The sequence below is a fragment of the Haliotis rubra genome, unplaced genomic scaffold (assembly GCF_003918875.1).
Source record: "Haliotis rubra isolate DU_JTF1 unplaced genomic scaffold, ASM391887v1 Scf96, whole genome shotgun sequence".
Lineage (NCBI taxonomy): Eukaryota > Metazoa > Mollusca > Gastropoda > Lepetellida > Haliotidae > Haliotis > Haliotis rubra.
The window spans coordinates 231,338-344,445 of NW_025767701.1; the positions used below are offsets into that span (position 1 = coordinate 231,338).

Genomic DNA, 113,108 nt, shown 5'->3' on the forward strand with positions numbered 1-113,108 from the left:
CTACAATAATCTATCGTTGCTAGTTTAAAAGAATACACGAGAAATCAGAACTGCATGGGGTTCTGAAATTTTATTGACATTCCAAAAGGTACGTGATAACACACAGTTTTGACAAATGCATTGATATTCTTTAGAGAGATAAGAGTTGAATGAATCAAAATGCATGTATAAGATTAAATCAGCAGAGAACAAGCCAAAACCAAGAAAACGAATCACCTCTAGATTGTGTAGAAAAACAGTGAAACTAAGTAATAATAAAAATCAAATCAGCAATATAAATGTACAACAAACCAGGCTGCAATAAAAACACCTCTAGATAAACAAAAGAATATGACACAAATATGATTACATAAACTACAAATGGTATTACAGCCAATATTGAAGCATACAAATATACTGAGTCAAAAAAAACCTTCACATTCTTTCTTCAGGGCACTATAAAAAGAACAAGAGATGGTAAGATGGTTAAATTGTTATAAATTTATTGCTAAGATCTGTGTGATGTTCTCGATACACTGACAGTGCCATAATCAGTTCCATTAGGCTACACCGCCGTTCCAAATATCGGTATACAGAATGTCAAGTCACAAGAATAAAAATGCGAACTTTCTCAGTTCAATATCGTGTATGGCCGCCCAACGCATTCACCACGGCCAAACACCGTCTCCTCATCGACTGCCTGATGCTTGTGAACACATGGTTGAGGATTCTGTGCCATTGCTCTTGCAAGCAGAGCCAAGTTCCTGCAAATTCTGAGGTTGGTTCCTAACACCACGAGGCCTTCTCCCAAGTGCATCCCAAACGTGCTCTATTGGATTAAGGTCAAGGGACCTCGATGGCCAGTCCATGACGTTGATTCCAGCGTTTTGAAGGAAATTTCGTGTCAACATCGCGGTATGCGGCCGAGCATTATCATGCTGGAACTGTAGACCTGGGCCATGAGCCGCCATGAAAGGAACGAGTTCAGGGGTGAGCACCTGGTCGCGGTAAGCAGCAGCTGTGAGGTTTCCACGGATGACCAGAAGTCGGGAACGGTTGTTCCCACAGAAAGCACCCCGCACCATGCAACTTCCGCCCCCCGAATCTATCGACTTCCTGTACACAACATTGGGCATACCGTTCACGACGTCGTCTCCAGACTCTATGCCTGCCGTCCTCGAATCTGAGGGTAAACATGGTTTCATCGCTAAAGACGACTCGATTCCAGTCTCTCTGGGTCCATCGGAGGTGACGTTGGGCCCACAGCAGACGTTGACGTTGATGAAACGGCGTCAATATTGGCCCTCGATATTGACGTCGAGAATGGAGCTTGGCAGCCCGCAACCGATTTCGAATGGTCTGTGAGGACAGTCGACCTCTAAACATCTCAGCCCTGGTTCGTGTAGCCGGCAGAAATCTGTCACGTAGGTGACGTAGGACGATTTGACAGTCTTCTGCTCGTGACGTCACACGTGAACGACCCAACCTTGGGCGAACAGAAGTGGTGCCAGCTTGTTGTAGATGACCTCGCAAGTCATACACAGTACGACGGCGGCATCCCATTGCTCTTGCGACGTCAATAACTGATCTTCCCGCTTGCAACATGCCAATGGCACGTTCACGTTGCACATTTGATAATCGTGGCATTTCAAGTACCGTTAGAACTGTGGTTTAAAAGTGGTTTTTTTTCAATTCTTGAGGCCAATGCATATGAAGAAAACTTCTATGTGAAGATCACGTGATCGACTGCACGTGTAAAACCTGATTTGGCACTTACGTCATTTGCACGACGAATGGATTGGTTTGAGTGGGTTTTGCTAACGTTTTTTCTAGAGTCGAAAGATAGGGATCCCATTTCGGGTACATAGATGTATCATCAGAGAAAATATTATTCATTATTTGTCAAATTACATTTTGTGAAGTTTCTTTTTGGACTCAGTATAGATATTGCCGTAGGTTTCAGAATAATTAGTTTCACGTTCATATACATGAACATCAAGAAAGTTCACCAGACTTTAAGGCCACATTTACCTTTACGTGTACCAGTAGCTGCATTGAATTTACTGTGGTTAGTACTTGTACAGTGGTCTGCAAAAATGGCACCGCAATATACAAACGGGCAAAACATCGCGAGTTGACCATGCTCTATGAGGACATTCAGAACTCTTATTATATAAAAAAGAATATACTTTGAAAGAAGTGGTCTCGTGTATCATATTGATGAAACAGTCATTTTACACTACTTTAGTCCACTTCAAGACTATAGCCACCGATATTATCAGTTATCAAGTTCCACTAAATCTAAAAAGGTATTTTATTTCATGTGAAACATATAAAACCAATTATACAATGTTTTATAGCACACACAAAGCACATTATTTAAACATGTTCACAAATTAAGTAAGATAAATGTTCATGACTCATGAGCAGTTTCTCATCGATGACAACAGGTTACACAATCATAGATTCTCAGTTGGCGTCACGGTAAATATCACCATCTAAATACATGTGATCAATGGAATACACATCTAGATAGGCTACAATAAAGCATATCATGCAATATATGTCCGTATTTACAATTCACTGTACTGGCTCGTGTCTTGCTTCAGTGTTCCGACATAACTTGTAATGAACAAGAAACATATATATTGCCAAAAATTGCCAAAGCTGCTTGGTTTCATTACACGACCTACACTATGCAAAACAAAAGTTATGTGTGACTATGAGACATTATAAACTGATTAGAGCTAGGACTGACAGACTAGGTTTGGTTTTACGCCCCTTTTAGCAATATTCTAGCAATATCATGGCGGGGGGCACCAGAAATGGGCTTCACTCATTGTACCCATGAAGGAAAGAGGTAGGATATGAAATGAAATAGTTTAGTGACATATTATAACTAAATGTTCATGTTGCATCTACGGTATCTCACCCATGTGTTGGTGACGACAGCAACTTATGCATTCACACATGTGCATGCAGTTGCACTTCTGGGACATATCACCAACTGTATATAAGGTAGATGGAAGGCTCAACTATGCATGCTCCAATAAGTTCATGGAGTACAGGTAAATATCAACAACTCATTGTACAGATGATGTCTATTGTGGTATCTACTGCAGTGTCAGTCTCGGATAGGACGTCTAGGATAAGGTAAGGCGTCTGTAAGATTGATTCAGTGTTCATATTAATTCAATTTTTATTGTAATGGAGATCTCACGTTGCTTCCTATCAATACTTGCCTATATTTCGCTCAGAGTGATTCATTTAGACTGCGTCTGTCTTTGAATGACAAACTTTAACATGCTTCAATGTGACGGACTCAGTCCAACCAAAATGACCCTGAAAGATCACTGGTTTAAATGACCATAGCATAGCTCAGCCTGAGGCCATTTCCATCCACTCATCAAAGGGCAACCTGACAAATGCTTGATAGTGGTTTTGGCCCATGGATTTGTTTTCAACTCTGAAGGAAGCTGGACCTAAAGCATCAGTGAACACACATCCATTGACAGGTCTCACCGCGACCTCAATGATGCCGGAGTTTGTTCCAGTATCATGGATTCTTATTTGGAACACATCTTTCGGCTTTAAAGCAATATCTGAATATTTGTTCTTGAAAACACATATTTTTTTCTGTAGTTCTTCTTCAAGCATGCTCTGCATTTCGTGTTTCCTCCCTTGCTTTGGAAACGGTATTCCATCCATATCAACTTTGTTGTCGTTACTTGTCCGGCCAACATACACAGACCCACCCTGCTTTCTCTTGGAAATGGATGTGACATATTCCGGTAAAGAAGAAGTGAAGATATGATCCACCCAGGCGCTTACAGAGAAGAAAGATGCAACTATTGAATGGTAGAAAAGGGTGTCATCAGTTCTGCCAACATAGACCTTCACAGCATTAGCTTGGCTCATGTGAGGCAACCCCTGTATAGTGGGCTCTGTCTTTGGTACTTTGCGTGAGGACAGCAGGAGTGGCTTTAATTTATCAAAGGATGCACATACTTGTCTATTTGCACACCAAGCAACCAGCTTTGTTTTCATGTCGACAGTTATAAACGTCTCGGATGGCAAGACATCTATTTTGTACACTCGCCCCCCTTCACTCTCTAAATGATGCCATCTGAAGCCATCTGACATTATCTCGTCGTCATTTAACATTGTGCCCAATACTGGGACAACAGTCGATTGGAATACATCCTTAACTGGTCTGGATATACTTTTACAATGATGCACAAACAGTGCACCACCACCTGAATTTCTCATTGAAGATAAAGCCTTCTTGAACTGATACTCCGCAGATGGTTTCATTCCCTGTGTGTTTCTGTCAATCTGTGTTTGGTGTAGGTGAATGAAAAATACATTATCCTCTGTTCCCATGTGATAATTTGCATCCCAGCAAACCCGGATGCATCTTTTACAGTCATCTGAAACAAAAACCTGATTTTTACCAGTAGGTCAGTATGTGTTATCATTACAGTTACACCGCACAGAGTATTATTTTGAGTACACATGTTTATATTTCCATAGGTAGCACTGACTGAATCGATGTTGACATCACCAAAGTAAATGTGAAATACTATGATTAAAATCTGACATGTGAGTAGATATTATGATAGGAAAGCTCTAAAGGTTAGGATGTAGTAAACTACTTACACAACTTTACTGCAGAGGTCGGCAGTGGATGGAGACGGAGAGCTGCAATAGTCAGTTTTATCTGCTAGTACGAGTACGCAAGTGACACAAATACGCGTATCCATAAAAAGAGTGTTTTGATCACACCCGGGTCTTCAGCGTTTAACGACTAGGCTACCCCACCGCCCTAGTTGTACATGAAACGGACAGCATCAACTATTATTATGATTGCGGATATATTAACACATCACATTAACGGGGCGACGCTAATTGCCAGATACATTATTCATATCGAAAAACTGACAAAGTTTGTTACAGATGAACACAAGCATGGCTGACCGTGCTCTCACTGAAGACATATAGTTGTCAAAAGCAACACAAAATGAATCAGCGACCTTAAAGGCAATTATACTCAAAAAGCGCACTTTGCAGCTTTGAATTCGTTACAGCATACTGAATCACAATGGATTACAAATTCTATTTATGAAATAATAAAACGACTTGCCTGTCGTCCCCAAAACGACAAAATCGTGCCTCCGGAGCAATTTCCCATACACTACTAACTGGTGAATTTCCCATCAAATCTAATGACTATATAGTGGTTTTCACTTCAAGCGTAAAACGTTGCGATAAGTGAGTGAATTTGTTTTCTTTGATTTGGGCTATACCAAACATATCTGTCCAGAAAGAGTCTTCCATTGGGCCATTGACTAAGATTAACATCAATCGTAGGGCCGACATGATTAATACCAAACGCCAAACCTTTGCTTGTTGGACTTTTGCGAAAAAAGATGACATGACTTTATGACGAATCATAATCGTATGTCACTGACGGATAGGTCGACGCAAAAAAGGATCACCCAAGGTGTTAAATCAAAACTTTTCAAATTCATTGAGTCGCTGCAGACTGAGTTCGCTAATGCACTTGTTATTGTACTTCGTTCTTGAGAAACCACTTCACGCAAGAGAAACCATGTCTTTAAGAGGGATAAGGGACAACAAGTGAACCATTATCACAGTGCTGTTTTACTTTTGGTTGGAAGACACGAAAAAAATGTTCTGTTACAGAATCTTTGTATTTTTGAGTTGCAAATCTATATCTATGTGTTTCAAGGACACCCTGGTCCCTATTGTGTTTGGCATGACCACACCATCTATAAACAAACATGATGGAGATTTTACCCTCGACAATCGTTGTTCCAAAACAGGATAGAAGCTATTTACAAGTTGTTAATCGTCACTTCAGTTACTCACAACATACGACCAAAGGTGACGTTTCAGGCAAACATCAATGTGTACAATTATTTTAGTTTTGGAGGGCGTAACAGACACTGTAAAACCAGTACACATGTACTATTGTATATATATAGCTGCGAAGAATCGCATGAAAGGGTTTTCCTTGCACCGCTGCGCTAGTACCTTTAGGGCATGCCCCCAAATATATTAGTTTTGATGGTTTATCACTAAAATTGACCACATGTAACAAGAAAAATTGTCATTGATTTACTTGCCCTTCAAAGACTATTTTTGACTACTATTTACGAACAGAACATAAAGTTAACCACAGTATCTCAAGCGGACAGTTAACTATTAACATTAATATCAGCAATATCAAACAATATAATTTAAATTGAATTTTATTAGCGTCTCAAATGTAACGATGAACACAGTTCTTCATTCGAAATGTTAAAGTAAGTATGCTCATTGCGATGCCATATATTTCCATACTATTTCGACAATAATAAATGACTTAATTAAAGTTAGAGCATACGGAATCGGTGTGTTAGTATGAGATAATGTCTATTTACCTGAACGTGCAAGGCTCTCCAGTGATATGAAGTGCCCTTTTCTCTGTTCACGGTAGACACCATTGCAAAAGGTACACTCTGTAATGAATCGAATACACTTGCGTCATTATGTTATTATATGTATGTATTATCTGTCGTGTCGTATACGAATTTATAGAGTCAACAGCGTCAATATCGGGTAGAATGTCATGATGCAAAAGTGCATTTCAAAAGTGAAAATTGCGCCTTTTCATTTCTGTTTTCTTTTCTAATTTGTACGATGTCATTAAAGCGCTTTATCTTACATGTTAATGTGGGTCCTGTACCTTTCATCAGTTATTGACATTTTGCTTAAATATCAAATTTATGGCAAACTAAAAGAAAATTATGACCTTTGAATTACTGGGTTTATTAGCGGCCCTTGACGTCTGTGAACCAGACCAGAAACAGATGGCCAAGCAGTCTTAATGGCCATATAAATAAGATGGACTAATTACAAAAAAATCATAATTTCCTACATGGCCATATCTAAAAAAGGTCAAGTATATATCATAATACGTTTTAACATATTTCTTTATGAAATAAACTTGATCTGCCCTTGTTACCACCTCCGGGTTCAGCTTCGGTCAACGTTCATTTCAACTGTTGTGCAGTCCGTGGTAAAAGTCATGATAAACTTTCTAACGACACCAAAACGAAGCTACTAGGAGATAGAAGGCACTGTCAGAAACTAAGTTCTTTCATTGAAATGTTCAATCATCTGTTACCGGGTTATCTTTGCGACTTGATTCCAAGATTTGTTTCCGAAAGTACAAACTACATCCTAAACAACAATTCTGGAGTACGAGGTATTTAGTGTAGGACTGCTACTTATGCCATATCGTTTCCACCTGACACAAACCACTTATATAATTGTCTAACTAATAATTAGAAAGCGTTCTATACACTCTCTGTATTTAAAAAAAAATTATAACAAGATTTAACAACAAAACAAGATTTTCCTTAAATTTTGGATCTCGATTCTGTCAAATTGTGCACTGCCGCTTTAGACTCGGTTGCAGTGACCTCAACGCTAACATGCACATTAGACCGGCCAGATTGCTCCTGCAGATATCACACAGAAAACCTTCTACACTATTTCTTCACGTGTGTAATGTTTACAAGCTGGAAATACTTATGAATGGAAACGAATATTTGTCTGCTTCTGAAAATATGAACATTCTTAAATCAATCCACAATTTTATCACAACACCAAAATACCAGTGTGACTTGAATTTTATACAGGGAAATGTATTTCTGATTAATCTGTCTTGTATGGGAGCTGAGTTGATATGCGTTATAACAGCTTGTGCACCTTCCTGAAATAAGGAAGTGACGGGTTGCCAAAGGGTATCGTACGCGTGGTTGACGGGTTCCACATAGTTAAATAACGCGGAGGAAACGTGTTGTAAATAAGGGAAATCAAGTCAATGCCACTACCATATATATATATATGTGTGTGTGTGTGTCTGTGTGTGTGTGTATGCAGACATCTACAAAAAGCATCTTAAGTACATTTTCAGTACATACAATTTCCAAAAATATTTATCTTCCAGATAGTTAATATTTAGTCAAAAATGCGTATATTTTTGGTTGTGTCTTAGACAGTTTTATTCTCGAAAACCACCAGCAGTGGTACCTGAGAGAATAGAAAAGTTTACAACTATATATCTAGTGAATAACGAGATGGAGATGGAGGGAATGCACGTTGATTCTTAAAGTTCACACATAAACACTTGGAAAATATATCAAGAAATACAGATATTACATACAAATCGTTGTGATACAATTTTTTAGGAATAAGTTGAGATCGATCGTGCGTTAAAAACTTCACATTTAAACATAAAATGAGACTCCTCTGCAATTGCAGGAGAATTGCATAATGGATAAATTCTTTCTTCTCTGGGTACACCAATCCAGTGGTCAGTTTCAATCAGAAGGTTATGATTTGAAGTTCTGAATTTTAAAACCGGTTTCAAACTTTGGAATTGGTTTAAGGTAATGATAAAAATCGCCCTTAGGTATTAATGAAATATTCTGCCTCCAATTTTGAATGATCTGGTCTTGTAGAATTCTTTCAACATTTAGATTAACCATGGGCTGGTGCATTCTGACGGCTTTTTTGATAACATATCTTTGACCAACATTTTGCAAAATATGTTTTATGACATTTACCCAAGGATATTCGTTATACTTAATTTCAGAGTCTAGGGGTCTGCATATTTATATCCTTTTCTGCATATTTTACCATATTCCCACTTCCCAAACAGTGTCAAAAGCCTTTCAAAAATCAATAAATGCACAATATAGTGTTTTCTTTAAAAGTTTTAGGTAAAGCATGAGCAAATGAAGAACGAGTTTTTTATCATCCGTTGTTTTCAAAATCCTGCCTGTATGGACCTCGAGAAAATTAGTTAGCCGTATGTTTAGAATTCTCGTAAATAACTGATCAATCATGAGCGGTATTGGGTATTGTAAGTCTATTTTTCGCTCTATTTATGTGTAGCGTAGGTAAGCACGTGCGAGATGCTGTTGGCGAACTGACTGTAAGATAATGTGGTTTAGTTGTTCAGTGTCAATGTTATGAAATAATCGTACAGGCTTGGATTCATCGAACTTTGGGGGATTTGGACAATGACGGTAATCTGGTGTAAAACATTGGCCGTAGCAGAATTTTCTACTGACTTCAACGTAAAGGCGATTGGACAATGTGCATCTTGATATAAAGGTGAGAATTCCAAGACTTCAAGGTCAGTAAATAGGGGAAGACATTTGGGAGAGGCAATTATATTATCTATAACATTGGTATCTTTACATATTGTTTTCCATACAAGTTTATCTTTACTAACTTTACCGTTGTATATAAACTTTAACATATTAATATTTTTACACAATTGCCTCATTTGCATAAAAAATAGTAACTGTTTCATGGTCTTCTGTGCTTTGTACATGGGGCATAATTAAAGGTCACGTGCAACCAAAAATTAAAAAATAATTGAAACACAATTATCACTTATTCGTGACATATAATATACATTGCTGATTATGAAAAAACATATAAACAAAATTATAAGCGTACAATCTCAAATCAAAAGTGTAATATTTTGTACTTTGGTTTACTTCCCAAAAAAACAAAGCAGCCGAGATACCCACCCCAGTCAGAGCGGGTGGGTGTACACTGAAGTGTAACGGCTGGTTCATTTGCCGCTGCCCTCACGGCTCATTGTGTGTGTGTATATATAGAGATTTTGGGTTTTGTAAATACATGCTCATTTTTTGTGTATAACATTTTGCAATCAACAGACATCATAACATGTCATGTGTACAAGTATCACACCTGCCTGTCTGTGTAATTACATAATGTGACAGATACCAAACTCGGGCTATAAATCAATGCGTTTTATTTATGGTGTATAGCCTGATAGGTGTTAAGTTCAAATTGCATGTGGTCAGTGATCGAAGTTGTGTATTGAATATTGTAATTAGCAGACAGGCATGCAGACACATAGGTGTCAATAAAACAGACATTGAGTTTAGTCTGTGACAACGACATATCTATATCACAGTTAAAAATTCTGTCAACGCTAAATAACATTGCTTTTAAGTATCGAACTGAGAAAGTGACTCGGTAAGAAGAACGATCGGTGAAATAGACAAATGTAATTCTATAAACAGTTAAATCGGTAATCTACTGTCATAACTTATAAAAAGCTCGCGCGTGTGAAATATCAACAAAACATTAGAAAAATAGCTCACACCAAAGCCTTCACCGAGTATTCACCGGACAACCCACTTCAGAGATGTGCGAACCTATTTCACTGCTCATGTGCTATGAGCGCAACCCGGCGCAGCGCAGCCCACCTTTTGAAACCAGTTTTCCCTCAAGCGCTGCGGGAAAATTAGTGAATCGTTCGAACTCCGATTTCGCGCGGGGTTTTTTCATCGCGTTATTTTTCAACTTTATAAGTAAGTTGAATTTGCATTTTTGATGATTTGTTTCGGTAAGTCCATACTGAAAAGTATCAGAATCTGCAAAGTTGTGTTTTACGTTACATGTGACCTTTGATTTGTCAAATTCATCATTTTTGATGTAAACTAGGTCAAATTCTTTCAAATTATATTCATCTCACATATTACTAGTTCTTGAATCAATATCACCACGTAGGGTAACACGAGGGTTATTTGGTAGGTATTTCATAACCGACTTTTCAATTCCATAGAATGTATCAGCAGTTGCATGTTTAGAACCTTCAGGAGCTATGTAAACAACACCGAGGTACATATCTTGGTCTATACCAAACAAAACTTTATTTAATCTAATACACAGTACATAATTACAACTGTCTTTTACCTGTGATATATATTCTTTATATTTGTCTCTAACAATACCCAAATCGACACTTTTGTGTTTAGGATTCGCTGAAGCGTCCTCGGAACCTGGGTGTTGCGATTGAGACAATGCAATTATTTCTGTTAGTGTGCTGTAATAGTGCATTCTGCACATGGTACTGATACGGGTGTGAAACAGATGACATATGTTTGTCAGAGGACATATGGGATAACTGTACCATTTGGTTGTGATCAAAATTATTAATGTGTCAAAGAGGTCCTGAAAGACATCTACTTGTCAATTCGTCAGTTATGTTAAGTATTGTTCCGTCATGTCATGCATGATGTCAGACGCAATGAACCTTTTTTTCTGGTGTAGATAATGTTCGATTTTACACTCTGATTTTAATAATCATGCATATTAACGTGGAACTTTCGATAAAGTCAAATCGCGCAACACTATCAGACCCATACCCACCAGATAATGGAACTTACAAGGAAACATTCTTTCACCTACCTTCTTCAATTATAAACACCATATTCCCGGAAATATTGACAAAATCTGAACAGAAAATGACAAGTTCTTCTGGACCTCATTAAACTATGATAACTATTAGAATTCCAAAATGCAAAGGCACATGCAACACCATACCAACAAATTACACCTTAACAACGAAGAAATCTCGTTAGAAAAGAAGCACAATTCCTCTGTGTAACTTTTGACCCACATCTCGAATGGACACCCACATTCATAACCTGGTTAAGACATCACAAATCAAAAGCACACGTTTACAAACTGACCAATAACTCAAAGTAAACATTTGTAAAATACCTCATACAAAAACCAATTAACGAAACCTATAATTACTCCAGGTCAGGCTTTATTACTCGCTCACAAATTTAGACCATACAAGCCTTCTACAACGTCCGCGCACGCAAAAGCAAATAAACAAAACAACCAACCAACCAACCAAACAAACAAAACTCTTCAACCTCGGATATATCTATAATCTCTTTTTCCCATTCAGTCATGCACTGTCTAGGCAACCCATACACGCAATGTCAAGGACCCGCTTCCTTTGTGGGGGGTTCTGTGTTCTGTCCCGTACTATATCATCTACCACATGTTAACATAGCCACATCTACCCGTGGGTCACATAAGCCCGCAAGATAGGACAACAAGTGGTTGCCAATAATATGGCAATTTCCCCGCCGCTAAAGAAGAATGACATATTTATAACATATTTCCTACTTTTTATTTTTTGGTCACCAACAAGATGCCTGAAATGACTGGTGTCTGCATAGTCACCCAATGTAGGCTGTCGATATTATTGAAGTCATTGGGTGCAATGTTTTATGAGATATCGCTTTAACAAGAAATTGAAAACTGGCCAAAGTGACCTTGAAGATAAGGTCAAAGTCACCCAAATCAACTGGTGTCTGCGTATTTCCCCAATGTAGGCTGTCACCAAATTTGAAGATATTGGGTACTACAATTCATTAGATATCGCGTTAACAAGAGTTTGAAAAGTGGACAAATTGTCGTGGTGACCTTGTAAATAAGGCCAAGGTCGCTAAAATCGACTGGTGTCTGCGTAATATTCAATGTAGTCTTCCACTAATTTTGAAGACATTCAATACAGCAGTTCATAACACAGGAATCGGGACGTACGTACGTGCGGACGGACGGACGCTGCTGAATACATAGTCCCCCGTTCCGTGTTGCAGCGGGGGACAATAAACATCCTATCTTGTTATCCTTCATCAACTTGCCGGTCGAACAGAAAAAAATCCTCAGTTTTTGAAACTCACTTCGATAGAAATAAATCAACATAAACATACATGGACGGGTAAGAAATAATAAATCTCTCCGTCTTTGTCTGTCTTGTCTGTCTGTCTGTCTGTCTGTCTGTCAGTCTCTCTCTCTCTGTCTCTCTGTCTCTCTGTCTCTCAGTCTCTCTCTGTCTCCCTCTCTCTCTCTCTCTTTATCGGTTTAATCGAAATGTAATATTTGTCAAAGCGGTACTGAAGGATATCTACTTGTGGACGAGTATCTAAGTACTGACCCATCTAATCATATATGAAGGGAGATTCAAAGTAGCTTTCGGTATAAATGCAGGTAAACTGTTGCCTTACTTTCTGTTGAACTTTCTCAATGTCCATGCATAAGAACGTGTAACCTTAGCTAATTAATTGCTGATACGGCCATATCTATCTGCTAAGACAGTATCGAAAGCAACGATGGCAATAACCTTCCCCGATGCCGCCCAGGATGTCCTCAGGGGGAATTTAACCTCTAAAGTGACAGTTTTGTCATTTCCAACTTACTCCGTAAATTGTATGTCACAAAATCAATCCTGGTTCATAATCAGATGATCAAATGTGCATAACAATAAAATTAGGGAATAATGGAACATCTCCAAAGTGATGTGTCCAACTACATAGTTTCACCTTAGTAAGAACACTTACTAATAGTTTTAATTGTCAGACAAAAGATCAGTTGGCATTCACACAGATGTAAGCAGTATCATTTTCCAGTCTGTTATCACTGAATACAATCAAATTCTTCGAAAATCTTCTTTTAACAAAATCTAACAGTGTATTGTACTTACGCAACGGCTTCGATAGTGTAATGGATAAACGAATTTACAGAGTCAACATACATCGGGTGTACAATTTCAATATAGATACATAGAATTTCTAAACATACAAATGTATTGCAAATAATATTTATCTTCCAAATAGTTAACATGCTCGTATAAAGTGTTTATACTTTTCTGGTTTGTATATTTCTACCGAGCATGGGTGGTGAGCTTGTGGACGTGAATACCTCAAGTTGATATGCTTTTATCTAGCATGTGCATAACTGCCTTTCGAAATTGGTTGTTGCTCATGATTGAGATAATGACATTGTTCTTGCTTTTGCGAACCAATATAGGCATTCCACATGTGCGATATTGTTACGGTTATGGGCCAAATGATGGACACATAACAAACAATCAAACCAATAAAAAAACCAAGGGGTGCATGGTTTAACTATAGAACATTGTTAAGGTTGAAATGTTTCATTTCTCAAAGCGGTTCTTAATGACAACTATTTGCGGATGAGTATCTGTAATCATAAACGAAGGGAGATTTAATGTATCATTTGGTATAAATGCAGGTGAACTGTGGTCTTACCTTCTGTTGAGTTCTCCTATCATATATGATGGGAGATTCACTGTAGATTTTGGTATAAATACAGGTACACTGTGGACTTACTTTCTGTTAAGTTATCCTAACCTAACATATATAGGGAGATTCGCTGTAGCTTCCGGTATAAATGCAGGTACACTGTGGCCTTACTTTCTGTTGAATTTTTATAATGTCCATGCATAAGAACGTGTAACCTTAGCTAATTAATTTTCGATTTCTGCCATATCTATCTGCTAAGACAGTATCGAAAGCAACAATGGCAAAAACCTTCACCAATACCGACCAGGATCTGCTCAAGTGGAATTTAACCTCTAAAGTGTCAGTTCTGTGCGTTCCAATTACTCTGAGAATTGTATGTCGCAAAATCAATCATGTAATGTTCTGGTTCATAATCAGATGATCAAATGTGCGTAACAATAAAATAAGGGAATAATGGAACATCTCAAGAGATGTGTTCAACTACATAGTTTCACATTAGTAAGAACACTTACTAATAGTACAGAAGAAAAATCAGCTGGCATTCACACAGATGTAAGCAGTATCATTTTCCAGTCTGATATCACTGAATACAATCCAATTCTTCGAAAATCTTCTTTTAACAAAATCTAACAGTGTATTATACTTACGATGCTTCGACGATACTGTAATGGATAAGCGAATTTACACAGTCAACATACATTAGGTGTACAATTTCAATATAGATACATAGAATTTCTATACATACAAATGTATTACAAACAATATTTATCTTCCAAATAGTTAATATTCTCTTATAAAAGTGTTTATACTTTTCTGGTTTGTATATTTCTACTGAGCATGGTTGGTGAGCTTGTGGACGTGAATACCTCAAGTGGATATGCTATTATCTAGCATGTGCATAACTGTCTTTCGAAATTGGTTGTTACTCATGATTGAGGTAATGACATTGTTCTTGCTTTTGCGAACCAATATAGGCATTCCACATGTGAGATATTGTTAAGGTTATGGGCCAAATGATGGACACATAACAAACAATCAAACCAATAAAAAAAACCAAGGGGTGCATGGTTTAACTATAGAACACTGTTAAGGTCGAAATGTATTATTTATCAAAGCGGTTCTGAATGACATCTATTTACGGACGAGTATCAGAAGTACTTGCCCATCTAATCATATACGAAGGAAGATTGAATGCATCGTTTGGTATAAATGCAGGTAAACTGTGGTCTTACTTTCTGTTGAGTTTTCCTATCATATATAGGGAGATTCACTGTAGCTTTCGATATAAATGCAGGTACACTGTGGCCTTAATTTCTGTTGAATTTTTATAATGTTCATGCAAAAGAACGTGTAACCTTCGCTAACTAATTGCTGTTACGGCCATATCTATCTGCTAAGACAGTATCGAAAGCAACAATGGCAATAACCTTCACCGATGCCGCCTAGGATCTGCTCAAGTGGAATTTAACCTCTAAAGTGACAGTTTTGTGATTTCCAATTACTCTGCGAATTGAATGTCGCAAAATCAATCATGTAATGTTCTGGTTCATAATCAGATGATTTAATGTGCATAACAATAAAATTAGGGAATAATGGAACATCTCCAAAGAGATGTGTCCAACTACATATTTTCACCTTAGTAAGAACACTTACTAATAGTACAGAAGAAAGATCAGCTGGCATTCACACAGATGTAAGCAGTATCATTTTCCAATCTGATATCACTGAATACAATACAATTCTTCTACAATCTTCTTTTAACAAAATCTAACAGTGTATTATACTTACGCATCCACCGCAATTCTGTAATAGATAAACGAATTTACAGAGTCAAACATACATCAGGTGTACAATTTCAATATAGATACATAGAATTTCTATACATGCAAATGTATTACAAACAATATTTATCTTCCAAATAGTTAATATTCTCGTATAAAAGTGTTTATACTTTTCTGGTTTGTATATTTCTACTGAGCATGGTTGGTGAGCTTGTGGACGTGAATACCTCAAGTGGATATGCTATTATCTAGCATGTGCATAACTGCCTTTCGAAATTGGTTGTTGCTCATGATTGAGATAATGACATTGTTCTTGCTTTTGCGAACCAATATAGGCATTTCACATGTGAGATATTGTTAAGGTTATGGGCCAAATGATGGACACATAACAAACAATCAAACCAATAAAAAAACCAAGGGGTGCATGGTTTAACTATAGAACACTGTTAAGATCGAAATGTATTATTTGTCAAAGCGGTTCTGAATGACATCTATTTACGGACGAGTATCAGAAGTACTTGCCCATCTAATCATATACGAAGGAAGATTGAATGCATCGTTTGGTATAAATGCAGGTAAACTGTGGTCTTACTTTCTGTTGAGTTCTCCTATCATATATAGGGAGATTCACTGTAGCTTTTGGTATAAATGCAGGTACACTGTGGCCTTAATTTCTGTTGAATGTTTATAATGTCCATGCAAAAGAACGTGTAACCTTCCCTAACTAATTGCTGTTACTGTCATATCTATCTGCTAAGACAGTATCGAAGGCAACAATGGCAATAACCTTCTCAGATGCCACCAAGGCTATGCTCCGGGGGAATTTAACCTCAAGTATTTGTCAAAGAGGTTCAGAATGAAATCTACTTGCGGACGAGTATCTGAAGTGCTGTCCCATGTAATCATACACGAAGGGAGGTTCAATGTAGGTTTTGGTATAAATACAGGTAAACTGTGGTCTTACTTTCTGTTGAGTTCTCCTATCATATATAGGGAGATTCACTGTAGCTTTCGGTATAAATGCAGGTACACTGTGGCCTTACTTTTTATTGAGTTTTCTCAATGTCCATGAATAAGAACGTGTAACCTTCGCTAATTAATTTTCTGTTACTGCCATATCTATCTGCTAAGACAGTATCGAAAGCAACAATGGCAATAACCTTCACCGATGCCGCCTAGGATCTGCTCAAGTGGAATTTAACCTCTAAAGTAACAGTTTTGTGATTTCCAATTACTCTGCGAATTGAATGTCGCAAAATCAATCCTGTAATGTTCTGGTTCATAAGCAGATGATTTAATGTGCATAACAATAAAATTAGGGAATAATGGAACATCTCCAAAGAGATGTGTCCAACTACATATTTTCACCTTAGTAAGAACACTTACTAATAGTACAGAAGAAAGATCAGCTGGCATTCACACAGATGTAAGCAGTATCATTTTCCAATCTGATATCACTGAATACAATACAATTCTTCTACAATCTTCTTTTAACAAAATCTAACAGTGTATTATACTTACGCATCCACCGCAATTCTGTAATAGATAAACGAATTTACAGAGTCAAACATACATCAGGTGTACAATTTCAATATAGATACATAGAATTTCTATACATGCAAATGTATTACAAACAATATTTATCTTCCAAATAGTTAATATTCTCTTATAAAAGTGTGTATACTTTTCTGGTTTGTATATTTCTACTGAGCATGGTTGGTGAGCTTGTGGACGTGAATACCTCAAGTGGATATGCTATTATCTAGCATGTGCATAACTGCCTTTCGAAATTGGTTGTTGCTCATGATTGAGATAATGACATTGTTCTTGCTTTTGCGAACCAATATAGGCATTTCACATGTGAGATATTGTTAAGGTTATGGGCCAAATGATGGACACATAACAAACAATCAAACCAATAAAAAAACCAAGGGGTGCATGGTTTAACTATAGAACACTGTTAAGATCGAAATGTATTATTTGTCAAAGCGGTTCTGAATGACATCTATTTACGGACGAGTATCAGAAGTACTTGCCCATCTAATCATATACGAAGGAAGATTGAATGCATCGTTTGGTATAAATGCAGGTAAACTGTGGTCTTACTTTCTGTTGAGTTCTCCTATCATATATAGGGAGATTCACTGTAGCTTTTGGTATAAATGCAGGTACACTGTGGCCTTAATTTCTGTTGAATGTTTATAATGTCCATGCAAAAGAACGTGTAACCTTCGCTAACTAATTGCTGTAACTGTCATATCTATCTGCTAAGACAGCATCGAAGGCAACAATGGCAATAACTTTCACAGATGCCACCCAGGATATGCTCCGGGGGAATTTAACCTCTAAAGTGACAGTTCTGTGATCTCCAATTACTCTGCGAATTGAATGTCGCAAAATCAATCCTGTAATGTTCTGGTTCATAAGCAGATGATCTAATGTGCGTAACAATAAAATAAGGGAATAATGGAACATCTCCAAAGAGAAGTGTCCAACTACAGATTTTTACCTTAGTAAGAACACTTACTAATAGTACAGAAGAAAGATCAGTTGGCATTCACACAGATGTAAGCAGTATTATTTTCAAGCCAGATATCACTGAATACAATACAATTATTCTGCAATCTTCTTTTAACAAAATCTAACAGTTTTATACTTACGTTCTTTCCATGGATCTGTAATACATAATGGAATCTACATAGTCAAACATACATCAGGTGTACAATTTCAATTTAGATTTAATTTCAATACATAGATAAACATACTCACAAGCATTGAAACCGCACCAGTCTAAAACTGTCCGTATTTTCATCAAGGTGGATTTCAGCATGACACAGTATTTGTCAAAGAGGTTCAGAATGAAATCTACTAGTGGACGAGTATCTGAAGTACTGTCCCATGTAATCATATACGAAGGGAGGTTCAATGTAGGTTTTGGTATAAATACAGGTAAACTGTGGTCTTACTTTCTGTTGAGTTCTCCTATCAGATATAGGGAGATTCGCTGTAGCTTTCGGTATAAATGCAGGTAAACTGTGGCCTTACTTTCTGTTAAATTTCCTCAATGTCCATGTATAAGAATGTGTAACCTTCGCTAATTAATTTGCTGTTACTGCCATATCTATCTGCTAAGACAGTATCGAGAGCAACAATGGCAATAACCTTCACCCATGCTCCCCAGGATATGCTCAAGGGGAATTTAACCCCTAAAGTGACAGTTTTGTGATTTTCAATTACTCTGCGAATCAATCAATCCTGTAAAGTTGTGGTTTATAATCAGACGATTAAATGTGCAGAACAATGGAATAAGGGACTAATGGAACATCTCCAAAGAGACATGTCCAAGTACATATTTTCACTTTAACAAGAACTGCTACTAATAGTTTAAATTGACAGAAGAAGGATCAGTTGGCATTTACAGAGATGTAAGCAGTATCAGATGTTGAGATGAATGGACAAATGGAATAATGTAGCATCTCAAAAGAGATTTGTAAGAACTGATAGTTCAAGTAACAGAAGATGATCAATTGACATTCACACGTCTGATACCACTGGATACACAGTGGGTGATAATCAGGTAGTTTCAGCTCTTCGTCTGCAATAGATACAAGACTCTACATAGTCTAACATACACCAGGTGTGCAGTTTTGAATATAGATATATTTCAAGTCATACATATCTACTACAAACAATATTTGTGGTTCAAATGGTTAATATTTACGTACAAAAGTATGTATCCCTTTCTGGTTTGATACATGCATACTTACAAGAGATGTGTCCATTCTAATACTGAGCGTGTGTATCCCTTTCTGGTCTGATACATGCATTCTTGCAAACAATGTGTGCATTCTAATACTGAGCATAAGTGGTGGATCTGGGGGTGGCAATACCTCATGTCGATATACTATAATTTGGGATGTACAAACATGCTTTTCTAAAATGGCTGTTGCTCATGACTGAGAAAATAAGATTGTTCTTGCTATTATAAACCAATAATGCCGTATTCCACATCCACATTTCTGTTAAGGCAGTGGGCCTATTTGCCAAATTATGGACACATAACCGACCAACAAACAAACACATAAATAACAAAACAACGTCACTTGTCAAGGGGTACATGGACTAACTATACAGCTATGAGATCGAAATGAATCATTTGCCAAAGAGCCTTTGAATGAAGTCTTTTTGCAGATCAGTGTACAAGTACTAATCACAGTAAATTCAATGCAGCTACTGGTACACGTAAAGGTAAATGTGGCCTTAAAGTCTGGTGAACTTTCTTGATGTTCATGTATATGAACGTGAAACTAATTATTCTGAAACCTACGGCAATATATATACTGAGTCAAAAAAGAAACTTCACAAAAAGTAATTTGAAAAATAATTAATGATTTTTCTCTGATGATACATCTATGTATCCGAAATGGGATTCCTATCTTTCGACTCTAGAAAAACGTTAGCAAAACCCACACAAACCCATCCATTCCTCGTGCAAATAACGTTAACGCCAAATCAGGTTTTGCACGTGCAGTCGATCACGTGATCTTCACATAGAAGTTTTCTTCATATGCTCGTGTTTCCATTGGACTCAAGAATTGAAAAAAACCACTTTTAAACCACAGTTCTAACGGTACTTGAAATGCCACGATTGTCAAATGTGCAACGTGAACGTGCCATTGGCATGTTGCAAGCGGGAAGATCAGTTATTGACGTCGCAACAGCAATGGGATACAGCCGTCGTACTGTGTATGACTTGCGAGGTCGTCTACAACAAGCTGGCACCACTTCTGATCGCCAAAGGTCGGGTCGTCCACGTGTGACGTCACGAGCAGAAGACTGTCAAATCGTCCTACGTCACCTACGTGACAGATTTCTGCCGGCTACACGAACCAGGGCTGAAATGTTTAGAGGTCGACTGTCCTCACAGACAATTCGAAATCGTTTGCGGGCTGCCAATCTCCATTCCGGACGTCCATATCGAGGGCCAATATCGACGCCGTCAACGTCTGCTGTGGGCCCAACGTCACCTCCGATGGACCCAGAGAGACTGGAATCGAGTCGTCTTTGGTGATGAATCAAGGTTTACCCTCAGATTCGCGGACGGCAGGCATAGAGTCTGGAGACGACGTCGTGAACGCTATGCCCAATGTTGTTTACAGGAAGTCGACAGATTCGGGGGCGGAAGTTGCACGGTGTAGGGTGTTTTCTGTGGGAACAACCGTTCCCGACTTCTGGTCATCCTTGGAAACCTCACAGCTGCTGCTTACCGCGACCAAGTGCTCACCCCTGAACTCGTTCCTTTCATGGCGGCTCATGGCCCAGGTCAACAGTTCAAGCATGATAATGCTCGGCCGCATACTGCGATGTTGACATGAAATTTCCTTCAAAACGCTGGAATCAAGGTGTTGGACTGGCCATCGAGGTCCCCTGACCTTAATCCAATAGAGCAAGTGGTATGCACTTGGGAGAAGGCTTCGTGGTCTTAGGAACCAACCTCAGAATTTGCAGGAACTAGGTGCTGCCTTGCAAGAGCAATGGCGCAGAATCCCCATCCACGTGTTCACAAGCATCAGGCAGTCGATGAGGAGAGGGTGTTTGGCAGTGGTGAATGCGTGGGGCGGCCATACACGATATTGAACTGAGAAATATTTATTCTTGTGAATTGGCATTCTGTATACCCATATTTTGGAACGGCGGTGTAGCCTAATGGAACTGATTATGGCACTGGCAGTGTTTCAAGTACAACACACAGATCTCAGCAATGAAATAATAACAATTTATCCATCTTACCATCTCTTGTTCTTTTATACTGCCCTGAAGAAAGAATGGGAAGTTTCTTTTTTCTTTATCTTAACACAAATTAAATGTAACTCTAAACATGTAATTTATTTAAACATTTAACTTACATTCGTTAAAGGTAACTCCCATACCATTTACGTAAATCATACATCTAACATATTCCCGCGTGTTTCACTGTATGCTTTGAAATCTGTTTTGTTACAAATTCTTCACGGATTTACAGTCATCAAGTGTCTCGTGTTGTCTATTTATTGTGGATTTCGTGTTTCATCTACTCATCAAGTTTTCTACGTCGTGTGTTACTCAGTTGTTTGTCATTTGTGTATTCATATTTATTCTCCAACATGGCTGAAGCGGGAATGTCAGAAGAGGAGGTGAAACAACTTGTTTCGTCACTGAAGAAGTTGGATTTGAAACCCAAAGCTGATACACCTCAGGATCTTTTACCGTGGATCTCATCTCATCGGGAGACAGGAAAGGGGACGTCGACTTCGACCAGTGGAAACATGAATACACCTGTCTCTGTACAAGATATTCGGAGCAAGATGTCATGGCCGCTGTACACAAACCACTTCGTGGGAAGGCAGCACGAGTCGCCATGCACATTGAAAAGGATGCTCCATTGGACGCTCTCATCACCAAGCTGGACAGTGTCTTTGGGATGGTGCACACAGAACACAACATCATGGCCAAGTTCTATACTGCTAGGCAAGGAGAGGAGGAATCAGTTGCCGAATGGGAATGTAGACTTGAGGACATCTTGGATCAAGCCATCTTGTTAGGAAAGGTGAAGCCAGGAGAAAGGGATGTCTTACTTCGCGACACTTTGTGGACTGGGCTTCGCTTGGACCTGAAGGACATGTCAAGTCATAGATATGATCAGGGATGATCACTGGAAGTTTTTTCTCAAGTACCTACGGCAACTGGAACAGGATCTTCTACAGAGGCAACCAACAGTCAGGAGGTCTGCAACTAGTAAGTCGGAACTACAGGACATCAAAGGCATGCTCAAGTCAACGTCAACTGAGATTAACAAGCTCAAGGAACAAGTCAAGAACGAGAGACCACAAGTCACAGAACAAGGTCAAGGTAACCAATGCAGTCATGGCCATAATCAAGGTCAAGCTCAGGAATCTGGGCACTGGACACGCCCATCAAGGCCAAGAGGAAACAAGCATTTCTGTCGAGGTCGAGGACGAGACACCCTACAGGTCGTGGAGATCCGGGATGCTTCAAAGGAGTTCAGACCATGGATGACATTCCTAGATGTTTCCAATGTGGACAGCCAGGTCACATTCTGCGTGGATGTCGTACACCACTTCCGGGCCAGGGAAACGTGCAGGGGCCTATGGGGAGGGGCGGACCATGGGCCTAGGATACAAGGTCAAAACCCATCAACAGTTAGTGTCCGAGTTGGTAGGCGAACCAACTGAAACCAACATTATTGTCAATGGAATCAAGACCAAGGCTTTGCTTGACACTGGAGCTACGATCTCATCTATAGCTGAGGCATATTATCGACAGAACTTTCCTGATGTTTCCCTTTGAACCACTGAAGCTACTTCATGTCGAGTGCGCGGATGGAGAACTTCTACATTAGTGGCGTCATTGTTGTTGATATAGAGGGATCTGGGAGTGCATCTACCAAGATACAGAGTATGCTACTCGTTGTGCCAGACAGCCAGTACAACAAGACAGTACCTATCACACTTGGGACCAACATCTTATCCATATACCTTCACCAGTGTCAGGACAAGTTTGGACCAAGATTTCTCGAGCAAGCAAATCTTCATACACTGTGGTATTTAGCCTTCAGGAGTATAGTGCTAAGGGAGAAAGAATTAGCCAAGATGAACTACTCTATCGGTAAAGTTAGTAGCCAAGAGTCTGCTCGCAAGATAATCCCTGCCATTTCGGAGATTCATATCTCAGGTTATGTTGACCAGCCCCTACCATATCATGCTACTCATGTCATAGTTCATCCCACTACTGGATCACAGATACCAGATGATCTTGACATCACGCCCACACTTGCCTCATATGATGGAAGCGGTCCGAAGCTTCATGTCGACGTACATGTATCTAACCTCACTACAAGAGCTATCAGCATTCCTTGCCACGCAATACTCTGTGAATTGCAAGTTGTCAAGATGGAGGATGTACCAAGCTCTGCTTCCACTCAGGACTCTAGTGTACTTGACCTCATGGACTTTAATGAGTCTGCCATCTCAAGTGAGGAACTAGCACAAGGGAGACAAGTCATCACTGACTACTTGGATATCTTCTCTACCGGCAACAAAGCCCTAGGCCACACAGAAGCAGTCAGACACAGGATTGACCTCAAGAATGACATCCCATTCAAGCAACGACATCGGTGCATACCACCTGCCATGTACGAAGAAGTCAAGGAGCACCTTAACCAACTTCTACTCTGTGATGTCATCAGGTGTTCACGTTCCCCATGGTCATCCAACGTTGTCCTAGTTAGGAAGAAGACAGGGAAACTGCATCTATGTGTGGACTTTCGCCAGCTCAACTTTCAAACTATTAAGGACAACTAAGCAATTCCAAGGATTGAGCGGATGTTTGAGGCACTCTCTGGATCTCGGTATTACACTACCGTCGATATGAAGTCCAGGTATCACCAAATGGAAATCGAAGAGACTCATGAGGAAAGAACAAGCTTTCAACCATCTTAAAGAAATGCTAACTTCACCGCCAGTCCTAGCGTACCCTAACTACGGGACATCATTTTAACTTCACACAGATGCCAGTGGAAAGGGAATCGGCACTGCACTGTATCAGGAACAGAATGGTGTCAAGATGGTAATCAGTAATGCAAGTCGAAGACTAGGGAAGTCTGAAAGAAAGTACTCGGCACATCGTCGGGAATTCCTTGCACTCAAGTGGGCAGTATGTGAGAAGTTCCACGACTACCTGTATGGAGCAAAGTTTACAGTTCTAGCAGACAACAACCAGCCGACTTACGTCCCTACAAGTTGGATGCCACAGGCCACAGATGGCTAGCAGCGCTTGGAACCTATGACGCTCGGAACCTATGAAATATTCTACAGACTGGGATTTAAGAACACGGATGCGGATACTTTGTCAAGGTTCCCAGAATACCAGATGCTTTCATCGGAACAGCTATCCATGGACTCAGTCAAGGCAATCTGTGGAGTTCATGCTCAGTCCTACGTGGAATCCCTCTGCCTCTCAACAGCAGAGATGTCCACCAAGTCAACAGATCTGAAAGGAATGACTGAGAGGGGTTGGCACATGTCCCAAACCGAAGACTCTACTCTTAAGCCATGGATCCAAGCTATCAGGATGAAGAGGAATTTCCGACCACGATGGCCAACACATCACTAAAAAAGAAAGAGGAATCCAACGTGGATGGAGAGACAAAATTACAACTCGTACTTCCATCAAGGTTCATCCATGATGCATTGCAAGGCCTTCATAACGATGTGGGACACCCAGGACGAGACAGAACTCTCTCACTGCTCAGGGACCGTTTCTACTGGCCAGGAATGCAAGCGGACACTGAAGGCTGGATAAGAACCTGCAACAGATGCTTGAGGAGGAAGACACCAACCAACATCTGAGCTCCGTTAGTCTCCATCACTACCTCACAGCATTTGGAATTAGTCTGCATGGACTTCATTACGTTTGAGCCTTCCAAGGATTAATTCAAGCACATCCAAGTGATCACAGACCAAGATATGCTTTGGCTGTCCCCACTAAGAATACAACTGCCAAGACCACAGCCGACGCATTTTACGAGCACTTCGTGATTCACTATGGTATGCCAGTGATGATCCACAGTGACCAAGGAGCCAACTTCATGAGCAGGATGATGAAAGAGCTCTGTTCTGCACTCGGAATCGCCCAATCAAGGACTACTGCCTACCGTCTTATGGGGAACGTCATGACCGAACGATACAACAGAACCTTGCTCAGCATGTTGGGAACCCTCAAACAAGAACAGAAACAAGACTGGAAATCATTTGTTGGACCTCTCGTCCATGCCTACAATGCCACAAGACATGAGTCCACGGGCTACTCCCCTTTCTATCTCATGTTCAGAAGGGAACCCAGATTACCAATTGATCTTGCCTTTGGGATAGAACTAAATAAGGAGCATAACAGTTTGACCTTCTACGTTCAGGCTCTAAGGACAAACCTGGAGGAGTCCTACAAAATTGCAAACAGAGCATCTAAGGATTCCCAGGAGCATCAGGCAGGTTATGATGTCAAGGTCAGGGGAGCTACAACACAGCCTGGAGAGCGTGTTCCGGTGAAGGTCCTAGCTTTCGATGGCAAGCACAAACTTTCTGATAAGTGGGAAGAGGACCCGTACAACGTTGTTTCTCAGCCTAACATGGACATCCCGGTGTTTGTTGTGAAGAAAGAACGATGGGAAGGAAGGTCTCGGACCCTACATCAGAACATTGCTTCTACCTATCAGATCTTTGCCAGGTGACTCTCAGAAGACCAAGCCTGTACCACCTAAACCAAAGCCAAGAAAAGGCATGGCCAGGACAGTCACAGAACCAACAGAAACTCGGAGGAGGACGAAATAAGGTCAATTTAAAGCCTTCTAGTAGAACTTCCTACAGATCCTGATGATTCCACAGTTGTCAGCGCAGAATCTATGGAAGAGGATAACATCTCCCTGTTGGATGGAGACGATCTGAAGACTGAGGAGATGGACAGCGCATCTTCTGATGGAAACGGCCATCAGCCGGGGACTAGTCACCATCCCAGCACAGAGGATGTATCTGTCAAGGAAGATATGCTTTAGGATGAAGCAGAACCTCAGTTAGAGCCGAATCCAGAGGACCTAGCAGGAGAAGCCAGAACTCCTGACTCGCCTCCAGTCCAAACCAGACCTACACCTAAACCACCACCAAGGACTTCACGTCGTGAGAGGAGACCACCGGAATGGCAGAGCTCGGCGGATAACGTCATTAGCCAGATGACAAACAAAGACTGGGACGATAGATCCGACCTAGTAGAGCGCTTGGCCTCAGCAGGTGTGTTCGAACAATTTGGTGGTGCTATGTCACAGTTTGTTGTGAACCTTCTTCACTCAAGTAAATGACGAGGACGTCATTTGTGTGGAGGGGGAAGTAGGTGGCAGCTTTGTATTGTGACTAGTTGTAAATATAATAGTAGTATATACAATGGGGGTTTTGGATCAAGTCCCACAAAAGCCTCTGCAAAGCCTTATTTCCCAAATAAGGCTTTGGTCGGACCCCTGATCCAGCTACCATTACCCCTACTGCTTTTGAGTCCCCCCGGCACTCAAAGCCTTATGAAAAAGTTTGAGACGCCAGGGGGATAATAACCCCAAATGTATACCTCACAACCACGCCTCTTAACCGACTGAGCTACGTGGCTGAAGGATGTCGGTTTAACGGGTCTATCCTGTGATTGCATCATCTATCCTGAGATTGCATCATCGCTCCACGTGCCGTTATGCCGTGTTGACTGGAGGTAACACTGTGCCGTACGGTACGATCAATAATTTCGCTCTTACAAACCCTCTACCTGGCCCATCCCTCAAGTAGTACAAGTTAGGCTCGTCTGCTTTCATGTCCACTTTATCTTATCCTCGTGTTCACCCGGCTGGTATAGATACCTCACTAGGGCCCTCTCTGGTATCTGTTTCTCCTTCCCACGCAATGGAGCAGCCGACTCTGTCACTATTGATTTTAGTTTGATAGCGTCTGCCGGTTTCCACCACCTTAGGTAACCTCGCTACCCATTCAGTCGATCGCTTCCCCTGGCGTGTTTGATGTGTTGTTTAACCACGTACTTCTTAACACTCTTAGACTTCCGGATCTCACTATTGTCGGCCTTCAGGATGGAGTACATCTTAGGCCTCAACCCTATGTACTCGGCTATGGGCGTGCCAGCACACTCGTCCTTCATCTTACCTAGGACCTTTTTATTTACCGTGCTGTTTATGGCATGGTCCTTGGGGTAGTCGCTGGTGTCGTACAAATCGAGGTGTTTCTTCATGTCCTCGGTTCGAATCTCCATCAACAGTGAATCCGTATCAGTGTACAGCACTTCACACCTGTCGTCGTACTGTTTCTTAAGCTCGTTGTAGTAAAAGTCGTACATCAGGTGTTTGGATAAATCGAGGATGCTCATCCCCACGTAAACAGGCTGGTTGAATTTTATGTGGCTTTTCTTCATGTGTAGGGCAACTAGGTCATCGGTGAATATTTTGCTATGTTTGAATGCCGGACTGGCCGGCTCAGTCTCCTGAGCTTGTCTTCCTCATTCGACCAAACCAGTTTCACGGTCATGCATTTCCTCAGGTTCTCCATAGTCTTACCAAACACCATTAAGTTAGGCACGAGTTTTTCAACGTCTGCCACCCGCCCACCTAATAAGTTATGTTGGTACTCAGACATCCAGTCTGGGTTAACCCTCATACGTTAGGGGGCCAAGGGGTAGCTGTTGTGTGATGTGTGTAATGCCTTGGGGTATTCCAAGTCAACCTCGAGGATATAACCTCTGTTCGAATCTGGTGCGATGCTCATACCATCGACCTCATGTGACGCCCATTCGAATCCCCCTGTGGGTAGATACTGGCTCATGGCCCAGTCGTACAGGTTGTTTGTGTCGAGGTAGAGACTGTGATTGGTTGGTTTGCTAGGGTCGTAGCCCTTCACGTATTGATTATTTGCTTTCGCGTATCGTTTGGTTGCCATGGAGATCCCACCTCGCAAGCCTTTCTAAATGAATAGGTGCATGTCATAATCTGTAAGCAATTCCAACTTAACTCCGGTCTTTTTAAGCAAGGCATCCCACGACAGACCTGGGCTGGTGTAATACCATGCGGGGTCGAGTTTATACTGCTTGAAACATGTCCGCCCTAAACGTCTCAAACACGTCAGCTAACAGCAGTACATCTGTCCTCAAGTACAGGTCGTGGTAGTCACCCAGATTCTGACAACCCAGTTTATTCCATACATTAATAGCGTGTGAGTAATCGTCTTGGGATATTTCCGAGTCTGTCAGATTGCTGTAAAATTCTCTGATGGGGGGTAGTCTGGTCTCGGCGAACTTGGCCCAACCATCCATGTACTCATAGGGGTACACACCCTTCCTCATCAACAGGGGTCTAGTCTCGGTGTCAGTGTATCGATCGGTAATAGGGAAGGTATCGTTGGCCTTGACCAGACTGTCGAGTGACGACAGGAGGAACTGAACCGAGTCGATGAACCTAAGGCCGTTTAAGCAGAAGGAGATGTATCTCTCCATGTGATTTTCGCGATGGCCTGCATAATTAAGTGAGAGTCGTACCCTCTCAAGTTGTGAAAGAGCACGGGGATGTTTATTGTCTTGGGGGTGATTATAAGCTTGAGGTTACATGCGCTGTGAGCGGCGCCTCTATACTTACCTGTTACGTGGCAGTGATCTCTCACGGAATCACCATTCAGTGGTGAGTCACACACGTGACAACTAGTTCTACAGGCGTGAGCTAGCTGGTCGGCATTGGTCATACGCATGGGAGCCACTGTATACAGTGCATTCCTAATAATTTTTTCTTCCTCCTGCAAACACTTTAGAAACCTTTCAGCCGCATCGGGACTCCTATACACTACGGGAGCTTTTGTTTTCCCATCACAACGGACGACAATGTATCCAAACCAACAGGCTTCATGCGTTGTGTTTTCTGTCTGAAGCTCTCACCTGTGGGAAGAGCATTGGGAGTATCCCCAACAGCCCCGCCGGCGGCAGTCTCAACAGGTTTGACCAAGGCTTCAAAGTCGGCGTATATGATATAAGGCACAGACATTTAGTTCTTGTGGTTACCGAATTTTAGGATATTGTCACCTCCCTTAGGCATGTCGACTCGTATAGCCGTCTGCCCCACACCTTGGCAATCCTCCCGGTGGGATTCTAATAAATCAGCTCATGTGAAGCCATGTAGGCACCGTTCGCAGAAGTGGCTCTTTTCTCTGTGTGCAGATTGGTCAAACAACAGTCTGCTAAAGTGTTTTATCCACGTGTAGTGGTACTTGTCACCTCGCTGGATCATGAATATATTGAAAACGCGTTTCCCCAACACTGGACTGACCCTGTGTGCTATTGTTGTGTTACCTTCGTGCCCAAAGACATTTATAGCTAGATTATTCTATTTTAGTGATCTGGGATATGGGGGTGGGTTCATCTATACCATCCCAGTTGAGCCCATCGTCTTGGGGATAACTAGAAAGCCTGTTCGAATTAGTGTCAGCTGGAAACAAGGCTGACCTGATAGCTAACCTCAGGCAATCGTCTCCTCTATTCCTGACGTTGACCATGGCATGTTTTTTCCTATAGTAGGGGGGCAAGTCTAGGTATGACCCGCCTCTGAACGGCACGTAGTTAGCTATGTCTAGATTGATATTATCGATTTTATCTACAGCCCACCCAGACCCCAAGTGTGTGTAGCGTTCTAGGTATTCTCGTATCTGCTGAAAACTGGTATCGATTGATGCGTCTATGGTCTCTATATGGGTCACGATTTCTTGTTTACCTCGGAAGTAAGGCTGAACGTACTCAGTGACCCCATTTCCCGCCTGCTTATCGAGCGACATTTTCACTGTGATCTGAAATTTGATACTTCCCAGACTGTTTAGTTCCTGGTTTATTTTATCAGCTATCAGAGGCTTGATATCTGTGATGTCTATGTTCCTATCAACATGCCTGCGCCAGCCTCAAATAATTACTGGCAGCGCGCTCAGTGCGCATGAACTGTAGGTCAATAGCTCTATTCTGCCGTAATAGTTCTACAAGCTGTGGTTTCCTCATACAGGAATAACCGCCTAGACCCAAATTACGTACCTCAGCTTTTAATTGTTTTACAGTGGGGAGCTGACGGTGAACGGGGGCATGTGATAACAATGTGATTAACCCGGCTCTCACCAGGTTTAATAACCCTTGAGCCCAAGCTGTTTTGCTTGAGCTTTTAATTGTTTTACCGTAGGAGGGGCTTGTATGTTAAGTAATCTCAACAATGCTGGTTTGGTCATTCGAGAATAACCAATTACACCTCTCTGTCTCGCGATCTGCTTAAGCTCGCTAATATTAGTCATAGTTGCATACACACCTAAGAATATCAATCTCTAATTGGGCTGTCATAAAGGTCAAAAATAGTGAGGGGCTCAGAGGGTTATATCTCTATACTTAGATGGGCCGTTTCAATCCAGTACTTACACTGTTGGATATAATATTCCTTGAAGTTTTACATGTATTCCTGTATACTTGTAAAACAATTTATCTGGTATTTAGTTGTGATGTCCCGCCAACATGTGAAGGGGTGAGTATACTTAACACCCTCCTTAATCCATGCCACTTCTAATATTGACCTGAAATCTGAAGCGTCCCCATAAGTTCAGTTCATCTTTGGGTATACTTTCCCTGGGGTCAATTTCCACAAACATAGTTATCCTTAGGTGTGCACAGTCTCTAATTGGGGGTCTATCTTGAGAAGTCGCCTACGTTCTTTTATGTAGGCCTTTTTACTCTCGTAGATGCGATGATGTCTGACTACGTTTGCTCCGTTAGCTTTACATAGGCAGTAGTGCTCTTTAACCCCTATACCACACACAGAACACTTGTAGTTAGGGCTTCCCATGTGGAAACAACAGTACCCCTTAGTCCTGCATCTCCTACCAAGGCTTCTTTCTTCCCCATAAGTATGTATTCGCATCGGTATGGAGCAGGTCTCATGTTTAGAATACTTATATGAGTACTTAGTCTAATTGTTTCGCAACCAACGCAGTCGCTGCTATACCCAGCTCTATGAAGACCAGTTCATGGTCCATTTGCCCCTTGGATGGTGTGTACTACTGAGCGAGTGTTGGTTTATGTAGGGGTCCCAACTGTTTACCTGTTAGTAGGTAGTATTCTCTCGCTGCATCATCAACATTGTGGAATGTTTTAACAGCATTGCTCTCACGCCTGAGCTGTTCGTTAATGTAATCGATCCTCTGGAGGCGTTTTTTGTGCCGTCTGTAATTTTTCAATAGCGAGGTTATGTCGCTTCCTTTCTGAGTGTATTTCAGCCGCGTGTGACTCTCGTAGTTTCGAGAAGAGGAAATTACTCCCGGAAAATGTTACGGCATTTACTAACGCCCCACCGACCATCATGGCAATCGTAGCCATCCTATATTTACGTCATAATATTTTCAGGTAGTATCCCTTGTTTTACTAGGATGTCCTTTGTGGCCATCGCCATACCAAGGTTCATTATGAGCATACCCATATCCTGCAGGTTGAAATCAAGCTTGATAGTTGGTTGTTTAAGCACCATTTTGGTCAACCGAGCATACCCTACAGCTAGACTGGCGACCACGGTGGCGTGGTATGCATCGTTGACGAACGTTTTCCCCTCAGACATTATGTATATGATATAAAATATTAAATTATAACATGATATGTGGGTTGACCTCTAATTGCCTCACCGGAATCCCTGGGATTCCTGTGCCGTGTATATAACCATGAGATAGCCACGGCAGTAGTTACGCTTACAGCCAACAAGAGTCGAGTCGGGTGAGTCACCGTGATAATTTTATGTTGGTTACACCACCTTTTTTTACTGGCAGCTACTCTTTTAGGATTCTTCTGCCTGGTGACTGTGTGAGGGTTCACCTCGGTAGGGTTCGCCTCCAGTTGGGGTGGGGTTTCCCCCAGTTGTTGGGGTTCCCCCAACTTTGGTGTCTCCTCCTGTGCAGCATCCATCTATACTATTATTATTATTTTTCCTCTCAAATTGGCAATGCTTTGCCATGATAATACCATATTTGTGGTACAGCTCGCAGCTGATAGAGCTCAAGGCGTGTTCACTAAATGGGTCTTTCTCAAGGTCTTCCCACAGGTAAAGTCGGCGCTCCGGGGGGATGTGAAGGAAGTATGACGCAATACCAGTGTATATCTGGGTCATAGCCGATACTATTGTCTTCATCATCTCTCCCAAGTCTAACCTCGTATCTAGCGTACAGTTTATCGATTTCTTCGGCTGACATTTTGTGCATTTTATCTGGAGTGTAGTCTCCAAAGTAATGTTTGGCTTTGCCACCAACAGCCAACGTCACCAGTTTCTCGCGCTTGTCGTCACTCACCTGTGGTGATTGTGGCACCAACAGTTGCTCTAGCAATTCATCACACTCCATCTTATAATGTAACAAGTAAGTTTTAGTTTTAACAATATAATACCCTATGCAGGCGAAACACAGCGAAATGAAGGTTAAGTTGCACACGACGAACACTTCAAATACCATAGCTATAACTAAACGCTAAGCATTTACTAAGCATTGATAAGCTTTGCTAAGCATTTGCTAAGCATTTGCTAAGCTTTGCTAAGCATTTGCTAAGCATTTGCTAAGCATTGCTAAGCTAAAATACCCTATAGGCTACTGGTTGGTTGGTCTTGAGCACTAGCTTAGCGTGTTTAGTTTCAGCGAGCTGTTTCTTCACCCGTTCCCTATCATGTTTGCTCATCACATCGTTCTCTCTCAAACACTCCTCAAACGAATCTCTGTCCTTGCAGTGAAATAAGGCCACCCATCGCGTCTGCTCCCTGAGGTCTTTCAACACCGAGTTGAACTTCTGCGTTAGCACCCAGACGCTGTGATTTGCGTGTCGGCCGGAGAAGGCCAGGTATGATAGCATGTCTCTCTTTTTTGTTATTTCGCGATTAGCGCAGCAGTCGTCCAGTATGAACAGTGTCGACTCCCCTTTAAATTTCTCATGAAGAGCTTTCAACCAGTCCTGCAGACGTGTTCCCGGGTCGACTCTGTGTACGTCCGGGTCCATCATCACCCAAGGTCTTTCCGTGTACGTTTTATTCATGCTCAGAGTAGGGCACATGATAACGATGTTGTCGAACACATCCCTGTAGTACCCCTCCAACATATCCAACACGAAAACGGTCTTCCCACAACCAGTCTGTCCGCACACTATGGCGCAGTGTGGGTCGCGGGGCAAATCAATAAAGGGCCTGCACGAATCTCCCATTGTCTATATTAAGTTGCGCGTCCATAATCACATACAGATATAATTTCAACTTGCCAGCTGGTTGAGCCTTCTTGGTAATCTGGATAGTTATCCCCTCGCTGCCGTTATCTATGTGGCAGCCACTACCGTGCAGTTTATCGTCATCCGTGGATCGCATGTCCAACCACAGCGCGTACTTGGTGGTCAGGTATTCACCGATCTGCACGGAGGATAGGTCCAGGTCCTTGGTTATGTATGGGTGTTGTTTGATAGCCGGTAGCTTTTTTATCTCATCCCACTGCTGGTATGCCCTCATACCATGACTGAACACGCCCTCTATGGTCACTTCCACCTTTTCAATCTCGGAGTTAAAAGACTTCTCGCTGTCCCTCCGGAACGGCTCGTAATCCTTCACGGGGACGACCAGGATGCCTTTCATCGATCGCGCCGGGAAGGTTCAGGTTGATATTCCACATAGTGTCGTTCTTATCTCGCACGACCGATCTATGCCTCAGTACACGATCGTACAGGATGGCCACCTTCCCCGAGTACTGGCTCGAGCCTGCCTGGCCAGCTCCGGGCTAGTGACCATGTCGAACTCCAGAGAGATGTTGTCTATGACGTAACTGGCCTCATCATCGTTCGGCGTACGCACTACTTTGCTGTAGTCATTAAACGTTAGCTCGTAGTCAAGCCTATCACCCAGCACGGCCTGGTAAAACGGCGCTCGTCCCTTGATCAACTCGAAGTCGAGTGGAACGCAGAACCGGTTCGCGTACGCTTGAGCGATGGCCTTTTCACCATCCGATATCTTATCCAACTGCTCTTGCGTGAAGCCATACCCCATGCGCTACCGAGTTGATTTGCTGATACCTTGGTACACGTAATTGACGCGTTCTCCCTCGCTTTTCCAGAGGTCCCCGTAGCAGTGAAACACGTCGCTGTCGTCGATGCTCAGCACCTCGTTACCACTGATCTTGATGGTGGTTTTCTTGATGATGGCTCGACCTACGTTCCGCACTAGCTCGCGTTTGTCATTGGTGGAGGTCAGCGTGAGGTTGAACGCCAGTCGAACCTGGTACAATGAGGTCATTCTCGCAAGGTTTGGGAATCTAACCAGCAGCATTTGATTCTGGTCTATCTTGTTGGCATTGTTTGTGATGGTCACCGACTGGCGCACAGCTCTGACGCCTAGAGGCTCTCTTGATCTTCGGATGGGATTAAGTTTTCTACCATTCATTGTTATATAAATGAAATATATAAGTTTTAATACTAAATAATGGCTGAGTACATACCTATGAATGATATGTGGGATGATAGTGCCCAGGCATTCGAGGGGGATGACACCACATTCGAGATCTCGCAAGGGAACAAACTCGTGAAGCAGGCCGTCAACGGGTTTTATGATGGCTTAAAAGGTGATAAAAATTATGTAGAGCCGTGGGGGCGAGACTATTCCAAGTTTTTTGTTGATGGCAATGGCACACTGCGACTGAGGGGTCGCCCGGAGATCGATCTCATGAATAAGCGCACGAGAGAACCGCTTGCCTTATCAACACTCGGCAGTCGCCATGGGGGTGACTTTATCCGCGATGAACTAGGTTTCATAGATTACGGGGGCGCACGGCCTAAAGCCCTTCCCAAGGATGCCATTCAAGAGACGTCAGGGGCACCACATCGGATCAAGACATGACTGATAACATTGAAAAGCTGTTGGCTACCTATCATAACAAACCCTTACCCGGGTTCGAATTTACCATTCTCGTGAACAACACAGCCAAACTGGACGCGATAGACGACCTCATCGCCCATGAAAAGGTCAAACTCGGTGAAACGGAGGACGAGTTTCTCAAAGCCACCATCGAGGAACGAATACGTAATTTGGAAGAGGAAAGGAACACATGGCTGGAAATGGCATCCTCCTTCCGAGACCAGCTTCGATCACAGGTCATCCGTGCGCGGGAAACCGTTGATCGAGTCCTCTAGCTCGAGTCCTCGAGTCCACGATAGCTTCCGAGAGCAAGGCATCACCATCGCCAGCATTCTGACTGCATTGGGCTTCATCATATAAACCCTGGTCGTGTCGTTGACAGGGGGTACCCCAAAGCCTGCCGGTGGCAGTGGCAAAGCAAGTGGTGGGGGCGTCAAAGCCTGGATAAAAAAACTCGGGGAAGCCCTGGCTAAACTGGATGGTAAGGCCGCCGAAGCCCTACCCGGCATCCTGAGTAGCATCGTCTCGTGGTTGCTGGGTGCTCTGGCTAAAACTGCCACGTGGCTTAGTCAAAAGCTGTGGGCAACCATTGTCGCTGTGGCGGGTTTGGTGTACGTAGCGGCTAAGGAATTTTTAACCAAATAAGCCCCAAAGCTACCCCACCAACCACCAGGGCTGTTTTACGGTCAATGTGCTGCTGCTGTGGGGGTGACCCCACAGGGTGTGTGTGTTGAACCCTAGGCTCCGGGGGTGGCGTCACTATACCCGTTTCACCGGTCGTGGGTGGTGGGACGTTGGGGGTGTTAACATTGGGGTTGACGCCCAACTTTTGGCCCGCCGTGGCTATAACTATTTCGTTGTTGTAGCCCACCACTTTTTTTACTCTCAGTTGCATATTACTCGGAGCCATGTACAGTCCACGTCGAACACGTAGTCGACTTTCGGCCTGGCGTATTCCAACACGTCTTGGTAGCGTTTGATGGCACTCGGGAGATCAACTGGAGAATCGATAGCATCATCAACATTAACAATGAACTGTTTCTGAGCGTCGTAAGCAGTCCCCGTACCTAGGATGTTGGAACGCGTTTGCATCTGCGCACCCAACAGTGCCCACACGTACGCCTGACCTGGTAGTACACGTGGAACGTGAACACAGACTGACTCAGCGGTCCACTCCGAGTGTCGGTTAATGTCACACCATACCCCGTTGTAGCGCACCACACGGCAAAGTTGAGTTGATTCTGCCAGAACTGCATCGGGTTGTTGAACCAAGCATGAACTACCTTAGCGATAGTCACCGAAAATGTATACAGGCTGAACACCTCTAAAAGCTGGGCGTTGAAATGCATCCCATCAGCGACCGAGATCTTCATGGATGAGAAATCTATGTCCAGTTCAGGGTAAAACACTCCAGGGGAGTAAACGACTACTTGGGAGTACTTTTGAAAACTATTATATAATGAGAATATATACTCTAACATGTACATAACACTTCCAGGAATAACGAGCGGCGAGGCCATTCAGCTGACGCACGCGATCGATAACACGTCAGGTCAACTCGAAGTCGCACTCTGCGATATCACTTACCTACCGCAATGGACTAACATCAACGCCAGCAACAATAAGCTGTTCGTCAGTGGGGCTCGCAGCCAGATAACTGACGGCTTCTACAGCGTGTGCTCTCTAAGCGACGAGGTCTTCAAGCCCCTGGGAGCCGAACTCAAGATTAACGACTCAAACGGCACAGTGGTGTTAATCAACAACGGAAGAAACTCCTTGAGGCTCGGCCGCCCATTGGCGAGGATACTCGGTATGTCGCCTGACGAGATAAAACCAACAACTACCGTCACAGGCATGAAGTTACCCGACCTAGTACCGTACCGAGAGCTGTACATTCATCACGGCCAAGTGTGCACAACGTACAACATTCAAGGGGGTCACCCTTCCACTTTACTGAGAGCAGTGCCGGTTAAAACTGAGAAATACAACGACGGTAGAACCGAGTCGTTTTCACCGCGGCAGTATAAGAGGTTGACTCAGGGCAACATACCTGAGCTGATAATATCATAATCCCGTCAATATAGGATACCTCAGCATAACGCTGCACATAAAATGACCAGCGCACAAGGGCCCGGGGTGAAAAAATGCATCAATGTGGGGATCTCCGACCTTGGGGACACACGCGGTTTCGACGCTCCCGGAGTAGATGGTAAATTGTACGCCTTGCAACTGAAAAACAACATTTACAAACGCGTTGAAGTCCCCTCCGGTGGAGCCCTAGGTGATATAGTAGATACCTCAAGAGTGGTCGTCAACACTAAGTACACCCTAGTCAATACCGGTGATGATAAATGGATAATATACCCATCGTTCGGGGGCAAACTGTTCGACTTAAACGATGTTGAGAGCACTACCGTCGCCCGAAACAAGCCATATACGCTCGTCTTCACAGAAGATGACAAGTGGGTGTTGTTACCCGATAAAGACGACTGGTTTCTCAATATTAGGCTCAGCTCCCCCTACGTGTTCACGGATAACAAAGACAACCACCTAAACAAAGTCCTGAACAACGGAACCCTGCTAGTGGCTTACGTCCCGACTCAGAGACGTAGTGTAGTCATCAGCCCAGTCGCCAGTATGTCAGCCCACATGCTATCGAGTAAACTGGGAATGCAAAACGTGACATTGCAGTTGGTGTCTGAATTCGAAGGCGTGGTCACGATCCTGGAGAGCCTACCGGCGAACTCAACACTGATCATCAAAGTCTACCTAGGGGAACTATCACGGGGTGATGTCGAGATCGTGAAGGGGATCAAACTCGGGTGGGCGAAACGACACCAGTATCACGTTTGCACAGTTTACGTACGGGTGGGTGTCGGCTCCAACACCAGTCTGCAGGGTGTCACCGTGATCGTGGAAAACACGATATCACTAACCAAGATCTTCCTACCTGCCAACATACACTTCATGGGGGTGAAGTTCACACCTGAACTATTATAAGAAAACCAGTTGGAAACTATATCATAGTAGTATTATAGCAATGACCAGTCATCGCCCCAACACTACGCGTGATGACCTAGGGGACACGGAGGGATTCGATCAGCCTGGTGGGGAAGGTGGCTCATACGTCCTACACTTGAAAGACAACGTGTATAGGGGGGCGGCAATAGCAGATCATCTACCTAAAATCACACTCGGGGACCTAGGAGGTATAGAGGGATTCGATCAGCTTGGTGGGGAAGGCTCATACATTCTACACTTGAAAGGCAACATGTATAGGCGGGTGCCCCTAGCAGACTATAAAGAACCCGAATGGTTGATCAACATAACCCTCACCGCACCTTATATCTCATTAGACAAAGATGGCTATGTCTCCGAAATTAATAACAATGGTTTCATCCAGGCGGTCATGGTTTATAGCCAGCAGATCCGATGCCATAGCAGGGTTTAAGACTATGGCCCCAGGTTCCACACTCATCATAGAAATCGCTTATAAGGGTGAGCTTGATGCTGGTTTATACCTTGAACTTTTACCTTGGGTGAAAATAAATTGGGGTATCCCGGAAGACATCTACGCACGTTGCCGTATCGTTATACGATTGGGGAACTATCCACTGAGATTACTACCCCCCTTAATAGACTGCAATAGTGTTGATATATTTCAGAGTTTACCTATTGACCCTTCCTATATCTCCACATACGAGAATATAAGCCTTATAAGCCTCAAGTACATTGATCGGTTATTAACTGAAGCCCAATTTAAAAATATCTAATAAGATATATTATAGGCACACAGAATGTGTCTATACCCAGTCGTAGAGGAAGTAGTGGAGACCCAGGAAACTGTAGACGGGTTCCGTTTGAGACAGTTATGTGATGTAAAACGCCAACTAGAACAAGACCGCGACACGCGTAAAGCACTATGTAAGGAGTACCACAGAGCTTTCAATATCGTGGACGGGGCTGATACTGCCCTTATGACAACCAGCATGGGGCTGGGGGCGGCAGGTGTTGGGTTGTTAGCTACCATCGTGGCTACCCCCCGTAGTGCTAGGCATTGAAATAACAGCTGGGGTGGCAGGGGTGTTAGGGTTGGTGCTTAAGTTTGCATCACGTAGACTACATCATAAGGCATTGAAACACGACGAGATCAGGGTTCTGGCTGAAGCAAAGCTGAACACGGTAAGTGAGCGTATTTCCACGCCACTCACTGACAACAAGATCTCAGAGGAGGAGTTTCGTTCAATCCTATCTGAACTCACAAAATATAACAAAATGAAACAAGAGATTCGATCCAAGTCTCGTAAGTCTGCTATCAGTGAGGACGAGAAAAAAAAGTACATAGAGCAAGGGGTGAAAAAAGCCCAGCAAGCCTTTATTACAAACACCAAAGAGATTATAGGCGATTCACATTAAACTGTTTCATCGAGGTCAATACGACATGGTGCCCCAGGATAGACCCGTTAAACCGACATCCTTCAGCCATGTCCCCGGTAGCTCAGTCGGTTAAGAGGTGTGGATAACATTGGGCGTTCGTATCCCACTGGCGTCTCAAACTTTTTGAGTGCCGGGGGGACTCAAAAGCAGTAGGGGTAATGGTAGCTGGATCAAGGGTCCGACCAAAGCCTTATTTGGGAAATAAGGCTTTGCAGAGGCTTTTGTTGGACTTGATCCAAAACGCCCATTGTATATACTACTATAATAAACATGTGAATCTTTTAAAGTTGTGTGTCATTATGATGAGATATACAATCTCATTAAAAAACATAAGTCTAATCATTTTATTAATAATTTTATATTCAACATTTTATATCACACCCTTAGCCCTTCTGAAAATCAGTCTAATCTTAAATGTAATCTATTTCAGCAATACTCATTTGCACTGCATGCTTATCTCCCTGCAATCCCTTCTAAAGCATGCCCCTTGCTCAGGCAAGTGTGTAAGTTCTATTGTTTTCTGTTCAGCCAAGCGTATACGGTATTAGGTATTTATAGGTTAATTTCATCAAGTCTCTTGGTCAGTATCTTATGTGGTTGTCATCGCGCATGTTGCGGTTTAGTCCATATTCTCTAGGATCGAGATCATGATGATCTGGACTGTTTTTTCACATGTATATAAGGTGAGTAATCTCTAGTCTTGTGTATATATTTATTGAGGTTTTGTGTGTGATAGTTGATGGTTATATTGGCTATAGTTTAAAGTATGTTTAATCTCAGTATCCACTTTCTACTATGTGTAAATACTTTATGTGGTGGTAACTCACAGTATAGTGAGTTATGACATTGCTGTTAGTGTAGGTTATAACTCGCATTAGAGTGAGTTATCATGCTGTATTTATAATTTACCTCACAGTATAGTGAGTTAGGTTAATGTTACGTTTTGACTCACAGTAGTTGTGTAAGTGTTATATTATATATTTATAGTATTACATACAATCATTAATTATATTTCATCTAGTTATAACATTTAGAAATATTCTTCTTTTCCATATTCTTATCACATTAAAGCATTATTACTATTAGCATTATTATAGTTACCATAAATGGATTGCGTGTGTGGATGTATGTGCGTATGTGTGGTTAGATGTGGTTGTATGTAGCTTTTACCGTAGTTACTCTTTTAATCATTTGTTGTAAATATCATCTGCACATGGTTTTTATTTATCCTGCAGATGACGTAAACACCAGCAGTATCACCTATGCATTGTTTGCAGGAGCTCAGGTCATACCAACCTGGTATGTTGTAATCATTGCTATTTCAATTGTATTTATCATTGTATATTATGTAACATCTATCATATTTGTAAATGATTATAGTATCAATGCCATGTAATATACATGTGTATCATTCATGTGCATCAGCAAATCATGTGTATTACCATGCTATTATTCATTTATATATCTGTGGAGTTGTCATGGTAACGTGTTGGCAACAGTAGTTATGATTAGTTATGTATATACGTGTACATGTGTGTGTGTTTAATTAAGTATTTGGATAAGTTAATTCAGTTGTTATGTAGTAATGTGATTCTTGTCAATTACTGATTGTAAACTTATATTGTCATTTTAACATGTTTCAGGCTAAAGCTTTTATTACATTCGTTGTAATAAAAGTCTATCCGCCTCACACCCCAGTGGCTTTGTGGTTCGTGTTAGAACAATAACTACATCCTGACGCTATTGCATATGTTTGTATATGCATTATATCATAGTACTTTTGCAATATGTTTCTCATGTTATTCATATTATTACATGTCATCTTATTATGACTTTTCTGTGTTATATTTTGCTGGTTCATTGGGGATTTTTATAACCTTTTTGTCACGGCCATTGATTTATCGTAACACTTGTGAATTATGTATTACTACGCACATGTTTGTGACGTCATATACATATGTTCACATTCCACGAAGTTTCGTTTCATGTTTTGTGGAAACTTAAATCCCATTTTTAAATCATAAAGCAAAAATGACAGTATATGCTAAATAGGTTATCACTTTTGTGTGTGCCAATGCTCGCTAAATACTATGTGTGCTGTATTTCACAGGGAACATTTTCACTTGCACCGTTTGTCATGGGTCCTTTTTTTTTGGAAGCACCTTTCTCTTGCCTCTCGTATATGAACTTTCGATATGGAAAGCCGCTTGGCCAGGACTCTCTCCCTTTTTTGGGCTACAAACCACAAAAGTGTATGTATTTTCATAGTTGCTGCTCTTTGCATATTGTAATATGTGTTCAATTTCATTATTTAGGCAATTTGTGTGTAAATAATTTGCTGTATTAAATATTTTGGATGTGGCATTCAGTTTCGGGCAAGGAAAACACTGAACTATTTTCAAATGCTTTTTATTGCTATTTTTGCATAGTATTTTGGAATGTTTTATAGTATATTGAATTTAGGAAACATAATTTGCAGCTTTTGTTAGTTTAGGATGTTAGTTTCTTTGGGCTAGAAATGCTATGCTGTCAAAATGCAGTATTTGAAGCATTCGTAAAATATCCCTACCTGTGGACTGGTTAACCGATTAATATGGTCATTGCAGAGTTACCTCTTGTGCGTCTACTGAAGTTATATTATTCTCATTTATATGTAACGGTGTAACAAATTCAGGTTTTTGGAAATTTACTCTATTAGGGGGAATTTTGAGTGTGTGTGAACTTTAGGAACTTTATACTTATTATTGTGTTTTGTACATTTCAGTCTTAACCTATATCTTCCATATTTACAAATGAAGATTACCAATAAACAATAAACTGGATCCTTGAATCTTGACTGTCGTTTTTGGAAGTGGGTGAATGCTAGGACAGCATACAATGTTTACTCCTAATGCAGCATATCAACAATCACTAAGCACAGTCAAGATGAAATAAACAGGCAATGGCTAAAGGCGATGTTGGCAGAAGCAACATAACATTGAAATTACCCGATGTGGAGAATGCACTTGTGCCAAAGGCATTGACAAATTGAGGCCGAAATTGAAACTTCATACTGTGGAAAATGCGGTTTACATCATACAACGGTCAGTCAAATTGTTATTTCTGTTGACAGTGACTATGCAAATATTTCATACTAGAAGTTTTAAATAAAAATAACCGGGGATAATGGAATCTGATACCAAATGTACGTCAAAGATGTCCGCCGGAAATATGTTATCAAATAAAGATAGTCCAGTGTCTGAGGCAAATCCCCAACATGGTAATGATACTCAATATTGTTTATTTGACAGAACAATGAGAAGTGATAAATGGTGATTTCAATGATCTGTCATCTTGTTTGCGATACTCCTTTTTCTATACGGGAGGAGGGGTATATCTTTCACGGGATGCACAGAGATTTAGCATGATAGTTTAGGAAAACACCTGAATATCAGTTACGAATGATTTTGTATTTCACCAAAAACCCTCGAATCATCACTGCATAGAGGATGCTCACAAACAAATGCTTGTGACATAGTGGAAATTATGACATGTAGCGGGCTAATCGCGCTGCTGTCGTATTGTTTTTGTGGTTTATCTTTTATCAATGAGGGTGTTCATGATTAACTTATAAATATTACCAGACCGGGCAGAAACTCGCCTGTCCGGTTTTCAACAATAAAAACAAATTCAGGTTAGTCAGGTTACTGTTTGTAGGCATCGCAATGACCTACATAGCACTAGCAAGCAATGCACCGAGTTTAGGTAAACTGAAAGGACACGTGTTGTGATTGGTTATCGTAATATGAACTGTCCAATCGTAAGTAGTTTAACATAATCATCATAATACCGTAAACACCTCAAACTGACGACAAGAGAACCTGTCTGATATCATGAAATATATACTGTTAGGGCAAAAAATATCTACCAGACCACCGGACAGGCTACTTTTGAAATTTGATCTTCCGAGATGCAAATAGACAGTTCTGGACAGTCGGGCAGGCGGTAAGTTTAAAAGCTTAGTCTACCCACTCATGTTATCAATTTCGGGAACGTTGATATGTAATGAATGACACTATTGCAGTAGAAGGGCCACAGGCCAATTATACAGTGCATAGTACAACAATTTGTCTTCATCAATTATCCACACAGACGATTTTACTTACAGATGTGAGTTAATAAGGAGTGGTTTTTTTTCTTTGTTTGCTCTTTTTTTTCCATTCTAGGCATTTGTTTTCACATCAGACTCATTCTCAAAAGATGCAGCTTTTTCCCATATCAGGATTAAAACCTCAATAAAACCATCAAATTTTATCAGTGTGTTAAAAATCTGATTTCTCCTTCATTGCCAATATCTTATCTTACTTGGGATTTTTTTATCTCAAACAAAAGGACCAAATAATATTTATTTTTTCCTTTTCTGCAACAAGGGACGTGCAGTTTGTCATGTATCCAGGTGCAAAACACCTAACATCATGTGTCTGCTGTGCACTAACGTTTATTTAAAAAGGTACTGTTTCTGGAGTGGTTAAAGCGAATAGACCTTTTTCCCATTCCGGGTAGATCTTCATGATTTTCAAGCTGAATTTTGATTTAAAAAACAACCTTTTCTCTTGTATACAAGAAAAATATCTTTCCTGTAACAGTTCCATAGAATTATGAAATAAATTACTTCTGGTTGAGAGTGATGAGCATGTGGTGTTGTGTTCAAGACAAAATTTTCAAAGAAAATCAAGTGTAAAAGGTCAGCATTTGCGAGTATTTTTTATTGGTGTCTTTTAGATAAAATCAATTATCGAAAAAATGCCAAATTTCCCACAAAGTATGTTTTTCTCTTTGCATTTGGAACCATAATTATAACATAAGAATGTTGTTTGAAATGGGAAAGGGTCTGGTCAATATTTTTCACTTAATTTACTCTTACAATTTGTCTTTCATATAACCAGTCTTTTCTGCAACAGCTATTTTTTTATTGGAAAGACCTTCAGTGTTACTTCAAAGAAACATCAATATTCATTAGTCACATATTCTTTTATGTTAATGTCAATGTCATTAACAGTTGACTTGTTGTAATGATCTAAGGTCTATGTATGCTGAGGCTGAAACATGTTTTCACTTTCTTGTCTGAATGCAATCATACTATTTTTTGTCAAAGGTCGTTATTGGAAAGACACATTCTGTAACTGCAAAGACAATTCAACACAAATTTGAAAATAAACGTTATTTCTGGTAGGTCCTTGTTTATCAAGATTTGCTGTGTGCTCATATTAGGACCTTTAAGATTATATTTTGAGTAACCATTCATATTTTCCCTAAAAAGTCGTATGCTATATGTCTTTCAAAAATAGCTGTTACTTGAAAGAGTTATGTTGTAACTGCAAAAACAGTTTAATACTAATTATCTTTCATTTTTATCTTTCTTTCCTGATTCATTCAGATGAACATCAAATATATGAGATCAGATAAACTTATGCTTCACAAAGAAGTATGTTGTAGAAACTTTGAATGCTTTGATGCACTTTTTAAAGACTGTTATTTGAAAGACAGTGTCTGACTGTGACTATAATAAATATGACATCGTAATGATCAGTCTGCAAATCCATCAAAGTGTTAACATCTAGTTTCCTATATAAAGTTATTGTGTCATAATCTGAAACAAAATTTCAATAAAATATTCACTTCTGTATGTTTCCCAAAACTGGCAAGATGGGTATGACATATGCGGAGATTAATTTTAGTGATTGATTTGTTACTTTGACAGCTCGAGGGAGATGATCAAAACTTTGATACTTTTGTTAGTTGCAAAATTTGTTGACAGTTTGAGGAAGATGATCAAAATTTGGATACTTTTGTTGGTTGCAAACCTGTTTGATAGTTTGAGGAATGTGATCCAAACTTGGAAACTTTTGCTGGTTGCAAACCTGTTTGACAGTTTAATAAATTCATGGCAATTACAGTCAAACTTGTTGTGAAATGAGTTTCTGAGTTCCTAGAAAACAAAGTTCAAAATTGTAACTGCTACCTTTATTGTTGTTTATTCAAAGCACACTCTGTCTAAAGTTTTTATTGAACACAAGAAGTTAATTTTTCTTTGTCTTCCATAAACTTGATCTGAAATGTCTTTCCAATAACACTGACATGTCTTTCCAGTAACACATAGGCTAATTTCCAAATTATAGACTATGTACTTTGCACCTCAAGTGTGGTAAAATCAATACTTTTATAAATATACTTTTATCTTCATTGCCATAGATGTATTCTTATCCTACCTCAAATATGCGTTTGAATTGTCTTCTCTGTAACAAACATGTATCATTACTCGCATTATTTGGAGATATAAACATGTAACAATTACTATACTTCTGAGGGTAACAGGCAAAAAACTCTTCCTTTCATTACAGATAGATCAAAGATATTTGCTACAATTTAATCGTTTTTCAAATATACTTGATTTACTTTCTTTCCAAAAACATAGGGTATCTTTGGCATAACGATACTGTCTTTCATAAAACGGGACTAAACAGTAAGTGTTTTATTATCTAAAGAGTAAGACATTGTCAGAAATTACTCTGAAATATCAAAATGTTCTCTTCAAATCAACTTCAGAGCAATAATTTTTGAGGGGAGACAGCTGGAAGGATATCAAGAGTATTGCAAAGTACCCACATATTTCCCTTTTTCATGTGACACAGGTTTATTTAATAAAAATACAATTTTAGAACTGATTTTTTAAGTGTGAGTAGCAAAATAGAACATAAGGTAGATTTTACAATGCAATATCTTCACATATCAATGCAATTTTAAGACAAATGTGGATATTACTGTTGTTACAGGTAAGACATTGGGTCTTCATGCAAATTAGTTTAATTATTCTTCATAAAAATATGGGACATAATTAAGCCTCAAATACTATTGATATGTGAACCATAACAACGTATCTTGCCATTTGTGAAACAATGACGATTTTGTATTTCAATTATGTTGTCTTTTGTACACCAAATAGCTGCAACTTTTGAGAATGACTCATCAGGGACTAGTTACTGAGATCCCCTGGCCATCCCCTTTTTCAATCCGGGCGAGTATTCTTTTGCAGCTTGATATTTGTTTGTGTGTTTCTTGCTCACATGTGACCAGGAAAATAATATCGTGTCTAATCCCTGCACCTCCCTATCGAGTTTAGGTACATTCTCACCATAAGCATCGTAATCTGGCTTTTGATATTTTTTTTTATAGATACAACCGTGTGTATCCGAAGATAATATCAGTTGTCCCAATCAAAGACAATCAGCAGATTTTCTAATAGTTACCTATCGGTACTTTATTCTCATTTTCTGTTTCTAGATGAAGTCAAACTGAAATATCTGAAGATGCCAAGTTTTACCATCTTCCGATTGTACGAAAGTGTGATGATAATACCTGAAATCCTAAACAACAGTAAATATTGTTTTCAGTACCAACAGACAACCACCCACTTATAATACATCTTTTCATTTTAAGTGGCTATCATACTTTAGGCATGCCCTTCATCAACAAGCTCGGAAAACATAATGTAATACTTACCTGAATCCGAGGAATCTGCAAAATATACAAAACATAAAATATATCGAGTTCTCATTTTAACAAAGAAAAACATGTCATTTGCACAGACATATTATTAAAACATTTGTCATCCAAACAGATCTTAGTTATTAACTAATCTGTCGTATAATTCTGTTTGTTTTTTACACGGGCAGTCGGTAGATCGATTTATGTTATTTTTATCATTAGCTGGGGTAAGGACTGATACAAACAGACCGAACATCATGGCCAGGCGTGAGGTGTTGGTTTTGAAAAATATGCTTTGCAGGAAGTTTCTGAAGGAAACTTTTACTGCTTTTTCTGCAACATGTGAGTTGCTGGGTCAGAGATCAGGAGATCATGGCTCGGATGATTATGTCAGCTTGTCAGAGCACATGTCATGATGATCCGGCGCAAGTGACGTATCATGTATTACAGACCTTGCCAATACAATGCCATTTTTCGTACAAGAGTCCACTGTCCATGGCTGAAGCATTTTTTCACAACATGTACAAAGAAAGACTCAGCATTGTGTTTGTTTGTTGATTGTTTATCGCCGGACTCAGCATTATTCCACTATGTAACGTCTATAAATAATCGAGTCTGGACCAGGCAATCCAGTGATCAAGACCATGAGCACCGAGATCCAATGTCAATCATCTTGGCTTAAAACATCTTAATTAACTTTTACAAACATATCTAATCTGTTATGATATTTTCAGTTATGTTTCCAACACTGTGGTGATTAGGTACAGTACCCACAATTTGCCACTATTTGTGGATCTATATTTACTGGACCGTAAAATATCGAATGGTACAAAAACTCAGTGGGATTTTTGTATTGTTTCATATATTAGCCAATGTTTATTGACTCAAACGAATCATCTAGAATGGTATTTCCTTTAACAAAGGTATATTTTTAAGATGAATTAATGCATAACTCTCATAGCTACCGATTTCTTGAAAAGTGCGATTAGTTGAAATGTTCTCATACATATAAAATACTGCTACATCAAACATATGGACACAAGATTAGAAATTTTCTCACATGCGATAGCTAATACGTTAGATAGTTTTGGGATTATGCAGCCACAAGTCTATGCAGTCTTAGCTATAGTCAAAGTACTCCTAGTGTTTTCTTTTTCAATCCGGGAGATTATTCTATGCAGCTTGATATTTGTTTGTGTGTTTCTTGCTCACACGTGACCAGGAAAATAATATCGTTTCTAATCCCTGCACCTCCCTATCGAGTTTAGGTACATTCTCACCATAAGCATCGTAATCTGGCTTTTAATATTTTTTTTATATATACTACCGTGTGTATCCGAAGATAATATCAGTTGTCCCAATCAAAGACAATCAGCAGATGTTCTAATAGTTACCTGTGGGTACTTTAATTCTCATTTTCTGTTTCTAGTTGAAGTCAAACTGAAATATCTGAAGATGCCAAGTTTTACTATCTTCCCATTGTACGAAAGTGTGATGATAATATCTGAAATCCTAAACAACAGTAAATATTGTTTTCAGTACCAACAGACAACCACCCACTTATAATACATCTTTTCATTTTAAGTGGCTATCACACTTTAGGCATGCCCTTCATCAACAAGCTCGGAAAACATAATCTAATACTTACCTGAATCCGAGGAATCTGCAAAATATACAAAACATAAAATATATCGAATTCTCAATTTTACAAAGAAAAACATGACATTCGCACAGACATATTATTAAAACATTTGTCATCCAAACAGATCTTAGTTATCAGCTAATCTGTCGTTTAATTCTGTTGGTTTTTTACACGGGCGGTCGGTAGATCGATTTATGTTATTTTTATCATTAGCTGGGGTAAGGACTGATACAAACAGACCGAACATCATGGCCAGGCGTGAGGTGTTGGTTTTGAAAAATATGCTTTGCAGGAAGTTTCTGAAGGAAACTTTTACTGCTTTTTCTGCAACATGTGAGTTGCTGGGTCAGAGATCAGGAGATCATGGCTCGGATGATTATGTCAGCCTGTCAGAGCACATGTCATGATGATCCGGCGCAAGTGACGTATCATGTATTACAGACCTTGCCAATACAATGCCATTTTTCGTACAAGAGTCCACTGTCCATGGCTGAAGCATTTTTTCACAACATGTACAAAGAAAGACTTAGCATTGTGTTTGTTTGTTGATTGTTTATCGCCGGACTCAGCATTATTCCACTATGTAACGTCTATAAATAATCGAGTCTGGACCAGGCAATCCAGTGATCAAGACCATGAGCACCGAGATCCAATGTCAATCATCTTGGCTTAAAACATCTTAATTAACTTTTACAAACATATCTAATCTGTTATGATATTTTCAGTTATGTTTCCAACACTGTGGTGATTAGGTACAGTACCCACATTTTGCCACTATTTGTGGATCTATATTTACTGGACCGTAAAATATCGAATGGTACAAAAACTCAGTGGGATTTTTGTTTTGTTTCATATATTAGCCAATGTTTATTGACTCAAACGAATCATCTAGAATGGTATTTCCTTTAACAAAGGTATATTTTTAAGATGAATTAATGCATAACTCTCATAGCTACCGATTTCTTGAAAAGTGCGATTAGTTGAAATGTTCTCATACATATAAAATACTGTTACATCAAACATATGGACACAAGAATAGAAATTTTCTCACATGCGATAGCTAATACGTTAGATAGTTTTGGGATTATGCAGCCACAAGTCTATGCAGTCTTAGCCATAGTCAAGGTACTCCTAGTGTTTTCTTTCAGAACTACACACGCCGTACATTTGCTTGATAAAACCTAAGGCATTTGGGCATTTATATTTGAAAGTATTCTTCTAACATGTCATATAAACGAATGAATAAGTAAGAGTTACTTTTATTGTGTTAAGTATCGATAATCACTAATATTTTTTTACATATTCTCTCTCTTATCGGCATATATATACTATTCACAGTTACATATGTAATCCCTATACAGCAATCGAAGCTGCATATTGTAACCTTGTTCAAACGTGAACTACCCGCCTTTAAAATTGTCAAGGACATTTGCAGTACATGTTTTGAAAGTCCTATATTTCAGACCGATGGGTATATTACGCATTCCCATGATTACCAACTAATCTGAACAATGTTCAAAGGAATCTTCTCTCGTGACTATTAAGATATTGAAAATGGTTTACTGAGTCACGTTACCAGTACACAGGAAGAAGATTTGTTGATATTTGCTTGGGGACTCTGATGAAAATAGGTAATCAACAACATATGATGGTCATCACAGTTCCTTCCTTGCTTACTGGGTGTGCTTTGACTTTGTAGTTTAGCATGGATCTTTGCATATTAAATAGAAATGATAAATATATGTTTCATTCTGCCAGTAGCATATCTGATTTTGAAAGTAACCTATCTGTTTATAAAACTCACGTGTTTGAATCACGTTTTTCTTTGCATCAATATCAAGTAGAATTGTATAAGCTTAAGGGATTTAACACATAGTCATTCGTTACTGCTATGTATGGTGACTAATGGTTCTGGAAGTGAGTGAAGTGGATTTAGACCCGTTTTATTCCTTCATTTCAGCCCACCAACGAAAGTTCAGAAACAGTTCAAATGGCCTGATGAGATTTTGGTTCCATTCAAGGACAATCTCTGTTTAGTGGAACCAAATCCAGTAGGTCACTCCAGAAGGTCCTACAGGTTATCTAGTAAAAGCTTAGGATAACTTCGCCAAGTACTTTTCACGTGCAAAGTAACAAACATGATGTTTGTCTAGTTGTTTAAGGAAAATTTAAAGTTACATTGTTAATCCCCAAATTGTCATGCTAGCTTCTTGCAGCTGTTTTAGGTTGACGTGATTTGTCATACAACGGGACTGAAAATTTAACTATTTTCGGAACGGATACGTTACTGTACATTTCTTCTGAGCGAAATGAGACACATAATAACTTGTTTGCGATAACAATCAATATTATTTGTTAACTTACCTGACACCACCATTTAGTGTTTCAACTGTTGATTTGCTATGAAAGAAACAAACTAGTAACAGATTCATTACACTGGAAGCTGAATTTCTTCAGCGAAAATGTCTCTGAAAACATTGACTTCTACGTCAAGTGAAGAAACATGACTGCTATGTTAACTGAGAACAACATTTCTTGAAACGTTGTAGAAAATATAAGGAATTTTTCTTCAAAATACAAACTGTTTTGATCTTGTTTTGAAAATTGGACAGATACGTTACTTAGAAATTCATCAACGCAAAAGTTTACATATTGAGCTAGTTCTTCACACGTTTCTTACCCAAAAGTGTTATCCTATTGAGTTCTTCAGTTCCTCATAAGAAATAATTGTTATCACGTTTAGTTCCTCAGTTTTACAATTTTGAAAATAAGCGTTATCACATTTAATTAGATTAATTTAGCAAAATTAAGTTTTCCACAAAAACCCCGTAAGAACAGAAGGTGTCTGATAATGGTTACAAGTCCGTCATCTACAAAGATATTGTCATTCTGTTGCAGTTTAATATTTGTTTGCGTGTTTCTTGCTCAAGATTGACCAGGCAAATAATATCGATTCTATGCCCCGCCCGTCCATTTTGATTTTTGGTAGATTCTCACCATTGTCATTGTAATCCTGCTTTTAATATCTTGTACCCTTGATCTAATGTGTAGCTGAGCAACTGTGCACTAAACTGGGCTAGGGCTCTCACGAGTACTCGAGTACTTGGGGCCGAGTCGGGTAAAGCGGGACTCGAGTCCAATTGAATCGACTCCAGGACTCGCAGGGGAGATACCTCTAAACATCTCATGCAATCGAGATGGATGATCGTGAGAAAAATCCAATGTCTGGACGCATTTTTATCTTCATTTAGTGGCCAAAATACGAAATGCCGTCTTTGTGGCGTTTCCCTTAGTTACGCAAACATTTGTCCTGTAAGCACCCACAATAAATACTATGGACAGAAAACCAGCTCAACAAGCAACGCTGGGGCAGTTTCGTAAGTTTGATAGCAAAAGTCGCAAGCCTGTTGACAGGAAATGGTATGAAGGTATTTCGCAAAAAGCAATGCTTATGCGCGTTAAGGATATGCGACCAATAAGTCTTGTTAAAGGGGGGTTTCAGGGCTTTCTGTGAACCATTGAACCCAAATTACCTGGTCCAATGTACTGCGACAATTCACAACTACCTCATAAAGTCGTATGAAGTTTGCAAGGAGAACAAAATATCAGTACCCAAAACAGTACCTGCGCCGTTGCCCTATAACTACGGGCGCTTGGACGAGCGTAGCCACTCACGGCTGTATCAATGTCACTGCCCACTGTACCTATGTTGGAACAACTTGTTTTCTACATAGATATTCAGTCGTTCGTATCCAGTGTATTTCAGTGTTACATATTCAACAATCAACACATACATACGCATTCAAAATAACATTCACACTTAGAGACCTATATCCTTAATAGTGAAAGTTTTAATCACAATGAATACCATTGACGTGATCTCCGTTCAGCAGAGTTTCGGAAGAAGAAATACAATGTAGTGTTACTCAATAAATGGTTAGTCTTTAGTTTGAAACGAAAACGTTTTCACTGTAAGAAGTCTCAAATAAACATCAATCCTGTTTTACATATTCTTTAAGTTCTATAGTCGATCCATCTTTACAAGATATTAGTTTCTAATGCAGCACCAATCAATGAATGCTTTATCTATGTATCTTCCAGCTTTGGAACGTGTTTTGCCGCATTTTAACCGTGATTAAGGTTAATTGATTATGTGACTTATCGTCTAAGTGAATGTTTAAAACTTGCTAATATGTCATAACTGCAACGACAAATAAATATTAGATAATCTTGAGAGTGCAGTCAAACTTAAAACCAAAAGAATAGAGAAGTAAATTGTTTGGTTTCTTTTCCCGGACACATCCAATCATATTACAGCATTTACAGGCGTAATAAGGTATCACCGGCCCAGCACATGAATATTAATCACATAATTGATCGCGTAGAACTGGGTCACAGTGACACTTACGTTGCCTTCACATTCTGTTTGCAATAATAAAAAGGTAATAGATACTTCCATTGACATTGAATATCAATTGCATTATTCAGGAACGTTTGGATTCACATATACTTGTTGCATTATTCGTAGATCGGAAGTTGGAACAGCTACGTGTATGCTTAAATGTTGGTTTCAGATAAGCATCCAAATTGTCGGGTACTCAGGTCCGAAGTCGGGTCTGTCACCTCGAGTACTCGAGTCCCAAATTTTGGACTCGTGAGAGCCCTAAACTGGGCAGACCAGGCAAACAGCCATTTCAACGTTCCCCTGAGCCGCTGCAGTGTGTTTATGCTGAAACTGCTCGTACAGAGGGGAGATGATGTTACCTGAAAGTCTTAAATAACTGTGAATATTGTTTCCAACATAAGCAGACAACCACCAACTCATAATTTTTTTTATTTTTTTAAAACTTTTTTTTGTGTCTGTGAGTGTTCAAATGGCTATCACACTTTAGGTATGGCTTTCATCAACAAACTCTTGTTTATTAGCACAAATGTAATTTTAGAAAAAAATATTTTCATTGATAAACCTGTTAGGAATCAACTAGTATGTGCTTTTATCCTGATTTAATGTTTGTACATTGGCGGTCGGTTGATTGATTCATATTCTTATGATATTTTGCGAGGTTAAGAGCAGTAGTAGATACAATGATAGTCCTGGAACAAGTCCAACAAAAGCCTCTGCAAAGCCTTATTTCCCAAATAAGGCTTTGGTCGGACCCTTAGCTCTTGCTACCATTGTATCTACTACTTTTGAGCCCCCGTTGATTTCCCACCCACACGTGACACTATGTCACGTTGACATCGATGAAACAGTTTAATGTGAATCGCCTATGATCTCCTTGGTGTTCGTAATAAAGGCTTGCTGGGCTTTTTGTATCCCCTGTTCTAGGTCCTTTTTTTTTCGTCCTTGCTGATATCAGCAGACTTATGAGACTTGGACCGAATCTCTTGTTTCATCTTGTCATATTTTGTGAGTTCAGAGAGGATTGAACGAAACTCCTCCTTTGAGATCTTACTGTCAGCGAGTGCCGTGGAAATACGCTCACTTATCGTGTTCAGCTTTGCTTCAGCCAGAACCCTGATCTCGTCGTGTTTCAACGCCTTACGATGCAGTCTGCGTGATGCAAACTTAAGCACCAACCCTAACACCCTGTCACCCCAGCTGCTATTTCAATGCCTAGCACTACAGGTGCAGCCACGATGGTAGCTAACAACCCAACACCTGCCGTCCCTAGTCCCATGCTGGTTGTTATAAGGGCAGTATCAGTCCCGTCCACGGCATTGAAAGCTCTATGGTACTTCTTATATAGTGCTGTCCGCATGTCGCGGTCTTGTTCTAGTTGGCGTTTTACATCACACAACTGCCTCAAGCGGAACCCGTCTATGGTTTCCAGGGTCTTCGCTACTTCCTCTACGACTGGGTACAGCCCCATCCTATAATATATATTGCGAAAGATATTTTAATTGGGTTTCATTTAACCTTGGATTAATGTACTTACAGCTGATAATGCTTAGATTAGCGTGCGTGTAAAAAAGCAGGGTCTTAAATCTAAGTCCATTAAGGAGATGAACTCCATCAAGGCTTGCTAAAGGTTCGTTTCCCGATACCTTAGTAATACGACAACGTTGGTTATTACACCTGTCTTCCCAATGTATCACCATATCATCTATAATGTGAATATAATTACTAGTCAAACTTATATCTCCGAGATAGACGTCTAACTTTAATGTGTAGTTTTCCGCGACACTTCTATCTAATCGGTAACTACAATAAATGAGCTCTGTCTTTACCTTCTTATTGGAAAATAACATGTTACTCGAGAAGTCCGGTAATGTCGTGATTGGTAAAGGAAAGTCCGGAATAAACGATCCTAGAAGCATGCCGTTGTTCTTAATATGGGTGATAACATTATTTACTCCAAAGGTGATATAAGGTAAGGTGAGGGTTAAGTTGATTAACCATTCAGGCTCTTTAAAATCTGATAACGTCATCCGCCTATACACGTTGTCTTTGAAGTGCAGGATGTATAATGTGTCTTCCTCACCAGGCTGATCGAATCCCTCCGTGTCCCCTAAGTCGTTAAGAGTAGCGTTGGGGTGGTGCCTAGTCATTGCTATAATACTATTACGAGATAATTTCCAACTGGTTTTCTGATAATAGTTCAGGGGGTTAACTTCACCCCCATGAAGTGTATGTTGTCGGGTAGGAATATCTTGGTTGGTGATATCGTGTTTTCCACGACCACTGTGACGCCCTGCAGACTGGTTTTGGAGTCGACACCCACCCGCACGTAAACGTTGCAAACGTGATACTGGTGTTGATTCCCCCCACCGAAGTTTGACCCCCTTCAGGATCTCGACATCATTCCGCGATGGTTCCCCTGGGTAGACTTGGATGATCAGTGTTGAGTTAACCGGTAGACTCTCCAGTATCTTGACCACGCCTTCGAATTCAGACACCAACTGCAATACCACGTTTTGCATGCCCGGTTTACTCGATAGCATATGGGCTGCCATATTGGTGACTGGGCTGATGACTACGCTACGTCTCTGAGTCGGGACGTAAGCCACTAGCAGGGTTCCGTTATTCACGACTTTGTTTAGGTAGTTGTCTTTGTTATCCGTGAACACGTAGGGGGAGCCGAGCCTAATGTTGAGAAACCAGTCGTCTTTATCGGGTAATAACACCCACTTGTCTTCCTCGGTGAAGACTAGCGGATATGGTTTGTTTCGGGCGACGGTAGTGCTTTCAACATCGAACAGTTTGCCCCCGAACGATGGGTATATTATCCAGTTATCATCACCGGTGTTGACAAGGGTGTACTTAATGTTGACGACCGCTCTTGAGGTATCTACTATATCACTTAGATTGCTAGTACCATTGGAGGGGACTTCAACGCGTTTGTAAATGTTGTTTTTCAGTTGCAAGGCATACAATTTACCATCTACTCCGGGGTCGTCGAATCCGCGTGTGTCCCCGAGGTCGGAGATCCCCACATTGATGCATTTTTTCAACTTCATTCCAGGGCCTTGTGCGCTGGTCATATTATGTGCAGCGTTATGCTGAGGTATCCTATATTCACGGGATTATGATTTATATCTAACTCGGATATCGTCAGCTCAGGGATGTTGCCCTGGGTTAACCTCTTATACTGCCGCGGTGAAAACGACTCGGTTCTACCGTCGTTGTATTTCTCCGTTTTCACCAGAACGGCTCTCAGTATAGTGGAAGGGTGCCCACCTTGAATGTTGTCCGTTGTGCTCACCTGGTTGAGATGAATGCACAGCTTTTGATACGGTACTAGGTCGGGTAACTTCACACCTGTGGCGGTCGTTTATCTCGTCCGGCAGCATACCGAGTGTCCTCGCCAATGGTCGGCTGAGCCTCAAGGAGTTTCTTCCGTTATTGATTAACACCACTGTGCCGTTTGAGTCGTTACTTTTGAGTTCGGTTCCCAGGGGCTTGAAGACCTCGTCGCTTAGCGAGCACACGCTGTAGTAGCCGTCAGTTATCTGGTTTCGAGCGCCACCGACGATCAGCTTATTGTTGTTCGCGTTCATGTTAGTCCATCGCGGTAGGTAAGTGATATCGCAGAGTGCGACTTCGAGTTTACCTGACATGTTATCGATCGCATGCGTCAGCTGAACGGCCTCACCGGTCGTTATTCCTGGAAGTGTTATGTACATGTTAGAGTATATATGTTCATTATATAATAGTTTTAAAATGTACTCCCCTGGTGTGTTTTACCCTAAACTGGACGTAGATTCCCCCCACATGGAGATCGTGGTCACTGCTGGGTTGTATTTCGACGCCCAGTTCATAGATGTGTTCGACCGGTATATGTTTTCGGTTACTAACGCTAAGGTAGTTCACGCTTGGTTCAACAAACCGATGCAGTTCTGGCAGAATCAACTCAACTTCGCCGTGTGGTGTGCTACAACGTGGTGTGGTGTGACAATAACCGACACTCGGCTTGGACCGCTGAGTCAGTCTGTGTTCACATTTCACGTGTACTACCAGGTCAGGCGTATCCTCAAAGAGATCAGCGCCCCGCTCCCACAGGAAAAGGCGTGGAACCCAGTAAACAACCAGTACGATAGACGGGCCTACGAACGTATTTGTAACGAATTCGAACTAAACCCGAAGACGGATTGGCGTTTGCCGGGCCCGAACCACGGGTTGGGTATCCCCATCGTTCACAACATGCCCCTCGTGGAAGCCAGCGAGAAATTGAAAGAATGGGGATACAAGTCGTATGGAGATTCGAGCAGGGGGCAGCGGATGACTGGAAAAAGTTTATGCTGGACACGTCGAGAGGGTTCACTCATGCCGGGGTAATCAGGTTAAACGACTCGATTCGAACGTACGTGTGGGCGCTGTTGGGTGCGCAGACGCAAACACGTTCTAATATCCTAGGTAAGGGGACTGCTTACGACGCTCTGAAACAGTTCGTTGTCAACGTTGAGGATGATATCAATGCTCCAGTTGATACCGGCCATCAAACAACACCCATACATAACCAAAGACCTGGACCTATCCTCCGTGCAGATCGGTGAATACCTGACCACCAAGATGGTTGGACATGCGATCCACGGATGACGATAAACTGCACGGTAGTGGTCGCGGCATCGATAACGGCAGCGAGGGGATAACAATCCAGATTACCAAGAAGGCTCAACCCGCGGGCAAGTTGAAATTATATCTGTACGTGATTATGGACGCGCAACTTAATATAGACAATGGGAGACTCGTGCAAGCCATCTACTGATGGCGGCAAGCCATTTATTGATTTGCCCCGCGACCCACACTGCGCCATAGTGTGCGGGCAGACTGGTTGTGGGAAGACCGTTTTCGTGCTGGATATGTTGGAGGGGTACTACAGGGATGTGTTCGACAACATCGTTATCATGTGCCCTACTCTGAGCATGAATAAAACGTACACGGAAAGACCTTGGGTGATGACGGACCCAGACGTACACAAAGTCGACCCGGGAACACGCCTGCAGGACTGGTTGAAAGCTCTTCACGAGAAATTTAAAGGGGAGTCGACGCTGTTCATACTGGACGACTGCAGCGCTAATCGCCAGATAACAAAAAAGAGAGACATGCTATCGTACCTGGCCTTCTCCGGCCGGCACGCAAATCACAGTGTCTGGGTGCTAATGCATAAGTTCAACTCGGTGCTGAAAGACCTCAGGGAGCAAACACGATGGACAGGGATTCGTTCGAGGAGTGTTTGAGAGAGAAGGATGTGATGAGTAAATTAGAACGGGAACGTGTGAAGAAGCAGCTCGCTGAAACTAAACACGCTAAGCTCGTGCTCAAAACCGACCAACCAGTGGCCTATAGGGTGTTTGAGCTTAGCAAATGCTTAGCAAAGCTGAGCAATGCTTAGTAAATTCTTAGCATTTAGTTATAGCTATTGTATTTGAAGTGTTTGTCGTGTGCAACTTAACCTTCATTTCTCTGTGTTTTGCCTACATAGGGTATTATATTGTTAAAACTAAAACTTACTTGTTACATTATAATATGGAGTGTGAGGAATTGCTAGAGCAACTGTTGGTACCCCAATCACCACAGGTGGACGATGATAAGCGAGAAAAACTGGTGGTGTTGGCTGTTGGTGGCAAAGCCAAACATTACTTTGGGGAGTACACTCCCGATAAAATTCATAAAATGTCAGCCGAAGAAATCGATAAGCTGCACGCTAGATACGAGTCTAGACTCGGGGCAGAAATGACAAAGACAATAGGATCGGCTATGACCAAGATATACACTGGTATTGCGTCATACTTCCTTCCCATCCCCCCAGAGCGTCGACTTTACCTGTGGGAAGACCTTGAGAAAGACCCTTTTATCGAACACGCCTTGAGCTCTATCAGCTGCCGGCTGTACCACAAATACGGTATGTTGCTAGCCCCGGTGACGGTGGCGATTATCACGGCAAAGCATTGCCAATTTAAGGAGGGGAAAAATAATAATAATAGTATAGATGGATACTGCACAGGAGGAGACACCAACGTTGGGGAAACCCCAACTGGAGGAGACCCCTTCAGAGGAGACCCAGATCCCCAGGGAACCCCAACCCCCTACAGTAACCAGGCAGAAGAATCCTAAGAGAGTAGCTGCCGGTAAAAAACGGTGGTGTAACCAACATAAAATTATCACGGTGACTCACCCGACCCGACTCTTGTTGGCTGTAGGCGTAACTGCTTCGGTGGTTATCTCGTGGTTATATACACGACACAGGGATCCCAAGGATCCGGTCCCACAATTAGAGGTCAACCCACATATCATGTTATAATTTAATATTTTTATATCATATACATAATGTCTGAGGAGAAAACGTTCGTCAATGACGCATACCACGCCACCGTGGTCGCCAGTCTAGCCGTAGGGTACGCTCGGTTGACCAAAATGGTGCTTAAACAACCTACTATCAAGCTAGATTTCAACCTGCAGGATATGGGTATGCTCATAATTAACCTTGGTATGGTGATGGCCACAAAGGACATCCTAGTAAAACAAGGGATACTACCTGAAAATATAATGAAGTAAATACAGGATAGCTACGATTGCCATGATGGTGGGTGGTGCGTTAGTAAATGCCCTGGCATTTTCCGGGAGTAATTTCCTCTTCTCGAAACTACGAGAATCACACGCGGCTGAAATACAGGCAGAAAGGAAGCGACATAACCTCGCTATTGAAAAATTACAGACGGCACAGCCCGAGTACGCTAAAAAACGCCTCCAGAGGATCGATTACATTAACGAACAGCTCAGGCGTGAAAACCATGCCGTTCAAACATTCCACGATGTTGACGACGCAGCGAGAGAATACTACTTACTAACTGGTAAACGGTTGCAACCACTCAATAAACCCACACTCGCTCAGTACTACACACCATCCAAGGGAATGGACCGTGAACTGTTCTTCATAGTGCTGGGTATAGCAGCGACTGCGTTGGTTGCGAAACAATTAGACTAAATACTCATATAAGTATGCTAAACATGAGACCTGCTCCATACCGATGCGAATACATACTTATGGGGAAGAAAGAAGCCTGTGATAGGAGATGCAGGACTGAGGGGTACTGTTGTTTCCACATGGGAAGCCCTAACTACACGTGTTCTGTGTGTGGTATAGGGGTTAAAGGGCACTACTGCCTATGTAAAGCTCACGGGGAGAACGTAGTCAGACATCATCTCATCTACGAGAATAAAAAGGCCTACATAAAAGAACGTAGGCTGCCTCCTCAGGATAGACCCCCAATTAGAGGAGGACACACCTAAGGATAACTATGTTTTTGGAAATTGACCCCAGGGAAAGTATACCCGTCATCGAATCTCTGGTTAAAAACATACTCAAAGATGAACTGAACTTATGGGGACGCTTCAGATTTCAGGTCATATTGGAAGTGGTATGGATTAAAGAGGGACATCATGACTCAATACCAAATAAATTGTTTTACAAGTATACAGGAATACCTGTACAACTTCAAGGAATACTATGTCGAACAATGTGAGTACTGGATTGAAACGGCCCATCTAATGATTTTATGAGCGCCTCACTATATTTTTATCAAGGTTGGAGGAGTTACCTCCCTTTGCCAGTGACCCAATTAGAGATTGTGCACACCTGCGTATAGCTATGTTTGTGGATATTGAGTCCAGGGATGTGGGGAACAGTATAGAACACCCTACTATGCTGTGGTGGGCCGATAAGGTCTATCTAGATATTTACTAATTTTTCTATCTTTACGGCGGTCCAATTAGACATTGATTCTCTTAGGTGTGTACGCAACTATGACTACTATACGTGAGCTCAAACAAATCGCCAGACGCCGTGGTGTGATCGGGTATTCTCGAATGAGGAAGCCAGCCTTGTTGAAATTACTAGGTTTAGAAGCACCTCCCACGGTAAACCAATTAAAAGTCCAGGCAAAACAGCTTGGGCTCACGGGTTATTCAAACCTGGGGAGAACCGGGTGAATCGCATTGTTATCACATGCCCCCGTAGCAAAACCTCCCACTGTAAAACAATTACAAGCCGAGGCACACAATTTGGGGTTAGAGGGATATTCCCTTATGATGAAACCACAGCTTGTAGAATTATAACGGCAGAATAGAGCTATTGACCTACAGTTCGTGCGCACTGAGCGTGCTGTAGGTAACTATTTGAGAGGCTGGCGCAGGCATGTTTATAGGAACATAGACATCACAGACATCAAGCCTCTGATAGCTGATAAGGTCAACCAGGAACTAAACGATCTTGGAAAAATCAAATTTCAGATCACAGTTAAAATGTCGCTCGATAAGCAGGTGGGCCGCGTGGGGGTCACTGAGTACGTTCAGCCTTACTTCTGAGGTAAACAAGAAATAGTCACGCATACATAGACCATAGACGCATCAATCAATACCAGTTTTCAGCAGATACGAGAATACCTAGAACGCTACACACACTTGGGGTCCCGGTGGTCTGTAGATAAAATCGATAATGCCTATCTAGACATAGCTAACTACGTGCCGTTCAGAGGCGGGTCATACCTAGACTTGCCTCCCTACTATAGGAAAAAACATGCCATGGTCAACGTCAAGAATAGAGGAGACGATTGCCTGAGGGTAGCTACCAGGTCAGCCTTGTTTCCAGCTGACACACATTCAGACAGCCTTTCTAGCTATCCCCAAGATGATGGGCTCAAGTGGGATGGTCTGGATGAACCAGCCCCCATATCCCAGATCACTAAAGTAGAAAAACAGAATAATCTAGCTTATAACGTCTTTGGGCATCAAGGCAACACAACAATAGTACACAGGGTCAGCCCAGTGTTGGGGGAGGAGGGTCGCCAAGTTATCAATATATTCATGATCCAACGAGGTGAGAAGTATCACTACACGTGAATAAAATATCTCAGTCGGTTGTTGCACGACCAGTCGAAACAAGTTGGGAGCTGATTTATTAGAATCCCACCGGGAGGATTGCCAAGGTGTGGGGCAGACGGCCATACGAGTCGACATGACTAAGGAAGGTGACAATATCCTAAAATTCGACAACCACAAGAACCAAATGTCTGTGCCTTATGTCATCTACGCCAACTTTGAAGCCTTGGTCAAACCAGTTGAGGTTGTTGGGGATACCCCAACCACACACAAAACACAGGAGCATGAAGCCTGTGGGTTTGGATACGTTGTCGTCCGTTGTGACGGGGAAACGAAAGCTCCGGTAGTGTACAGGGGTCCCGACGTGGCTGAAAGGTTTCTAAAGTGTTTGCAGGAGGAAGAAAAAATTATTAGGAATACACTGTATACAATCGCTCCCATGCGTATGACCCGAGCTGACCGACTAGCTCACGCCTGTAGCACTAATTCTCACGTGTGTGACTCACCACTTAACGGTGATTCGGTGAGAGATCACTGTCACGTAACCGGAGGCGCCGCTCACAGCGCGTGTAACCTCAAGCTTAGAATCAACCCTAAGATAATAAACATCCCCGTTGTCTTTTACAACTTGAGAGGGTACGACTCTCACTTGATCATGCAGGCCATCGCGAAAATCGATGGCGATATAACGTGCATCCCCAACAACATGGAGAGATACATTTCAGCTTAAACAGCCTTAGGTTCATCGACTCGGTTCAGTTCATCCTGTCGTCACTCGACAGTCTGGTCGAGGCCAACGATACCTTCCCTATTACCGATCGATACACAGACGCCGAGACTAGGCCCCTGCTGATGAGGAAGGGTGTGTATCCCTATGAGTACATGAATGGCTGGGCCAAGTTCGCCGAGACCAGACTACCCCTCATTTGAGAATTTTACAGCAATCTGACAGACGCGGAAATATCCCAAGACGATTCCTCACACGCTATTAATGTATGGAATAAACTAGGTTGTAAGAATCTGGGTGACTATCACGACCTGTACTTGAGGACAGATGTACTGCTGTTAGCCGACGTGTTTGAGACGTTTAGGCTGACATGTTCCAAGCAGTATAAACTCGACCCCGCATGGTATTACACCAGCCCAGGTCTGTCGTGGGATGCCTTGCTTAAAAATACCGGAGTTAAGTTGGAATTGCTTACAGATTATGACATGCACCTATTCAATGAGAAAGGCTTGCGAGGCGGGATCTCCATGGCAACCAAACGATACGCGAAAGCAAATAATCAATACGTGAAGGGCTACGACCCGAGCAAGCCAACCAATCACATTCCCTACCTCGACACCAACAACCTGTATGGCTGGGCCATGAGCCAGTATCTACCCACAGGGGGATTCGAATGGGTGTCACATGAGGTCGATGTTATGAACAACGCACCAGATTCGAACAAAGGTTGTATCCTCGAGGTTGACTTGGAATACCCCAAGGCATTACACACATCACACAACAGCTACCCCCTGGCCCCCGAACGTATGAGGGTTAACCCAGACTGGATGTCTGAGTACCAACATAACTTGTTAGGTGGGCGGGTGGCAGACGTTGAAAACCAATCATATTCTCTAAACTCGTACCTAACTTAATGAATAAGACCAAGTACATCGTTCACTATCGCAACCTACAGCTATACCTGTCCTTGGGTATGAGGCTGACCAAAATACACAGGGTGCTCGTGTTCAGCCAGAGCCCCTGAATGGAGCCTTACATCAGAATGAACACAGACCTCCGAAAGTTGGCCACCAGTGACTTTGAGAAAAACCTCTACAAGCTCATGAACAACTCGGTGTTCGGTAAGACTATGGAGAACCCGAGGAAACGAGTGACCTTGAAGCTGGTTCGGTCGAATGAGGAAGACAAGCTCAGGAGACTGATAGCCAGTCCGGCATTCAACCGTAGCAAGATATTCACCGATGACCTAGTTGCCCTACACATGAAGAAAAGCCACATACAATTCATCCGGCCTGTTTACGTAGGGATGAGCATCCTCGATTTATCCAAACACCTGATGTACGAATTTTACTACAACAAGCTTAAGAAACAGTACGACGACAGGTGTGAAGTGCTGTACACTGACATGGATTCCCTGCTGATGGAGATTCGAACCGACGATGTGTACGAGGACATGAAAAAACACCTCGATTTGTACGACACCAACGACTACCCCAAGGACCATGCCATAGACAGTACGGTAAATAAAAAGGTCCTAGGTAAGATGAAGGACGAGTGTGCTGGCACGGCCATAGCCGAGTACATAGGCTTGAGACCTAAGATGTACTCCATCCTGAAGGCCGACAATAGTGAGATCCGGAAGGCTAAGGGTGTTAAGAAGTACGTGGTTAAACAACACATCAAACATGCCAGTTTCAAGGAAGCCCTGTTCAAGACCCGTACCTTTAGACATAAAATGAACACACTTAGAAGTGATGGCCATAGGATATACGGACTGACTATAAACAAGACGTCCCTGTCGCCGATGGACACTAAACGTTGGATAGCTATTGATGGGATAAACACGTACACGTACGGGCATGAGAAAATTGAACAAAGAACATAGATATTATATATGTCACGGAACCAGAGAAAGTTTGAGGCTATTTACTATAGCCCGCGTGGGTACTGGAAAGGAGCTAGCGCTGTAGATAAGCTGGCTAAAATGGCGCGAGTACCCCCGGAGGAGGCCAAAGCGTGGCTTCAAAAACAAACTATGTGGGAGATCTATTTGCTGCCACCACGCTACGTGCCTAGAAGGAAGTTTGGTATTAACATACCTAATAGCGTTCACCAGGCAGACCTACTGTTCCTACCCCACGACAAGAGGTACAAGTATGCCTTAACCGTTGTCGACGTGGCCAGTCGCTACAAGGAAGCCGAACCCTTGACCGCGAAAGATTCTGCCCAGGTAGCCAGAGGATTCGAAAGCATATACATACGCAGTCTGCTGACGTGGGCAACAGAGCTGCAAGTTGACCCTGGGCGGGAGTTCATGGGTGTCGTGTCACAACTGCTAGCCAAACACAATACAAAGGTCAGGCGTGGCACGGCCGGAGCCCATCGCAGCCAAAATAGGACTTTGGCTGAGTGCTTATTCGGACCTAACGTGGTGTCGGCAATCAACCATGAAGTCACCCGTCTCACCGGCAAGAAACCGGCAGACGCTATCAAACTAAAATCAATAGTGGCAGATTCGGCTGCTCCATTGCGTGGGAAGGAGAAACAGATACCAGATAGGGCCCTAGTTAGGTATCTATACCAGCCTGGGGAACACGAGGGTGATAGCCGTAAGCGAGCCACTGACCCAATATGGTCAGTCAAAACTTACAACATAGATAAAGTGGACATCAAAGCAGACGAGCCTAACTTGTACTACTTGAGGGATGGGCCAGGCAGAGGGCTCATTAGACAGGAATTATTGATCAGACCGTACGACACAATGTTACCTCCTGTCAACACGGCATAGTGTCATGTTAACAAAATAATCCCAGTATCACGTGATCAGGAAAGTGCTATCTCAGGATAGACCCGTTAAACCGAGATTGTTCAGCTAAGTCCCCGGTAGCTCAATCGGTTGAGTGGTGCGGCCCATTATGTATAGTTTGCGTGAGCTATACATGTGGGTTCGTATCCCGCCGTTGCCTCAGTGGATTCCTTGCAACTTTGTGTGATGTGAGGTGTTTCGGTAAGGTATCCCTTAGTGGGGCACTCTCATGGCGAGAGAAAGGCAGCCGACGCAACTCCCCTTCGGAAATTGTGGCTGCCGGGGACATTTGACACACTTTTTAGAACCTTTCTCTCTTTCTATAGGGCGGGAAATCAACGGGGGCTCAAAAGTAGTAGATACAATGGTAGCAAGAGCTAAGGGTCCGACCAAAGCCTTATTTGGGAAATAAGGCTTTGCAGAGGCTTTTGTTTGACTTGGTCCAGGACTATCATTGTATCTACTACTAGAGCCAATACAAGCAGACCGAACATTTGGGCTATGTTTGAGATGTAAGTTTTGAAAAAGATACAGTGGAGCAGGTTTCCTAAGAAAATTATACTGTTTCTTCTCGTCCTGCAATATGTGTGTTTATATAGAGGTCAGGAGATCGTGTCATCCTGTGAAAGCACATGTCAGGATGATCCGGCAGAAATGACACATGTCGGTGCCAATACAGTGTGATACAGCTTCCGAATACAATGTGAGAAATACAGTGAGCTGTTTGCTCGTTGCATTGTCATTTTCCATACCACTTTCAACTGTTCACGGCTAGAGCTTTCTTTGAAGGACATTTTCAAAGAAAGACTTCTCATTGTGGTTCAAGAGGAGACTGGAATAACAGTTGTGTATGATTGTGTTATTGTGTTTGTTAGGAGGTTGTTTAACGCCAAACCCAACATTATTCCAGTATGTCGCAACAGTTTCTAATGATATTTTCAGTTATGTTTCCAACACTGAATAGGGTGATGAGGTACAGTACCCAAACTTTTCCAACGCAATCATGGTGGAGCTAATGTCATTGGGCCGTTTTACACGACAATAACTGAACGGTTTTGCCAGCAACACGTTTGGCTGTTATAGTACAGATTAGCCAGCACCAAATTTACGAAGCTATCAGTGTTTGTTTTATTTTGTATTTGTTTATTTTGTTTTGTTTTTGTTTCATTAATGGGGCTGGGGGTTGTGGTGTCTGGACCAGGCAAATCAGTGAAGGGGAAACTGAGTTGTGTAAATATAAATTTAACATACCGGTTTCTGCAAACAAAGCAATGTCGTTTTTATACAAAGAACATTTACAGTAATCATATGTCCAATGCAAAAATATTGAATGGATACAAAGATACGCAACGGGTTTTTTCTTGCTATATATACTGTATATTTGAGGTAATTTGTGTTCATACAAATAAACCAACTAGAATCGTATGCTCATAATAGCGAATCTCAATCAACATAAATACATTTTATCAGTATATGTTAGTCTATAAGATGAATCACTGCACAGCAGGGTAATCCTGAAAAATATACTTACAAATACTTTTTGACATTTATTGCTGAGCTGCTTGTGTGATAGCAGTACGCAAAGGTGGAGTAGTTGTTTGGGAGTTATTCTACCTGGGTTGGTGTCAGGAGATTTGGACATGTGTGACAAAACAAAATGGCTGCGGGGTTGAAACATCCAGCAGAGTGTTAAATTGTATAAGCAATCTACCTTAAATGTCCAAGTTTTCCATAAAAATATTCTCGTCCAAGTAATGTGCTTGAACAATACATTATTTGTGCAAGAATAATTAAAACGAATGATTTTAAACACGATTCTAAAGTTCACACCAATATGCCATATGTCATTTTGACACGTTCCCACTGCATAGAAGGAAGATCATGAAATCTGAAAACTCGAAATAACAATAATACTTGTTTTCAATACCATCAAAATCCCATGTATACTTAAAATGCATTCATACTCTGAGTACGGATAATAGCATCTAGTACTTACCACCAACAGTATTATGTAGAAAACATAGTTAAGAAAAGATTCAGTCCTCACATGTACACATAAATATAATATTTATTAGTGTTTGCATTCTGGTTTAACGTTTGTAAACTAACAGTCCATTAATTCATAATATTTTAATATTTGACTACATCTAGGCTGCGTTTGATGTAAAGGATTTGCTAAAGATGCAATGCAGGAGGCTTCTGAAGGTAATTATACTGTTTCTATAGATGCCAGGCAAACGTGAATCGGATGATCTTGTCAACCTGTGAGATCACATGTCATTCTTGAGTATGGGTTTCAATTCTATGCTGCTTAAAATGTCTAAATGTTATCTGTGCTGAAATTAGAACTAACAGTGAGTTGAGTGAGTTAAGATTTTAAGTCACATCGGCAATATTTCAGCCATATCGTGACTAAAGCAAGTTCTAAATGACTAAAGCAAGTTCTAAAAATATCAACAATTTAAGTGAAATTATAAAATTCTGCCAACGAAGGACAGTAAAATAACTAGATTATCACAGATATATATATAAAACTAGTAACAAAATCTAAAACATTTGAACTATACAAGACAATACAATATAAAAAACAGGCAAATGATCGCCAACAATTGAAGGTAGATCACCATACTAGGGACCATGGGGACTTACAGTACATTTGCTTCCTGCATGGACCCTAGCTGGATTTACACCATCCCTTCAGCCGTTAGCAATTTAGCAAATCTAGCCATACATTAAAAGAACAGTTATTCTACGATTAAAAAACGGAAAGGTGAAATTTACTATGAATGTTTTGGGACTTACGTACCCTCTCAGGAGGACAATAATTTTACAGTACTTTAACCCCCCTCGAGGATACAGCCACAAACAATCAGTGTTATTAATTCAAACTTCCAATCATAAAATATTTAGTTATTTACAAATCTGTTAACAAATTAAATTCTTTAAAAAAAACAATAATTAAATGAGGACATATATTAGTAAAAAGATCCTTCAGAGTTCGGGATTTGAAATAGATATCCCTTGTGATGGAGTACTCAACACAGTCAAGCAAGACATGCTTGACCGTGATTCGTTCATCACAAGGGATACAAAACGGAAGATCTTCACCTTTTAATAAGGTACTCATGCGTATATCTTGTATGACCAATACGACATCGTCGTATGATGACCTCTTCAAATCTGGACTGACAACCCAAGTAAGTGTAACCGATATAGGGTTTTATTGCATGGAATTTCTTAATACGTACCTGGGTGTCCCACTTCTTTTGCATCAGATCACGGATATAAGAGCAGCTTTGTAATCAGAGTATGGGATCAGAAGTGATGTCACAAATTTGTTGAGTGCAGCCTTAGCAGCAATATCAGCCATTGTGTTCCCAGAAATGCCAACATGGCTGGGTAACCAACAAAAGATGATGTCACATTGGCCAGTAGCAAGTTCATTGTACAATTCAATAATTTCTAATAAAAGTGGATGTTTGCAAGAAAGATTTTTAATAGCCTGAAGACACCAAAGAGAATCGGAAAGATGTTATATTGTTTATTTTTTTACGGTGTTTATTAATATATTTAAGAGCTGTTAGTATTGCGTTTGCTTCTGCTGTGAAAATTGAACTGTCATTGGGTAATCTGGAAGACACTGTTTTGGACCCAATGACAGTGGCACAAGCCACCGCGCCACCATCCTTGGACCCATCTATAAATAAGGATTTATAGGTATTGTATTTACTTTTTTAATTGATTATATTCTTGTTTATATTTTAATTCATTAGTTACACATTTCTTAAACTTTGGTCAACTTCAGGCCTCACCAGTTGCCAAGGAGGAGAAGAAAGAAGGCGGGAAGGAGCTATATTTTCCAGCTCAATGCCGGCAGCAGATATGAAAGGTTTAATTCTTAAACCAAGAGGCGGAACAAGAGAAGACTTTGTGCTGTACAAATCCTCATAAAGAGGATTGAAGATACACTTATATGCAGGGTTAGACTTATTTGAATATAGTTTAGTGAGATACTGTAAAGATAATTTGATATGCCTTTCCTTAAGAGATGGTTCATCAGCCTCCACGTAGAGACTGTCAACAGGAGAAGTTCTGAAAGACCAAAGACAAAGTCTTAGACTTTAGTGGTGGACAGAATCTAATAGTTTTAGGTTGCTTTTACAAGCTCCACCATATATGATGGAACCGTAATCTAGTTTAAAACGGATGAGTGATCTGTATAAGTGTAGGAGGGTAGTTTGGTCCCTTCCCCACTTTGAGTTGGAAACGACTTTTAACAAATCAAGTGCCTTCAGGCTTCTTGCTTTAAGGGATTTAACATGTGGCAGAAAGGTTAAATGTGAGTCGAAAATAATACCATAAAACTTGGCCTCCTTAACACCTTTGATGGGTGTGCCATTTACAGATAGTTCAGGGTCTTTATGTGGTTTATATTTACGGCAGAAATGTATGCAAGTAGTTTTGGATTTAGAAAATTTAAAGCCGTTTTCAAGACACCATTTATTTATTTACTGTAGTTGCCGTTCAATAGTATGCATATTTTTACCACGACAAGAAATATTAAAATCATCCACAAAAAGTGAGCCATCGATGGAATCATTTAAAACTTTGGATAAACTGTTGATCTTTAATACTAAACAGTGTGACAGACAAAATACTGCCTTGTGGGACACCCTGATCCTGATTATAATGGTCAGACAGGGTTGAGCCCACTCGGACTTGAAATTGTCTGTCATTTAAAAATTTGGATATATATTGAGGCAAACGGCCCCGTAGTCCAAAATCATGTAAATCTCTTAAAATACCATATTTCCACGTAGTATCGTATGCTTTTTCTAGATCGGAAAAGATCGACACTGCATGTTGTTTATTAATAATGGCATTTTTAACAAACGATTCCAAACGCACTAAATGATCAATTGTACATCTGTTTTTACGGAAACCACATAGTATATCAGTTATAAGGTAATTGGTTTCCAAGTACCAAACTAATCGATTATTTATCATGCGTTCCATGGTTTTGCAAACGCAGCTAGTGAGTGAAATTGGTCGATAATTGGAAGGATCAGTATTATCACGTCCAGGTTTTGGAATTGGAACAATTATTGCAACACGCCATGAAGAAGGAAATCCACCGGACGACCAGATACTATCAAAGATATGTAAAAGTGTCTCTAAACAGGATTCCGGTAAGTGCTTCAGAAGTTGATAATGTATGTTATTAGCTCCTGCAGCGGTATCGTGAGCTTGGTCAAGAGCTTTATGAAGCTCATGAATAGAAAATAATTCATTTTGTCTTCCCCATTATCCGTGTTGAAATTAATAGGTTTCTTTTCTTGTTGCTGTTGATATTTTTGAAATTTAGGTACATAGTTGGAGGAAGAAGAGTGCTTAGCCAAAGTTTCACCTAGTTTATTTGCAATATCTGAAGTATCTGTTAATAATTCATTTCCATTTTTAAGGTGGTGGATGCCAGTTTTAGAGCCTTTACCTTTGATTTTTTTTGTACCATATTCCATACCTTGGACATGGGTGAACGTGAATTGATGTTGGATACATAGTTTTGCCAAGATTGACCTTTACTTTGTTTAAAAGTACGCCTAGCTTTGTCATTTAAGATCTTAAATTTATTGAGATTATGGACCATAGGATGGCGACGGAAATAGTGTTCAGCTTTTTTCCGTGCCTTCCTTGCTTGTTTGCAGTTGTCATCAAACCATGGTTTCCGTGTGTGAACAACAGCAGAGGACTTAGGAATACATTCATCAGCAATTATATTGAGTTCATCAGAGAAACATTTTACGGGATCAAGAGTGCCAATGAAAAATTGAGGTTTCAATTTGCTAGTGCAAAGCGTTTCAAATAAAAGCCAATCAGCCTTTTTAAAATTCCATCGTGATGACGGAAGAACGGCAGATGGGGACACAGGTTTCAAAATAGTCTGAAAGTGGTCACTTCCACAGAGGCCCTCGTGGACTGACCATGTGAATTCATTCAACAAATTTGAATCTGCAAGAGATAGGTCTAGTGACGAAGAAGTACCTGAAGCAGGATGTAGGTAAGTTTCTGAGTCATCATTAAAGATGCACAGGTCACTATTAGATATAAAATCCTCCATCACTTTTCCTTTTTGATTAATGTGTGGACTTCCCCATAAAGGATTGTGCCCATTTAGATCCTCCATGATGATACATGGTTTTGGGAGCTGGTCGTATAGCTTTTGAAGCTCATTCTGATGAAGACCCAAAGAAGGAGGAAGATATAAGGAGCAAAGTGTAAATGTAATATGCAAGGTCAGCCGAACTGCCACAGCTTGCAGAGTTGTATTTAGGGGAACAGGACTATGAATGATGCCCTGTCGCACCAAAATAGAAGCGCCCCCAGTAGCCTTATCACCAGGAGGGGAAAATGAATGAAATAAACTGTATTGCCTCAAGTCAAATTTATCTGTGTTTTTTAGATATGTTTCTTGTAAGCATATAGCTGATGGATTTATATCTTGAGTTAATAATTGCAATTCATTAAAATTATGCCTAAGTCCTCTGCATTTCCACTGAAGTAGACTGGAATAGTTCATGTTCGTTCGATAGGAGTCCTTTCACGTGAACGTGAAGAAGTGTTATGTTTGGTAGATAGAGTAACATCCATCTCTAATGGCTCAAAGAAATTGAATTGAAGTTCAACTGATGTTTCAACAGGAGTGGCAATCTTCGTTGTAATTTTTTATGATGTTTTTTCTCTTTTTGGGGGGACATTTCATTTGAAGTTTTCAAAGTAGGTTTCTCAGATGTCGTATTCGCTGGTGTAACAATCTCACGTGGAATCTGAGTTTCAAGAATGATACATTGCTGACTATCTGAACAAGTTGTCCGGCTGTCAGATGTTCTAGTAATAGGCACAGGACTTGTAGAGTTTGTCCACGTCAGGTCTGTCTGGCACCCTATCGATCTGGGGGAAGAAGGTCGAGAAACAGCAGCAACATATGTTTGTATAGATGGAGATGATCTGCTAGCAACAAGCCTTTTCGCATCTTGAAAAGAAATGTTGTTTTGACATTTTACAGTCATAATTTCTTTTTCCTGTTGCCATATGGGACAGGATTTGGAAGATGCAATGTGTTGTCCCTTACAGTTAGGGCAGTTTAAGTCTGCTGAGTAATCGGAGCCTTTATGACTGGCACCACATCGGTGGCAAACAATCGGGCGAATGCATGATTTGGAACCATGTCCAAATTTCTGACACTTATTACACCGGAGTGGATTAGGAACATATACCTCCACTCCGATGTTAAAATATCCTGCTTTTATAGATCTAGGTATGGTAGGAAGAGAAAAATTGAACAAATAGGTGTTAGTTGGGATAATGTGCTCTCCATCTTTCCTGGTGAAACGTTTCACGGAAGTGACATGTTGTGTTGAAAGTTCTTTCAAGATTTCATCTTCTGTCATTTCTGCCAGACAGCGTGTTCTGTCACGGATGATCCCACGACTTGAATTCAGTGTACTTCAGTGTTAGCAAAAGTAGAACACTTCAAAAGATTGATAGCTTGTTGTTTCCGGGAACATTCAACCAAAAGGGTGCCGCCCCGGAGCCTTGAAACATTCTTGACCTCACCACAGATGCCTTCAATAGCTTTACAGATAGCAAATGGATTTAGTTTCAAAGGAAGGTTATTCCTTGATTCAACAACTAGAAACCGCGCCCAAGAATTTGAATTTTGTGAAGCAGAAACATCATCATCGGATGATAAACTCTCAGCTTCCAGACGTCTTTTCTTTTCATTACGGTTTAAACCAGAGTGGATATGAGCCATGGTAATATCATTGTGATTCAACAATCCTGCTCCCCACCCACCATGGAGTGTCAAAAGAGACAGTGTTGGAATGCAACGGATCTCCAAGATGCAAACACTAGGGATACAGGATTGTTATACTCCAGCAACCAAGACACAAATAGTAATATCTGTACACCAATTCCAATGTCAGGCTGGTTTTGCCCCATGACAAGAACATAAGTACGTATCAAATTTGGAGGTCAATGTTACCGGATTGGCCCATGAGCCACCGCCTTCTGGCATAGGACTCCAGGCAATGTAATATGATCATATTTTGAACAGTGATAATCAAAATGACCAAGACCAAGTGAGTGAGTTATATGTGCAAAAATATTAACTTCGCTGGGGGCTTACATGACCAGACCGATTGACAGAACCAGGGCCAGTTCTACCACCCGTCTAGGTGAAGTAAAGGTCGAGGGTTTGGTGGCCTTTCATGGGTGCCTAAAACTAACACATAACCCAAAATATGAACTTTGTATTATTGTCAAAACCAAATGTTATGAATCTCTCCTGAATATTAATTGTTTCTCAACATTCACCAAAACATAGAAATATTGAAACACGCCGATTATTTAATCTTTCGTGACATTTAGGAGATAAACCTACTGTGTGGGAAAATCAGAGGTATATAACGAAATTACGATAGCTCTAAACCTCACACTACGCGTTCGGTTTTAAATGAACAATTTAGAGCTATTATAATTTCGTTATATACCTCTGATTTTCCAACACAGTAGGTTTATCTCCATTCTACCATAGCAATTTTATGAACAATTTCAGGTGGAGCTCTTTCTTTGGTTACGAGTCAATGCGTGAAGCGGCCTCGCATTCCAATCTCAAGTGGCATCGCCCGAAACGGGGTGATTGGTGGCAAACCGTCAATGACTAACAAACTCCAGATTCAGTAATAACAAATCACGTTTTGTTTTTTAATGCATCAATCACCAATCATTAACTGATAAGTTGGAAAACATATATCAAATAAGTTTAAAAAGCTTGGTTCACATTTGAAAATTCCACCGTAGACCCTTTCCCCACAGGAATAATGGCAGCAACCTCATGGCCTTGACCTTTTCTCTGAAGTCATCGTTTACATTTACGTGCAAGCTCAAGCAGTGTAATGGATAAGAGGGATCATGACTAAGCTAAATAACTCTTTCAACGATATTAGATACTTTTAGAAACAAATATGTTTGGCTAAACAGAACGGTTTTCAGATTCTGTAATTGTGTTTTACTACCGCTTAATTTGAAACAGTACCAATTTCAAAATATCATTTTGTTTAAATTGATAACCCACCTCCCTATTTATGTGGACAGAAGGCACTAAACTTTCTTCGGCGTTCGATGTTTATGCATCCTCCGTTACCGGATCAAGATCAGTGGCGATATCGTTGACAAAAGCTGATAATAAATTTTACACGGAAATTATGTAGCAGTCTATTGCTGTATCTATTTTGACATAACATAGAATCAACGTAAACATATTTGTTTTTGCTGAATTTTTATTCAGAAAGCAGACGATGTTTTGATCTTGTTCGGCTGAATATTTGTTTCTATCGTATGCTTTCGAAGTACTTTTGTATGTATACACCTGGAACTTAATTAAGCACCCTCCCTATTTTCTCGATGATGAGAAACAAAACTTGCTGTAACTCTTTCACTATTCCAAAGATAGTGGAACCTTAGCTATTGTGAAACATACGATCTATTGGCAAATGACCAACAAGACAATGATTCCAATTCGTGTTGTTTTAATACAGTAACCAATGTGATTTGGTCACTATTGATTTTTGATGAAAATAGTCACTGAACAAGTATGGTCGTAGCATTGTCAATGACTGACTATTACAAGAAATGATGCACAAGGAATGTCACATGTTAACATCTGATGGGTCTGGCATCAGTATCGGGTGTATTACCCACGTGCTTGGATGACAGCTTGAATCCTCCTCCTCATGCTACTGGTAAACCTTCTGATACGATCAAGAGGCAATTGCCGCCATTCTTAATGCAAAGCAGCTTCCAACTGTGCAAGATTCTGGAGAGGGGGTTCTCTCAACCTCACACGGCTTCCAAGAAAGTCCCAGATGTGCTCCAAAGGATTCAAATCGGGGCTCATTGCTGGCCAAGGTAATGTCATGATAGCCTCATTCTGGAGATGTGCGGTCACAGCACGTGAACGATGTGGCCTGGCGTTGTCGTCCATGAATATCGGGCGAGTAGCCAACGGGTGGTTGTCAAAGTGAGGCACGACAAGTGGATGGAGAATATCCCGGATGTACTGCTGACCATTAAGATTTCCTCGGACAGTCACCATTTGAAGTTTACAGACGTGTGAAAGACAACCCCAGATCATAACCGATCCTCCACCATAAGGAACAGTAGGGTGGATATTCCTGGGCACGTAAACAGTGTTTTTATGCCCCCACACTCTCATTCGACCATCTGTAACGTGGAGGAGGAACCTGCTCTCATCTGACCAGTGGACCCTCCTCCATGTCCTCAGGTTCCACTGCCGACGGGCCATACACAACTCCAGACGTCGTCTCTTATGGAGATCAGACAGAGCAGAACGTTTGATGACTCTTCTGGACCTCATACCAAGTGCCCTAAGGCGGTTTCTGGTGGATAATTGTCTGTAGGGTAACCACAGGCGCTTCAAAACCGAACTTGTGGCAAAGGGTTCTCGCCTTACCAGGCTGCGATCATCACAGGCCGTTGTCTTCCTTGGTTTTCCAGGCCTTGGACGATCTCTCACATCTCCAGTCATCTGATGTTTTCGGACAAGTCGGCTGATGGCCGAGTGACTGTAGCCCAGTTGTCGTCCAATCGCCATTTCAGTATTCATTAATGGAGACAGTTACAAATTTGTCTGCTTTTATACCCATAAATTGCATGTCAGAGAAACTGAATTTTGGGAAAAGTGTGGGTTGTATGCTTCACGTGCACACGGGATGCGTTGTGACGAGTGCATAGGAACTGAAACACCTTTTTAGACTACTAGATATGTGTTGCAATACAGAGACATCATTTATGTTTATCGACAGTTACAAGTTGCTCTACTATCATGAAATATATCAGGGGGTGCTTAATTAATTTCCAGGTGTATATAAACACCTATTGCTGTGATTTAAGCAAGTAGTGAGTCGAGCCCGTCATCGCTAATTCCATCTTTAAAGACATATGTGTAACTTCCGACAGCAAAATCGCCATAAATTATCGGTAGGTTGTTTGGTGTCTGCCATGTTGGTGGGCAGACAAAAATAGTGCATTCCCGTAAACCATGTATGATTGCGCACGGAAAATCAGAGACCAGTATAACGTGATTATGTACCTCTGAATGACTTTAATTAACCAATCACAATCCAGCGTTTACTGAAGTCATGGTAGAACATGAGGTGATTATATACAGTATCCTCAGTTTTTCACCATATTAGTTGTCGATATAATTCTGGAGAGATTGTTGCGATCAAATGCTTTAGCTATATTTAGATTGAGATCATGTGATCTAGGGTAAGTCACATGACTGTAAAAAGGGGAGATAACTTGGAAACAGAAGCATGCAATGTTGTACAGTTTTCAGTGTGGAGTTCAGTGTTGCAATACGGTTTTTCAACCGGCAACAGCAGAAGTAACAGAAAACAGTATACACAGATAAAACACAGAATAAAGTTTGCTGTGTTGGAACCGTGGGAGTTGTCAATATATATCTACAGACATTTGCAGCGGTGACAAAGTTGAAAAACCTTGACAGCGAGCGTGGACTGCACATGCAGTTTGAGAGTGCACGTGGTGTTCAGCTAAGTTTGGTATTCAGCATTCTAACTTCGGATATTATAATGACAGTTGATTATTTTGAATGAAGAAAGGATATTGCTGTAGAATATTGACTTAAAGTGACTTTTTAGTGAATTGTTGAGTATCCTCTGTATCTTCACACTTCGCACGTGAATTTCGTTCCTTTGACCGGAAGTGACGGCAAGAGGTTTGTTTACAAAGTGGCAAGCACGTTTCCAGTTTATAGCCGTCTCGCCGCGCACAAGTTTGAACAGTTTTATGCAGACATTTTGAATTGGACATTGACATATTTTGTGAATAACTGTATTGTTGACTGAAAATTCGTGTCAATATGTCGTCTAAAGGTGCATATGCTCTACCAGAAAGGAACATTGAATGTAAGGAAGACGATATGTCAATCAGATCAAGAACTTTGTCAGAGAAAGGACGTTTGTATAAAATACAAAGATTGAAGGAAGAGAAGTGTAGACTTTGTTGGAATGTAACAAGAGAAAAGAGCATTATTGAAGATTTGCTTCAGAGTAATGTTGAAGTGTCAGATATCGAGGAACGTTATGATAGGTGGAAGGATAAATACAGTGCTTTTCTTCAGTCATATGATTCATATTGTGATATGCTTACACCAGAAGTTGTTGATGCAGATGTTCAGTGATGGTTTGCTAAAAAAGACAGTATGTTTCGTAGTTTTAAGGCTGATATGGAAGTGTGGATAGAAGACAATTCACAGAGCCTTGAAAAGGTTGAGAAGGCTAGTGTAGCAAGTAGCGCTCAGCCAAAGAAGTCTGAAAGCAAAAAATCTTCAGGTCAGGGTTCAAAAGATTGAGTTAGGAGAACTGTTTCATGTGCAAGAAGGAAGATGGTAGCCAAGCTGGCAGAGTTAAAGGCACGTTCACAGTGTCTTCAGCAGAGACATGCCTTGGAGGAGGAAGAACAGTATCTAAAACAGAAGAAAGAAAAGTTAGAGATAGAGACAGAATTGGTAGTTGCTAATGCTCAGGTAGAAGCCCTTGAGGAATTGGAGATTACAGACAGTGCGAGTAAAATAAATCGCAAAGAACAGTTGAACATGTTTAAGAGTGGTAAATCTATTCCTCCATCAGTACTACGTCCCACTAGCCAGACTTGTGTACCAAATGTGCCTCAGACACAAGTGTTTGATGATGTTCCACAGAATACTGAAAATGCCACCATGAAGATGGTCATTGAGAATCAGCGATTAGCTACATTACCAGAGCGTAAAGTTCCTGTGTTCAGGGGAGATCCTTTGGATTTTAAGACATTCATCATGGCATTTGAACATTGCATAGAAAGTAAGACAGACAGTTTCAAAGATAGACTTTATTATCTGGAACAATATACAAGTGGAATGCCAGGGGAATTGGTGCGTAGCTGTATTCACATGGAGCCTGAGCAAGGCTACACGAGAGCTAAACAGCCGCTTCAGACCAAGTTTGGAAATAAGTTTAAAGTAGCTACAGCATACACAGAGAAAGCTCTACAATGGCCGCATATAAAAGCTGAAGACAGTGATAAACTGAACAGATATTCATTGTACCTGCTTGAGTGTTACAACAGTATGGCAGACATTGAGTATTTGAGGGAGTTAGAAGAGCCCAAAAACATGAAAATTATCATTTCCAAATTGCCTTACAAGATGCGGGACAGATGGCGTAGTCTTGTGTTCACTATTCAGGAGAAAAAGGACAAAAAAATAACTTTCGAAGATTTAGTTACCTTTGATGAAGAACAGGCACAGATATTAGCCGATCCATTGTACGGTAACATTGAGGATGGGAGACACAACGAGACAAGATGAAAGTAACCAGAGGCAGTAACTTTGCAACTAACATCGAAATACCAGACAGAACAATTGTTGACAAGATGAAACGTAGAGACATCCAAGCGCCTAGCACACAGTGGATAAATACAGCAGAGTGTTCCTTTTGTGGGGAACAGCATGTTTTGAGCTTGTGTAAGAAACTGCGGAATAAGCCATATCCTGAAAAGCTTGACTTTCTCAAATCAAAATCTTTGTGCTTTGGATGTTTATCCCCAGGGCATTTGAGTAAACATTGTACTAACAGACTGAAATGCAATGTGTGTGAACGCATGCATGCAACTGTTTTGCATTCACAGTTTTATGACAAAGACAGTATTGCATTCAAGGTTAATGCTAAAGACACTAACACAGATGTGAAGGTTGCTTGTAATACTTGTGTGAGCATGTGTGAAGGTGTGACATATGGTTGTGGTAGTAGAACAAGTGGCTCTTTGCCTATTGTGCCTGTCAGGGTGATTTTGGAGAATAGTGATAGGTGTTATGAAACCTATGCATTCCTTGATTATGGAAGCTCTGCTTCATTTTGTACAGAAAGCCTGATGAGAGATTTAGGTATAGAGGGTAGGAAAACTCAGATTATGTTGCAAACCATGAGTCAGAAAAAGTCAGTTCAGTTCTACACAGTGACAGGGTTGGTAGTGACAGATTTGAAGGGTGACAATAGTGTGAAGTTACCTAAACTATATACTAAGAAAGAGATTCCTGTCACAAGAAATGATGCATTCGATTGGAAAGCTTTGAGTAAGTGGTCTTACTTAGAGGAAGTTACATTGCCACAGATTGATGCGGAAGTACAGTTGTTGATAGGAAGTAATGTTCCCATTGCTCTAGAACCATGGCAGGTCATAAACACTCAGCAAGGTGGACCGTATTCAGTACGGACTCTGTTGGGTTGGATAGTCAGTGGTGAATGTGGAACATTGATGGGTGTCTGACAAGAGTATCAGTGAACAGAATTGGTGTGATGGAAAATTGAGTGAAACAGTTAGTCAGCCAGTACAACCATGATTTCAGTGAAAGACTTGTAGATGACAAGCCTGAGATGTCTAAGAATGACAAACTCTTTATGGACATTATGAACTCCGCTGAGCTTGTTGATGGACATTATGAAATCCCTTTGCCATTTAAGTCATCGTCTGAAACCTTACCCAGCAACAGAACACATGCAGAATACAGGGCAGAGCAGTTAAAGAAGACGTTTCTGCGAAGTTAATCATTTCACAAGGACTATACAGTATTCAGGAATGATTTGTTGAAGAAAGGCTATGCACAGAAAGTACTGACAGATGACAGTCATCATACAGAGAAGACATGGTATGTACCACATCACGGTATTTATCATCCTCAAAAAACAGTCAAAATTCGTGTGGTTTATGATTGTTCTGCACGCTAACAGGGAACTTCATTAAATGACCAGTTGCTAAATGGGCCTGATATGACTAGTTCTTTGCTAGGGGTCCTATTGAGGTTTCGTCAAGAACAAGTTGCGTTAATGTCTGATATTGAGGCAATGTTTTACCAGGTGAAGGTGCCGCCAAGTGATCGCAGTGTCTTGCGCTTTTTGTGGTGGGCAGATGGTGACACCACAAGAGATTTAGAGGAATATGAGATGACACAGTACATATCTTTGGTGCTGTGTCAAGTCCAAGTTGTGCTAACTATGCGCTCAGATTGACAGGGAAAGATAACTTAGCATATTTTGATAAAGGATTAACTGATAGCATCAGAAGAAACTTTTATGTTGATGATTGCCTGAAGTCTGTGAAAACAGACATAGATGCCAGTAACTTTGTTGCAGACAAGTGATGCTTGTTCAAGAGGATGTTTTCATCTCACCAAATGGGTGAGTAACAGTCGGTTGGTTCTAGAGACAGTACCTGAACAGGAAAGAGCAGTAAAAATCAAGGATTTAGACTTGGAACAAGACAAGTTGCCAATGGAAAGAGCATTAGGACTCGGGTGGTGCATTGAATCGGATCAGTTTGTGTTTAAGATCTTGATAAAAGACAAACCAGCAACCAGAAGGGGCATTCTTTCCATTACAAGTTCAGTCTATGACCCAATGGGCTTTGTAGCTCCAGTTATCTTACCAGCTAAACAATTATTGTCGGACTTATGCAGGTTAAAATGTTGTTGGGATGATGAAATTCCACGTAAGTATCTCTCGTGCTGGAAGAAATGGCTTGCAGAATTGCCACAACTGGAGTACACTTCATTTGACAGATGCATGAAGCCAAATTGGTTTGGAAGGGTTGTTATTTCACAGCTTCACTATTTCTGTGATGCGAGTGAAACTGGGTATGGAGTAGTGATCTATTTGCGACTATCAGTGAAACAGGAGACATTCATTGTTCATTTGTATTGAGCAAGTCCAGAGTAGCCCCTCTCAAGCAAATAACCATTCCACGGATGGAGTTAACTGCAACTACAGTGGCAATTCGAGTTGATAATCTGCTCAAAAGAGAACTGGAGATTGCTATTGATGACAGTTTTTATTGGACAGACAGTATGTCTGTAATAAGATACATTGAAAACGTCAACTCAAGATTTCACGCTTTTGTAGCAAACAGACTTTCAGTTATCCATGATGGCTCATCCCCACAGCAGTGGCACTATGTTGACTCGAAGCTTAACCCAGCTGATGATGCTTCACGGGGACTCTCAGTGAAAGATTTCATGAAGAGTGACCGATGGAAAAGTGGTCCTTGATTCTTGAGGGACAAAGTCAAGGGGAACAATACAGATCTGCCACAGAAGGGTTCAGACATTGAATTAACATTGCAGGACATGGTTGATGCAGAGACTTCAATTGTTCAGTTTGTACAGAGCCTTGCATTTGCACATGAAATTCACATCATTGAGAACTCTTAGGCTGGACATTGTAAGTCAAGTAAGCTATACAAGCTTGATCCCATTGTAGAAGATAACCTGTTGAAGGTTGGTGGGCGGCTTGACAGAGCATGTATGTCTGAACATACCAAACATCCAGTGATACTGCCTAAGGACAGCAATATTTTAGAGATGATAGTTAGGAATATTCATGAATCTTCAGGACATGTTGGCAGAAATCATGTATTGTACAAGTTATTCAGCAAGTACTGGATTCTTGGAGCTACCTCTTTAATCAAGAGAGTGATTCACAGATGTGTTACATGTAGAAGACATCATGCTGGTGTTCTGGAACAGAAGATGGCTGATCTTCCCAGAGATCGTGTTACCCCAAATGATCCTCCATTTACATTTGTAGGAGCGGATTATTTTGGTCCCTTTGAAGTTAAGCGTGGTCGTGCCTTGGTCAAAAGGTATGGAGTAATTTTCACATGTTTGACTACACGTGCAGTTCATATCGAGGTTGCACACTCGCTTGATACCAGTTCATTGTTTCAACGCCTTGAGAAGATTTGTAGCAAGGAGAGGTCGGATTCAGCAAATCCGGTCAGATAATGGTACCAATCAGAAAGGCACAGAGAGGGAACTTCGGGAGGCAATCAAGCATTGGAATCAATCTACCATTAAGAGAAGTATGATACAGAAGAATGTTGAGTGGATATTCAATCCCCCTACTGGATCACATCATGGCGGAATCTGGGAACGACAGATACGTAGTGTCCGGAAGATACTTTTTTCAGTTCTCAAGGATCAGCCTGTAGGTGATGAGGAATTACACATATTTCTGTGTGAAGTAGAAGCCATAGTTAACAGTCGGCCGATTTCAAGAGTTTCGGTGGATCCAAGTGTTCTAAATGCGTTGACACCAAATCACTTGCTATTGTTAAAAGGTAAGCCGAACCTACCTCCTGGTATATTTGTTTTGAGAGCGATGCATACCCACGTCGTCGATGGAGACAAATCCAATACTTAGCAGATCCTATTTGGAAGAGGTGGTCTCGAGAGTATTTTACGTCGTTACAGGTACGACAACAGTGGTCAAAGCTCCGCCGCAATATTCATGTTGGAGATGTAGTTCTCATCGTCGATGAAGCAGCACCTAGAAATTCATGGCTTATGGCAAAAATTGAGAAAGTTTATCCTGATCACAAAGGGTTTGTGCGCAGTGTTGAAGTCAAAACAAAGTCAGGTGTTTTGAACAGACCAATTTCAAAGTTGTGTTTACTGCTTGAAGGTGAATGTTGACAATATCAGTTTTCAGATTTACTGCTGAGCTAGTGTAGAGAAGTGTACATTTGACAATTTACTTAACCAGTGGATGTTTTAGGTTTATTATGCAACCATAACGGGTGTATGAGTGTGTGTATGTGAGTGATTTACATTCTCAGAGCTATTTGATGCAGTTATGAACTTATGTTTAGTTTAAATGTATTAGTTCATGTGAAACTGAATATATTTCCGATCCTTTGACGCAGAGTATATTAGTATTGTAATTGTTACTTGTAACAATTAAGGGGCCGGAATGTTGCGGTCAAATGCTCTAGCTATATTTAGATTGAGATCATGTGATCTAGGGTAAGTCACATGACTGTAAAAAGGGGAGATAACCTGGAAACAGAAGCATGCAATGTTGTACAGTTTTCAGTGTGGAGTTCAGTGTTGCAATACGGTTTTTCAACCGGCAACAGCAGAAGTAGCAGAAAACAGTATACACAGATAAAACACAGAATAAAGTTTGCTGTGTTGGAACCGTGGGAGTTGTTAATATACATCTACAGACATTTGCAGCGGTGACAGAGATATTTTACCAGACACAAACGGGACTTACTGTTCAAGGAACGCTTTTCACTGAAAGGTTTTGTTTGCTTGTTGCTATACACCTCACTGAGCAATATTCGAGCTACATGTATTTGGCGCCGGTAAGTTAATAATCAAGTTAGTGATGCAAAACATGATCACCGATCATCGAAGTTGAGATATGTTATCCACCGATCCCGTAAAACGCCTCTTACAAGTATATGGCTTGCTGAAGACCAATTATAACCCCGATGGTAAGCTGCAATATGTAAACATTGATTTTGCATTCACATGTACAGTTTATGTACAAAATGTGAATACAGTTACCATATTGTATTTCCAAAGAAAACAACGAATGGATATAAAGTCAGTGGGACTTCTGGGGGATTATATTAGCAGCCAGAACGGTGTGTTCATTTTAACGTATCTCTATCAACAATGTTATGTTTTTATCAATATATGTTAGTCAACAAAATGATCGCATGCATAACTCTCTTAACTGTTCTATTTTCTTCTTCATATGTCTTCGTAAACAGTTGAAAGATACATACAAAATCACACACCCGTATCAAACATATCAACAAACACTGAGGAGTGTTGACACTCTCCACAAAACCTCTTACAAGCGATAGCTCATAGTGGTAGCTCGTTTGGAATAATCTAGCCACAATAAGTCAAGTTACTCCTTCAAGATAACTGTGAAGAAATTAAAGGATTAAACATATTCAGTCAGTGCGTTGTACGGTAGAATTTAAAAGCCCCAACCTTCAGTGTAACAGTAAGTAATCGGAATTACGGGGACATGATTGGGGTCAATAGTGTGATGTGCATAACGACATACAAGCTTGCTAAGACGCGTATCAGACATAGGTATTTAATGGCTATGTGTATTGTTCAATTTTAATCACAAATGGTTTGATGTGTTCTCAATCTTATCAGTACATGTAAACTATTTACACTTACGAATGAATTCCCAATGCAACAAACGAAGCTTTTTACCGCGACCTTGTTCACTGGTGACCTACCCTTTTAAGGTGTAAGGGACATTTGCAACACGTATGTTGTGAAAGGCAATGATTTTAGTGAGTGGGTGAGTTTAGTTTTACGACGCACTCATCAATATTGCATCTGTATGACCTCGGTCCGTACGTAATCGAGTCTGGTCCAGACAATCCAATGATCAACAGCATGAACATCGATCTACGCAAATGGGATACGATGACATGTGTCAGCCAAATCAGCGAGCATGACCACCCCATCCACGTTAGTCGCCTCTTACGGCAAGCTTGGATTACTGAATATCAATTGTTACCCGCATCTTAACCCATATTACAAACCGACAGGTATGTTACGTATTCCCATAATTACTTTCCATTCTAAACAATGCATAACATGACCATCTTAAGTGGTTGTATTAAGATATCGTGTATGATATACTGAAGTAACAGTAAGTCTTGATTTCAAACACAGCATTAATCCAGGCACATATCAACCACACCTCTGACAAAGATAAGCATTCTAGGTATTCTTAAGGTATTCGTTACCACGGATAGAGAGAGGTAAGGTACGTCTCCCTGCAATATGAGGAATATATAGTTAAAAATATGAGTTCTCATATTTACATAGAAATAAATGGCAAGTTCATATAAATGTATTTTCAAAACCCCTTGCCATCCCTAAAGCCGTTAGTTATAAACTAATTTGTGTTTTCATTCTGTTTTGATTTTTGTGCCCTAGCAGCTGATAGAGTCCTAATAGTTTCATGGCTCATCGGCGACATTCCTCTTGCTAACGTGCATACCTAATGCAAGCTTCTAACTAGTATATACAAAATCGCCAAGAAGTAGGCATCCCCATGGGCACCAGGTGGGCTCGCGTTCTTGCAGATCTATTTCTTTATGCATTAGAATTTCTGCTTGGGTTGGCAAAATCAAAACAAAGTAATTGACCAAGAAGTTTAACTTAAGCTTCTGATACATCGATGATTTGATATCGCTCAAAAACTATCAAATCGCCAATTGCCTTCCACTGATTTACCAAACTGAATTTGATATTAAGGAGACAAGTGAGACCGCCTCAACTGTTTCATACTTAGATCTATGCATATAGATTCAGCGTGGCAAGAAACTCTCCACAAGGCTGCATGTCTTTCTAAAACACATCCTCTGTCATCGTACCGCATGGTGACAATCACCGGATTGTCTGGTTCAGACCCGATTTGTTTACAAACAACACCATACAGCTGTAATGCTGCTGAAACGAATATCTGCTCATGATATAGTCACAAATGTACAATCAACTCTGCTTTTGGCAGAGATTTCTTATGAATGTGGTAAGAGTTCTGTCGCTTCTATTGATAGAATCGATCCGCAGGATTATGGTAAGCAGGGTCGAGAAGGCCAAGACCCATGGCCGTTACATTATTAAGCTTGGATTGGAAAATTAGTTTAAGGTGTGAGCTCGAAAATAGTGGATATGTAATCTTGTGGCAATTTAGACAAATCTTAAAAGATCGTCGTGCACAGAATAGACGTTGGTATTCAAAGAAGGGTGTTTTGGTTGTGAAACACACCGCTGCTAACAGCAGTGATAAGGAGGAGGTGTGGGACCCTTTTGCGTCAGTCCCCGAAACACCCATACCCGATGTAGCTGAGACAGAGAAATAGGGCTGTGGCCATGCTCAAACTCACAGTGATACAATACCGAACACAAAATATTAGTTTGGAACATATCGAGTTTTGTGAATAAAGTCACTGAAACTGACTTAAATTAACTTAATACATTTCAAAACTGGATTTGACATTGTAGGACTTACCGAAACAATTGACTTCTCATATAACGATATATTTCCTAACTCCTTACCATACAGTATCAATGCTCTCAAACCTTACGACAGAGGCAGGCCATCCAGTGGACTGACCCTCCTTGTGCATAAAACCATCCTCAACCTTGTGAAGGACAATGCTATCTTCCTTCTCTTTGATAAATGTATATTTAACGTTGACAAGGACATTTTCATCGCATATGTATGTGTCAACCCATCTGGTTCAACTTTGAACGACAAAACACATTCCAAGTGTGGTGTCATATTATGCTTTAATGCACTTATTGATACTATTGAAATAATTGCTAAAGATATCGATATTCTCATTGGAGGGATTTTAACGCCTGGACATCAACACTCCCGGATCACATCGACGATGACGTAGCAGATATCAGAGGAGAAAAAGAATTGTCAGCACTCTAAGAGTGTCACGTGATCATGTTGTAAACAGTTTGGGGCGTGCTCTGGTGAAAAGGTGTGCGGCAATAGATATGTTCATTCTAAATGGACAAGTGAGTATTATTGCCGATGGTTTTGGAGAACATGTCTGCTTACTATCGAGGAAATGATTTGTAGATGCTGCAATAAGTTTTTAGACCCGTGGAATGGCGCTGCCTATCGAATCTAGCACTACACAGGTGCTGTCAACGTTGCTGGAATTAATAAACGAATTTAAAAGGTGAGTTTTTGCTGTCTTGGGAGATCCATGATTTTGGAATGGCGGAGATAGCTGTTTTCGGGGAGTCGTGGCGTATAACTTTTGAAATAATAATCCGATTGTGACCATTGGTAGCTCATTTTGTACGGAAATCATCTCGCTTTCGACCCGTAGGCCTCGACGGGGCCTCAAAAGTAGTTTACGTGGTGAAATCTACCTGAGATTGAGGAGGGGCTGGTTCCGTCCTTACATCCCTTTCCTTTTATATAGTACTAGGGTAGGGTCTATATACCTATATGTCTTTCTACCGCTGTTTCTAAGCGTGACACGCACCCTGTGGGGACATTGACAAGCTGTTCAAATTTAGAGACAATTTACTATCATCGGATGTTGTTGACATATTTAATCGATGTACACTGCTCCCAGATGATATTGACAATGATGGTAAGCAGTGTACAGATGCAGTTTGTGATGCTGCCGATTACATGAAGCGCTAAAAATGGTCCCGCAACATCCACTCTACTACAGAACTGAGAAGGGCCGCCTACATAGAGAATACCGTCAATGTAAAATTGATGTGAAAAAAAATTGAAGTATATATCCCCAGCTAACACAGAAACATTTTCTCCGTATGGTTTTGAAAACGTTCAAAAAAAACGTTTTAAAACCTTATTTTGTGGAGTTATTTAAACGTTTAAAAACGTTTTGACGAAAGGTTGGCGAGAAACATTCGAAACCTTCTACAAACGTTTTGAAAACGTTTTTTCCATGGGGTTTCTAAAACGTTTCAGATACGTTTGAGTTGAATCCAATAAACACATACACGTAAGTAAATTTGTTAATCATGTCATCCGTTGTTATTAGTGAAAATGAGAACCAAGCAATGATATGTTTTAAAGAATACTTCATTTCATCAATACATAAGGAACATAATCAGTCATCTTTGTCACTGGGCTTTTCTTGCGTCTGTGTTGGCATCTGAAATAAACACAAAGACATTCTATAAATATTTACTGTCACATCACTCTTGATGATGCTAAAATTACTGCTACATGTTTCTGTGCCGTGAAACTATTTTGAAGAGTACAAATTCCCACCAGTATTTATCGAAAACTTACAAAATAAGTACAGATCAATCAACCCCAGCAGACCATTAATCATATGCAATTGGAATTTATTACCAACCAAGTGAAAACAATTTGTCAAATTGTGCAAGTGATTTCATCTGATTATATTGCATGATACTTTCCCAAAATGCGGGCATCATTTACATAAGGAAGTTGTTTGACGGAACTGAATATTGTGTATTTCTTACATTTGGCCCAATTTATAAATGATAAGCTGCCCTTTAATGGCAGGATGAACTTTTATTTAAAAGTATTTCTTCATGACACATCTTCATCTCTTGTTTAAAAGTCGCATAGTACATTTACTTATGAGGGGGCTGACATTTGTTGTGAGGAATCATGGTTGTCCAGGAAGTGACGTATTGTTTATGCTATAACATTAAGAGCTGGAGTCACCGATTCGAATGTAATATTTTCCCCTGATTTTCTTGATAAGCAGGAGTATCTACGTGACCAAATCTGTGTCGGCAGATTGGAGACGGGGGACAGAAAAAAAAGGGAAAATTCCTTTATTTGAACAGATGTCAACACTTTGGTCATTTAATTAGTGGTAATATTATAATTAAGTTAATAGTCGACGTTTCTTTGTAATTTTTGGATGTCATCATGCACAATGCATTGCGGTATTTGCAAATACAGATACACTGTGACATAGTTTGGATATGAATGTGCATTTATTAATTTACCACTCTGCAAACATATATAAACAGGCTATCTCATTGTGCTTGTACTATTGATTTTGATCTCGTGAACATTGATGCTCATGTAGTAAACACTCATTCTAACACTACGTCACAAAGATTTTAAGCCACAAGTAATATCTATCACACATACGTTGAGAAAACATCATAGGGATACATACAGTTACAAACACAGGATGAACGTTCACAAGACAAGATATAGACTTTGATGGAAGAACAATAATGTGAATATACATACCTCCTTTTAGAAAACTGTCGTCTTGTCACAAGAGTAAAATGTACCGTCTTCTACATCCAGCAGTGTGATGGAACTTCCCGCCTGCTATGTACAGAGTCCGATTTTGAATGCACGGTTTCCTGCTCTGACCTGATAAAGTATCTGGGAACATTCCTGTAGGCTGACACCATACAAGAGATAGCAAGTTCACCACACAAAATGACTGTATTACCCAAATTTACTAACGTCAGGAAATACTCGTTTCATCCGGCCGCCACATGAACAACGTTTGAAATCTACGTATCATCTGGCCGCAAGATTTACACACGTTTAAAGGGGGGTTAAAATGAACGAACATTTGACTCTGCATTTACATGTATTTCATAACTGTGTAAATGTGGCCATTGTTTTCATGGGTTTCCTAACATGTGTAACATATGTAAATGCTGTGATTGTAGGACATGCATTTCCATACCTTTGAAATCTCGCATAACCAGGGTAAGGTTTGTCATATATTTAGTACATGAGTAAATGGTTGGAAATATAGTGTGACAAGATTAGAACTGCTTTAACATGTATTTCAATGGTTCTGTGATGTAACCGTCACATAGGGTTTGCTAGCGCGTCCGACCACGCCATAATGTACTGAGATAATTAGAAACACATGGTGAAGTGATACCCATGACTGAGCACCACTAACAACATGCGTGTCTTTATTGACACAAACATGGTGTCTGTTTAAAAAGTTCAAATATCGGGTTTATGGGCCAGAGCGATATGTATCTTAGGGAATGTGTATGTGTGCGAGGGAGAGGTTGTGGCATGTGGTAGGCCTAGGGCGGGTTGGTGGTGTTGGGGTACTGATAAATCTTTCTGACCAGTAGTTAATATGGTTTATACTTTTTGAAATGGAAATTACATAACAGTTTAAGTAACTAACCTTAGGTACACTTCTTATGTATGCTATACAAGGAGACACTGCTAATTACAATAAAACACAGACAAATGTGTTCACACAGACATGAACCGGTAGGTCCCTAATTTTAGTGCTCACTTGTATGAGTTATCCGACTGATCATAACTGAACAAATTTCATTACCTCCACATTCATGAAAGATGATTAAAATGTATTAATGATTCCCGGTGTAAATTACTGTTGTAAGTGTGTGAACATGCACATACTTGGTATGACCTCTTTTTGATTCGGAATACAGGTATTATCCCATACGGATGTTTTCTCAAATTTCAGTTACCCGACGGAATATATTGTAGACATATTTTGTTTCCACCTCTTGGGTAGACTATAGAAAATTGTAGTGATTGCAATTAGCTCATAATTTTCATAATAGACCTATTTTGTTCCATCTCTTGGGTAGACTATAGGAAATTGTAGTGATTGCAATTAGCTCATAACTAAGCAGTTTCGATAATTATTGAAAGCTTACTACCTGACAGCATTATGTTGCTCATGCGTTTTCTTTTTAGCTTTTGTTTTTTTATGTCTAATTTGTTATACATTTTGGTATCTTAATATCAAGGAATATAATGTGTACTTATTATGAAATCTATCAAAGTACCGAAACGTATTATCTGTATGCTTTACTGTCATTGGGTGAAAGTGTTAAAAGTACCTGCGTACAGAATTTACAGGAAGTAGAAACTGAAAATTACTAAATAAATGGAAAAGTAAATTTATATTCCTCTATTTATTTATATTCCTCTTTTCAAATTATCAGAGTGCAGATCACGTCACTAACATAAAACTTGAAGGATATATAGTAACAAAACTGGGTTCAATCTTGAATGCGTAATAAATGTACCAATGTATATTCTTTAACAGTATCAAGGAATGATGGGGGTACGCTCGTGATTAAAATGTTCGCCTGTCAGGTCAAAAACCGGTGTTTGATTCCTGACATAGGCACATTAAGACTGAAAATATATTATTTTGATAAAAGGCAAAAATCTTAATTTCAACTGAAAAAGAGACGAAGTAATTTGGAAGATTTACAGACTAACAACATCTATATAGGGGTACAGGTGCAGGAAGCATCTTCAATTATAAAATCACATTTCACAAACATCAAATAAAGGTTTAAATGACAAGCATATTTATTGGTATCTTGTCAAGCTCTAACCTCTCTCAATGCAGTATGGCAAGAGTGCTGTGGTCACTACCTCAGGTGGCCAAATTCAGCCATCCCATTAATTTACAGTATTTTCTTACAGACATATATATGGAAAATTAACTTTTACGGGTATGGAAAGAGTGGGGGGAAACACGTGCAAAGTATTAGTCAGCTGAGATTATCCTTCAAAAACATCATATGTACAACAATCACTTATCATTATGTGCAACCAAAGCATTACAAAAAGGCCATATTTCTAGACAGCATAACATCACCTTTGGCCGCAGTTCCAAATAATTTGACGCCGAAAGCCTGTCAGTTAACGCAAAGGAAATAACCCATGTGTTTTAAAATGATGCCTTAATCATAGTCACAATGAAGTGTAGGTTGCCGTGCATTTTCTATTCTGTGTCACAGTCCCTAAACCTCATTATTTCCCCTACTGCCAAGCCCTCTCTGCAATGCTAAAGCCTTAATTGAAGCAAGTCTAGATCTCCTCAGGTCCAGGGTCTGTTAACATCTGCAAGAAACCTAACTCACTTTGGGGGTCGGGTTACAAAGTAATCATATCTAACTGCCATGGCTAGCCGGACTTAATCTCGTGTCTCCCCGTGTCTCAAAATAATATATATTCAGACACTAAGCGTTAGTCTATGTATTTTCCAATATGATGGAAATACTAATATTTACCAAATGAAATTCTAAAGGAGCCTTTCTTCAAACAGTGACTAAACGCCATATATAGCTAGACTTGCTTAGATGATAGACTTCATATAAGGCATCATCGATATTTCACAAACATGGTACAGGACCCTTAGCCTCATTAGCTTATTGCCTCACCATTTTCGAATTAAGCGTTAGCAGATGTAAATGTTACTGGAGATGTTGGTCCCGCCAGCTGTGGGTGTTTGGTATGGTACTCCATAACCCGAACCCTGCAGTGAGTTTTTTCTAGAGACGGAAGGGGGAAAATATATTTAAGTGACTATGATACAGACTGGGAAAAGATATGGAAAACCAAAAATGTGGACAACAAACCATTGTTTGGGTCTTTTAATTGTAACTATGATTGAAATAGCTTAACCTATATTTCGATATCCTTCGAATGTACATTTGGTGGAAAATAATCATTTAACCCGAGACAAGGACGAATGTTTATATATAATTTAAAATATGTAACAGCACTGGGTCTTTTAATTGTAAATATGATTCAAATAGCTTAACCTAGATTTCGATATCCTCCGAATGTACATTTGGTGGAAAATATTCATTTAACCCGAGACAAGGACGAATGTTTATATATAATTTAAAATATGTAACAGCACAAGTAACCATTTTGTCTTTTGTCTTCAACCCGTCAGAACTGAGATTAACAACTAGCCGTTGATCTGAACATATTTTACAGAATAAAAGTTCATAATAAAAAAAAATATATAATATAATGAAAAGGAGCCATGAGACTTTCTCCTGAAGCTGTGGAAATCTAGACTTGCCACATTTTGTAGACTTGCGTGGGCTTGGATATAGTTGCTTCAGGGTCTGTATGCCGGACGACTCCCCAACATACGCTCAGTGACATGTGTCTCCAGGTCACGGAGAATCAGTGTTTTGAGGCCCGTATTGCAATTCTCGTGCGTTTGCCATGCGCGTAGCAAGCCATTGTTTTTCGTGTAAGCCCTATGGGCTGCAAAGCCATATATTTAGGTGGTATTGAGGGCATGCCCAACGCTCATGTTTTATGAGACCTGAAGGGTTATCGTTTGACATTTGATGATTTTAATAGCTTCAAAATATTGTGGAAAAACTTCCGCCTGGTTCCCCTCTTAAATTTCATTTTAGTCAAATCATATCACCTAAATATATATTCCCCATCTGATAAGGACGAGTTTTAACGTGTTTTGTTAGACATTATCACTTCTAAAAGTGCCACTCAAAGAAATGTTTCCTCATCATTAAAATTTAGAGGTGTATGTGTGTGTGGGGAGGAATACGGACGGATGTCTTACCACCTTGGAAATTGAAATGTGATTTCCTCCTATACAAATATGTTTGGACATCGTTTATACACATGTCTGCTGCACTGATACAATACCATACATCGAGTATTTGGTAATTGTTTTTCTAAAATAAATGTTAAACAAATGAAAAAGAAACAACTGCATTTCAGTGATGATTCACATATAATCATGACTGTAACAAAACATCCTCATACATGTCGATAGAAAAACAATCATCACTGAACGTTGTTATATGAAGAATAACCTGTTTGCTGTACATGGTAATGCTTTAATCAAAGAATACTTTAGTCAGTACGATCCGTATAGGTATTTCCATTTTTTTAATGGAACGTATATGTAGGTATTTTTGGCAAAAATTAGAAGAAAAAATATTTTTTAGCAAAGATCATATGTAAGCTCGAGCTGGGGTTTATTTTATAATGGTAACTACGCCCCTGTTTGCATGTGTGCTGTTGACGCGGCATGGACGCCTTGTAACATCACTGTTTGATTATGATTCACAAACATATGCCCATGATATGGTTGGAATCGTGCCACGGATTAGCAGATATTTATCACGAAAACAGGTTTTTATGTAGGGATCTTCAAACTTGCTTCTAAATGGCCTATATGTTCGATCACAATACATTTCGTGTTACAGTTTCTATTTTCTTAACATGCTCACGACAAAACTGATTTAAATTATAATCGCAGATTAAAGAATAAGACAATAAATAGTATGCCATATTATCGTTACCATGACAACCCTGTGATATTTCACCTTATCTAAGAGAGTAATGCAGATGATACTGTCGGCCGTACATTTTGGTCAATTGCTTCATCGCTATCAATAAACACTGGGTATTTATACAATTGTATGTGTGATCAAAGGCCATATGAAAGATTATTTGGTCTCTGGTGTGATGGAGGAGAACTTGCGTCGCTAGTTTTCCTGATAATCTGAACACATGTATGTACCGTGAAATCGGCAGATACCTTTAGAAGAAAGTGTTTGCCCTACCAGTAACAACGATGTCCCGTGTCTATAAAAGGGATACAATGAGGGGATGAATGTTATGTACTTTTATCTCGGCCCGTTTATGATGATACGTACTGCGATCTTTCACAATAATCCCTCTGGCTATCAGATTGAAGCCGGTATTTCTCTTATTGTATTAATAAAGTTCTTCGAACGTTCTCCATATACGTCCGTCATATACACCGCGCACTACCTTTTTCTCTTTGATCTCCTCAAACGACTGTTACAAGTTCGAAGAATCCTGGTCAAAGTAGAAAAGTTTTAAGACTATTCCATACATTTCTGTAACTTACACATTGTACCCGAAATGGGTAGAGCTTTCGTTCGGGGAGAAATCAGAAGGACAACAATACAGTTATTTCCAATGTTGTAGAAAGATCTCCACTTACTTAGGAAAACACTGAGATATTGTATTTATGTCGGAATGACACTGTGAGATCTGAACTTGAACATGCGATGTCTGCGTTTGTGTCAGACTAAAGGCCTATAAGATGTTTAGCAACACTGGGGCGTAATAGCCATAGATCTTCTCCAAACAAGGGAATATACATCTTGTGAGAATGACTTCTCCGGCAGGGAAATTTACAGCAAAGCCACATCACAATTACCTACGTGATATTTACTCGCAATCTGAGTTATGGATCGTCAATTTAAACAGGACAATATAGACGAATTTCACAAAAGGCACGGAGATCCAACATGCCTATGATATACTCAGAACACGCACCCGCCTGTCCTATCCTGTCATAATTGCTTCTCTATAAAAACAATTTTTCATTTCATGTCTCACAGAATATATAATTTGATATGGCATTGTTTGTTATCGTATACTTTTGCGTTAGTGAAACAAACGTTAAAGTTTTTGTATGGCGTTATTACAGCAAAGGTTGAGCGAATGGAGAAATAACATTGTTCTGGCACAGTGAGACTATTAAGAAGGTCACACGCAGCGCAATAAGATTCCAATTATGTACTGCCACAACATATTTTACAGTAGCTAAACAGACTTAAGAAATTACGAGTTGGTTCGTGTAGCATATTTGGCTGTGCTCCAAGAGATACAAAGTGCTATTCTATTGGGGCAGCTAGTGACACTTGCGAGGACAAAGGGGCAACGCATCGCCCTTTGTTCACCACTGAACCTTACAATCCCTCGAAACATGCACCTCACAAGATTTGCCAACGCCACAGACAAGGCGTAACTGATACTGGTAGCAAGAGCGAGTGCAGCTTAATAAGGTGTGTTAGCTTGCGTAATACTGCTTTCTTTGTCAGGCTCTTTGGTGATAAGAATATTGAGGTCATGTGAACGTTGATTTCAAACGTACTAAAATGTGTGAAAGTGAAATTACATGAACCAAGTAGTTCACATGATGGAAACATATGATCATCTTGCTTGAGTACAGGTAACATGAAGGTATATGAACCGTTCATATACATACCCCTGAAATCCGGTATGATACATAAATATCGAAGGTGTGTAAACATTTGCAAATTTGAAAATTTACATGTGTTTCCCCACCTAATTAAATTCACATGTTTCCAACCCGAGTAAACTTAGAACGAAATCGGAAATTTCAGCACCCATTGAAGTTCAAAGGAAGGCATTGGAAATACTGTATGATCATGTATTTACCGGGGTATTTGTTTTGCAATTCATATTTGGAAATCCCTGACAATCCGGTCAGGGCATACATGAACGAGCTGCTTGTGCATACGAAAATGTATGATGAGCATATGTTTCAAAGGTATAGATTCATATGAAATATATGCCCGAAGTTAGGAAATATCTGAAAACATACGTAAATCCGGTCATGGCATGTATTTCCTACTGTATTTACGTTTATTTCAATGGTTTACTATCCGGCTTTTGGTGCTGTGATCCGGCGGCCATATGAACAACGTTTGAAATCTACGTATCATCTGGCCGTCAGATTTACACACACGTTTAAAGGGGTGTTAAAATAAACGAGGGTTCTGGCTCTGCATTTACATGTATTTCACAGGAGTGTAAAATCTGGCCATTGTTTCCATGTGTTTCCTAACATGTGTAACATATGTAAATGCTGTGATTGTAGGACATGCATTTCAATACCCTTGAAATCTTGTATGACCAGGGTTAGGTTTGTCATATATTTTGTACATGCGTAAATAGTTGGAAATGAGTAAGTATAGTGTTGCAAGATTAGCACTACTTAACATGTATTTCATTGGTGCTGTAATGTAACTGTCACATAGGGTTCGTTAGCGCGTCCGACCACGCCATAATGTACTGAGATAATTAGAAACACACCGTGAAGTGATACCCATGACTGAGCACCACTAATAACGTGCGTGTCTTTCTTTGACATACACATGGTGTCTGTTTAAAAGGTTCAAATATCGGGTCTATGGGCCAGGAGCGATATGTATGTTAGGGAGTGTGTGTGTGTGCGAGGAGAGGGTGTGGCATGGGGAGTAGGCCTAGGGTGGGGTGGTGGCGGTGGTCGTTGTTGGGGTACTGATAAGTCTTTCTGACCAATAGGTAATATCATTTATACTTTTTGTAATGGAAATTACATAACAGTTTAAATAACTGTCCTTAGGTACACTTCTTATATATGCTATACAAGGAGACACTGCTAATTGCAATAAAACACAGACGAATGTTTCTTTGGACAGACATGAACCGGTAGGTCCCTAATTTTAGTGCTCACTTGTATGGAGTTATCCGACTGATCATAACCGAACAAATTTCATTATCATAAAAGATGATTACAATGTATTAATGATTCCCGTGTAAATTACTGTTCTAAGTGTGTGAACATGCACATATTTGGTATGACCTCTTTTGATTCGAATACAGGTATTATTCCATACGGACGTATTCTCAAATTTCAGTTACCCGACGGAATATACTGTAGACATATTTTGTTTCCACATCTTGGGTAGACTAAAGAAAATTGTAGTGATTGCAATTAGCTCATAATTTTCATATTAGACCTATTTTGTTTCCAACTGTTGGACAGGCTACAGGAGATTGTAGTGATTGCAATTAGCTCATAACTAAGCAGCAGTTTCGATAATTGTTGAAAGCTTACTACCTGACAGCATTATGTTGCTCATGCGTTTTCGTTTTGCTTTTGCTGTCTAATTTGTTATACATTATATAATTATGTTAATCATTTTGGTATCTCAATATCATGGAATATAATATCTACTTATTAATCTATCAAAGTACCGAAACGTATTATCTGTATGCTTTTACTGTTATTGGGTGAAACTGTTAGAAGTACCTTCGTACAGAATTTCCAGGAAATAGAAACAGAAAATTACTTGCTCAATGGAAAACTAAATTGGATAAAGATCGCAAACAATCATTATTTATATTCAACTTTTAAATTATCAGTGCGCAGATCATGTCACTAACATAAAACTGAAGGATATATGGTGACAAAACTGGGTTCAATCTTGAATGTATAATATATGTACCAGCAGTATCAAGGAATGATGGGGTACGCTCGTGGCTAAAGCTTTCGTCTCTCAGGTCAAAACCGGTGTTTGATTCCCGACAAAGGCACATTAAGACTGAAAATATATTATTTTGATAAAAGGCAAAGATCTTAATTTCAATTGAAAAAAGAGAGACGAAGTAATTTGGAAGATTCACAGACTAGCAACATCTATATTGGGGCTACAGGTGCACGAAGCATCTTCAATAATAAAATCGCATTCCACAAATATCAGATAAAGGTTTAAATGACAAGCATATTTATTGGTATCTTCCCAAAGGTCTGTCCGCTCTCAATGCAGTATAACCAGAGAGCTGTGGTCACTACCTCCGGTGGCCAAATTCAGCAATCCCATTACTTTACAGTATTTTCTTACAGGCATATATATATGGAAAGTTAACTTTACGGGTATGGAAAGAGTGGGGAAACACGTGCAAAGTATTAGTACACTGATATTATCCCTCAAAACATCATATGTACAATAATCACTTATCATTATGGCATTAAAAAGGCCATATTGCCAGACAGCATAACATCACCTTTGGCTGTAGTTCCAAATAATTTGACACCGAAAGCCTGTCAGTTAACGCAAAGGAAATAACCCTTGTGTTTTAAAGTGATAGTCACAATGAAGTGTAGGTTGCCATGCATTTTATATTCTGTCTCACAGTCCCTGAACCACATTATTTCCCTACTGCCAAGACCCTCTGTGCAATGCTAAAGCCTTAAATGAAGCAAGTCTAGATCTCCTCAGGTCCAGGGTCTGTTAACATCTGCAAGAACCCTAACTCACTTTGAGGGTCGGGTTACAAAGTAAACATATCTACAGCTAACTGCCATGGTTCGCCGGACTGAATCTCGTGTCTCCCTGGGGCTCAATTTTTAATGGGCTTGTTTGTTTCTATCAAAATTACGTATATTCAGACACTAAGCGTTAGTCTACGTATTTTCCGATATGATGGAAATATTTATATTGACCTGATAAAATTCTAAAGGAGCCTTTCTTCAAGCAGTGACTTAACGCCATACATAGCTAGAATTGCTTAGATGATAGACTTCATATAAGGCATCACTACCTTAGCCTCATTAGCTTATTGCCTCACCACTTGCGAATTAAGCGTTGGCAGATGTAAATGTTACTGGAGATGTTGGTCCCGCCAGCTGTTGGTGTTTGGTATGGCTCTCAATAACCCGAACCCTGCAGTGAGTTTCCCCAGAGACGGAAAGGGAAAAAATATCGTTCTGTGACTATGGAAAACCAAAAATGTGGACAACACACCATTGTTTGAGTCTTTTAATTGTAAATATGATTCAAATAGCTTAACCTAGATTTCGATATCCTCCGAATGTACATTTGGTGGAAAATATACATTTATCCCGAACCAAGGACGAATGTTTATACATAACTGAAAAATGTAACAGCACTAGTATCCATTTTGTCTTTTGTCTTCTACCCGTCAGAACTAGATTAACAACTAGTCTCTCATATATGAACATATTTTACAGAAATTGATAGTAAAAAGAATATTATATAAGGAAAAAGGAGCCCTGAGACTTTCTCCTGAAGCTGTGGAAATCTAGACTTGCCACATTTTGTAGACTTGCGTGGGCTTGGATATATTTGCTTCAGGGTCTGTATGACAGACGACGTCCCAACACACGCTAATCACATTTGTCTCCAGGTCACGGAGAATCAGTGGTAAGAGGCCCGTATTGCAATTCTCGTGCGTTTGCCAGGGGCACGTAGCAAGCCAATTTTTCGTGTAAGCCCTATGGGCTGCAAAGCCTTATATTTAGGGTGGTATTGAGGGCTTGCCCAACTTTCATTTTATGAGACCTGAAGAGTTATCGTTTGACGTTTGATGATTTCAAAAGCTTCAAAATATTGTGGAAAGACTTCCGCCCCTATCCCCTTAAATTTCATTTTAGTCAAATCATATCACCTGAACATATATTCCTCATCCGATAAGGATGAGTTTTAACGTGTTTTCTTATTTAATCTGAACATACTGAAAGACATATAAAATGCCACTCAAAAAAAAGTTTTCCTCATCGTTAAAATTTAAAGGGGTTACGGACAGAAGTCTTACCACCATGGAAATTCAAGTACATGTCAGCTGCATTGATACAAAACCATACATCGAGTATTTTTGGTGTTTTTTCTATAATAATTGATAAACAAATGATAAATAAACAACTGCATTTCAGTGATGATTCACATATAATCATGACTGTAACAATCCTCATGCATGTCGATGGAAAACAATCATCACTGAAAGCTATGATATGAAGAATAATCCGTTTACTGTCCAAAGTAATGCTTTAATCAAAGAATATTGTAGTCAGTATGATACATAGAGGGATTTCCACTTTTAAATGGAACGTGTTTGTAGGTATTTTTGGCAAGAATTAGAAGAAAAATGATTTTTAGCAAAGATCATGTGTATGTTCGAGCTATTTTCATAATGGTAGCTACGCTCCCTGTTTGCATGTGTCGTTGATGCGGCCCATCATGCCCATGATATGGTCGGAATCGTGCCACGGATTAGCAGATATATCATGAAAACAGGTTTTATGTAGGTGGCTTGAAATTCGCTTTACAAAGGCCTATAGGTTCGATCACAATACATTTCGTTTTACAGCTTCTCTTTTTCTTAACATGCCCACGTCAAAACTGATTTAAATTCTAATCACAGATTAAAGAATAACACAGTAAATAGTATGGCAAATTATCGTTACCATGACAACCCTAAGATATTTCACCTTATGTAAGAGAGTAATGCAGATGATACTGTCGTCTGTAAATTTTGATAAGTTGCTTCATCGCTATCAATAAACACTGGGTATCTCTACAATTATATGTGTGATCAAAGGCCATATGATAGATTATGTGGTCTCTGGTGTATTGATTTGATTTAAACATATTTATTCAAGAGAATGGATTGGGTACAAGTTATGCCAACTTAGTGAAACCCTCTCCTATTTACAGTGCTTACATGCAAAGGTGAAACAAACTATATGTACAGGGATAGAAAGATATATACAAAATGATATATACAATACAATGAATACATGAATTATTTAGATCATACACATTATATCTGATCACTGAACCTTTTGGAATTTGATATATATTTTTGAACTTCTTTAAAAATGTGAATATTGTCACTATACGGAAGATCTGCACTGCCATTTAATAGTACGTCTAGGGTTTGTTGGTGCTTTAATGTTACAAATTCTGCTAATATTTTGAAACATTTCCCGTCTGATAACAGAATACAAAGAACATTCCATAAAATAATGTTGAGAATTTTCACAGGTAAATTTACAATTACATTCGGGGTTCTCTATGAGACCGATCCTATATAGATCACCATTTAATCTACTATTTGAATATCTTAGCTGGGTATGAATTACATTGAGTTTTCTATTACCAAATGAGAAATATCCTGGTGCTTTTGACTTACGCGAGCTTATATGCTCTGGTGTAATGGAGGAGAACTTGCGTCGCTAGTTTTCTCGATAATCTGAACACATGCATGTAGCGTGAAACCGGCAGATACTTTAGAAGAAAGTGTTTGCCCTACCTGAAAACAACGATATCCCGTGTCTTTAAAAGGGATATAATGTGGAGATGAATGTCATGTACTTTTATCTTGGCCCGTTTATGATGATACGTACTGCGATCTTTCACAATAATCCCTCTGGCTATCAGGATTGAGGGTACGTTTTAAAACATAACCGGTATTTCTATTATTGTATTTATAAAGTTCTTCGACCGTTCTCCATATACGTCCGTCATATACATCGCGCACTACCCTTTTCTCTTTTGATCTTCTCAAACGACTGTTACAAGTTCGAAGAATCCTGGTCAAAGTAGAAAAGTCTTAAGACTATTCCCTACAATTCTGTAACTTACACATTGTACCCTAAATGGGTAGAGCTTTCGTTCGGGGAATTTATCAGAAGGACAACGATACAGTTATTTCCAATGTTGTAAACAGATCTCCACTTACTCAGGAAAACACTCAGATATTGTATTCATGTCGGAATGATATTTTCAGCCCCTGTCAGATCAGAACTTGAACATGCGATGTTTAGCAACACTGGGGTGTAATAGCCTTAGATCTTCTCCAAACAAGGGAATATACATCTTGTAAGAATGACTTCTTCGACAGGGAAATTTACAGCAATGCGACATCACAATTACTTACGTGATATTTACTCGCAATCTAAGTTATAGATAGTCAATTTAAACGGGACAATATAGACGAATTTCACAAAAGGCACGGAGATCCAACATGTCTATGATATACTCAGAGAACGCACCCGCCTGTGCTATCCGGTCATAATCGCTACTCGATAAAACAATTTTTCATTCTCACAGAATATTTAATTTGATATGACATTGTTTCTTATTGCATACTTTGCGTTAGTGAAACAAACTTTAAAGTTTATGTACGGCGTTATTACAGCAAAGGCTGAGCGAATGGAGAAATAACATGGTTCAGGCACTGTGAGACTATTAAGAAGGTCACATGCAGCGCAATAATATTCCAATTATGTACTGCCACAAAATATTTTACAGTAGATGCGCGAGCTGAACAGACTTCTTAAGAAATTACGAGTTGGTTCGTGTAGCATATTTGACTGTGCTCCAAGAGAGACAAAGTGCTATTCTTTGGGGCAGCTAGGGGACACTTGTGAGGGACAAAGGGGCAACGCATCGCCCTTTGTTCACCACTGAACCTTTCAATCCCTCGAAACATGCACCTCACAAGATCTGCCAACACCACAGACAAGGCGTAACTGATACTGGTAGCAAGAGCGAGTGCAGCTTAATAAGGCGTGTTAGCTTGCGTGATACCGCTTTCTTTGTCAGGCTCTTTGGTGATAAGAATATTGAGGTCATGTGAACGTTGATTTCAAACGTACTAAAATGTGTGAAAGTGAAATTACATGAGCCAAGTAATTCACATGATGGAAACATATGATCATCTTGCTTGAGTACAGGTAACATGATGGTGTATGAACCGTTCATAGACATACCCCTGAAATCCGGTATGATACATAAATATCGAAGGTGTGTAAACATTTGCAAATTTGAAAATTTACATGTGTTATCCCACCTAAGTAAATTCACATGTTTCAAAACCCGAGTAAACTTAGAACGAAATCGGAAATTTCAGCACCCATTGAAATTCAAAGGAATGCATTGGAAATACTGTATGATCATGTATTTACCGGGGTATCTGTTTTGCAATTCATATTTGGAAATCACTGACAATCCGGTCAGGGCATACATGAACGAGGTGCTTGTGCATACGAAAGAAAATGTACGATGAGCATATGTTTCAAAGGTATAGATTCATATGAAATATATGCCCGAAGTTAGAAATATCTGAAAATATACGTAAACCCGGTCATGGCATATATTTCCTACTGTATTTACGTTTATTTCAATGGTTTACTATCCGGTTTTTGGTGCTGTGATGTTTTCTCTTAGAGGGCTATCTAATTCTGGTTCTAACAATGGGCCTGGTATCTCTGTGGAACAATGGACTAATCACTTCAAAGAACTGCTCGCGTCTCGTGATACACATGAGAAACAAAAATATGACCCATCAGTTGACGACATGACACATTTCATATTAGACTCGCCAATCACTCAAGATGAACTTTTACATGCTATTAAAGGATTAAAGTGCGGCATGTTTGCTGGAGCTGATTTATTAATTACTGAAGTTTTAAAATAAACTTCCGATATTTTAGTATCTTATCTTACCATTCCCTTCAGTATTATGTTTGATAATGCATATTTTCCTGAAGCCTGGTCTGTTGGTGTAATTGTCCTAAAAGTGGTAAGTGTTCATTCTCCATCCAATTATAGAGGTATATCTCTTCTGAGTGTTATGGGTAAATTATACACTTTCATTATCAATACCAGGTTAACCTATTGGTGTGATGTACATCGTAGAGTCACAAGAATGAATATGAATATTCAACTAATTTTATCCAAGGTATCTCGAAAAGAGTAAAATTAAGATGGCATTTTCCTTTGATTTTGTAAAGCATTGGATAGTGTTCGACATATGAAGTTATGGTCAGTTTTCTAAGAGAAGGGTGTTTCTGCTTAAATGATCAGGTCGGTAGAGTCTACGTATCATTCCACTAAAGCTTGTACCACATTCAACTGTTCATGGCTAGAGCTTTTTGGAAGCACATTTCAAAAGAAAGACTTAACATTGTGGTTCTGTCATTTGGCCGTTTTACGAGACAAGAACGGAACGGTTTTGCCAGCAACACGTTTGGCTGTTATACGAAGATATCAGTTGTTGTTTGTTTTGTTTTTTGTTTTTTCATGTTTGTTTTGTTTGGGTTTTTTATGGGGGATAGGGGTGGTGGTGTCTCTACCAGGCAAATCAGTGAAGGGGAAACTGTGTTGTGTAAACATAGATTTTACATACAGGTTTCTGCACACAAGGCAATGTCGATTTTATTCAAAGCACATTTAATGCATGTGTTGCCTAAAGGCACAAGGGTCATCTCAAGATATTTTATGCTTTTCATGTGTGTTGAATATATCTCATCTATTGATTAACACCTTACGTGTCTTTCTTCATAAGTTTATGTTGAGATATGTAAAAGAGTATGATACCCATAAAAACGCTTAAATCAGCCACAGTATTTGTAGCAGGTAATGCGACGAGTTGTTTCCCCTTAGACCAGTGCAGTGCGCGGCAAAATGTTATGTCTGTCTGTGTGTCCCTGCGAAGCGTGAAAAGCCACTCAATTTCACGTTCGCCATTGATTCATCGTTGTTCGTCGGAGTTTGTAGGTTGGAAACTGTCATATATGTACCAGTAACGAAGAAAACAGAGACGAGTTTTTATTTGTGAGTACGGAACAGTGAAATTGTATTCACAAGCTGAGATGGGATGGGAATGTGCGTTCGCATTTGCCATGTGGTCACCATGTGCTTTGTCATTCGATGTTTCATTGCTGATTTGTGAAGTGAGACATTGTCAGATTGTTTTCTTCGTAACTTGATGCGAATTTCTTGCATAAATTTATATGATTCATCGCCAATATGAGTGCCAGTCAATCGAACGTTGCGGCTAGTGTGAAAAGTGACAGAAGTAGGCAGCCGACATAGCGACATTGAAAGTACAGATGAAATATGCAGATGCAGAAGCACGTAAGAAATTAGAACTAGACAATTATCGATGCAGAAAGAATTAGACATGGCGGAGGCGAGGTTTTCTGTGTTAGCTGATGAATGTGAAAGGACATTTTTGTATGGGACGCATTACAGTTGATCAGAAACAACAAAGTGCAGAAGAGTATGTGAAAAATTATATAGACAATAATCCCCTGATGCCTGATGCAGTCGAGACTCCCACCAGGGAACCTCATGTTGCTACAGCTGCAACGAGAGAGCATAATTGGAAACATACCCCTGCACCTCGTGTGTTCACTAGACTTTCTCATTTATCTCCTGAATTCAGACAAAATGACAATTCGTTGAACATTGTTGAAATCACAAAATCATTTGCTGATCTAGTCTCCCTTGGAAGGCTTCCTATCCCTGAACCTGCGGTGTTTATGGGTGATCCAATCATTTTCGTCACCTGGAAACGTGCATTTGAGACATTGATTAATATCATCTTCTGAAGGGACCAGAAATGACAAACACATTGATAGGTGTGCTCTGTAGATTCCGCAAAGAACCTATTGCGGTGCAATGTGACATTGAACAAATGTTTTACCAATTCAACGTGGTAGAAAAACACCGAGATTATCTTAGATTCTTGTGGTAGGGACTGTGTCTTCACTCCTCTTTATGAGGATTTGTATAACAAAAAGCCTTCTCTTGTTCCGCCTCTTGGGCACAGAATTAAACCATTCCTTTCTGCTGCTGGCATTGAGCTGGAGAATATTTCTCCTTCTCGTCTTCTTTCTTCTCCTCCTTGGCAATTGGTGAGGCCAGACGTTGACTTAACATTAACCACATTTAAAAAATCCGAAACTAATGATTTACAGTATAAACAAGAATTTAGTCAATTAAGAAATAAATATAATACCTATAAGTCCTTATATACAGATGGATCCAAGGATGGTGGCGCAGTGGCATGTGCCACTGTCATTGGATCAAGAACAATATCTTCTAGAATACCAGATAACAGTTCCATTTTTACAGCAGAAGCATACGCCATATCAACGGCTCTTAAATATATTCAACGACATCCTAAACATAAACAGTACATAATCTTTTCCGATTCCCTTTCATGTCTTCAGGCTATTAAAAATATTTCTTGCAAACATCCACTTTTATTAGAAATTATTGAATTGTATAATGAGCTTGCTACTGGCCAATGCGACATCGTCTTTTGTTGGTTACCCAGCCACGTTGGCATTTCTGGGAACACAATGGCTGATCTTGCTGCTAAGGCAGCACTCAACAAATCTGTGACACCACTTCTTATTCCTTACTCTGATTACAAAGCTTGCATTAGAACTTACATCCGTGATCTTATGCAGAAGAAAGTGGGATGCCCAAGTAGGTATCAATAAATTACATGCAATTAAACCAACCATCGGTTATACCTACTTGGGTTGCCAGTCCAGATTTCAAGAGGTCATTATGCGACGATGTCGCATTGGCCATACGCGTTATACTCATAAATACTTGCTAAAAGGTGAAGATCCTCCGTTTTGTATCCCTTTGTGATGAGAGAGAGTTACGGTCAAGCATATCCTGCTTGACTGTGTTGAATTCTCCATCATAAGGGGATAAATATTTCAGTGTAAAAACACTTAAGGATCTTTTTACTACTGTTAATTCTCATTTAATTATTGGTTTTTTAAAAGAAATTGACTTCATTGATGAATTCTGATTAACATGTTCTGTAGATAGATGTATTTTAATGATTGGTAGTTTAGATTAGTAACTGAGATTGTTAGTGGCTGTACCCTCAAAGGGGGTTGAAGTAGTGTAAAATTATTGTCCTCCTGAGAGGGTACGTAAGTCCCAAAACTTTCAAAGTAGAATTTTCACATACCAAGTTTTTAAACGTAGTATTTTTGTTCATTTAGATTTCGGCTAAATTATCCTACAATCACCAGCGGCTGAAGGGATAGTGTAAATCCAACTAGGGTCCATGCAGGTAGCAAAGGTACTGTAAGTCCCCATGGACCCTAGTATGGTGACCTACTTTCAGTTGTTGGTGATCTATAGCCTATTTTTATATTGTGTTGTCCCCTATGGTTAAAATGTTTTAGACTCTATTACTAGTTTTACATGTATATCTGTGATGTTCTAGTTGTTTTACTGCCCTTCGTCGGCAGATTTTTATAATTTACATATATTTCATTCCAATATCAAATGTTCTCGTCACGATATGGCTGAAATATTGCCGATGTGACGTTAAATATTAACTCACTCACTCAAACTTTATCATTTTGCTGATGCGAGCATGTCAGGCTATGGTCAGTGTACTTATCTCAGGAGTACAGACGTTAATGGCAATGTGTGCTGTGCCTTCGTTATTAGGAAAGCAAGAGTGTGTCCCCTGAAACCAGTCACGATACCGTGACTTGAACTAACAGCCACTGCTATTTCCGTACGCATCAGTAAGTTTCTTCAAAGGGAACTTCACTGTGAGAAGTTAAGAGAGGTGTTTTGGTCTGATAGCAAGGCAGTGTTGGGCTACATATCAAATTACTCAGTTCGCTATCATGTGTTTGTGGGCAATCGTGTTCAACAGATCAGAGAACATACAACATCAGATCAGTGGAGACACGTTAAGGGTGTGGACAACCCTGCGGACGAAGCTTCTCGAGGTGTTGGTGCTCAGAACTTGGCCACATCAACTTGGCTCAGTGGTCCAAGATTCTTGTATGATCCCAATTTCGACATTGATAATCAGGAATGTGAAAGTTTTGAGATATCTCTGGATGATTCAGAGATATAGCGAGTGAAAACCCTCGCTTCTAGTGCTCGAACAATGTTTGAAGTGAGTCGTATGAGTCATTGTTCAAAGTGCAACAATGCCAAGAAAGCTGTTGCTCATTGTTTGAGATTAAAGCAAAATACTGATGCATAGAATTCGTGAGGAATCACCCAATGAACCTGTTAATAAAGGTGCGACTCCAGTGATAGGATCACTGTCTGTTGATCAGTTGGAGAACGCTGAACTTGAGATTCTTAAACATGTGCAATCTGATTTCTTCTCAGGTGAACTCAAGGTTTTGAAGTCGAACATCCGATATTGTATCGACGGAAAGTGCTTTGACAACAATCGACAAAGTGAAGTTAGTCGTAAATGGACCTTGAAACAAGTTAAGGGAACAAGTCCATTGTTCAAGCTTGACCCGTTTGTAGACTCCAATGGTCTTCTTTTTGTTGGAGGAAGAGTTCAGTTGAGTGAACTCTTGAACAATTTGAAACATCCAATCATTCTACCCAAGCGTCATCATATCACAACCCTCATAATCGGACATTATCATGAGGAGGCAGCACACCAGGGACGTGGACTCACAGCAAATGCCATACGTGCTCATGGCTTTTGGATAATCAGTGGTTCATCATCAGTGAGGTATCATATCGCTAAGTGTGTGATATGTAGGAAACAGTGTTGATCAGTTCAGGAACAGAAAATGTCGAACTTGCCAACTGAAAGAATGTCAGAGGCTCCTCCATTCACCTATTCCTAATGGTTTGTTCCATTTTACGTGAAAGAAGGAAGAAAGGAACTAAAGCATTATGGCGCTTTGTATACCTGTTTAGTGTGTAGGGCTGTACACATTGATGTTACCCACACATTGTCTATGGATTCATTCATAAATGCGTAGAGGAGGTTCATCGCTGTGAGCAGTCGGCCATTAACAGTGGACACTTTGTTTGATCCAAACTCATCAGAATCGCTGACACCATATAATCTTCTCAGCACTAAATCAAACATTGTTTTACCGCTCCCGACAATTTTCAGAAAGAGGACATGTATTCTAGCAAGCAATGGAGACGTGTTCAGCTCTGTGTCAATGAATTTTGGCACAGTTGGAGAAGAGAGTTTGTGCAGAACCTGCAAGTACGTCAGAAGTGGTTACGACCATGTAGAACTTTGAAAGCTGGTGACGTTGTGTTAATCATGGATGATAATCTACCTCGTAATCAGTGGAAGAACGCACGTGTTTGCGAAACTTACACTGGTAAGGACAATCTTGTACGTAGAGTGAAGGTGGCTGTCGGGAACAGAAACCTGACAGTGAGTGGTAAGAGACTTGGACTTGTATCTTACTTGGAGAGACCAATTCCAAAATTGGTTTTGTTGGTGGAGAAGGACGAGCAGAATGAACTCTGAATTGTGCAACCAATGCCAAATGACATTTGCACATTAACATGAACATTCATGGTGTGATCAGATATTGTGTGCCAAAATCACCGCAGTTCTTTAGTGTGATGCTACCATGTGAAATTCTAAATAAATTTGAAGTAATTTTATTTATAATAGTTTTATTCACAGGTGGTACTGTTGTGTTTGCAGATATTGCTGTACAAGTGTTTGAAATTAGAGAATCCTAATTTGGGGAGTGTAGCTGGTGATGTGACGAGTTATCTCCCTTAGACCAGTGCAGTGCACGGCAAAATGTTATGTCTGTCTGTGTGTCCCTTCAAGCCACACAATTTCACGTTTGCCATTGAGTCATAGTTGTTCGTCGGAGTTTGTAGGTTGGAAACTCTCATATATGTACCAGTAACGAAGAAAACAATAAATTCAAGTATTAAATGTCTCAAAATATGAAGGTGGCATGATCACCCGAAGATCGACGAGACTGGATATTATTTGGAAATTGTTATGACATGCAGTTTGCCTACCCAGTTCGCCTAAAGGATTATCTTATCTCAGCTAATATCTCTATCCGCAAGACCGACCCCAACCACCGTCTGTGACACCTGTCCTGGTTTTGCTTTTGAGACGACCCTTCCTACCTGTTTCTTTTGATAACGTAAGTGAGACTCCATGTTAGCTACATCCTTAATAGTTTCAGTCTTAAAATTAGTATTTGTTAAGTAAGCTATCGTTTATAATTAAGCTAAGTTTAATGTCAAAATGGGTATTGACAAAGTTTCCTTTGTAATTCAATTTCATTGCACACTAATTTGCATAAAACCACGGTCTGTTCCAAATAAGTCGCTTTGGACTTTGAAAAAACCGCATTGCTCATTTCTACAGTCATCTCTCCTCAGTATAGTCCTTTTTCTACGTTTCCTATTTCCCTACCACTTAGACTGTAGTTACGCCGAACTGACGTTAAGAGATATTTCACTTTCGCACATTAATTACATAAATTGTAGACATAAATGCGGAAAAAGGTTCTTTTTTTTCTATTTCCGACAGTGCTTATGTAACAGATTCATCATACTGGAAGGTGAATTTCTCCAGCAAAACTAACCTCAAGTCCTCAATTTCTCTGAAAACATTGACTGCTATGTTAAGTGAAGAAACATGACTGCTATGTTAACTGAGAACAACATTTCTTGAGACGTTGTGGAAAATATAAGGTTGTTTTCTTCAAAATACAAATTGTTTTTATCTTGTTTTGAAAATTTGACAGATACGTTACTTAGAAATTCATCAACGCAAAAGTTTACTTATTTAGTTAGTTCTTCACACGTTTCTTACCAAAAGTGTTAGCATATTTAGTTCTTCAATTCCTCATTAGAAATAACTGTTATCACGATTAGTTCCTCAGTTTTACAATTTTGAAAATAAGTGTTATCACGTTTGATTAGATTCATTTAGCAAAATTAAGTTTTCCACAAAAAACGTCAGAACAGAAGGTGTCTAATAATGGTTCCAAGTCTGTCATGTACAAAGATATTTTTCAAGGCGGGTTATCATTCTGTTGCAGTTTAATATTTGTTTGTGTGTGTCTTCCTCAAAATTGACCAGGCAAATAATATCGATTCTATGCCTCGCCCGTCCCTATTGATTTTCGGTAGATTCTCACTATTATCATTGTAATCCTGCTTTTAATATCGTGTACCCTTGATCTAATGTGTAGCTGAGCAACTGCGCACTAAACTGGGCAAACCAGGCAAACAGTCATTTCAACGTTCCCCTGAGCCACTGCAGTGTGTTTCTGCTGAAACTGCTAGTACGGAGGGGAGATGATGATACCTGAAAGTCTTAAAGTCTACTGGAGTAGTTGTTTGGGAGTTATTCTACCTGGGTTGTTGTCAGGAGATTTGGACATATGTGACAAAACAAATGGCAACGTGTTTGAGACATCCAGCATAGTGTTAAATTTTATAAACAATCCAACACCTGCCGCCCTTATGGCAACCAGCATGGGACTAGAGGCGGCAGGTGTTGGGTTGTTAGCCACCATAGTGGCCGCACCTATAGTGCTAGGCATTGAAATAACAGCTTGGGTGGTAGGGGTGGCAGGGTTGGTGTTTAAGTTTGCATCATGCAGACTGCATTGCAAGGCATTGAAACAGGACGAGATCAGGGTTCTGGCCGAAGTAAAGCTGAACACGGTAAGTGAGCGTTGTTCCACGGCACCCGTTGACAGTAAGATCTCAGAGGAGGAATTTCGCTCAATCCTCTCTGAACTCGACAAGTACCGTAAGATGAAACAAGAAATCCGGTCCAAGTCTTGTAAGTCTGCTATCAGCGAAGACGAGAAGAAAAAGTACATAGAACAGGGGGTATGAAAAGCCCACCAAACCTTTATTACGGACACCAAAGAGATCATAGGCGATTCACATAAAACTGGTTCATCGAGGTCAACGCAACATAGAGCTATCACATGATCAGGAAGTGGCACGTGGGGTCTGTAGGTTAACTGGGGATTCAAAAGTAGTAGACACGATGGGGGCGAGATCTAAGGGCCTGACAAAGCTTTATTAATGAAATAAAGCTTTACAGCGACCTTTCTTGAAAGTGATCTCATACCTCATTACTTCTTCTACTCCATCTGTAGTCTGATCTATTGTTTTCAGCAGCTATTCGTATTTTTTCTAAATTTTGTCTGATTTGTGGCCGCCCCTAGTCCCATGCTGGTTGCCATAAGGGCAGTATCAGTCCTGTCCACGATATTGAAAGCTCTATGGTACTTCTTATATAGTGCTTTCCACGTGTTGCGGTCTTGTTCTAGATGGCGTTTTACATCACATAACTGTCTCAAACGGAACCCGTCTACGGTTTCCAGGGTCTTCGCTACTTCCTCTACAACTTGGTATAGCCCCATCCTGTGTGCATATAATATATCTTATGAGATATTTTCTAATTGGGCTTTTTTTAATAGTCGTTCAACGTACTTGAGTCTTATAGGGTTTAGATTCGGGTGTAGGAAGATACGGGAAAGGTCAATAGGTAACTTTTGGTCTATACTAACCCACGACAGGTCTATCGAGCGGGGCAGTAATCTCAGTGGGTATTCCCCCAATTGTTTGACGATACGGCAATGTATGGGGTCTAATACGGGGTCATCCCAATGTACTGTCACCCCAGGTAAAAGGCGCAGGCCTGAATCCTTAATAACGCCCCTAAGCATGACTTCTATGATGAGTGTGGAGCCTGGTGCCATAACTAATTCGGTATCGAACCTCAACTCTGACTCCACGGATGAAATTAAAAGGTTGCCCGGGTGGTGGTGTATTGGGAAAGCTAGCACTTCTCCATAATTCAGTATGAAAGACGTGAGGGTGAAGCCGGTGTTCTTAATTTCGGTGACATGGCCATGTTCATTTAAAGAGATGTAAGGTGAGGTAAGGATTATGTTGATCAGCCATTTGGGTTCTTTAAAGGATGCCAGAGGTTTCCGTATGTACATGCCATCTCTTAATAGCAGGACGTACAAGGCGTCTTCCTCGCCGGGCAGATCGAATATTTCCGTGTCTCCTAGATCGTTAACTGTGACGTTGGGGCGATCGACTATTGCTGCCCGCCTATACACGTTGCCTTTCAAGCGTAGGGCATACAAGGCGTCTTCCTCGCCGGACAGATCGAATCCCTCCGTGTCTCCTAGATCGTTAAGCGTAACGTTGGGTC

General features: G+C 40.3%; 2 protein-coding genes and 2 long non-coding RNA genes across 4 annotated transcripts; 1 reads left to right on the forward strand and 3 right to left on the reverse strand.

Moving 5' to 3' along the window:
* Positions 1-3,214: 3,214 nt before the first annotated feature.
* On the reverse strand, positions 3,215-6,634 carry LOC124265055. Its single transcript, XM_046699850.1, has 3 exons — positions 6,426-6,634; positions 4,639-4,680; positions 3,215-4,409 (listed from the first exon to the last, which is right to left on the reverse strand). The coding sequence occupies exon 3, from the start codon at positions 4,360-4,362 to the stop codon at positions 3,358-3,360; it is 1,005 nt and encodes a 334-aa protein (XP_046555806.1). The 5' UTR covers positions 4,363-4,409; positions 4,639-4,680; positions 6,426-6,634; the 3' UTR covers positions 3,215-3,357.
* Positions 6,635-48,852: 42,218 nt separating this feature from the next.
* On the reverse strand, positions 48,853-67,708 carry LOC124265060. The gene is made up of 3 exons (XR_006895331.1): positions 67,697-67,708; positions 67,514-67,588; positions 48,853-48,867 (listed from the first exon to the last, which is right to left on the reverse strand). It is a non-coding gene; the product is annotated as an uncharacterized LOC124265060 (long non-coding RNA).
* Positions 67,709-78,193: 10,485 nt separating this feature from the next.
* LOC124265083 lies at positions 78,194-79,153 on the forward strand. Its single transcript, XM_046699874.1, has one exon. The coding sequence runs from the start codon at positions 78,194-78,196 to the stop codon at positions 79,151-79,153; it is 960 nt and encodes a 319-aa protein (XP_046555830.1).
* A 9,081-nt stretch (positions 79,154-88,234) lies between these two features.
* On the reverse strand, positions 88,235-89,592 carry LOC124265061. Its single transcript, XR_006895332.1, has 2 exons — positions 89,412-89,592; positions 88,235-88,323 (listed from the first exon to the last, which is right to left on the reverse strand). It is a non-coding gene; the product is annotated as an uncharacterized LOC124265061 (long non-coding RNA).
* Between the last annotated feature and the right edge of the window lie 23,516 nt (positions 89,593-113,108).

Coding starts and splice junctions, on each gene's coding strand:
- LOC124265055 (XM_046699850.1), bottom strand. CDS start 4,362: ATGGGAACAGAGGATAATGTATTTTTCATTCACCTACACCAAACACAG.
- LOC124265083 (XM_046699874.1), top strand. CDS start 78,194: ATGGTAGCCAAGCTGGCAGAGTTAAAGGCACGTTCACAGTGTCTTCAG.